This window comes from Oenanthe melanoleuca, chromosome 1A (genome assembly GCF_029582105.1).
Source record: "Oenanthe melanoleuca isolate GR-GAL-2019-014 chromosome 1A, OMel1.0, whole genome shotgun sequence".
In the NCBI taxonomy this organism is placed as follows: domain Eukaryota; kingdom Metazoa; phylum Chordata; class Aves; order Passeriformes; family Muscicapidae; genus Oenanthe; species Oenanthe melanoleuca.
In genome coordinates, this window is record NC_079334.1 from 12,750,984 (window position 1) to 12,895,162 (window position 144,179).

At 41.8% G+C, this 144,179-nt stretch overlaps 1 protein-coding gene across 9 annotated transcripts; it reads right to left on the reverse strand.

The window, feature by feature from the left end:
• Window positions 1-3,039: 3,039 nt before the first annotated feature.
• PRR5 (proline rich 5) lies at window positions 3,040-89,300 on the reverse strand. 9 transcript variants are annotated; one of them, XM_056511744.1, is made up of 11 exons: window positions 89,132-89,289; window positions 88,669-88,751; window positions 66,215-66,350; window positions 51,168-51,281; window positions 43,256-43,336; window positions 37,631-37,679; window positions 36,940-36,997; window positions 32,107-32,198; window positions 29,881-30,021; window positions 6,905-7,043; window positions 3,040-4,182 (listed from the first exon to the last, which is right to left on the reverse strand). In XM_056511744.1, exons 4-11 carry the CDS (start codon window positions 51,269-51,271, stop codon window positions 3,632-3,634), a joined length of 1,215 nt encoding a protein of 404 aa, XP_056367719.1. In that variant the 5' UTR covers window positions 51,272-51,281; window positions 66,215-66,350; window positions 88,669-88,751; window positions 89,132-89,289; the 3' UTR covers window positions 3,040-3,631. The 9 variants fall into 9 exon arrangements, with proteins under 9 accessions (XP_056367719.1, XP_056367731.1, XP_056367727.1 ...); XM_056511756.1 differs by having other exon boundaries at window positions 89,083-89,288; XM_056511752.1 differs by lacking the exon at window positions 88,669-88,751 and having other exon boundaries at window positions 89,132-89,300.
• Window positions 89,301-144,179: the final 54,879 nt, after the last annotated feature.

Below are 144,179 nucleotides of genomic sequence, written 5' to 3' on the forward strand. Positions count from 1 at the left end.
CTGCTTGTACTGGGATTACTAGTAGGAGGATCACAAATTTAGGTAGTATCAAATCTGTGCAGCATTTAAAGTCAAGGAACACTGGGCTTGGCCAGTAAGACCATCCCATTCAGTTTTACAATTTTCAGTCTTAGCTACCTAAACCTTTTAACATGAACTTGAAGAAGAGACAAAATTCCACCTTTTCACTGTTGCAACAGGGAACTGAATTCTGACCAGATATTTTCATCCTGCTTGAGCAGGGAGGTTGTACCAGGTGACCCCACTGGTGGGTTCCTTTTAACCTTAATCATTCTGTGATTTTCAGAGTCTTCAGAGCAAGCCTAATGAGTTTATAATGTTTTATTTAATTAAAAAAAAATAAAAGCCCTGGAAGTGCAGCTCAAACCCTGAAAGTCAGAATGTATTTATTCCTTATTTACTCCTTATCCAAGAAGTAGAGCTGCACAACAGCAGACAAAGCACTTCTGTGAATACCACATTTGTTACCTATGACCAAATTAATTCAGCAAGCTCTAAACCATAGGTCAGCCTGTTCCATTAAAGCATCATCAGGGCAATTTATGTTAACTGAAGCCAACTGAGAGCCTCTTTGTCCTGCAGAGGACAAATATAAGCATTTTATTTCAGCTCAGCAGAACTCCCAGTTCATCCTAACAATAGATAATGAATGCCAGTAGATGTTAGTGAACCCAAGCTCTTTAAATACTCATTTAACCCTACCACAGCTGGTAATCACAGTTTTGGGGGTGAGGCTGGGCTGGATTTCTTTTTCCTATCCACCTCCAAGGTTGTCCTAGTGAAGTGGCTTGGACTCTATCTTCTGAAGAGCCTAAGTGCTGCTAATGAAAGCCTCTAGGAGATCTTTCTCATGCTATTGCTAGAGCTGTGACTTTGAAGACCTTACTCTAAGAGCTGGAAATGTAGAAGCTAATTGGATGTGCTGGGCTGCAATGCCCCAGTACCCCAGGACAGCCAGCTCCCCTAACACTGCATGTGAGAAGGTGAAGTGTACCAATGCTGACAAGGCTGCCTGTCCTGGACAAGTGGAAACACTGTCTAGAGGCTTTCTGAGGCACCTGTTAGGAGAACTTCTCTTATGCAGTCGCTGTCTTGAACCCAGTCTCTAAGTAACCTTCTAAAACAATCAGAGGATTTTAATTCACTATCTCCGTGTGTGCAAGGTGGGAAAAGTTAGTTAATTTCCAGTATACCAGAGCATTCAAGGTCCTCCATCAGAGCAAAAGGCACTAACCATGTAAAAGCACCAGTGGAAAAGAAGCTAGCAGTCCTCTTTCCTCCATTGAAACTTTCCCCAGTAATTAAGTATGCTTATGATTCTTAGAACATTTAAAGTTCCTTGAGGGAAGAAGGTATGCAGAGGCCTTGATCCACTGTATTTTTTATGTTTGGGGTTATATTTTTTCTGTAGGGGTTTGAACCTTATCTTCTCCCCTGCACTGTGTCCTTAGAACAAGGCTGTGGATACTCTTTTTCTCCAAATAAAATAATTTAGGAATCAAAACAGTGTTTGTTAGAAAGAACAAAGGTGGAGACTGAAGGTGCCAGCATGGTGGCTTGCACCACTTTAGGATATCTTTAGGACACTTCTGGAAATCATCACTCCTGTCATATACTGTATCCAATTTCAGCAAGAGTTCCACACTCTCCTGTGGTTTCCACGTAAGGCAAGTGTTCCTTGAGACTGAGGGTTCATCGTGCCCTCCAGCAAGGAGAGAGAGGGTGGGCAAAGACCCACTGGTGGGAAATGGGTAAGCCTGAGATTGAGCAAGTCGCCAACATACACTTGAATGTGCCATGGAGCACCAATGTGGGACTGTGCAGGCATTGCTATGGCCAGGGAGAGACCAAATGGATGATCTGATAATCTGCAACGTAAATTTAGCTGCAATTCCAGAGGGATAGTCTTGATAGTCCTAAACCATTTCATTTACTGGACCTCAAAGATTGCCCCCAGGCACTGGAATTGCTTTCTCAGAGGGTATATTGTGCCACACCTGCATTTCAAGCAGTTGGTGTTTAGACCCTCCTCACTAATTCTGCCTCACGTCCTGTGCTCCCTTGGCTGAAGTGGGAGACTTTTGAGTGTAGAAGCAATTATTTATCTCTGCCTAAGAGACACTTTTAAGTATGATCTCACTTAAATGCCTACCTGTAGGGCAGGCTGCACAGAAAAGCAGAACAGGCACCAAACCCCTGCCTCATTTCTGGGGGAGGCCCTCAGATGGCTTCTGAACTTCTTAAATCTCTGCATTACAGGGAGCCTGCACCTGAAATATTGAGCAGGGAAGCAGGGTGGTAGAAAAAGACTGACCTAACACATAGTGAGGCCAAAAGAAATGGAGTGTCAGATGCACAGCTTTGAGTCGAGAAGCATAAACAAAGCATGGGGAGAGTGTGGCTAGTGCTGGGGTCAGCCATGCAAGTATAGAGCAGAGCTGGACAGTCCCTGAGCAAAGCACCAGGCACTGCCCAGACCAAACCAAAGACCAGTGTCTGCTCAGCAGCTCAGGAGGTATCAACTGACTCCTTCCACCAAAGCACAGACACAAAATGGAGTGGCCTTCACCACAAAACCCCCTGATCAAAACCATTCTGTGCAGCAGGATTTCTACTTCACCTTAGTATTACATGCAACAATCCTCTGTAAAACTACTGATCCAACTCACACCACCATGTTACTCTGAGAGAGAATCAAAGAGCTGGGTGTGCTCAGGATAAAAAGAGCTGCCCAAAAACATAACTGACAGCAGACGCATTGTAGTATTTCTATAAGAATATAAATATATAATGAGGATTTACCCTGAGAGGCCATGTTTTCATTTATTTAGGAAACAAGTAAGTTGAATTATGATGAAATCTGTCCATACAACAGATGCTTCAGGACTTGACAGATTTCTAAGAAGTGCCACATTCAGAGCAAATTAATACAGCCTTGAAAGCCGATTTCAAGACAACTCTCCCAGACACAAGGTACTGGCTGAGGAAACAGTGAAACAGAAAGTCAGACACCAGGCATTGTGTGACATCAGGAAGCATATTTCTGTTTATTTGCCTTTCTTCAAGAACTCTAACTCGCCATTAGGCAAAGGAGTGCATACAGGATGTACAAGAAAAAAGATTAAAAGAAACTTCTTTATTGTTGTACTCTGTGGCATGAAAGGCCACAGCCTTTTGTACTTGTTTGGTTTTTTTAAAAAGGGTATGTTTCTACTCTGACTGAGGTGTTACAGCTCAGAGAACAACCCATCATCTGCAGGAAATCTCATTAGAAAATTAGAAGTGAGCACAACTATTTGCTGAGCTGTTTTCCTGAACAAACACTGCCAGCTGCACCTCTAATATTATTTTACCAGACACTTGTGAGTTTGTGAACCCCAAAGTTTACAAAGAAATAGGAAATCCATCTGCAGGTGACAGGGATGGGGAAAAGTGGTTGGAGTTGCTTCCCTCTCAGCAGATTCCCACCTGATATAAACTTGTATTTGTTCAGTACAGCTATGATGACCTGGCTCTGCCCAGGCATAGACAGCTTGCCCATAGTCCAACTCACTTCCTTAGTAACTTTCATATATAATATTAAACCCCACAGTTTGTCTCCTAATATCCTTCACACAATGCTCTGTCTGTTCACATCCACATTGTATGCTGATGAATTGGAACAGCCTCGGCCAAAATCAATGAAAATGCCTTCAGAATCAGAGTCAATCGACTCCAAAATCTGATCCACTATGTTCTCAGGGCTGGAAGAGGGAACTGGAAGTAAGGAAGTGTCTCTGTCTAGCTCAAAAGACCTGTGTGGGTCACCAATTGAGTGGAAGAGTCCTTTCTGTTGCTCAGCTGCACTGAGCTTGCTAGAGCACTGCACTGACCCAGTGCTGGGCCTCTCCTGGTCTCCTGGCAGTGAGCTTTTCATGGTTGTCACGGAGCTCTTGGAACCGTTGTCCATGATGGTGGTGAGGTTGGAGTACCCCTGGAGCTCCAGGCAGGAGGTCATTTCTGAGACGGAGTGCCTTCGGATGCCGGTTCCGTTGGCAGCTATGCTCTCAGTTTCATACTCAGCCACTGGTGTCAGCAGTGGATTGTTGTAGCTCTTTGATCGCACCACAGGGTTCTTGGCAAGGATGTCACCTGACTTCGAACGTCTGAAGAACCGCTTCTCTGCAAACAAAGATCCAGAGTAATATCTGCAAAGTCTCCTATTATGGTACTAATAATTATGAATGTTCAAAAGAAATGTGAAGTCCTGAATATTCATAAGCTTTTCTTGAATGAAACTTTTCTAGAAGAAGACATTTTGCTGGTTTTGTAGATTCACAGGCTTCATATTTTCTAGATTTCTTTAGCATCCTGAACACCCCAAATCTATCTTTACAAATAATATAGACTCCCTTATATTCACACAACTTCAGCAGCTGAAGTAAAACAGTAAATACAGTGGGAGAATTGATATACAGTTCTAAATACTTCCTTTAGACAAGAACAGAAAGTGCAATTCTGTTATTTTTCAGGTTGTAAAAGTAATTACTCATTTCTAGTAGCTGAAATTTATCTTTTCCACCCATCCTGGGAAAATAAAGTCTCTTCAAATTTGGAGTATGAGGATTAAGACAGGCAGTTTTTCTACCAATTTTGGAAAAATTGTATTTTTCAGGGACCACACAGGGAAGAGCACCAAGAGTGTTGAAAATGTTGACTAGAGGGCAATGCCCACAGAAACCTCTTTTTGGGGGAGCAAATCTGCATTCAATCCAGCAGTGATTGCCTGAATGCTGTTAATCAAGCGGGATTTTCCCAAAAAATAAGCAGCAGATGGCACCAAGTGAGCATGGAGCTTCCTCTCTGGCAGTAGTTTAGTGCTGCCCCAGCAGTGTGAGTAAAATGATCATCATGAACAAAACCACCACCACTCAAATTCTGTGCAGGTCTCAGTGCTCAGATTCACTCATGCTATAAGAAGAAAAAGTGATGTTAATAATAGGTCTCACTTTTGAAGCTTTCTTTCTACTATCCTCACTTGCCATCCCATAAAAGAAGCACAAATGGAGCAGGGGATCAAATTACCCTCTGGAAGTCAACTGCAACCACTGCAAATAAACTGTCTGCTTTAAATCAGGGTGCTGGTATATGTTCCCTGCAAACTTGGCAATTACCTTTACGTATTCCAGTATCTTAAAATGTGTATGCTATTGTGTAATTATGTGCTTACCTGGACACAAATTCAAATCATATGCTGTACTACTAAAAAAGCCAATTTCTATATTTAAGATTTTATTTTGCAGTTGTGTCTGCCTCAGCAGTGAAATCATCTGATCCTTGTTCATTTTTGGACTTTTTCTTTGTTAGGAGTTTGAACTGGCAAACAGAAAAGGTTCCTGGGGCTATGAACTCTGGTCACAACATGCAACATGCTAGCAAAATAGTTGAAGAGAATTAGATGCATTAGTTTAAAAGACACAGCCCATTACAGAATCAGCTCACTTGGATCCAGGTTCAGTGATTACAGTGAGACCTATTTCAGGAGCACTGCTGTATCTACAACCCAGATTGCAGCAAGAAGTGCCCAGCCCACCAAAACCTTCCTGTCTTCTGCAGTCATGTAATAAGACATTTATTTACTAACAATTTTTAACTGGTGTTTTATTCTCTTTGGATGCATTTTTTCTATCTTGACATACAATAGCTTGTATGTCAAGCTATTCACAAATAGAAAATGTCAATTTGGTGCTCCATTTAAATGCTTCTGGCCTTTTAATGGCAAGCAATGAATACAAAGTAGCAATCCTGAACCATTTTCCTTAAATAACCAGCTTTTATTTATTCACATAAAACTCATTTGTTTCTTATACACCTGCTGAAACACAACCATTTTTGCCATTCAGCTTCAAGGGAGGATCAACTACTTTATTGACCATTTCTAATAAGCAAACAGATTGAATTGACTGCAGAGAAAATGCTCAATTGAACTTCTGTATGCTCTATTCTATCAGGCCATCCCAATACTTACAATAAAATACTCAGGAACTACCACATTTCCTTTTTCATTTATGCTGGTAGTATCCCCCTTGTATTTTCAACAGACTGCATTGCTATATGGGATATTCCACCTTTATCCTGGCTAAATCTTGCCATCACAGAAGTCACTGAAGGCTTCACAGCTCTAAGAATCAGAAATTAAGCTGAAGGGAACTTAAGCTGCCACCAGGCCAGCCCACATTTCACCGTTGCTCCTTATGGACATGATGGGTAAAAAATGTCCCAGCAGTGAAGATTCAATAACCTCCAGAGGAAATTCATGTGAAATGAGAGATTCTTCCTTCCTGTAATATGAATTCTCCCTGTTATGTGAGACCCACTTTGTATTTCTTATCTCCACTGGGATTGAGAACATTATATTATCTTCTACTCTGCAGAAAGCTTTTACATGCTTGAAGGGAGTTATGTGTTAGTCTTCTCGAAGACAAATCCCTCACTTCCCTAATGTTAACAGCCTTGTGCCCACCTTTGTGTACTAATGAACACTAATGAAAATTAACTACTGAGTACTTTAGAAGTGTCTTCTTGCTTCTTCCTCTCACTGTCCATAAAGCATCCTGTGTTAAAGCTCTCTGGTTAAAAGGCAGAATGGAAATGCTAAACACACTCTAGATTAATTTCACTGAGTTTTATTACTAAGCACTCTTATGATGATCTGTTTTCATCTTTTGCCATTGCAAGTTTCATTGTGACTCTGCACCCTGCAAAGAGCATGGTCTTAGAAAAGAAGCCTGATGTACTCATGTAAGCATAGGTAGTCACCTCTTGTGCAGGCCCTGGCCCTGAACAGAGCAAGGTTTTGGGAAGTCCTCTGTGCTGTGCCAAACAGAGTCTGTGTTGTTCTTACCCAAGATACAGGCAGAGTGCGTGAAGGGTCCGTCACTGGAATACAGACCGTACGTGCCCAAGTAAGGAGAAACAACTTTCTGGATCAGGGATTCCAGTTTCAAATAATCTTCAGTAACACCTTTTGACTCATGAACCCCCTGAAAAAGAGGAAATACCCAAGATGAGCACTGCCCTCTCCAACCACAAGCTCTCCTGGCTCACCAGGGCAACCAGAGAAGAACAAGCATTTTCACTGACTGAAAGCGCAAGTGCCCTGCAATGTGATCCTGGTTTGCTGGTACAGCTGATTCCTCTTCTGTAAAGCCAAGAGATGTGAATCAGATCAGAGCTACTTCCAGGACATTTAAATCCAGGAAAGTACATCCTACTTAGTGAACAGCACTCAAAGAAGGATAGAGGACATGATCTGCGAGCACAAATTAAAAACATCCTTGGACTTTTTCCTATTGAAATTTTACAGTGACTTCCTGAATGATAGCATCTGATACCACATGGTGTCACTACCATCTTGGCAATACTGACAGAATTAAGAAAAAGGTGAAACTGAGACCCTCAGAAATATTTCTTCCGGAGTATTTTTAACTACCAATATCTACAGTAAAGAAGTTTGCTCTCTTTCCTCATCCCTCCCTGGCACCTATAATTTTCCAGGCAAAAGTCACATTATAATTAGTATGGTAAGAGTCATCCACAGACAAAATGTTTAGCTTTTAGCTGTTAACTCTGCACTTCCACCCACAAGCACACTTGTGGGGCTGCAGAGGTGACAGAAAAACCTTGCAGAGTTGTATTCTCCCTTCAATTTACAGCAGCAGAGCGTGTGCTCTGGCGTTGTCTGAGCAGAGCCCTGTACACTCATAAGTAAGATAACTCTTGAAATATGGGGCAAATTCACAGTTTCTACATGCCTGACACATAATGTTGCAGAATTAAGATCCTAAATGCCATACTCAGCAAGAACTCTGCCAGATTTAGGAGATTTCATGATGTATTCTTGAATTATTGTGAAAAAAAACCTCATTGGGATGAAAGCCTCCGGAGAGCTTAAAGATCAGATGAGTAAAACTGTAACACTTCCTCCAGCATGTAAAAGGATTCTGACGTTCAGGATGTGTTTACAGCTCAGTACAACTCATCAGCTAGAGTCTAGGGTGATTCTCAGATTCTGAATGGCTGATCCACTCCCCGGCTACTGTGCTGCTCAGTGCTGCTTCGTCACTTGATAAAAGTTTATGAATGGAAAATGAATAATGGCCAACAGAGAATTAGTATGTGGACAGAATTGGAATTTGGACAGAATTTGAATTCCAGTTCAGCAGTTTTTAAATAACAAATAACAATCTTCAGTGATGTGTTATGTCCTGAAAAACTTTGGGACAAATACAGATTTGAACACAAAAGCATATCCGGTGGATCCCAAAGCTTGTAAACATCAAAGGAACAGCAGCATGAGCCCACAGCTATACTGCCAGGCAAAAATAACACTAGAATAATTCAGAAGACTTAATGAAGGTGCACATATTATTTCCAAATCATTACTGGCCTACTGAGATCTTTTCCAGGGTTTCTTGCTGGGATTTACTCAAGCCCTCAGAAAGGCAACATGCCTGCTACCCTACTACATATTCACAATCCCATCATAATCACATCAAGCAAAGACCAGGGCTTACGACATCCTGCATCAGGCTTCCACACTAAATACCTCTGGAACTGGTCTCTTAAACATGACACACATGAGTGGCAGAAGTCAGTGATATTTAGCATCACTCATGCCCAAGCTTTGCTGTAGAGCTTTATTTAGTATTTTTTATACTTGTGAAAGACAAGTAGCTAAGTATCAGCTGTGGAGAAAGCATCCAGTAGCTTTCCACTGTGGGGAACTACAAGTTTGTTTAAAAATAGATGGTCTAGAACAAAATTAAATCAACCGAGACTGTTGCAGTTGTTTGAGCCAGGCACACAACTGAAAACATCAGAGTTCATGCGACAACAGCCCACATTTAATAATGGGAGCCCCTTTTATAGGGGCCTCAAAGTGCCCGTGCTTACACACCTGATTGTTGGGGCCTTGGCACCGCCCACCTCACTGACCAATTGGATATCTGCAATATCTGCATCCTTGATTGAATGGGATTGGCTGGGGTAGTGTTTGAGTTTGAATCCAACCTATCATTGCCTCACCCAGGGACTTGTTATTTTTATTCTCTAAGGAGCTATGCTGGTCTGTTAGGGCCAATCCATTTGTACAGCTTACAGAGCAGCTGTAGCTGTCACATGAGACAACCTTGTATCCGAGAGCTGTTTGTTATTAACCAAAAACAACAAAAGAAGAAGTTGCCCTACTGAAGAGGGCTAGAAAAGACAAGAGGAGGAAGAAGGGAAATGCAGAAGGAATGGGGGGAGAGAGAGGGTGAAAGGGGAGACAGAGAGGGAACGCGGGCGTTACCAGCGGTAGGATGGGAGCGCTGTCGGTGTCCCGTGCCGGGGATGCGCCACACGCTGCCTGCTGGGATCTGGCAGCTCCGGGAGAGGCGCGGCCCCGCAGGCACGGCTCCCATGGCCATGGGCGGCCGCACTCAGGGCAGGGAGCGGGCGCTCGGGCAGGAGCTGCAGAGCCCTGGGCAGGTCACGGCGGGGATCACGGCAGTGCTGGATCGGAGGCAGAAGGGCTTGGACACAGGTGGCTCAGGCAGGGACGCAGGGACGAGGCGGCAGGGTGGCACTCAGGGACAGGGGGGGCAGGACAGGCAGGAACTGGGATGGGCGAGCGGGTAGGGCAGGACACAGGCCACACACGAGGCCCAGAGGTCAGCGGGTGTCCCGCCAAGTGTCCAGATGGAGGGAAGGCAGGAATGTAAGAGTGAGCAGGTGTCAGCAGGGGCAGGAGAGCCAAAAGGCAGGCTGGGCCAGGGAAAAAAGGACAAAAGGTAGGCTAGGGCTGGGACAAAGAAGCCCCCAGCAGGCTGGAGCCAAAGCAAAACCACAAGCCTCAAAAGGCCCCAGACTCAAAAAGCCCCAACTCAAAAATCCCCAGAGTCACCAAGCTTCAAGAAAGGAAGTCTGAAAAAGCCCAGAGAGCTTGTGATGCAGTTACTTTTATACCCCCAGCCTTTTTCCAAGTCTGCCTGCTGGCAGACCACTGGCCTAGTCCAACCTTCCACTGCAGCCCATGGTGGAGATCTTTTACCATCGGACTGAAGAAGCCTCTCTGGGGGTACAGTGACTCCTGCTGTCCCCTGTAAGCTGTGAAATGGTTGCCAGGCAAAGTCTCCCCAGAGACAAGGCCTTCTCCCATCTTCTTCTAGTTGTCTGCTGCACATGACATGTGTGCAACCCCTCACCCACATGCCTCTGACAATCAGTGTTGAAACAAAACTAAATTGGCTCTTCACAAACCTCAGTAACTCACTAGTGCCACACTGCCCACAAAACTACTCCTACCACCAGCAGAACTGTATGAGTAACAGAAGTGTCATTGCCTAGTGGCACCTTAACAGTGCCCAAATTTCAACCAGCCTTCAGGTCTGAAGAGTTCTTTTGGTTGTGAATCATATGTTCTGATGAACTCCTCAAAAGCCAGAGCTATATTCTGCATGAACTGCTGCTCTTGCAGGGATACAAGGAGACGTCCAGCAGCTCTGCTGGGCTGGGACAGGCTCCTGTGGTAAGCTGAGAGGATGGAGACTCGACCCCCAAGCTACAAATGCTGGGGTAGCTTTCCATCATGGGGCCAGGGAGCTGTGCTCACCTCATCCCCATCACTGCTGTCCTGCAGTCAGCTTCTTCAGTCTTGCCCTCAGCCTTCATTTCTGCTCTCTCAAAGCAGTGTTAATCTCCACCTCTTTTTCATTCCAGTGTCTTTTAGTTGCACTTTTGAAGTGAAGAGAGCCCCACTGAATTCTACCATTACATTGTAAACCACTCAGTATTGACACAGCCTGCTATGAGTTTTAATCCTCAGCTCTGCGTTCTAAGGGATTCTTTTAAAAACATACTGAAAACTTGTAAAATATGTAGTGTTCTCCAGAGCCAATGTTGACTTCTGCTCTGTGCCTTGGCACAAACATGCTCCATCACCTATGACATTCTTCCTGTATTGACCATTGTTCAAAGCTTTCCTGAAGGGGCCCAGTAGAGCAATCCCCTTAAACCTTTTACTTGCTGTGGAGTTTCTGTCAGAGCAGGAGTGTAACAGAGTGCAGATCCTGTCCTAACTCTGCAAAACACTGGTTTTCCTGCATTCCTTTCTGCTGTGCTACTCAAGGACAAGCATCTTCTATTTTACCAAATACGAGTACATCCCAAAGTTTACCAAGGACAATTTCAGCTTTTCCAATCTAAAGTTTCCACATGATCTAATGGCATTGTCATTTATGAATCACCGAACTCCAGGTAGCCTAGAGAAGTGTCTGCAGGCTCAGAGCAGTCTTTAGGAGCCTGGAAAGAGCTTGTTTTGATTTAGATGCCAGGCCCAAGGGTGCATTCAAATTCTTGTCTCCCCATCAGTGGTCTCTAACCCAACACTTCTGGTAGAAGTTTAGGAATGGAGGAAAGTACAGTTGTAGTTATTATAAATGTTTCATATAACTGTATGTAAAGCTAGATAAATAGATAAGTATGTACAGACATCTGTACACCTATCTGCATCAGAATCTATATACTGATATATCCTTATTAGACCCTTCCCCAAATTTTTAAGTGATTTGTGCTTATAAAGGCAAACAAAATGAGCTTTACAGTTAAGCCAACTTGGATGGTTATTTGTATCACAACAGTCTCTGAAAAAATGATGACAGGACTTAAAAGTCAATAATAATAATAATAATAATAATAATGGATTGTCCTGTTGTTTTGGCAGCTTATGCTTCTTGTTGTACTTACTGCTCAATGCCTTACTAGTTCAGTATGCCACTATGAAGCAATAAAGCAAAAAGTCATAAGGCTGGCTGTTTACCTTACAAGAAGTTATAGCACAATTTGGAGTATTATCAGTAAAACAGAGATTCTACCCGTACCATTAATGCAATATTTGCTCTGCAGACCTACAAAAATTTACTTTAAAAGATAACTGTGACCTTTCATGAACCCAATCTCATTTTAGTAGGAGAACTTCATGCATTTCTGTGAGAGATGTATCTACTAAATTCTTCAAAGGCCTTGTCTGACCTATTTATTTCACAACTGAGGGCCAAAATAGCTCAATATCAAATATCTGCAAGCACCTTAGTACTTTTGGAAGAGTGGAACTGCTGGATCCTCACACTGGTCACACGGTTTCAAAATGCAACCAGAGTCACCTCATTACACCTCCATCTGGAAAGGATCATAAAGTCATATTAAGACAAGAGTCTGCCCTAGTCTGAAGGCATGGGGATAATGGGAATTTGAGTCCAGAATATGTAACTACTGTTGCAAATGGAAAACATCTATCAAGAACAGAGACATGTATTACTGCATTAAATATAGTACCCGAGTCCCAAACTTCATTAACCTTAATTAAACAGTTTTGAAACCAAAAATTTTCTATAGTAGTTCAAATGCATTAAAAGGGCCCTATGCATGACTGGTTTTGATATGTAAATATGCAAGCACTGCCAGGAGGCCCACATCCTTAAAGACTCCAGATTATTTATATATGTACTTTATGAAGACACTGCCCCATCTTCTGAACCAGCCACATGCATGGGCCCCACTGCAACACTTGAGTGAGACACTGGAATAAAACTTTTCTTGTATTTAGGAACAAAACCCCATAAGTCAAATTCACAATCATTCCAGCAGTATGGATGCACCAAACTGCTCAGGTTTCCATCCCTGTTAAATCTGTAAACTAACCATGATACTGAGCTTTTGAAGGGCACAAGGGCTTCTGGTAATAGCACAAAGGAAGGAATAAATGAGTAAACAGGTATGTTCAGCAGAATAGATGAGGGATTTGTACCTAAGCACGTAACGCCACAGCCTCCTTTTTCAATTTGTACAATCACAGAATCAGAGAATGGTTTGGGTGGGCAGGGACCTTAAAGCTTATCTCATCCCATACCCTGAATGGACAGCTTCCACTAGACCAGGTTGTTACAAACCCCATCCAACCTGGCCTTGGACAATTCCGGCGGGGGGGGCAGCCAGAGCTTCTTTGGACAACCTGTGCCAGGGCCTCACCACTATCACAGAGAAGAATTTCTTCTGTATGTAGGATTTCTCTAAGCTTTAAAGTCCTAAAGTGGAGGCCACCTCAGGCTGGCATTCAAAAATGTAAAGAGTTTTTCTCAAAGATAACCTTAATACATGTTCAATGTTCATTACTTTAACCTTTTATATGCTCTTCACCAAATATGGAGTGCTTTGAAGACTTTTTCATAAACATAAATTTTAACAAAAAATACTGCTAAGCCATTATTAACACTGTATCTAGGCACAGGCTACCTGACTTGTAAAGCTGCCGAAAACATAAACTCTATTTTGATAACATTTGCCACAATTTTTCTTTAAATAAATAGTTTAAAATGATCAAATGTCCTTGCTTTATTTTACCACAGCAACGAAAAAAGCACAATCACAAGTCTGTACTTCTGTTTCCTATTACATTAATTTTCCCCACCCTATCCTTCTCTCAAAGCAGTGAACATGCAGGCAAGTAATCCTGCCATCACTCCAACTCGGTGGAGGATATAAACCTGCCTGCAGCCTCTGTCCCTCTGCAGCTAGGTGGTCATTGCTGCACCCAGGGTCTTTATTCACCATTATAACAGAAACACTTCAATTCTTTTGTTTTAAAAAAGACACCTAACCTTTCATCAGATAGCATCAACACTTCCAAGTGACTGTAAACCAGGCTGCCCAAGCCCAGCCCACTGGGGAGGTGCTCTGACTATGAATTGCAAAGGAATCCAGAAATTAATCACCTGCCTTACACCATTTCTCACCTGGTCTTGGCTACTTCCTTTCCTCAGGCTCTGGTAAGAAACCCAGACATGAAGCAATCCCCAAAGATGACAGCCATGAAAAACAATTTAGATTACTGTTAGTTCGGCACATATAATTATACAGCCTGACTAAATTAGGATACAGAATTTTAGACTTCCCACACTTTTGTGAGCAGAGGTAGGGTGTGTTATGTTCCTGTCTCATGGAAACCTGGCACATGGCAGAATGGGAGTTGGGTTTGTGCATCCTTTGCTGCTTATTCCTCTCTCTTCTTACCCTAAAAACTGGATGTGAAGCTGCAGATCTCCTTTTTACCTGTATTAGGGAGCAAAGAGGTGGCAAATCCCCACCATTAATAGCCTGCACATACAGACTAATAATGAAATACAACTGTACTGGGTTTGCACGGCAAAGCTTTGGTACCAGGGTGGGGGGTACAGGGGTGGCTTCTGCAAGAAGCTGCTGGAAGCTCCCTCCATGTCTGGCAGAGCCAATCCCTGGCAGCTCCAAAGATGAATGTGCTTCAGGACAAGGCTGGGCCAATTAGAAATGCTGGCAACGCCTCTGTGAGAACATATATCAGAAAAAAAGGAAAAAAGAAGTTTTTGCACAGTTGTAATTGCAGCCAGAGAAGAGCAGGGTGAGAATATTTGAGAGTAACAATTCTGCAGACACCAAGGTCAGTGAAGAAGGAGGAGGAGGAGATGTTCCAGGCACTGGAGCTGGGATTCATCTGCAACCCATGGTCCAGATCATGGTGAGGCAGCTGTGCCCCTGCAGCCCATGGAGATTCATGGGGCATGCAGAGATCCATCTGCAGTCTGTGGAGGAGACACATGACAGAGCAGGGGGATGCCTGAGAGGAGGCTGTGACCCTGTGGGAGGCTGTGGAAGGAGGAGCCCACACTGGAACAGCCTGTCCCTGAAAGACTGTACCCATGGTAGGGTGACCCACGCTGCAGCAGTTTGATGGGGACCTTCACCCATAGGAGGGACTCATGCTGCAGCAGTTTGTAGGGATCTGTTGCCTGTGAGATGGATTCAGGTTCCCATGGGAAGGACCCCAGTGTGCAGCAGGGTAACGACTCCTTTCCCTGAGCAGCAGGAGAAACAGTGAGTGATACACTGACCATAGCCCCCATTCCCTGTCTCCTTGTGCCACTGGGGTAGGAGGTAGAGCTGGGAAGGAAGGGGCTGGGAGGAAGGTGTTTTTAAGGTTTTATGTTATTTCTCATTATCCTGCTCTGATTTTGTTAGCCATAAATTCAATTAATATCTCTAATTAGACTCTCTTTTGACGGTATTTGATGAGTGATCTCTCCTGGCCCTTATCTCAACCCTTTTCTATATTTTCTCTCCCCTGTCCAGCTGTGGAGGTGAGTGATAAGAGAGGCCTTGGTGAGTGTCTGGTATTCAACTCACTACATGGGAGCCTGCTCCTGGATCTACTTCTGGATCCTGGATCTGCCTGGATTCTGCTTCTGCCCCACTGCCCTGGAAATTACAGCCTGTTCACAAGTACCTGCTAGCACAGCACTATATAGAAAAAAAATGAAATTTTCTTTTTAAGTATTTCTGGTGGCCACCAGCAGAAAAATTATATATTCACCACCCTATGCAACTGCCTTGAAATCTTGGCAATAGATGGAAATGATGGAAAAATTATTTAGCCTAAAAATCCTGCAATGCATCAGACCAGAGAACTAAGCATAGAACTCACAACAGCCGGAGACAAAAGAGCTACAGCTAAAGCTATCACATCCTCTGACCATCAGGCACACCTCAAAGGGATGTCTCATATATGGCAAAAGACCAGAAACAAGCCTGGTTGGTGGCTGTTCTTGATACCCAGCTGCTTTTCATCGATGTTTGGCTTATGTAATTCCACTTCAGGGCCGTAGCTGGATCCCCATCTGGCCATCACTCTCTCATGCCTGATTCCTTCCCTTTTAATGCTTTGCTTCATCCCTTTGGCACCTGCTGTTTCATATTACTCCATGTCCATCCCACACTCCTCTTTCAGTCCATGGGCAAGCCCCCTGTCAGCTATTGAGCTTCTCTGCTGTATAAGCCTCTCTGCATTCACCTTTACAAGAGGCTGCTTCAGTTCTGGCTGGTAAGCTGCACATACGTTGCTTCAAGTAACTCCTCATTCAACTGTGTATGAAAATCATCATAAACAACTATTAAACATCCAACTGCTTGTAATTGACCAGCAGTAACTCAGTGTTCTGCTGAGTACCTATAAAAGGTCACAGATTCTGTGTTTTCCAGTTCTGACTAATAGTACCCACCACCTGTAACACCTAGAAATAAATGGCAATTGCTATTCACTTCCCTCTTTAGCACAGTCTATTAAAAGACCATTTACCTAATAAATTATACATTGAGAAGTTTCTCTACTGTTTAAAGGTACCCTAAAAACTGGTTGCAATGAAGCAATTACATGCCCACCTGAAACTTGTGGATGTGCTAAATCAATGACTGGTCATTGATTAAAGGCTGGAGCACTCACCTTGAGTTTTAACACTTCAGCTGATCAGCATGTGTACATGAGTAAGTATTGGTGCAAAGGATTGTCTTCTGCTTCAACTGACAAACTGCTGGATAGCTTTTAAATGAAAAATAAAAAAGAATAAAATAAAACATAAATAAAATCTGTCTTCCTCCATACCCAGGGGAACAAACAAACCAGACCTTCTGGACCCAAGCCCCAGGCCCTGCCAGTAACAGACACAGCACTACGGGATGCACAGCACAGCCTTGGTGCTTAGGTTACCAACTCTGAAACTCAGGAAAGAAAGGAGAAAAAGGCAAACTTCTGGATTATTTAACAAAGTAATTTCAGCAATGGTCACTCTTAGTCACTTAATGGAACAGAAGAGCAAAGTCCTCTGCCCATGGATAAGAAGTGACTGTATGGCTCTGCTCATGGCCACATAACACACTCTAGAACTTAGTCTGCTTGAGCATCCTCCCTATGGGGACATCAGGGGCACCCTTGATGGCTGGATTCACACCTTTTTATCCACTAAGAAAATACTGAAACAGTCCTGACCTGATGCTGTGTGAAAGGAAACACTGCCAGAAGCATTTATAGGGTCAGTTCTGAAAGCAAAATGAGGTCCTGGCTTCATGTACTGCCCTGTCTTAACCACACAGGCAAACAGCGAAGAAATGCAACTATTTTCTGCTTAAACACAGCAGATTAATTGAAGAAAAGGAAAATTCAGTTTGAAAGAAAGAAACACTCAGGCAATGGTGATAATCTGATACATACTGGGTAAGAATCGTTGCCAACCACTCCCAGAGAAAACTGAAATTAAAAGTCACAAGGCAGACAGAATAATACCTGTTGTGAAAGCACACTATTTAGCCAACACTGCTGGTGGAGAATTGATAAGGGTGTGCAGACTGCACTGCACACCCTGGTGACCACATAAACAGCAAGATGTGCTGCTTGGCATAGTCAAAGGGAGAGCAGCTGCCTTGTTTGTGACGCATTTGGAAACCAGTGCCCTTACAGGTCAGGACTACTTGTTATCCCACTTTCACTGCATCACAGCCCTCTGGAACTTGACTAACACAGAGCAATCCTGCCTCAGGGCAGACAAGAAATCACCACGGGGAGGAGCTGGAGACAAATCACTAGTCCTTGTCACATGCATCACCAATGGCACAGCATATGCTCCCAGTTACACTGTGGGTCACAGTCTGGATGGAGATCTGCAGTCCTCCCATCTTCCTTAGAAGAGACAGATGCACATACTTTACAGCCAAACATCCAATTCGCACTTATCTTCCAGACAAAGTCACAGACTACTCACAGACAAACCTATGGCAGCGAAGTTACATTATGGTTTACTTGCTTGAGAAGAGGCCTCAGAAGTTGTTGCCAGTTATGCACAACTTTTATTTGCTCTACAGCACTATTTCATTGTCTAAATCCATCTAGCATATGCTCTGGAGGAGACCACAGTGGTTCTTGGAGCAGCAAGTTTTGCCCAACAGCTGAAGCCTTCCTCTAGTGCACAGCTGTTCAGGAACTGCTGCTCTTACTGCACAACACAGCATTGTCTTGCAAGTCTCCTGTTCACATGTCCTCCATCCATAGCAGTATTGTACAACATTTGTGTAGCAACATCTGGCCTCCATTTACACATGCAGTCAATGCAAACTGGTGAGTAAACTCATGGAAGCATTAAATGCGATAATGGATTCTTCTCAGCTTTTGTTAACTTGACACCAACGGTAATGCAATGCATAGAATCAGCCATGCAGCGTCAGACCTAAAAGTTAACTAAATGCAACATTTTCTTGCTAACAGTGATAACAGGAGAAATGCACAGGCAAAGAAAGGAAATAGGGCATGCTCAGTGCAGGCTTTCTTGGAGGATATGCTGGCGCTTCTAGCAAATAGGGATGTAAAAACTTGCTACTTGGGACTTTGCAGTAGACCTTAAGCATAAACAACCTGTGCTAGCAATTATTTAACAGTCAAGATGAAGATCGTCAATAACTGATAGAGTAACTTGTTTCCAGAAATAAAACACCAGCTTAGCTACCGAGTCCTCTGAAGAGAGGAGAGGATAGATCTCTTTGGTCCTTTTGCAAAATGTTTTTCTTGTGTGGTTGCAGCTTTCCTATTTAGGAGGTGGGTGAATGCAATGCTGAATCCTTCTGCTCAGTCACCCTCAAAGACAATGTTTCCTGATGTTCAGAGGACCTCCCTGTGCCTCTGTCTGTGCTCACTGACACTGAGAACCACTGAGAAGAGTTTAGTTTCATCTTCTTTATATTCTCTCTTTGGGCATTTTTAGCGATTGATAAGATGCCCCTGAGACATTTCTTCTCCAGGCTGAACAGCCCCAGCTCTCTGTCTTTCCTTACAGTCTTTCCTCCCATCCCTTTACACCTTCGCAGTGCTTTGTTGGAGTGTCTCAAGGAGGTCCATGTCTCTCCTGTCCTGAGGAGCCCAGACTGCACACAGCACTCCAGGTGTGGCCTCACAAGTGCAGAGCAGAGGAGCAAGATCACCTCCCTGACCTGCTGACAGTACTCTGTCTAACGCAGCCCCGGATACCACTGGCCTTCCCTGCAGCCAGGGCACACTGCTGGCACATGTTCTACTAATTCCAACAGGGCTCAGCATTTCTGGAGGACTCTGCATCTGAGAGCTTCAAGTCCCATAAAAGTGCTGAGTAAACTCACTGGGAGGGATTACAAGATCAACTGATCTATTTTGGAGAGACATCTCAGTAATGAAATGCCCTGCATCTAAGTAATTGGGAGCAAGGGACAAGGACTGAGAGTTTACTGTACCTGCTCCTGTTTCTAGCCCACTTGTCCATGTCTGCCAAACTAAAAAACTTCAGGTACGTCCTTCTGGGTTTCCCTGATGGCTTATGCTACTTTCATCCCAAAGAAACAACTTTGACATTTTTTACCCCTTAGAAAATAGATTCAAAACAGAATCAAAACTGCTTCAAGCAGGGACTAAATTTTGCTTTGTTGGAGCCTGTGCTGACTAAGCTGACCTGATCTGCTGGAAGCCTGTGTGCCCCGTTCCCCATGGGGCCACAGCCCAAAGGCAAAACATGAAAATGTGCCTGGGCTAAGAAGAAAAAGAAGTCACACCTCTGCAGACTGGAACAAACTGGAATAATGTAGTTTGTCCTCTGAGAGGGCTCTTTGAGCCCAATGGAGGGGGTTGAGAATTCACAATGGATTAACTTTCAGTAAACCTCTCAGACTATATTATGTGCGTTTGCAAACAGGTATTACCTCATGGTAGAACAAGTGGGAAAAGCAGGACTTGTACATCACACATTCTTATATGCTCTAAGTCAGAATAACTCCTGTTAGGTTAATAATTTTATTCCAGTTTACCATGGGAACCATGGGAAGCTGTGCCCTATGTTCATTCCTAGGCATTGATATCCTTTTTGCACGTGCTGGACAGATGCAACTGCATAATTCATGGTTGTTATGAGCTCTTGATAGCATTGCCTCACAATTTTTTTTTCCTCTCGATTTTATCCTAAAGCATTGGCATATTGGTAAAAGCCTGTACCTCTTGCTTTTCTCATAGCAACAGCAGTCACAGGAGGGAGAGGCAGAGGAGCCTGCCATGCCATATTGACAAGAAGTCAGCACTTCAGATCCCTGTTACTGCCCCAGAAAGAAATATCTTGTCATATTCACTTTAATCTCCAGCAAGTGCCAAATTTTGTCAATGTCAGTGTGAGAAGCTGTTCTGTCTCTTCCTTCCTTTCACTGGTGGTGCTGAGGCACAGACAAAAGATAAGGAAGACAAAATACTCAGCCATGATTTTGTTCAGCTGGTGAGTTTTTCAAATGGCTTGACTGCACAATAATAGGGAGCAATAGGATTTTTCTTTCCAGAAAGAACCAAACACTAAAAGCAGGCTAGTCTTTGCCTGACCTACAGATATCCAATGTCTTATGTTTCTTTAAACTGTCATTAAACATTTTATATGGGACTGCAAAAGAAAAAGCAGAAGATAAGGACCAATAAAAGATACTAAATTATTGAAAGTAAGGAAGTTACTTTGAGGCTTTAAATACACTGCTTAGGATTCTGCAGAAGCTGAGCAGCCAGTTCATTAAATAAGACCCAGCAAAAATAATAATATGCATTTCTTCCTTTTATAGGTTTAGGGCTAGAGATTGTCTGATTCCCACCTAAGTGACTCCCCTGGGCACAGGCCAGAGCAGTCCAATACACTCCTGTGACTTTCCAACAACTGAACAAATGAATCAACACAAAGATGAGTGTACCTGAAGAGCTGTTTATGGAATACATGTGAGCTGGACTTAGTTTATCTGCATTAACAAATGCTTTAGGACTGTCACCTTACACTCACGTGCAAATACACACATGCATGGAAATGCATGTGCAGCTCCATGCAGAGATCACCTGTGAGTTGCCAAATAATATGTGATGGTTAATGCCCAAGAGAATAAATCTTCTCATTTTTTTAGGATCCCTCCTGAAGTTTTTGCTGATCTATATACTTTGAGCTCATCTAACATTGCTGGGGAATTGATGACTTTTATGTCTGAGCATTCAAGACTTTTACTCAGCCTTGGGTGTTTCTCATTTATTTTAAGAAAATCCATCTTACATTTATTTTCAGGCAGCTATTCAAAGAGAAAAAAGGATGGCATAGCCCTCCCTCAGTGCATCCAGACTGTTTTGAAGAGACATCCCAGTAAAGGTTTTGAAGAGTCACAAACATTAATTTGACTGCTGTTACCCACTTGTGAGGATTTCTGACATTGCCTTTCAGTCACACTCCCCTTTTAAATCATTAATGAGCATCCTCCATGGTGCTTCACCCTTCCAAGGTGACTGAATCTACTCCAAGAATTTTCTTCTTTTCTGAAATACACTTGAACAGACTGAGCAGATATGTTGGCTGTGCCTTCTGGATTTTAAAAAAAATGGTATTTCTGGTAGCAATACAGTTTTCATCACCAGTACTCATCCCTGTGAGCCAGAAAGCAGCAGATCACCTGTCTGTCCTGACATTTTGCAGTTCCTCTTGAGGAGGCTGAGCTTCCATCAATCCCAGAACACATTTCAGGAGTCCAGGAGCCTGGAAGCCTGAGCCTGAGGCAGCCCTCCGGGTCTGTAGCAAAAGCTTTGAAGAGCAACACATTCCTACATAACTGTGTAAGTTCAATTAAAAATTCCTGGAAATTTCAATTTCAAAATTCAATTCAAAATACCTGGAAAGTAACTGATTTGGTCTAGAGCCAATACCCTTTCTCAGCAATCCAATACATGGAGAAAGCAAAGAAATACCAGCATACAAAATCTGAGTTCACAGCCAGTGCACTCCCCAAACACAAACAGTCTGCAGATTAGGATTAGCCATCAGGACTGGCTCTGAAGGGCTGAGTTTCCCTCGTCCATCACCTGCCAAGGACATGCAACTCCACACTCTGGCAAAATTCAGGATTCTTACAACAACCATAGAGAGCTGCATACAATGGAAACCAACAGATGCCCTGACCTACCTCTTGGCAATATGACTACTACTGAAACAAAATTTGTTTTTTTTCCCCTCAGTGCTGGCTAGTGCTTTAATTTAACCCACATAGCCACCTCCAGAGACCAAGTCTTCTCCTTGCTTCTGTTTTAAACATTTTCAACATGGCTATATGTACAACCATACTCTAGAGCTTTTTAGGCAACTATTGCCCAATTTCACCTCTACTACACAAGAGCTTTAGCAGAGCTGCATTAACTTCATACTGCCTAGATATCTGTTCTCACGTGTTCAGAGGAGAAACAATAGAAATATCCCACTTCTTGTTCCAAGGTTTTGTTCTCTTCAATGAATCAAGGCTCACGAGTGATACAGGAGGAATGAGAGATATTTCTTGGATTCGAGATTTTTCTTGAAGCCCAACAGTGAACCTACAAGAAGAAGACAAGGAGGCCTCTAAAGGACTTCTGACCACTGAGGTCAGTGATAACAGTCATAAAATCACTTTTATGATATTTGTCTCCTTGTTTCCTTCCCCTCCCTTTTTGTCCATCCATATACATCTACTCTCTCATGTATCAGGCTGCACAATCTGTAGTGCAAAGACCATGTTTTTATTGTGTTAATACAGTGCCCAGTGCATGAAGACTCTTGTCTAGCAAAAAAGGAGGCTTGGAGATACCTGGTGTCCAGTAACAGAAGCAGATGACAGCTCTTAGATTCCTGAACTTAATTGGTTTTACGCAACAGCCACTCCATTTACAACCGTATTTTGCAAAACACTTTCCAGACAGATTTCAGCCAGATGTCTTGCCAGACATTGGTTTCTGCTTTGCATTTGGATCAGAAAGCACTAAAGCACAAGGCTCTTCCTAATGACTTCAAACCAGAGGCCTCTGGATCCACTCTCGTGAGCACGTTCCCTCTCTGTGTACCTGCCTTGTCCCACCACAGCTTCCACCTGCCTGATGGAAGGTCATCCTCAGCCAAACCATAGCCATGGCCAGCCACTGGGCTCATGCCAAAGCCGTGACTGGGGGCGCTGGGCAGAGCTGTCCACATTGCTGGCATGACCTGTCACATCACTGTAACCTTGTGCTACAGAAGTTTTGCTGCCACTGCTATGTAGCTCACTGGTATCAGAAGAAGATTCACAACAGATAATGGTTTAAATCCAATAATGTAATCTGAGTCCTGCTCTCTTACATGTTTATCTGTTGACCTTTTCATTGCTTGTAATACCTATGTAGTGGCAAGCTAATGAATTTCACAGTATGTATCACATATCATCCTATCACATAGTTGTTTCTTCTGCAGCTGCAACAAAACTAAGGATAAGACTGTGAAATTACTGATAGAAGGCAATTAACAGTGTCCACTCACCATGGGAGACAAGATGCCTCCAAGAGACTCATTCCATCATTCCCCTATCTTTAGAAAATTACAACAAATTAGCCTTTTTATTTTTGGAAGAAATACACCACAAAGCAGTTGCCCTTTGCAGAAGTCCCTATGTTGCCACGCTATTTGCATGGGCTGCTGATTCTGGCACTGGCAACCACACACCAGGAGAGGAAAAGCATGGGGATGGGGGCTTGGTGATATGTCAGAGAAGGCAGTTCCATACCTTCCACAATTCCTTCTCTTCTCAGTGCACCTTCTGCAGAGAAGACTGAAGCTAAGACATTTTATATAATTTGTTTTGATCAACCTGTTAGCTTAAGTGGAAACAAGTTTGCCTGTAATAATAAAATTCTATAGGATACAGAGAGAAACAGGCAAGTACCAAAACCCCAGGAATCACTCCCATGGGAAAATAAAATTCAGTTAGGGAGGAAAAGAGTCAGAAGTCAACATATGGGAAGGTAAAAGGTGACAATGCAGCCAGCAAGATGATGGGAGAGGAAGCTGTGCTATCAGCAAGTACCAGTGTTCAGAATGCAGGGAGCTCTGTGCAGGCCTTTTTCTGCCACAGGAAATGCTTATGGAGCAGAAGAACGAGCACATGGGCTGCCTCTCAATCTCCTGGCAGGAAGCTTCTCCACTCACCTGGTGCCTGGACAGAAAGCTTTGGGCATTAAGAAGGTAGAAGCATGGTGGAAACTGCTCAGGGACCAGCCAAGCTACTGCACACCCTGCCCCAGTTCAGTGCTGGGAACTGATGGTGACCTGGCTCCAAAAACCACAGGAAAGACCATGTTTGCAACACTAGGAAATGACGCCATGCAGCTTTTCTGCTAGAAATCCCTCTTGACATTCATCTTGTGACCAGTGCCTGTGAATCCCAGCAGAGCAGAATGGTGAGGTGCCCTGACCACAGGCTTGGCTGTCCCTGCCACCTGCAGGGACACAGCTTGGTCACAGAGACAAAACCTTTTGTGCCAGGTACTGGTAAACACTGCTCAGGGTGCTGGTGGCACCTGGGATGGCTCAAAGCTGTGATAACAATCAAAAAGTTCATGCCACCTCCCGAGGACCCCACCTGTAATGCCCTGGGAAATTCAAAAGCTACTATTCCCTTGTGCCTTTGTCTGCCTGGGGTCATTCAGGAAATGAAATTATACTAACTGAATTAAGAACAGAAATCTGTTAAGATAAATTATGCTTAGGCCTCTCATGGAGAATTGAAGCATCATTAATTGCCTCCCTTCCTTTAATTCTCAGAATGAGTGTCCATACAGACTTCTAATGAGGTTTAATTAATTTTCCTTAAAAGTTGGCTTAGTTTAACTTTCTTCTATTCCTCCTGTAGACAATTCATGAATTACAGTATTAAATCACCCTGACTCAAAGGATTCTTGCACTGTGGGAATACTTCCTGCTAAGAGTTTTTCAACAGTTAAAATTTCTATTTTATTATTTATTTCTATTGCTATCTTTTATGCCAGATATAGCTACTAGCCTGATATAGTCTACTAGCCCAAATGGGTCCACAGAAGATGTACATTAGTTAAAACCTCCTCCCTCTCTTACTCAACAAAGTTATACAGCCTGCAATGACATGCTAATTCAGGATAAGAATAATTTACTGATTTCACTCTATTTTGGTACAGATTAAGGATTTGCCTAGCAATATACTTGTACTGGTTTTAATAGACTGGTTTCATCACTAGAGGCAAACTCCAGGAGACATTTCAGTTTAACCAGCTCTACCTGAAGATACACCTTTGGTTAAGTAACTGCTATCCTTCACAGAACTGACACATTCCCTAATGTGAGGTACTCTTAAAATGCACCATGAGTGTAACACCCAAAGGGAATCCGCACAATGCAAACTGCTTTCAAAAATAATTGTGTTTAATTGGTATGGACAAAGTTATGGCTGTGTTCTGAAAGACCATCCTTCTGCTAAAGATGAGGGACAAGATGCACATTTAAATTTCTATGACATGGTGTTCATGAGACAGGTTCACATATAACAAAGGAAAACTATACCATTTTATGTTGCTTTCCTGTTTTTCCACTGCTTAAGTTTACAAAACTGGCAACACATGGGGTTGTCAAATAAGCTAAGAGCTAGTTTTGGAGAGTAGTCTATTTGAAAAGAAAATCTCTTTTCAGGTGGCAATTGACTTATTGTCCTTCCATTGTTACAAAGAGGGTCCACATGAGTGCAGAACTATAGAGGTCTGTGGTGCAGAAGCATGGGCTAGGTTGCAGTTACTCTTGAACAAGCCCCTGCCAGTCATGAATGGCCAGGAGCTCCAACACTGCTCCCCAACCTCTGCCCATAGAGACATAACAATATGAAGAAATTCAAAATCAAATATGACAAGTTCTCTTCATCAGATGCTATGCCTTGTTAAAAATCCCAGCAATATAAATTCATTTCAGGATAACAAACCTGTGTCAATTTAACTGCAAACTGCACTTGCTGATAGAGACAATAAATAAACTAGAAAAAGAGAGAATATTGCACAGAAACAAATGCATCTACAAAATATTTTGAAGTGTGAATCTTGAGGGCCAGATTCTCAGTTTTGCATGTCTGAACACAAAGCAACAGAGGGCTCTGCCCTTTGTGCCCTGGCTGCAAGACTTCTTGCCTGACTCTTTATGTGGCTGATGCAAACAGCACAAGCAAACCACCCTTCCACTAGGAAGGAAGAAAACATCCAAATTTACGCACAACCCACAGAAAGCATAGGTTCTTGACATGGTGATTTATATTTAAATAAGGTATACAATAAGTTTATTTACTGGTTTCCTCTTTTTGTGTCTTCTAAACCAGGAACTCAGACAAAGGTAAGAAGAAATTAAAAGCATGTGGAAACTTCACACCCACACCACTTTGTTCAACCTATGCTTCAGGTCTAAAAGACTTAGTAAGAAAACCTCCCAAAAGCAACCAACACTTGTGAAAACATGTGACCACAAAGAATTGACTGCAACTGGCATCACAGTGTTACAGCACCTCTATAGCTGCAGCTTTCTGATAGCAAAGGATATTTTGTTTTTAACCACTATGCTGTCCTTAGTTTGATGTGTTGCTGCTGAGATGGAAAAACAACTCTCTGCATTTCACTTTCAGATCTTGCAATGTACTTTTCCACTCCTTTAAAATGGAAGGAACTTTGCAGAAATAACAAAAAGGTCATACTGGGCAGCTTTATGCATTTATTTTGTCTTCCTTAACAGAGAGAGACAACAGGCAAAGGAGTTCAAACGACGCACAGAGAGCCAAAGAGGAAACCACAGGTTTTATTTTTTTCGTCAGAACTTATATTTAGTGAGGCCTCATCCCCCAGCATGAGAGATACTGTGTTATGTTTTGTGAGGCCTTCTTCCAAAAAAACAAAAGATACTGTGTTGTGCTCTTCTAGTTTTTTTCAAATGTGTCAGGTCACCCTGAGAGATACTGTGAATTAAAATAATCCTGACATTAACTGAAAGATGCCGATGAACACTCTTTAATTCTTCTCTTTCAGGTTTCTCAGACCTCAGGAGAGATACTTGGAAATAAGATGCTCCAGTTTCAGCATCCAGGGTAATCTCTGACAACATACTTTGGGAAGCAAGTCATATAGTGGTACTTTTGCTCTTTGGTTCAGAAAGTTCTTTTCTAAACTCTTCCTTTGTTTACCCCTCTCCCCCCAGCACCCTCATTTTACCCAAACTGAGCTCCTGTGCTTCATTCTGTGCTGAAAAGCAGTTTTAGTTATTTTCCTTCCTTCATACAGAACTCTGCTCTTGAACTCCTTGCAACTTAAACAGGAGCATCCTGGAGGCACTTCAGCTTGTTCTGCCTGTGAGCAGCCACAAAGGATTAACATTTCAGTTTGTGCTTTGTAACTGAGTCAGGCTATGCTAGCAACTAACTCAGTTTGAGTGATACAAGGCCCTTCTTCCAAGCTGTGATGAAACTACCACTGACTGACAGAACAGGAATATCATTCCTCCCAGAGTTCTCACTTTGTTCCAAGATTGCTGGTGTGCAATTATACCAGGTTATAGCACTGGTGAGAAGTAACTTTATCGAACTGAAGAACCCAAGTCTAATAATTAACCTGAGCACTGATCTCTGCTCCTTTCAATGGAGCAGTTTCATTTCCTCTCTAAAAAATTTCCTTTTCTGTCCAATAAGGAAAGTGTCTTCTGATAAACTATCAGAACTTTTCCCCTACACCATGAGAAGCTAAAATATAATACCATATGCATCCTGCATTAGTTCCCAAAGCTCTGCCACTTTAATCCAGTCTAACAGAGTGGTGCATTTCAACCTCTGGCATTACAACTGTTGTCTTACAGAACATGAGCTATTCCTTAACTACATCACACAGTTGCATGAAGCTGTCAAGGACAAAAACAAGAAATCTCAGCATTAAGTTCAACACTTGGTCCAGAGCCAACATCACTGGCATCACCTTCTACCCATGGGAGTCTGCTCCAGTCACCAAGATTTTTATGGAAGAGGTATTCACAGTGGACACAAATCCAGATTAGACTATCAAGACATCATCTCTCAGTCCAGGAAATCAAAACCTGCAAGACCACCACGTGCTCACTGGACAGCTGAATTGCACTCTTTCAGCCCTAATAACAAATGGAGTTCAACTAAATTGAGAAAATTCCGATACGTCACTAATGTATAAAATTTGCTTTTGTTTAACACAACATTTGAGTTCAGAAAAAAGTCTTTGCTCTGGATTCCAACTACTAACACTGCTAAGTATGTAAATAGCTAGTTCCCAGATTTTCTTCTGACCTTTTCCCACAATTCCCATTAGATTTTAAACCACTAGATTAGCAGAGCTATTGCCGAGAAAAGACTTTCACCATCCCCACCACACAACCATAGGCAAAGTACACAGAAATAAACACCCAGGGGCAAATTCCCTCTCACTTGGTTATTGATTTCCATGAACAGCTTTGCAACAAGAATGGATTTGACCCTTTGGACTGAATCAGGCATCAACACTTTGGATTGCTGAGGAAAGCAGATTTGCAAAGAAAAAGTCAGGATGGTACTTAGCTGCCAGCTCACCACTGAATCCATTCAAAGCCAGATCCTGCCCACAGGCAAGACAGACTACCTATAGTAATCATAAAAAGCTTGCGACCTGTTAGTAACAATGCTGCTGAAGCCTGATTTAGAATGGGCAGTTGACCTCACACATGGGAAGAGCTGAGGCCTAAGAATATTCCTGTGAAGATTTTTGCAATGGGACTGTCTGGTGTGGAGTCTCGCAGCTGGGGTCATGGTTCAATCACTGTGAATTCCTTGATGCCTCATTACACATTTCATGCTCCATGCACCAGCTTTCCCCTGAGGCTCCTCTCCTCTCTCCAGACACTAGTTTCCATCAGACTCCCATACTGCTGTCATTGTGTCGCAATCAGCCAGCAGTTTCAAGAAGCTTCTGGAAGGTGGGGGCTATGAGAAGGGAGACAAGACCAAGCAGACATTCCTGTATGATAAGATCTTCTTCTGAGATAATCAGATTAAACACACCATTAAATACTCCAAAAAATTGAGACTGAGTTATCACTGATTTCAGTGAGAAGGGAAATCCCATTTCTTGACCCAGCAGACAGAATCTTACTCCTTTCCTCCATTTTCGAAACTGGCTGCATTAGATTATCATCTAATAATCTAGATGCTCTTCAAACAAATTCAGACACAGAACTAATTCATACTGTGATGAAAAGCAAAGAAGTATTTGTAAAAAAAATCAGAAGCCATGAAAATCTCAATTTCCTCATCCTTTAAAAATCCACTCCCGGTCGTCTCTTTCCCTTCTGCCTCATTTCTTTTCTCCACATCATACCTCATGCTTTTCTTTAATTAAGCAAATAAAAATATCTTAAAATTACCTTTTGGCTGGAATTCCTCATTTTGTTTCTCCTACCACTACACACACAGAAAACATCTAACACTGAAGGCAAATACCAGTATCTGGTCCTAATGTTTTTGTATCACCTATTTTGGTAGAATTTGGTTCCAGTGACCAATATGACTATGATTCAACCACTGTTGTATGAATTGTATATTGACTTTGATGCCTACTCCAAATGTGAAGCTTCATATTCTGAACAGCTAATGCAGAAACACCCAGCATCTAATGGAAATCATGTCAACACCACACACTTGTCAGCTTGCAAAACTTCATATTTGAAGGGCTAGCTGCAAAACAAGTCTGTACTCACACTCTCTGGATCTTATGGCATCTCTACAATCCCTACTTTTAGATATTAGGATGTTAAGATATTAGATAATTAGATAGCTTAATTATTACATTACAATTATTATTTTATTATACCATTATATGTCACATTATTATTACTATATTGTATAATTAGATATTCTATACTATACGACGTCTTATTATACTATTGGATAATTTAGACACTAGACATTAGGATATTTAGATACTAGAATATTAAGATTTAGGTATTATGACCACAGGAGCACAGGAGCCCTGGCAGTCTGGCTAAGAAGTTTTCAATGAATGAGCGAAATCAGATACTGTTTAAGAAGATTTTAGCAACACAATACAGAAAGACAGGCTGAGAAAAATACCCAATTTACCTGAAGTATTAACAGCATCTGAATAATAGATGGTGGAACTCTGGCTCTGGAACGGGATAATGCATCTTCCAATTTTATATTGAGGGTAATTATATTCCTAAAATGCAGAAGAGCCAACTGCCGAACAGACGGCTCCTTTCCCTTAGAAACACAAAGAAAGCAAGACAGATTATCAGCAGTGTGAAAACCAGTTTCAAAATCCTCTGTTCAAATTCCTTCCTCCACTCCTGAGGGATTGCAAGAATTGTAAATCTAAATGAAGCACGAAGGAAACATAACAAAGGACAGAGAGCAGCCCCCTAAGTCTGCACAGTAAATTTGATTTGGTAGTAATTAACTCCACAGATGGTGACTGCGTCTGACTGCATGTGGAGAGGATAAGGGGTTGGGGTGGGATGAGGGCTGGACAATATATGATTATTCTGCATTTTAACAGTACATCGCAAATTAGATGTATCATAAGTTAAAAAAAGGGCAGGGCTGCATTTCCATTATTTTGTAAGATTTTGAGTACTCCCTGTTTACTGTCCTCAAATTTGGCAGGAATCCTGACTCATCCCACCTGTGGATCTTCCTCTCTATACAGTTTGAGAGACTTCACAATAAGGCAGGAGCAGAGTCGAAGTTTCATATTGCATTTTCAAAGCCATCTGTTTTCAGTTCAACAATACCTTCTCACTGAGGAAAACTCCCAGCTGAAGAATACAACTGCAGCTCTGTCTGCAGAGATTAATGGCACCCGCCTTATGTAGATCTGTGAAACTGCTTTTCTTTCTGGCATTAGGCGTTTTTCGTTGAGCATACATAGCTGCACATATGCAAGGTTTGGTATTCAATTGGTGCTGACTTAAGTCTTAAATAAAGAAGCCTGATCCAACCGATTCCTTTTCACTTTCTAAATTATTTAAACTGAAGTAAAGAAGGCCCCAAATCTGCTTCAGCTGCTAATTAATAGAATTTACTAGAGCACATAAGCACCAACTGGGTTTGTGGAAGAAACGTCAGAACATGAGCAACTGGATCTATATGAATTTACATGGGACTTAGGACTCTTAAACCCCAAGGTTCCTTTGGAAATTCAAGTAATTATTTCCATCTAATAGGGGATAAGACTTGTGTCACTAAAATATTTTCAAAAGCCTCAGAAACACAACAGAGAATAGGGCTGTTTGATGCAATTTTCAAGAACAACTTAATGAGTTCTAATGTAGTCAAGTGCTTCATAAAAAAAGGCTTAGAGCCTACCTATACCTCTGTGTCCAAATATCTTGGATTTAAATTACAGGGCACTTAGAAAAATCTCCCATTGTGTTCTAGTATGTTTTTAATAACATCTTATTTCTATCACTTTAGAGCTTCTACTGGCAGCACAAGTCTTTGGGTGAAGCAACCCTGTATGTTTTCTGAGTTCTTCCCTTTCAGAATTAAATTCAGCGTGAAATAGCAGCTTTTCCTCTAAATTCATACTTGTAACTGTCTGAAAATGCAAATGGTAATACTGCTAGGATTCGGGCAATCACTTTAGGCATAAAGTGCACTTGAAAAAATGGGAGAGGGTTTCTGAAGTTTCCCCAAATATATTCAGGCACCAAGTTCCCACTACAATCTGTAGGCATCCATGAGCAACCGCAAAGATCACTTGAACCTGTCTGGTACAGATTTCTTTGAGACTTCAGTGATAAACAATACTCTCTGGCTATCACCACATTAGAAGATCAAGTATCTATTGTGCATCTAAAATTAATGGAGTCAAAATCTGTTCTCATCTGAACTGGTCAAACTCTATTGACTTCTGCTGTCCACTTACCATAGCACAGAATTTGATCTCAGAAATACAGTTCCTTTTCAAAAGAGATACTTCAGACAAAATTCACATTTCAGAGAAGGAAATAAATTTAATTCAACACAACTCCACTTATTTCACCGTGCAACACTTCAGTTTATCATTAATAACCTTTTTTGACTTTTAATGTGATTGACAGATGGACTAACTAGCCTCCCTGCACTCCACTTTTGTTTTAAAAGTTCCCCTTCATCTTTTCCATGCAAGCACTTCAAACCATTTGCGTAAGTAACTTATTTGCATGATATGACTAAACAGAACAGCTGCACTGGGAGGTTGGCCCAAGGAGAAAGAATTAAGGATTGTTTCCATCTGCTGATGAACCTGTAAAGTAGCTTTTTCCAGTTTTTCAAGATTCTATGATAATAGAGTAATTTTTTCACCTGCACAGGATAGAAAATAGCCTGCAGCATGGGCAGGACATCACTGAAGAAAAAATCCCAGGTTTCAGCTAAGGTATCCAGTAGTTTCTGCCCTGCAAAAACACAAAACAAACTAGTGAAGTTTTGGTTGAATCAGCTAGCTGCAAAAATTAAAACAAGCAGGAAATAATGTGAGTCTGCTACTATATATTAAGATGAATCATGTAGCAGCTCCTATTAATAATATGGAATTGATTTTCCATAGTGGTGTATCAGATCCTTCCATATTTTTATCTTTTCAGGTGACTCATCTAATGTTCTTAATAAACTCAGAGAGTCTGAGGTTACTCAGGAAAACCCTGTGAAGAATAAAGAGTAATAGCCCAGGTTATGTCCCCCTCTTGCAGTAATGTTTGCTGGGCAGGACCATGGAGGAGAGCAGAGGGAAAACACAGCCGGTTAAATGTGGAAGCATTCCTGCAGAGGAATTTACCCCACTGTGCTCCCTCCTGCCTTTCAAGCTGCAGGGCAGTAGAGCAAAACACACTCTGTGGAGATGCTCTGTAAAGCATCCTGTCAAACTGATCCCTTGTAACTTTTCCACTGTTCCATTTTCCACTTACAGAGAAAATCTCACCCAAGATCCATGGAAAAGAACAATCATGTTAGAGCTCTAATTTTTACTCTAACTTTCAAGCAATGCAGTTAGAATTTGCTATGGGGTAAGTTCCCCATGGTCCTCACAACAAGGCCACCTTCATGTCCACTTCTTCCCAAGCTGCAGCCCCCTGGAATCCTCCTGAGTGGGAATATGAAGAAGCTCTGGGCAGGTTGTACAACCAAGCTGAACACTGAGTTCCTCATAGAATACAGAGGCAAAGGCAGGAGCCAAGATCTAGAGAGGAAATCTGGTTCAATAAGGAGGGTTCTGGCTTCAGATCCCTGTCCCCCAAATGGTCCATGTGACCTTTACCATCCTTATGCCACCAACCCAACTGTAAGAGGAGAGCAATGCCCCTGCACCTCCATCAGCAACTCTCATGGAGATAAAGACATCAGAGATTCTGACCTATTCAGACAAGACAATATGACTTACCAGGAGGCAAATTCAGTAGCAATCAATCAGTCAATCAATCAATATTACTACTGGTGTCAGAATGTGATACTATTCTTAATTTTTGTATTAGAGCATTACTTTGAGTCTCACCCAGGGAGTATTTTGCCCAAAATTACACACACATCACAAAGCAATTATGCACGAAAGCACTGACACTGCTAACCACACTCAAAGTTACCAACTGCCAATCTTTACTATGGGATACTTGATCCCCTTGCCTTTTTAAACACATGATGAATAGCATCAGCTCTGGTGAACCTGCAACTCCTGAATTATTTCCAGGCTGATGACTTTAAGTGCTTTCAGTGACAGATGTGGATCACTACGCTATCCTGCAGCTGCTGGCCTGTGGAACACACCAAGGTCTTATTTTCAGCAGAAGTTCTCTCTGTCCTGTACAGTCATGCAAAAGACTGAAAAGGGTGTTCTCTGTTTCCATTTTTAAAACCTTTTAAAAAATCTGTTTTTCATTAGTTCTAATGAAATACAGCAGGGAACCAAATCCAAAAATTTCTAGCAGCTGTAGCAGTAGAATTAATAATAACAACGATAGCAGTAATAGTAAATAGCAACAGCAATAGTAATAGTAACCGTAATAGTAATAATAAACATGTGTTGGTTTTGGCTGGGTTAAGTTTTATTTTCTTCCCAGTAGCTGGTAGTGGCTGGAACAGTGCTGATAACACAGGGATGTTTTAGTTATTGCTGAGCTGCACATGCAGGGAGCCAAGGCCTTTTCTGCTCCTCTGTCACCCCACCAGGGAGGAGGAGGGGTACCAAGAGCTAAGAGTGGACACAGCAGGACAGCTTTTCCCAGCTGGCCACAGGGACATCGCAGACCATATGGTGTCATGTCCCCAGCATACAGAGCTGGGGAGAGACAGAGGAAGGCAGGACATTTGGAGTGATTGTTTGTCTTCTCAAGTCACCATGGTGCATCATGTGAAGTGAGTGAGTGGCTCCATGGGGAAGAGCTGGTGGCTGGGGTTAAACCACAATAACCTTGCATTTTAATATCCAATACTAGCGCCTGAAATACCAAAGTGCTTCCAAGATATAAATCAGATCATGAAGGAAAAGCCCAACCACTACACCCTGAAGGCAGAGTTTTAAAGAGTTAAATTTAGTTCAAGTTAAATTTAGTTCTAGTTCCCACAAGGTGACGTTAAAAGCCCTTATGAATCTGGTCCTTTTCAAATCTTGCTGCTAGAGCGGTATGAAGTAAATTACCTCTGTTGAGGTAAACATGCCTTTATCATCACGCACTTATTCCATCTTGTGGGCGGCTTGTTTTGAGATGTAATGGATTTCTGTACAGCAATTCAAAAAGGCTGCAGAGTTGAATGACTTAGGTGGGAAGGCCTTTTATTGAGGGCTGTGTAAGAATTCCTGATTTGTTGATGATGAGCATCTTTCACATGAAGGAATGTGACTTACATGTGCTATCAAGGATAGATCCTCTCCTTACTGTCAGGCAAAGATTTCTACATTTAGCGTAAACATTTGCTGGATTCCTGGAAAGTGGGTTACTCTAAATACTCATTTTTATGAAGCACAATAAAGTCAATTTTGTACGGCATAAAAATGCATTTGTTATTTTTCATAGGGCTTTTAAAAGTTAATTGAAACTCATGAAAGAAATATAATAAGAAAATTCTTCCCTTTGAGGGTGGTGAGGCCCTGCCTCAGAGAAGCTGTGGCTGCCCACTCTTGGAAGTGTCCAAGGACGGATTGGACAGGTCTTGGAGCAACCTGATCTTGTGGAAGGTATCCCTACCCATGGCAGGGGGTGGATCAGGCCTGAGATCTGAGGGCAGGACTGCTGCTTCTGCAGACCCAGGAAGCAAGCCCTGCTCAGAATGGGAGCTCCAAGACTTCCATACTTCCAATTCTGTCTCGGGTGTTTTGAGAACCATGGAGCCACTGAGTACAGGATGGACTTTGGGGCAGGGCTGCATTAGCTCCCAATAAACGTAAATTCCAGCCTTGGAAAGTCCACCAGCAACTTCCCAGGAAAGCTGTGTGTCAGAAACACCTCTGCTTCTGAATCAGATGCCTGAATTCCTACTATCCTCCTGTAACTTGCCAGTTTTAGGGAGGTAACATTTCTGATCACAGACTTGGAAAACACATGACCAGTTTAATTCTCATCTTACCAGAATTTCTGACCATATCTTAAGGGACAACCACAAAATGATACACTAAATCAAAAACCAAACTAAGTTTAAAATCAACAGCTTGCTGAGATTTGGTATTTCCTAAACATGGTCCTATATTTGAAAGCCCTTTAGTGGTCACACATTTTAGGTTTTCATCTAAGCTTTGATCTCAAACATCAGATACAGTATTTTTGATTTTCAAGCTGGTAATACTAGGAAAAAAAAAAGGATTGGACTTTGATAGGTCTGTATCTCATTTGCTGATTTGATACTTATAAAACTACTTCCTTTGTGATTTACACAGCAGCTATGAAGGCCTTGCAATCCCTACAGCTCCCCTTGTGCTCTCCAAACTGACCATGGAATTTGGAATTCGGCTTAAGGACTTTCACTACTTTTTTGTGGGCTTTGGGGTTTTTAATGTGATATTGGTTCTCTTTTTGCAATGTTCGGGGCTATTGTCTGTCCATCAGAAAAGCCTGATTCCATAACACTACCTTTATCTGATCAACTGTACTGTCAGTAATGAAAGGCCACACCCAGGATTTATATATAGCTGAGACTAATGGAAACAGCTGTCTCCAAGCTCCCACTTAAGTAGTGTATTTAGACTAAGTGACAATATGACTACAGCTTCAGAAAAGGAAAGATGCATTTCTTTAAAACTGCCTTCCCTACCCAAATATCTTTAAAATGTTTACATGGGCAATAATTCTTGAAGTTATTATGAAACCTTTTCACCATCTGATGTATAGAATAACAGAATCATTTGGGTTGGAAAAGACCTCCAAGAGCATCAAATCCAACCATGAACCCAGCACTGCTAAGGCCATCTCTAAGCCATGACCCCAAGTGCCACACCTGCATGGCTTTTAAATATCTCCAGGGTTAGGGACTCCACCATTGCACTGGGCAGCCTGTTCCAATGCCAGAACAACTCTTTTGGTAAAGAAATTGTTTTCTAACATGCAATCTAAACCTCCCCTGGCACAACCTGGATGCCAAATCTAGGACAAGACAGCATATTTAACAACACATCTAAACACCACATAATAGCATAAGACAAAATACTGGTGACTGTAAACCAACACACCAGGTGGAGGTTTATCCTTGATTTTACTTCCAGAGATGGCACCTCCAGAAAGTGTAGACAGTTAAATGGAGCCTTGCCTTTAAAACAAGAGAGACAGTGCCTGACATCATTTATGTCAGCACAACTCCAGAATAACTCTTAAAACAAGTACAGCATTATTTTGGACTCAGATACTTAAACTAACTGGGATCTTTGTGTTTAGTTTATTGTTTATTACATATTTCAATCCATTTTCACTTTTCCTGAGTGGGATATAGCTGAAGGAGAAGGAAGTGTCCTTGCTGGAGGCAATCCTTCCCTGACTCCCTCAATGCTGCTTGAGGCAACCACCTCCCCTTTATGAAGGTTAATGACCCAAGAACAGACTGTGGGAATGACATGCCAATTCATAGTCCCAAAAAGACAGTGGAAAGCATGCTGGTGCCTCCAGAGAGCGTTTGTTAAAACACCTGTGACATACACAGCCATGCTAAAATCCAAGTTACCTTCATAAAACCGGATCTTGTCCCTTAGGATCACCATGCCTTTTGTGAGCAGCTGATTCTGTAAATAAAACACAGAATACATTTACTCCATTCTGTACTTTCCTACAGCCATCATATTTCACATTTTGTTCAATCTTAACTTTCGACAGTGAAAATTTTTTATTTTAAAAATTAATCATTAAAGGACTCTTGCTTTATCCATCTTATTTAAATCACTTTGGACACTTGTGAAATGATGCTATAATCACCTGCTGCTTTTAGGACAAAGGATGTATTTTGTGCAGTACAAAGTACTTCTCAAATGACTTCAATGACTTCAAATGACTGACCTACAAAACATGTACTTAGACAAGCAGGCTTCAGCAAATAGCCTTTCCTAGTAACTCTACTGCAATGAACTTCACTGGTTTACTCAAGGACTTCAATTTTAAGCTAAAAAACTGTCTCAAACCTCAAGAAATACAGCAATGACCCACAGAAAACACAGTGACAGGTTAGGCTTTCACTAACTATATGGATGTATATAAAATCCAAATCTTAATAAATCATTAATTTCAAAAACACAGAGAAGTCAGTGGACATCTCTGAATGGTTACAACTGTCTCCAGGTCATAATTTAGAGTGGGCAAAAATTATTTTTCTCAGTAACATAAAACAGAATTGGATTTAAATAAAGAAAACACAGGCCTACCTGCAGATACTCAGTGAAAAATGACCCCAGTTCTGTTTTCAGTAATTGCCTGCATTAAAAAGAGCAAGAAAAGAATCTGTGTAATCAGCAAATCACATTGGCTGTGCACTGATGAATGAGGGGAAGTCACTAATAGCAAATCACTTTTGAAGCAAATTTTGTAGCCAATACACTTTTTGTGTATGAGCACAGAGACTGCCATTAATGACTAACTACAAAGAGAACAAACAGGGTCAAGAATATCAATACTCAAACCAGCATTTCTGCGTGTTGAAAAATATTTGCTATCATTTTAGATGCCTCAATTGCACATCTGGAAGGAAAATAAAATTTGATGAAAAGAGGATGCTTTCCATTCTACATCCACTCAGGAGACTAAAGACAGCTGAAGTTTCATATAGTTTCAATGAAAAGGAGGTAGGAATTTAACAGTTTAGCTCCGCCTTTCATGATTCCTCTACACTAAAATCTACAAAGCAACCTCAGAGAGCAATTGAAACTCACATGCAAAATAAAATCCCACAAAGTCCCAAATTCAGAAACTGAATTCAACTCACTCCAAATAAGCCTGTTTGTATCCAGATAAAATTCGCCACATGGCTAAAAAGCTTTGTTATTTAAATCTCACATGCTGGATGCTAGATAATACTTCTCTTCAGTCAGGTCACTATTTAGATGCATAAACAATAGCTTGGACCTTACAGAAATGTAGCCCCAGCTGGGTTTTCTGAACACATCTAAATCTCTTTTGAAAACCTGTCTGCGTGACCATGTCAAGTCCCATGAAGTAGTGATGGCAAACATGACTTGAAATCTAAACACTCACTTCAATTAGGGTAATTATGTGAATTATACATTCAACAGCATGTCATCTATCCCTCTGTGTTGTATCTTTAACTGAAAACTGATTAATCAAATTATTTAACAAGTAAACAAAGAGATATCAAGCCAAATCCAGCATATCCCTATATTCTGTGAAAGTCTACAGAACTTGATTCTGATGTTCTTACAACACATGCTTTAGCACAGCCTCTTGAGATCTCCTGCAAGTTCAGGAAAGACAGGAGCATGTCAGTCTTGAGGAGGCTGAAATATGGTATCTTGGTTTATTTACCCTTAAGCACATGTCCACATTGACCTCACAGCTCTGGAAGGTCTAGGCAGAAATTAAAAAAAAAAAAATAAACAGAAGGAACGGCATTTTCAGATGTTTCTAAGCAAAGTCCTTTTCAGCTAGAAATCTGATTAATTTGGACAAACTACTCATGGACAGAAGTTCTGAAAGCAAGCTGAGGCATTATCCACAGGCATACCCATGTCATGAAGAGCTATTAGGTCACCAGCCCCCTCAGCATGTGGCTGTAATGTGTGGAGGGGACAGCTCTGGTAGCTCCCTGAGACTCTGCCCTCAACACCAGCATTGACAAGCCCTTGGCAGGGGTTAAAAGCCACCTCACTCAAAGGCTGCTCAAGTTCCTGTGCCTTTAGAGAAGTCAAAGAAAACTAGGTTGTGACAGGCAAATTGTAGCACGTTCACTCCAAGTGGAGATTTACTGTCCAGTGAGGTGACTTTTTCCTAGATCACAAGTGATGACAACAAACGTTCATTTTACTTTGCCATGGATAGAGAGATTATTTTTAGGCTGAACTAACAAGAAAGTTGCAGATTTGAATTCTCCTATGAGAGTGACTATTTATTCTCATGTATCTCTTCGTGCCTCTGTTTCAAGAAAATACTGGTATACTTTATACTGACAGGTTTTGCTTAGTTTTCTACCCTCTCCTCAAGGTAGCTGCTCCAGATGGATTCCTCACAGTCTTGAAGAGGTGATGTGCAACTACCTTCTCTTTTAGTATTTTAGGTTCCTACTGATAAATTCTGGTAGGTCAGGAAATAAAAATGTATATTCTACTTATCCAACAGCCAGCTCTCTGATAAAACAAGATCCCACCACATCTCCATTTTTTCAACTGATATCAAACAACCAGCTTGTAGGTAATTATATGTGCTGGACTGCCCCACACCAGGCAGCTCTACACCTACATTAACATCTGTTTACAGGGCAGAAGAACTGACAGCACAATTCATGCATTTTGCTTTTTGAATCCCTAATACTAAAGATATTTCAAGCTACTTAATTAATTCCTAGTGAAACAGTGAGGTCCTTCGGCCGAATCAGAACACTGGTGTTTGATATTCTTTATATATATTCATTCAAAAGAGATCCACAACAAAACTGGATCCAAGACATTGCATGCAATTTCTTTTTCATCCTTCCTAATTTCCTTTAACAAACACAGTTAGGCCATCAGATCCTGGATAATTTCAATTACTGACCAACTTTATCTAGATGTGTGGACATCATAATGGAATCCAGTAAAAATCTGACTAAACCTAAAGGAGATCCCTGACCAGAGAGCAGATCTTATTACAAGTACATCTGCATTTTAAAGCAGGTATTTTGCACTCCTAAAGCTTCTCTATCACTGCTATCAGGTCTTCATTGCCTGTTTAATGACTTAATAAATTCAGATGGTAACACGAATTCCCTTAAAATGTGCTAAAATAGCTCCTGACTTTTTCTCTTCCCTGATGCTACTTCATTTGTTCATTTTAAAATTAACTCTTGCAACATTACTCAGAATGGAAAGTGTAACACTGCATAATAGATGCTAAATTAAGTTAACTGAAGCAAACAAGTGATTTTACTGGGTTTGAACTCTGGCTGCAAAAGAGGAAATGCCACTAAAATGTGCTTTGCTTGCATCACATCAGTATCCTGAAACTCAGAAAAGAGGCAGCTATAAATATGCATTAGCTTTAATACAGGACATTTCGCTTTCATTGTGTTTCCCTTTGCCTCTTTTTCTTCTTTGCTTTAAAAGTGGTCAAAATGAACACTCTGAAATTACATATGGCACATTAAATGAAAAGGGAGAAAACACTATTTGATTATTAATATTGCAGACATGGACCAAGAGAAAACTAAACATATGCATGGAGATTTTTATTACTAGACTTTTGACTCAATATCCTAATAAATCACCCAGTAAAGGCCCAGAAGAAGGAATGCACAGGCCACATGCTGGTGATACTCCAGATGCTGGGACTTTACTGTGCTTCATCAGCTTTAGCAGAAGAATTCAGGAGTCCTAGCAGTGTGAGAGGAACTCAACTCCCACATGGTTTTATTGCAATAGGGAATCTGTGGGTAGTGTATATAATTTCATATTTAAGGTCACTTTTTAATGCCACAGGAATGGTGTGAAAAGGCATTGGTGTAAACAAGTGACAGCTCTTACGAGCCAAACTTAAAACAAAAAGTAAATGGTACTGTACAGATTTGTACCCACTGATGTTTCCTTAAATAATCAGGGTTCAAAACCTTGAGATGTGTGTTCAGAAGTTTTACATATTTAATTGCACGTATGTGACATACGGTAGTTGAATATACATGACATTCCTGAATCAAAACAATGGAGTGCAAATATTGTTCAAATATTTACACTTGATCTGTGAGTCAACTTAGATATTCAGGGGTTTATTATGAAAAATATTCCAGAATCTCTTCTAATTCAAGTGGTAAAGTAAGATAACTTCTTTTACTGTCCTGTAACTATTCAAAAAAGTTAACTATTTAATATTAGCCATTTACCTGAATGCTGCCACACTTGAATTCTGCCCAGTGGAAATAATGGATTTGCTTCTTAATTTGTATTCGTGGGAAAATGCATCTAATACAATCGTAAGGCAAGTGTACACTTGTCCCACTTCATTTACGTATCAGGTATTTTTGCACTCAATAATAACATTAATCCGAAGAAAGTTATTTTGAAATAAATAACAAAAGCAGGAAGACAGGTACTTTTTGCATGTGTCAAATCAGTAATTTCATCATCAGCTCAGGCTTGAGGCACCAGGCATTCTCCCTGAAGTGAGCTATCAGCTGAGATACCAACAAAGCAGCATTATCCCTACCCGAACAAAAAGAAATGGCCCTATCAAGTGTCAGCAAAGCTGTTCATAAAAGGGAAAAAAAAAAAAGATCAGTGTATTTCTAGTCAGCTTGCCTGTTCAGCCATATGAAATGCTCAATTCAACTCAACTATGTTACCAAGCATCCTTGGGGTGCAGGGTTTATAGCCAAGTAAATTAAAGCAAAATCTGGGCACATTTCTATCTATTTGTTGCTTCATACTAGATTATATTTGTCTGACACATCGGCAGAAAATTTTTCCTCTCCTGTCCCTCACCAGCAGATGTGCACATTAAAAGAAATGCATTGGGCCAAGATATCTTAGTCCAGAAGTACCATTTTTTGTCATTTAGATAAAGCTGAAGAATCCTAACAGCACCTACAATAATAATAATTAACCATTATTCCAGTAAGTAACTCAACATGATTGATTGATCATGCTAACTGACAGACATCCTGGAAAAGCTATTCTTTGTATGTAATTTTCTCACTAACAAAGTAAAAAATAACTGAAGAGTAAGCTTATTTTAATTTCAAAAAGAGCGAACACAGGCCAAATATCATCTGGCTGGACTTTTCTGAAGATATTTTCACAATTAAAGGAACCAGACTGGGCCAACTATCCCAGACTGGGAATCAGACGGGGCAGATAAACCCAGAATATTTAGTATATTCAGTATATTCTGGGGAATATACTGAAGAGTCAGACTCCAGTGTCCAGCCAGAGGAGCAATAAGCAGTAGGGAAAAGGGAATAACTAAAGATCATTTCTGAAGACAGCTAGGGAATGTAATAAGCTATCTGTCTTTTGTAACTGCAGATTCCTTTCCACCATTTATTTTATAAAGCATTGGACAAATTTCTATAAGTAAATCTGCTACCTTGCCCTTGCCAGTGAGAGGGTTTGGTAAGTAATAAGAAGTGCTGAAAAAGTAGTAAAATGTGAATGTAAATCCAAATATCAGCTTATATCTTGTAAATTTTCTTTTCAACTGTAACTTAACTCAAATGGTAGGATTTTGACTTTTTTTTAAGGGAATAAAGTTCTCATTATACATCTCACTGGCCTACAGTTAGGCTGTTGCAGACAGTATCATCAGAATACAGGAAAAAAAGTTTGAAGCATAAACAGTGTTACTCAGGCCATGATATTTGACAGGACAGCTTTTCACTTCACATACGTTCATGCTGTGTGGAAGGAGCAGCAGATCTAAGGGACCACCAGGCAGGACATCTTTCCTTAACATGTCTCACTGAGACCTGGAGGCTTTACCTCCTTCATGGATGCAAGGGAAGCAGCCCAGAGTGGCACCTCTGGAAATTACCAGTATCACTGCAATACGGCTGAATCACTAGAGGGGCCCAGGTTTTCCCTTCCTTAGTTTTAAACCAGCACATCAAGAGAGACTCTGAAATAAAACCCTACTGCTCAGGGCTGAATTCCTCCCGCAGAAGGAGGGATCAGCTCTCACACACAGTGAGATATTGACACATCTGCAGCAGTGATTACTGAGACAAAATGGACTGTGCTGGTCAAAACTGCCACTGGGAGAGAACCTTAATGCTCTGCAGAAGCTGTGGAGGGCAAAGGCGGGCAAACAGTACTGAGCATCTGGCTGAGAACACCTTGCGCGGCTGAGTCTCTTACCTGACTCCTTCATTGAGGTTGTACAGCTCATGGTCTGGGAGACCCTTACGCTGGAATACCGCTATCACTCCATTGTGGATACTGAAAGAGGACATGATGAGTCATTAGTGCCCAGTAAGATTTTAGAAGGGTATCACCTCACAACTATCCTAGCTATTCTGTCTAGACATTTCAGGACCTTTTAAAAGTCATAGCTGACTTCTAGTACTCCCAGATGCCTAAAATGAAATTGCTGCCTAGAAAATAGATAAATCATCTTCGAAAATCAGTTTTTTTTGATTTGTTACTTCACTTTTTGAACTCAGTGATTTCAATAGCTACACATCTGAAATCAGTAATTTCAAAAACTTAGGCCAATATTTTCAGGTACTTTACGTATGTCAACTATGGCTTTTAATACATTCACATATTAAGTATATTTGAAAATACCATTTTTATCTCTGTCACTGCAGAGACAATTAACTGCTTTCATTGCACTGGAGTCTGTGCAAGGCAGCAGCGATCAGCTTTAGAGCTCTGGAAATGAGGACAAGGACCAGATCTGCCCATCCTGGAGGTACAAGGGTGTGTGGTTGCTGTGTCTTGTCAAGAAGAGCTAAAGGTGGTTGGTATCCGTTCAAAAGGTCTCCAAGGGGAGTAAGCTTCATCCCCGCAGTGGAAGAGCTTATCATGGAATCACAGGATGGTCCTGGGTTGGAAAGGACCTAAAGATCATCCTGTTCCACCCCTGCCATGGGCAGGGACATCTTCCATTAGAGCAGATTGCTCCAAGTCCCACTGAACCTGGCTTTGAATCCTTCCAGGGATCCAAGGGCAGCCACAGCTTCTCTGGGCACCCTGTGCCAAGGCCTCGCCACCCTCATAGGGAGGAATTCCTTCCTAATATCCAATCTAAACCCACTCTCTGTCAGTTTGAAGACATTCCACCTTGCACTGTCAGCACATGTCTTTTTACAAAGTCTTTCTCCTCCTTTCTTGTAGGCTCCCTTCAGGTGCTGGAAGACTTGGTCAGCCCTGGCCTCATCCAGGGCCAGATCCAGCTGCATGGGGCTGCTTCCACTGCAAGGGGATGTCACTGCAGGAGCTATGCCAGGCAGCAGCAGAGTGCCTTGGGAATGTCAGTGTCCACATTAAATAAGACAGCTCCTTTCAATGCCAGCTGGGAGCAGAGAACTGGCTAGAAGGTAAACTCAAAACTGTTCACTGAGAGGTTCAAAATGCAGGCACACAATAGCAAAAAGATGCACTACCAGAAAAACTCAGCCACCTTCATCTAAGGACAAAGGAAACTAAAAGTGGCAGGTGAAGAGTCTGACCCGCTGTGGAGAAATACAGATACAGACAGAAATAAGAACCATTATCCTCATCTCTCTTCTGTCCTTTGAAGGTGTTTCCAAGGCCTTACACACAACTGCTTCCATAGCAGTCCCTCTTTTCCCCCTACATCTGCAAGCACAGACATACATTCACAATCTTACCCAGATTATTTTGGCTGCCTCATATAGACACACTCAATTTATGATTATTTGAAAATTGGCAGATAAATGTCTCAGGTATACAGTGAAGTGACTTGGGTATCTTAATATTATGAGTAATATGGTAAGTAAGATTAACGTAGTGAAGAAAACAAGCAGTCTTTTCACACTCTTCTGATTCAGAAATGAACTTTGCAATGTTCCCTGCCAAACTTCTGCAGAGAAGAATGACTAAATAGCTCCTAAAAGGCAATGTACTCTCTCTCTCTCTGACACCCCTTTCTAAATAAAGGGAGAGGTCTTCCTCTCCAGATTAACAGGTCCATCATTATTCCTCAAAAAAATAAGGGAGGGCAAGCTTTTTTATCCAGAATTAAAGGGGACATGCTGTGAGCATTGAACTTATTGTCTGTATAGCAGAAGAGGATCTACATAAAACATCCTAGCAGGGAACTTTTTAATCTGCCTGGAATCATCCTTGTAGTGAGGGACTTGTCTGCAAAACAAGTCTCGGCCTCATTAAGTTGACCACTGGCCTTTCCTTCCCATCACAGACAGCAGCGCTTGTACGGAGGGTGCAGGACACAGCCCCTGCCTGCAGGTTATGTGGGAATAGCACTGGAACTGGCCCTCCCCACTTGCTCAGACACAGAGGAGTCAGAATAACCGGGATGCTGTTGGTGGCCTCAGTTTGAAAAGTTTGTTTAAATTTTCTAAGTTATCTTAAGCCAATGAAAAACCAAACCCAGACCTTGCTTAAATCAATGGGTTTCTATAACAAGCGATTGTTTAAAAAGATTTCGTCAGAATGGTTCAGCCTTTTGGTGTAAAGAAAAGTCCTTGATGCTTGAGGTGGGTGGATCACTTTACCTGTGCCTGCAAGCAGCTTTCATTGAGGCTTAAGTCAGTAATGTACATAATTAAACTTATATTGCAATAGTTAACCTGAACTGAAAATGTCTTGTAAACTCCCTTCTCTACCTCTTTTACAACATGAAAGTTAATAATGGATGCACTCATGCACTAATATTACTGTGAACACCTTCTCTGTAGTTGCTCTGTGTAAAAATGTGTGCACAGGAACATGGTACTGCAGGGAACAAAAAGAGTCCAACAGAGCCCAAAACACACTACAGAGCAGGCTTGCTGGAGAAGGGGAAATCAGGATGTAAAAACTGAAGAGACCAGGTTTTTTGGGGGATTGCCTTTAGAATGACTACAAAATGTTAGACAGCTCCAGCAATGTATTGTACTTATCCATCCCATGGGAGCTACAGATTGCCAAAGAAAATTAGCTACAACCAAGGCAGCACTCACAGTCACAAAAATCAACTCAGGAGCCTAAGAAACTTCATCTCGTTTGAAAGACAACTCATTCCACATTTGACTGGACCTCCAGAGGAGGAGGTGGCTCCAGCTGACCAAAACATGGAGAATGGCAACTTCAGCACACACAGCATAGACTTCTCCCACCATTAGCTTCACCACGAAGGGATCTGGAAGGTGTAAATCTGGAGCACAGAGCTGGATGCATGCTGATGGCACTCCCAACCAGCCCAACAGGGGCAGAGGTCAAGGTGGGCAGGGCGGGGTGGATTATTCTGATTTTTGCATAGCATCCATCTATTATTGGCTACTGACAATTTCTGGCAGAGAAATTTTTCTGGCAAAGCAGCAGGAAAACGTTGACATTCCATAAACATCACACAGATAATTTCAGTTTTTTAAAGTAGTCACTGCGTTTGTGTGCAAACAACACAGGTGCAAATATCACTATGACTTTTATGTAGTGTTTGCAAATTCCCCCCTGCTCAGAGCTCCAGGTGAAGTCCAGGAGAAAAAACAATGCTGTGTGACTAATCACACCCTCTGACTATCTACCAGGCAGTTAAAGACATTTTCATTTCAAAGGAGACAAAATTAGTTAGGGCAATTTTCCTCTGCACAGTTACATGATCAGATAATTAACAATAATTAACCTAATATACTTCAAAACCTTCTGGAAGATACCCTTGGTCCAGAGTAAAACATAATTTTTCTGATTTAGCTTAATCGAATTGGGAAGAGCCCATTTTCAACACAGCTTCAGTCCAGCTGCAACTCCACCAGCTTTCCATGAGGCCTTGACCCTTCCAAAATAAGCTTATGTATGCTAGTTCCCTTAATGTTCCTGGAATTTCTACCCAAGGTAAGGCAACCTGGAAAGAGGGATAGGCTGCAATTAAGCATTTGGTCATACAAGTGAAAATAAGCTGGTCTGGAAAGCTCCCTCTTCAAAGAGTTTGGGAGGCATTAGTTCACTCACTTCACCAACTATAATCACTGCTCTTACAGACCAAGAAATTGAGACAGAGAGGTGAGGGGATTACCTGGAGGTGTAACTAAGAGTTAGTATCTCCACGGACTATAGAACAAAGACTGGTCTCCTGCATTCAAGGAAGTGTAAGTTTTTCTGGAGGGCTCTGGGGAGCAGCAATTCCCTACCATCATCATCACCTTTTGTTACTGTAGTCACAGCTGGACAATGCTCCATGGAGAGCAGTGGTGGCTGAGCCTGTGGGAAGTCTCCTTCACCAGCCCTGTTCTCCCTCCCACCCCACAGTGAGATTCTGTCTGCCCCGCATGCACACAGAGCACCAAACATTCCACAGAGGGCTTCAAATAAAGGACCAGGAAAAAAAGGGTGATCCTCAGACATGCAGAAATGTAAAAAAATATTTCTAAATAAAAACTGAATAACAGAAGAAAGAGGAAAATATGCTGGTCTGGAATATTTTCTCCACAGGGAAAGCCTTCCTGTGATCTGAAAAAACACATCTTAAAATAGGAGATGAAATATGTTTTTCATGGCTGTAAAAGTTATTTTACAACAAACTATTGTGCTTTTTACAACCCCGGAAAAATTAGCTCAGACCATAAAATCCTTTGAGATTTGGTATGTCTCCTCAGATTTACTGCTGATCTCACTAAGGTCACAAGCAACTTACCTGTTTTCTCCACCTTTTCTTTGCTATCTCCTACTCCTTCATGCCTCTGTGAATGTTCCATATTTTCTTACATCAAAGAGGATCTAAGATCTTTTGACTAGAGGCTTTCCCAGAGCACAACTCAGACAGTATCAGCTCCTGATTAGGCAGTCTGTGCTAGATCTTTCAGAATGAAAACCCTGCCATGGATTTTATTTGGCCTGAGTGGGCACCCTGGTGTGTGAGCTCAAGATTAAAACCCCTGGGTTTCTCAGTCCAATTGGTCTAGTCAGCATTCAGCCCTCATTTTTTGCCTGAAGCAGAAATGGAGGTTGGGGGGGAGGAGAACAAGAACTAAAGACAGTGCTAGTGAAAAAATCTAAACTATTTTAATCCAATGCAAATTCTGTGAGGTGAAATGAAGTGTATTGTTCCACTGTGTTCTTGTTGGTTGCTAGAACTGCATCGTGTTTTGCTGCACAGATCTGGGGTTCATGGGAAAGCTCTGAAAAAGCCATGATATGAAGTCTCATTTGCATAATAGCAGACAGCAGCTTGGCACCAATTTCCCTTTGATGTAATAGCGCTGCAAAATTTCACTGCATTTTAGTTCAGACGTGAAGGGAAGTCATCAGGGAGGAAGTGACCTTCCTTGCTAGCAGAGGGATGCTCCCCCAGTAAGCTGAGTTAGGCTCCTTCAGGTTGTCCTCCCCTGGTGTCAAAATGCAGAAAGAATTCTCGGTATGAACAGTCTGAGCTGAGACTGGTGTGAAGGGGGCTGAGGGGACATCACTGGACCATGGTGGCCATGCACAGAACAAGTGCAGAAGGGCAGCTATGCACCCACCCCCTCCTCCAAAAACACTTGCAGTGACGTAGCTGCTGTCCTGTGAAAGACCCCACTAGCAGCATCTCATCTTTTCAGTCCCTGGCATGGCCAGCAGCTTGCTCTGCCCCAAAGATCTGCCTTTCAGACACTTTGTGCAGGGCCGAGCCTGCTGCATGCTGCACTTCAACTCTCCCCGCTTCAGCTCTCATGAGCTTGATTCAAAGCTTCTTTGAAAAGCAGATACACACATGCCACACCCAGGCACAGCTGCTAACATTAGGCAAGAAAACAACAGACATTTAAATATAGAGCAGCCAGGCCTGGTGAGAGAGGAGAGCTCTGCTGGTGCATCTTGACTTCCTTGATCACCCAGCCCTTACACTTACACAGAATGAAACAAAACAAGCAATCATTTCATTTGGAAGGAAAAATATTCCTGTTAACCAAAGTTTGCAAAGTGTCCTATGTTGTGTGGTTTCAATTTTGCAGCAGAAAAATAAAAGAAATTCCACAGCCAAAAATTTTAAAAACCCAGACCAGATTCCGGGTGAGCCAAACTTTTTATGTCCAGGAACATTACAGTCTCTCCCGGAGAACAGATTCCCTCAATACTACACCATGCTATACATGTCAAGATGGGCATGCAATGGTGATAGACAGAAGCAACAGTGGATAATTTCTTAATCCATCCAACTCAGTACCATTTAAGACCTGACCTTCCTCAGGATAAAGACCCAGTTTTACAGTAGAATATCTGAATTCCTTAAAAGCAACAGATGATACAAGTCTTTCTGAGCCTGAAAGAAGAATTACTCCCACTCACTCTTTCACTCAGAGGAAAGCCTTGCACTGTTAAATAAGAAATAAAGGCCTTCCCTTTGCCTATGCAGTGCAACCAGCTCATATCTGCAATACCTGCCATAGCTCTGAGAAGATGTTAATGCAGGCACGCAATGCCCACTTGAATTGCACCCACACAAAAACCCCACTAGTGCTCTCAGGTACTTCAGGGGAACATGCCACCAAAAAGGACAGCCTGGCAATACATACACAGGGGAAAGGCAAAGCAGAGGTGGAAAGCACAGTTAGGCCTGAGTTAATGCAAAGCAGTGATAAGATGACTCATGGACACCTATTCAAGGAACAGGAATTGGGACAGCTGTGTTAATTGTTTGGATGAAAAATGCAGAGGTCCCACTCATTGACAGGCAAGCACTTCTGGCCAGAGCTGTATCTGTCCTGTCCGAATTAAAAGTAACAAACTCTTGCTTCATCTTAACTAGGAAAATCCTCTAGTTTGAATGACATCAGCCTCAAGCTGGAACGCTCTGCCTCCCAGCAAGTCGGGTGCCTGATCTGCTCTCCATTTGCATCTGCCTCCACAGCTCCCTCCCCACATGCAAGACCTGGAAAAGTTAACCCCTGCCAACAAAAGCTGTCAGCACACCATCACAAAAAGGATCTGGGGATTCTATTCTGTCACCTTGATTCCCACCCAGAAGTCTCTTACTCCCTGCTGCTTTCCTTAGGGCTACTGGCCAAATTAAGTCCCAACTGGCACAACTCAAGACGGCCCAGTCTATCCTTGAACTACTATCACCATCCATCCACACATCAGGTACAACTCAAGGTCATACAAATAGAATGATATTTGAGAAGAAATTCAGTCTCTTTTGTTATCAGCACAGTTTCAGAGTTTAGTGCACTGTTGATATTCAACAACTAATTCTTAACTCAGAAGTGAAACCTCAAATCAAGTGGTGAGAAGGACAGAAGATATGGTATTTTATATTTTTATTTTTCTCAGAATTTTACCAGTGTGTCTGTAGTTCACTGGTATTTTTCTTCCATGGTACAGTTTACAGTACAGTTGTACCACCATATAATTATAAAATACTACAGATGACACTTTCCAAGCTGTGATCCAGGAAATGACATTTCATTTTCAAAAATGACCTAAGATTTAATTCCTAACAGTTTAGATACTTAGTTTCATCTTTTAAGATTGTCACCAAAATGGATGTTAAGATGTTTTCTGAATAGCTGAGCTAATTGATACATTCACAACATAATGTTTGCACAGGTTTCCTTTGTAAAACAGCCATAGAATTGAAATGTATAAACACAATAAAGAAAGTAACCAGGACTTATTTTCCCCGTCCAAAGTGCAGGTGCTTGCATGTGTACATACACTCATGCACACTTCTATTTGTACTAACATGAGTAAACTTAGTAGACTTTATCATAACTACATCAACTACCAGCAACAACATAGATACACAGATAATAGTATGTATTTAATATCTGTGCACATGTAATTTAAAAGAAAATAACCTAAGCCAAATAAACTTTGAATGAGAATATCGAGACAGACACAAAGATATATTTGTAGCTGGACCCTGTGAAACAAGTAGTTTGTCACAAAGGCTGAAGGGAAGGCAGAGACATCTCTTTGCTATCAGCCTTCAGAGAAAGACTAAGAGCAAGGGTAAAAAAGGCACTCCTGTGTTTATCTGAGTGAGAGCTCCAGTGCGTGTATCAAGGCAGCCTGTGAGCCTGCCGAGGCAGGAGCCAGGCAGCCCAGCCTGCAACCCACGGAGCAGGGGGGCACTGCCAGGAGCCAGCACGCTGTGTGACCTTACCTGTTCCAGGTAGCGTTGGAGCAGGCCCGGCGCTGCTGGGTCCCCCGCTCATCCAAGGCTGCCTGCTCTCTCTTGCCCAGATCACTGAGGCTGGGCGAACTCATGAACTTCAACCTGCGAAGAGTCCTCATGGTCAAATGTGTGTTTGCGTGTGGCAGCTACAGATACACCATCCTGTTTACACACATACACACGCAGCTGGAGCAGCGGCAGCAGTGCGAGCAGTTCCCTCCGTTTGCTGTTCAAAAAAGAAACTTAAAAAAAAAAGAAGAGAGAACCAGTCTCTACGGAGCACACCTCTGCCAGCAAGAAAACAAACCTTTAATCAGATCAACTCTGACGTCATCAACTGTGGTTAATAATTTCTCCAGTCCTTTCAAAAATAAGTCGAACTTCTGGCTGCTGCTACAGCACACTGAAGGGGCCCCTTGTAAACACAGCTGCCCCAAGTGTGAAGGCTTCCCTTCCCCGTGGCCCCAGGCACCACGTCCCAGGAATCTCGCTCAGCACTGCAGGGCTCCACCTGTCATGGGAACTGCTTGGCTCCTCCAGCAGCCTGGAGGGGTCTTGCAGCATTTCCCAACCTCTCCCCCCTCTTTCTGCACTCATAAATGGAAATGAAACTGGAAGGCAACGGGCAGGGGGAAAAAAAAAAAAGGCAAAACAACCAGACCCAAGTAACCAATACTGACGCACTGAGGCTTTACTGAGAAGTTTCATAATCGCCTGCACCCTGCCACCTTACGACACTGAACACTCTCCCTCAAACATCCATATCCACACCCTCAGTGGCTGCTCTGGCTCAAAGCCTCATACAAAGGATTAGCAAGCAATATAACTGCAGAATGAAAACTGATGGTCTGGGGTTTAGCATTTGGAGGAATTTTTGGTGGTGCACAGAAAAGCCAGATGCTTTGCCTTTCTCTGCCTTTTATTCGTTTTATTCGTTTTTTATTTTTAAATTGCAGCAACACCTGCACAACTTGGGACATACCAAGTTTCCACAAAAGCCCCAGATGTCTTATCTTCAAAGGAAAAATCTTTCTCTCTCTGACTGCAGCAGTGGAGCTGAAGGATATGCTGCTACAAGACTCCACCCCTGCTTAGTTCTCTGTCACTCACTTGCAGTTCTCTTTTAAATCCAGGACTGCCTGGTTAATCTTCTGGGATAGTTTGCAACAGACTGAGCCAGAATGTAAGAACTGCTCTTCTGTTGCTACAGCACTGATCTGCAAATAGTCTGGTAAAAGCCACAAAGGCTCCTCGCAGAGTAACCTTGCACTCACTGCAAAGGGGCTGCAATAGAAGAACTTATCCTTTCTTTTTTTCTTTCTGTTTTCTACTTTCTCCTTTCATCTCTGATAGCCTGTTGTCTAGATTCAGGCTATAACCAGATTTGTTGGTGTCCAAATAACATGACAAAGCTTACATTACAGGAAAACTCAATTTGTCACAGAGAGCTCTACCCTATGTGCATCATATGCTGACATGTTTTAGTAAAATAACAATTCATCTCACAATTCAACTGAGGTCAGATAAGATTATTCCATATAAATATTTACTTCCAAAATTTGTATTTGGTTGTTGGTTCCATGGGAACCAATTGCAGAACTACCTAGAGAAATAAATCTATTTTTACCTTGTGCCAGTTTTAGACATAGTGGTTTTACCCAGTTGCTTGAATTAGCATTGTATTAATTGCTCTTCCCACACCAAAATTGTCAAGTATACAAACAAATATCACAATAGATGGCATATAACATTTCCCTTTGGAAGGGACCTGCAGCCCCACATTTAACCTATGGACAGAGACATTACTATCCCCAGTCTCTTCCAGATGTTTAAATCCTTCAAACAAACAACAATCCATTATGTATATGGCAGCAAAAGGAAAACAGATACAGCTACGTATATGTGTGTATATGTGTGTGTGTGTGTATATATATATATGTATATATATATATATATCCATGTTTTAAGGGATGAAATGTCTTCTACAGCATACAAATGAGGGAGCAAACACAGCTCCAGCAGAGCACTGCTTTATCCAAATAGGATGAAGAGCACTCCATTTCTGTGGACAATATGGCTGGGGAGAGCAGCAGAACACAACTCGGCCTAAGCTTCTGCTAAGGGCTCAGATAATATGTTTGTATCTAACAACTAGTTAGATAAGTGGCAATATAATTCCCTCTAATTTCATTTTCCACCTAGCTCAGTTGCTTTTCTGCTTCTCGCTTTCTGTGAATTTGATAGGTTTTGCAAAATTTTATTATACTGGATTAAATCCTTGATTTTTTTAATTCTTTGATTCCATCTGTATGGTGAAATACTACACCTGGAGAAGTCATTCTATTTATATGCCACCCCATCAATCCCAGTAACCAGTACTAGACTCAGAGTCAACGCATGCACCAAAAACACAGGTGAGCCAGCATTCCAATCTCCTGAAAAATTTGTAACAGCAGACAGACTTTCTCTACACTAATTTCTCCTTTCTGTGATTACACCTGACCAAATGTTGATTTATGATAAAAGAAATAATTTTCCACAAGGGCTACATCTACTCCTAATTGCAGAGTAATGATACTTCATATTTGTGCCATGCTGTGAGTCCACGGACATGCCTGACTTCATGTCATTCATTAACTTGACCTAAGCAGCTCTTGGGTTTGCAGGGAGAAGATAAAATCTGCACTTCAGCATTACAAGTGAAGAAGAGAGAGGTGGTGTGACTTGCCCAGGCCACTCCAAAGGCAAGTGGCAGAGACATCAAGAGATCCTGGATCTCTGTTTCCCATTCCAGGAGAGGAACAAGTGGATGCTGTAGGGAATAGGTAGCTGCAGACTTCTGGGGCCTGGGTGGCCAGAGGGCAATGCAGGAGACAGACCTTAGAGGGGCTTGTGCTGTGGCTATGCTTCGGCAGCCCCTGGTGAAGAGTTGTCCATGGAAGCTGCTTCCAGAGCAGCTCAGCAGCACAGACTGCTCACCACTGGCCATGGAGAGGGATGAGAGCACTGTCAGACTTGCTGGGAGGGAGGGGAGGACTGGGGGCTGGGAGGAGACCTCCCAAAGGCTCAGTAAGAAGCACTAAAAGCTTCTTAAACAGAACAACTGTAGTCAGCACAATCCCAGAGCTGAGACTGTAAAGTACTGGTAGGTTAATTAATTTAAACCCAGCATGCCACACACTGTATAATACCACTACTTAGCTCACACAAAACCTGCAGCTCAAAGGTTAAGTAGTTTAATCAGAGCCACACAACACCTCAGTGAGGAGGCACTGCCAGCCCTAGTCCTTCTCTTCCCCTCCAAAATTTCTCCTTGTAAAAACAGGCCTGTCTCTACTAGAAAGAATTCTTTGATCTGTGGGGCCCACACCCTGTGAGCGACTGCACAGCAAGTCCCAGAGCCGCCAGAGTCACAGGGGAATTTCTGCTTACCTGGACTTAACTTCTATCTCAAGGCCTAAAACAATATATAGGTAGATAAATACAGGCTGAAAGTTGAAGAGGATTTATGCTCTCACTAGAAAACCATGTTAACATACAGATCCAGGACCTCGTATCAAACACTGCTTTTAAAATAACAAGGTTACTTTAACTCCTGATATGTCAGTTGTGTCTGCAACATTCTTGCTGGGACCTGTGGTTTAAAGACTGCATCGTGGTGCCTAGAAAATATTAGAAAAAAATCTAGGCAGTCCTCCCCAAGCATACATTGGTTTCAAAAAACAATGAGATTTCCTGGGGAAAAAAAAAAAAAAAAAAGGAAGAAAAAAAGGAAAAAGAAAGAGCCATACATTTTTTCACCCAATGTTATGTTTAATTTTCACAGGTTAATTGTCCTGTCTACTTACAAGTTTCTTTTTGACCATGACGAGATGGGAAAAGAAGCAAAAAGCAATGTTCACAATGGGGCAGCATTAAGAAATTCACAATACATGAAATTCATAATAAAGCTGTGACTGCTTTAGGTCAACATGTTTTAGACTACACCACTCTGCTACTGCAATGACAGGTGAGCACGGCAGTGGTGTCAGCACCAGTGGGAGAATATAAACAGTAAGAGAATTTGCCATCTCAGCTTTACTCACCATTCAGAGCTTTGCTATGAAACAAAACAACTCAATAAAAAAAAATCTAATTGGAAAAGAAAAAAGCAGCCCACTACTTCACTTTATCTCCCTATCTCTTTTGGAGAAAAGAGCAGAACTTCCTATAGTGACGTTGAGTGGTGTACACTTCGCAATCAAAGAAGAGAATGGTAAAATATCTCTGTGGCAGAAAGGAGTTCAAAATCTCCCTAGAAAAATGCATTTTACTTTTTCATAAGCTACACCACAAAACTTAGGGCATGCCTTGACACATGCCAAAGCTCAGGAATTAGTCTTCTCACAGAGCAGCACAGCCTTCTTAAAGGCACAGCACATCCTGCCATGCCAGCAGACAAGGGGCAAGACAGAGAGGAAGGAGATGCAACCATCAGGAAAAAATAAAAAGAGCCAGGAGGAAATGAAGTTGTAAACCTTATGACTCATCAATTCCTTTGCTCCAGTATCTACAGAAAGTTCCTTTATCATCAGAAAACAAAGAATAAAGAGTGTAAAGGAAGTATGAAACCAAACAGGGTCTATTTACATCCTTTTTTACTCCTCTATCCCACTGATTCTCTGCAACCTCTGAAAATAAAACCATTCTTAAGGATGGCTTTTTGTTTATTAAGGTTAGTCCTAGCTAAACCCTTGGTTTTGCTGGTCCTTTATCTTATTTCTGCCCTCACCACAGACAAGCACTGATTTGTAACAGAGGACTTGACCTTACTTATACATCTTCCCAACCTTTGGAACACCTCCTGTACTTCTGCATCCCATGACCAACCATGCTTGAATGACCACAGCTGCCTCCCTCTGGACAGAGTTGGGCTTTCTGCCCCTTCACCTCGGTGTAGGATTCATACACGGCATTTATCTATTAGGTTGTGACAAAGAAATGCGCTCATGACAATATCTTCTTCCTAAGCATTCACAAGGTAACAACCAAGAAGAGCCCTTTGACCAGGGCTAGAAAGGGATGTTCCGCCCTTGTCACCCCTTCTGCAGTTAACAGTCCATCCTGCAAAGCTTCAGACCCGACCTTCAGGCAACCCACGGCTCCTGCAGTTCCACTGCCTGCCCCAGAGACACACTGGCTTCCACCAAACATGGCCCTCCACCCCACAGCAGCCTGCAGACAATGAGGGCTCATTTCCTGGACCTTCCCTTCCACAAGTTTTTCAGTGTGAGGCAGAGCAGCATGAGTGTGCCTAAGAGATTTTCTCAGCAGAGAGGCCTGCATCTGAGCAAAGAACCATCCAGACTGCAGCAACCATCCAACTGTAGTTTCTTTTCACAGTCTGCTGATGGATGATATTTATTACTTGTTACACTGAGCTTCTCAGCCTCCCCACCTTGCTCCCTTCCTGCTTCTCCTTCACCCTTTGCTTTTGTACTCCCTCTTTGGTTTTTGTCTTTCTTGGCTAGTTAATTCTTCCTCACGCAGTTTTTAAATATAAAGGGAAAGGAAAATAGTTGGTACTAACAGAATACTTGCAAACCACTCTTCAGTTGGCTCTCAGGGAATCAAGGTTTCAGTTTGCCTGTTTGGACTCTGAGCTCTTCTTTACCCTTTTTACTTCGGGGGTTCACTCTGTTTTTCAGCCAGCAAAACAGGGCCCTGAACTCAGATATAGACCCCAGGCCTCAGCATAATCTAACAGAGATCGTGAATTAAGCAATACCTGCTGAAATCATCCATGAAATCCCACCCCCTTTGTCAGCAGTTTTTGGTTTTACAGAGCATAGCAATACAAGCAGTTCTTAAAATAGAGTAGACAGCTAAATCCTTTTTGTCTTGCTCTTCAGGATAAAGACACTAGGAGAAAATTAGGACAGGCATATGCCTTTTACACCCCCATCCAAAACATCAAGCTTTCCATGATAAATCTACTCTCCTGGCTTGTAGTATTGCTCCTAGTTATCTCTGTCAAGGTTCTGGGAATTAAAGACAGAATAGTGGTCTGAAAAAATGCAATGGTTCTGCTGGAGAAAGTGAGTACCAATGCTCTGGATTATATGACCTGTGGCCTTACCACCTTCCACTCACCCAGGAAAGGATATGGGGTTCTGAGTGCCAAATGTACCTGTTTCAGATACTACTGCTGCCCACTCAGTGAATTAACAACCCATTGTAACCAGTGTATACTCCAAGACAAGCTCACAGCATTGCTTTTAAATGGAAGTCAAACCCTACATTTTGATTTAGAAAATAAGATCATAAGAGTACTGATCAATAAGTAAATCAAACACTTAAAATACTTTGTGCTCTTATTACAGGGGAAAATTAATCTTACAAAGTAATTGAGCTAATTGAGTAATACACATGATTTTTTTCCTTCCTGAGCTCTATGTCAATTCCTTCCTAAATTGCCATCTTGTATAATTTTAATTGGCTCCCAGAACACCATGACCTTGATGCAGCAGCTACAGTATCTCAGTACTGTCTTCTACAGTTATATATGGCACTGTGCCTTCCAAATCTGTGAACTCTGAGAGAGGAGAAGTGTGTGCTGCACAGTGCTATTCTTCTTATACCAAACATTTCTGATTCAAGGTCTTCCAAGAAGGCTCTGATTGCCTTGGAAGGTCACCAAGTTAAAGAACCAACCCACTTCAGCAACTCACTGAGTTTCTAATGAACTGCACCGGTGGGCAGCTGTTAGTTACAAGTAATATCCTGTCTTTCTCTCAAAGCCATGATATTGCTTGTGTAATGCTCTCTCTGAGCATGGCTAGAAACATGAACTGTGCCTCGAGATTACTGTCCCCTCCAGTGCCTAAGTCAGGGAGGTTGCTTCAGATCGGAGCAAGTGCCAGCTCTGCAAACTTGGGGAATCTTTGACTCTGGTAGTATCACACTGCTGTCATTTGCACCGTGCTATAGCTCTCTGAAACAAATCCTGTAGTCCTGCGAGAATCAACAAAAGCCTGGTATTCAATACAAATGGATTCTTTCAGAAAATTCATCGTTCTCCCTTTGCCTCACAAGGACACCTTTCTGAGTGGAAAAACTGCAAGAGATTTAAAAGACAATCCGAAATTGCAACATCTATCTGTGCACTTGGACTCTGCAGCACTCAGCCTAATGGAACTTTCTTAGGAACTTTAATATGGGGACTTTTTGCCATCCTTCACACTTTCTCATGCTGAGACAGTCCCTGCAGACTGAGATATTAGGCAGTAGAAACAGCCAGAGTATAAAGAGCCTTAATTGCACAAATTATTTTACACTTGTACCTTTAAATCTTCGTTTCACCAGGTCAGCAGGTCCAGTACTATGGCCTCTCAAGCATGTATCACATTCTGAGTGTTTTCTCAGGATGCTCTGGGAAATAACTTATCTCAAAGGGCAGAGTGATGGAATTTTTTAGACTCCACAGCAAGGTTTGGAAGAACTTTTCACTGTCACAGCAGCTCATTAGCCAGTCTCAGTCTTCAATTGGACACAACACAATATCAACATCTAGGATATCACCTAGGAGGAATGCCTCTTTATCAAGGAGGTAAAGCACATTCCATTACATTTCCTTACAGGAAACACTTTTTTTTCCCCACAAGGTAGCAGCAACTGGATACCTAAGTGAGGTACTCCTTCCTCTTCAGCTGTCTTAGGTTGCAATAGCTAATGTGACCAAAAGTATGTATGTATTCTATGTATTCTATCACCATCTGTTGAAACCAGGTGGGACAATGATCCTTATCTCCTTATTATCTGTTAATGGGCCACTGAGTCCAACTGCATGAGTGATAAAACTACATCATCCCATTGTGAGATGCTCCAGCCAGGGGAAGGAGCCAAGCCTATCCTATCTAGATAAAAACTGAGTCTTGGAACACCAAAGCAGCCTTTTTTCCACTGGATTCCAGAGGAAAACTAGACCTTTCCACATCATCACTGGATGTTCAGAGGGAAACTGCACTCTTTTACAGGACCATTGCTTCAAGAGAACCACATCTGTCACTCCAGGAGAACTGCAGCTACCATCACCCTGACTTGACGTGGTTTCAGGTTGTACTGAGTCTGTCAGTATTTTGGGTTTGTTCTTTGTAATACTGTATTCCTATTTTAATTTTCCGAGTAAAGAACCATTATTCCTATTTCCCATATCTTTGTCTGAGAGTCCCTTAATTTCAAAATTATAATAATTCGGAGGGAGGGGGTTTACATTCTCCTTTTCAAAGAGAGGCTCCTGCCTTTTTTAGCAGACACCTGTCTTTCAAACCAAGACACCAGCTTAAATACTGGGGGATGCAGTGGAAGAACAGAGGCATCATTCAGAAGATCTGTGTGTCTTCATCTATGTTATGGTGTGCCCCTTGTATCTCTCTCTCCTGATGAGTCCTGCTATTATGTTCACCAGGGTCCACTTCATAATTTCAAATTATCTGTTCTCCAAACTTGAGCTACAGTAACTTTACACTGCAAAACAGTTCAAGCTCTCTAAAGGCTTTTTTTTTTAATTTTTATTTTTATTTTTATTTTTTGGGTCCCTCTCAGAAAACTGCTGGAAACAGGAACATTTTAGGCTTCATGGCACTGGGAGCTCTGAGCCATCTAGGGCCTTCCAGGCTGGCTGCTCGAGGGCCAGCAGTTTTAAAGACCACTCAGACTGAGCTCCCACACTCTGAAACAGAAAAAGCTGAAGGACAACTTGAGCAAGGCTCCCACATGTTCTGCTGGGATCCTGGTACAAAAAGCAATGTTTCCAGCATAACTCCTTCATACAGACAGCTATAGACCAGCTAGTCCCAGACTTGCAGCCAGCACCTGTGTGAACTACTTACTGTGGAGCATGCTCCATTTTGATAATATCACTGGGAAGGAAATAGACTGAAAACCTTTAACGAGTGGCAAAGCCTGGAGTGTGGTAAGTTCCACATTCAAATCTCTGTCTCAAGACCTTTTGAGACACTTTGGTCTCTATAAAGAGGTTTACACCAAACTTCACCAACTTCACACTGAGGGGAGGATCACGAGAGGATAGACAAAGCCTGGTCCTGTGGAAGAACTGCAGCCTTTGCATTTGTGTCAACCTACTTTTTCTAAAATTTCATTTCAGATCCATCCGTGCGAGGCTGGAATACAATGACACCTGAGGTCAACTGGAAGGGTGGCTGGGCTGGGCTGGGGCTGTGTCACCTCAGGTGAGTGGGGACAGAGCCCTGAAAACAGCCATGTCAAACACAAAAAACCCCAATAAAACGTGCCTGTCTGTGAACACATGCCTCCTAAGATATTGCTTCTAACTACATTTTAATTCTTTGCTGAGCTCCTCACAGGGCAAAACAGCTTAACTCTCACAAAGATTTATAAATCAATGGCTATTTGTCAGGTATGGGTTTTTTAATAAAAGATGCTCCTCTCTGGGTTTTCCAGCAGGCACGGAAGGGGCAGTGATGGCAGCACAAACACAACAGGAATCCCTGCTACTCTCCTCCCCTAGGCAGCTTGAGGGAGCAGCCCAGTACACCATTCCCTCTTTAGAGGGGGCAAAAATCTGCACCCCTCCTTGGTGTGAGATGCTTCCCACAGGACACTCTGTGATCCTGGCAAACAAGCAGAACCTCCTTGCCTTGCACTTTTGCTCTGCCCTTCACATATGGAACATGAGGTTTCTCCACCCACACTCTTCATACAAACCTGAACAGCGGTTGCACCACTGTGAGTCTTCCAATTTTGCTGCATCTTTAAAGCTTTAGCCCCTGCTGTGATATTTTGGTGCTTTCCAATTGTAGAGGCATCAGTCAAAAGACAGAAAAAGGGGAAGTAATGTTTGTTTTTGTTCCCCGTCAGTCTCAGAATGGTCAGAATTGGAATTAATTTTATCCTGGGTAATGTTTTGGCTTGGTTCATATTTTTTCCAAGTGAGTTCACACATTTCTTGTCACAGAAATAAAAGGTCATGAAACCAGTCAATTCCCTCTCTCCTAAAAGGGGCGAATCCCTTCTAAGGAGTGAATCACCAACATATGGAAAGAAAAGAAAATAAAATGCAAAAATACCTTCTGTGGGACTGTAATCATAATTGCATGTAATTACAAAAGGGACAAAGGGACTTTGGATGCCATTTGTTTGCATCAATCTTTAGGTCATCTGTTTAATTTGATTGATGAACATGGGGAAGAAATTAAACCAAAACTTTTATCTTCTTGCTAAAAATAAAAAAAATCTTGCTTTCTGAAGTGTTTGTCTATGCAGCACAAACATTGGTGCAGACTGGAGGAGTTTTCATAAAATAAGGCTAAAATGATCCTGGCCCTCACCTAATCTTCCACATGTTCAATAGGAGATACGTGCATGAATATATGTGCATGTCATTATATTGGTTTTATTAGTCATCTGTTACAGAGATTAGTTCCAAGAGAAAGCTTTTGGATCCGGGTCTGAACTCCAGATCTGAAGAAAAAGAGTATTCAGAATTGAACTTTTGATTACAACTGGCATTAATGTAATTTGAATCCAGGCTTTTTTGACTGAATTTGGATGTCCTTGATTTTTCTGCACAAAAATTTAGTGTGTCAGTTGAAATGTAAACACAGCTTATTCTGCTGGAATAAAATAGAAAGTTTCAGTGTTTTCTTACTGTACTGTATTGTTTCCTATCTAATGCTTTCAATGAAAAAAAATCTTCTTTGTTCAAATGTTTTCAAGCATTCTTTTTAAAAAGGCAAAAAGCTTTCCAACTTGTTCCTGGTACTCAGTAGTGTTAAAAAAAAACCCTGAAACAACAAACCAATTAACAGTACAGAAGCCTTAATTTTAAAGGCTGAATTATTAACAATGTATAACTCTCCTTCCCTATGAGAGGGACTAAACGTTTGTACTCAAAACCAAAGGCATCCAAAACTCTTAAATGTTTTAAGACCTAGTTGAGAGGTTTAATGAAAATATAAACTGGACTCACTTGCATTTCAGTTAAAATGAAGAACACAAGTTCTAAAGACATTTTAAAAAACCCAATCAATTTTCAAGCCCATATAATGGTTTTTATTTTTTTTAAGCCCTATTTCAGTAATCCTCATCATTTAACTTTTGGAGGATTATTCAGACCTCAGTGATGTGAACTGAAGAAAATGGAACAGGAACAAAAGGTACTACTTTTACCTTTCCTTACTTACCACAAAATTCAATGTAATAAAAGTAAAAATCAAGCTGTTATATGGTAGAATTATTTCACATAGTATTATAGGTAGATCTATAGATAGAATATTTATGCCTGCATCCATACTACTGCCTGTATTTGTGAGATGGCAAATAAGTAAAGGGATGAAAACTGGAAACAGCATTTGAATCACTTTCTTCTTTTTGATTAAATTCTCCATAAGAGCTATGAAGAGAGACAAGATACTCATGACCACAGCAACAGCAGTACAGTGGCCTGGGAGGTCAGAACTGGCAGGTGCATTTAAGACACTCTTGAGATAAAATGCTGTCATTCCAGTTTGATCTTCCATTTTTTTTAAGCTCATTCAGCTCTAGCTACTAGAAAATGCACAGGAAAATTCAGATCTAATTCTGTAACTGCTGGAGAAAACTGGGCACATTCAGGGTGCAATGCATTGCATCCCTTAAAGGGTATTTCAACCTGGTCAGGAAAATTATGGTGTGTATGTGCCTGTTCTCTCCACCCGCTATAAAGATATTCTAACATGAGTAGTTCAGATATGGTATGGTATTCAAGTGTAAATACCTAAAATCAGATGATATGAATGTCATCTCCAGCTTTCTTTTGCCTGACTGATCATAATACAAGTGTAAATATTCTGGCATCCAATTAACGAAAGTTTAATTTCCTCAAGTACATGCTCTGACCCTGGATGAAGAAATCTTCGAGAGTTATCACTGGTACAGGCTCAGCTGGTATTTCAAGTTGGAAGATATTAAATTAGTATTTCTAGGAGAATCTGCTGCTGACCAAAGGCATTGAGAGAAAGGTTTTCATGAGATAGCCTCAACAGAAAGACTGGCTAAGAACATCTTCTGGATAGGAAATCAAATGAATTTTTAGGGAGATTTCAGCTCAGAGTTACACCCTCCAGCAGTGAACAATAATTGAACAATAAATGAAAATACTGCCACGTTCTCCTCTTGGTATTTGGAGAAGGCGTAAAAGGGAGCAAACGAAAAGTTACAATTTTGCCAGGAATTTCCCATAATTACTATAAAAATGAGAGCTCCTTTGCTGTGATACAGTAAACCCTCCTAACCTCCTTTATTGTCTCCTACTGACTTCTGTCTTCTCATGAGGACAGCAAATGTGTCACTTTGCCATTTCGGACTGGCCCTGATATGGCTTCTGCATATGCTGGATTTAAAAACTGTGACGTTTCCATGAAAAAACACAAGACACATGCAGAGAGTAACGTACAAACCTATGCACATATATTGCCTATGTACAAACATTTACAAAGGCTATGGCCTGCAGATGTAAACTAATGGCAGCCTGAAGCCTTCAATACCTGTTTTCTATGGGCTCTGTTACAGTACAGCCAGACTCCTAAGATCTTTAAATTACAGCATACCAAATGAAGAGCAATCAATACTTATAACTATAAAAATATGTTGGAATATAAAATGTTAATACAATAAAACCATAAGCATTGCTTGAAGTTTACTGTATGGCCAGCCAAGTAATGCATTTTTGCAAAGAAAAAAACCCAAGTGATTATAAAATACTGGGTTTGCAGCGGGAAGACAGTGATTTTTCATAAGACATTGATATATCCAGTCAGCCAACACCCTGACAGGGTGGCAAGTTGCTCAAGGTATAATATTTAATAATGTCTTCTCACATGGTGGGAACTCTGATCTGACTGTCCATCACAGTAATGTTACAGATTACATGCACTCTATAAACAGTTTATAATAGGATAGTTTGTAAATGCTGCACTAAGAACAGAGGGCTTACACATGTGTGTCTGTTTACTCTGAGTTATTTAGAATACCAAGAATAAAAAGTTTAACAATGAACAAACCAAAGACAGATTGTACACAGTGAACATTTAAAATATTTCAGTGAACCATGAAAGCAGCTTTTAGTTCAGCTGGCAGTGGCTGAATCTTCCTAGGAACTCTATCTGGAGTTGCAACTGACTCATGTTTGGTAGCAGATTAGTTGCTAGACTGTTAATTTAGCTAAGAGCAGATGTGGGCATTTGCTTTATGGATGGTTGTAAAGTTCAGGAGCAGAAACTTCCTGGGTATGCTTGAAATAATGCAGGCAGAGGTAGCAGGGATTTCCTGCCTGAGTAATTCTTCCCTCACCTTTTCCAGATGAATCACTTATGAAGAGAAAAGCAATGCCCATACTCCTCATGACTTGGGACTATCAAGTTCCCATTGTACAATACCCCCTCTGCTACTGACATCCTTAACTCAGGTTAGGGAAGGGAATTCCCTCTGGAAGGGGGGAATTCCAGAGTGGCAGTATCTAAACAGCACCCTTGAAATCCTAAGGGACAAAAAGTGCAGCATGAGGAAAAATGAGTGGGCTCATTTTTCTCTCCATTTGAAACATCTGTGCCCAGTTTACAGAATAAGATAAATTCTGCTGTAGGTTTCAGCCTTGCATACATCCCTGGAAGTGTTTAAGGCCAGGTTGGATATGGCTTGGAGCAACCTGCTCTAGTGGAAGGTGTTCCTGCCCATGGCAGGGGGATTGGAACAAGGTGATCCTCAAGGTCCTTTCCAACCCAACACTGTGACTCTGATTAGAGCCATGCAAGGTTCTGGCTACAGGGGACCATTTACTCCTGCAGCCTGGGGTGAGACAAGTAACACTGTAGGAAAATGCAGCTACCACTGCAATGAAGTAGCATAGAACAGGAATTCCCACCATTCCTTCTCCATATAGACTGGGAAGAAAGCATGCATTACTACCAAGTAAATCAAAATAGAAGTTTTCAAGAGCCAACCCTTTAGAAAAGACCTCATTCCTTAAAATGCAAAGGGAAAAACCCAAAGCCATGGCAGAGGTTAGATTCTGCAGTTTAGTGATAAAGTAAATAAACTCTATACATTCAGAAAGAAAATTCCTTTGCAGAAGGAAACTGACACTTGTTTTCTGGGAAAATTTCTAAGTTGTTTTGAAAAAAACAAGAGATCCTACATGTGACGATAATGTTAAAAGGAAAACAGAACAACATCAAAGAGCAAGCACATTTACTTTCCTTTCATATAAATGCACTTGCACACCACCATACACACTCTCCTTTTGACGACTAGCATTTAACAAAAGCGATTTCAAGAAATAATTTTAAATGTTTTTCTTTCTAAAAACCTTGACTCTCAAAATCCAATTCTAACAATGAATATCAAAGGTTTGGTCAGGCCTCCCTGCAGAAAAGCTGCAGCTGTGTGAGACATTCCTACAGCCCAGCTGTTCAGTGTCCCTTCCTGCAACACCCATATGTATATATATATATATATATATATTTGAGAATCCCTCAATGCTTTAGTGCACAGCCTATCAGGGCAGTTAAATCTGTCTCTGCAACACTGACTGTGATCTTGGTGAACAGTAGCTGAACACTCTTGTTCAACTTGAGGACACTGTGGTGGATAACACCCCAGCTTTTCCATCACCCACTCTGGCTCTCCCTCTTCAGGGCTTTTTTCCTCAAGCACACAGAGTTATTTAGAGCCTTCTCTCAAACAGCAACAATTCAAACAATTTTCTATATTGCTCGCTCACAATCCTGACTCAGCTGTAAATAGATTCCCAACTGAAAGTTCATGCATACCATTTTTTGAGTTGCATTAAAGCTAGATGGATGCAGACTGACATGTACTGATGCTAAAGACTTCAAAGTACTGAACTATTATTCAGGTATTTTCCTGTTGCAGAAATTTTGGAGAAATGTTAACCCTCTCCTCAAACAAACTCTCCAGGTGTCTGAATCTGGAAACATTTTCCAGCTGGAATTAGTACTGCAGAAACACGTGCTTACCTGCTAAAGGAAGAAGGCAACAGGACTGTTTAGTAAACAGGGAAGACTCTGCAGCAGGTTTCCAAGAGTCAACATGAAAATTCTTGACAGGCAATACAAGGTTGAAAAAAGACAGGCCCTTGCAAAAAAGTCACCTCTGCAACAAAAGATGAACAAAAGATCAGTATTGTAAATATTGGTAATCTACAATATGTTTCACAAGTGCACTAATAAACTCATTATGACACACAACCACAATAATCAGTGCTGTTCTACCTCATTGCTGACTCAAATACGTCTTCTTGCACTTTTCTCTTTTCTATTTTCTTCATGGGGAGCAATTCATCAGCACCAACATTAAAAGCTACACTTATCTCTAAAGATGGCAAGAGAGCTTCCATGGGCACAGACAGTGCAAGCAGTTCTGTGCCTATCACTTAGGAGGTGACAGAAAAAGGTTTGAAATATGCTGTATAATCTACTATGATCAGCTATGGAGAGTAGATGTCCTGGAAGGTCCAGGAAAATCTTAAATACATCACTTAGAAATACTGGAAATTCTTTCTTTAGGGCTTCAAACGATGGGTACAGTATCACTGCCTGCCCTGGTCTGGTCTTGAAGTACCCCTCTCAGGTGACTATTAACACAGTTAACAACCCTAGACTGGATAAACAAATGAAGCACAGAATTAAGAACTATGTGACTTCTAACCCCAACATATACACCTTCAATAATTTAAAGTTTACTTTTCCAAATAACTGGTCAATAAATATAGAACGCTATTAGGAAAACCATATATGTGTGTGTGTACGGGCATACACACACACACACATACATATACGTACATACATACATATACCACATACACAGAGATACATAGTGGTATTCACGTGCATCCACACTCTGAGTGTGTGACTGAGTGTGTTTAAAAATAGGTATTTTAAAGTTAATCTTTGCTGCGCTTGAGAGAACTAAATAGTCCTCTTTTGTCTCTCCACAGGTACGAGCTTCATTCTGTTACCACTTATTTTAGGTGAACTCAGAGGTGTTAGCTGAAGTCAGAGCACTGGGCAAAGTCAGTGCATTTTGCCAGCAATGTGTTCAGGAGCACAAACATAAGCAGCTCAGCAGAGCTGCAGAACTGGAGAAATCACTCTCAGCTTGGAGGCTGCAGAGCCTTGAACTGGTATCCTGAGCACCTGGCCCAAGGCAGGGAAAGCAGCCTGCCAGCAGCCTGTGGGAGACAGCACGTGAACAAAACTGACATGAGGGATGCGGTGCAAAAACACAAGGTACAAACATAGTCACGCCAGAGCACAACAGCTGGACACTGCATGACGATATGAAAAACTGCTCTAATAGTATGAGAAATCCCACTGATGTGCTTAGGCCTGAGCAGCAGGTGCCTCAGCCACAGCTGACTTACAAGATGGACCCTGGTCAATATGTGACTGACACCATCAGTATTATTTAGCTAAAAAGAGATGACTGAGATGCTTATGCTGTTTAACACCAAACTGACTGCTTTAGAAACTCCCACATGATCTTGTGTAGTTATCTGCCAGAAATGTAGCATTTCAAGAAATTTTCTCAACTGACGTGAACAGAGACTTGGCTGTAGGATGTTTTAGGAGAAACCCTTCCATTCAAGGTCTGGGCTCTGGCCAAGCCCTGGCCCCTGCTGGGCAGGAAGTGTGCCACCAGATCCAGCAGTTTCTGTGCTAAAAATACAATCAAGTCACTTTGACTTGCTGATTGGGGCCTATAAAAGCTGGACCCAAGTTTTTTGCTTGGAGAACCTGCTCTGACGTTTCTACGCTAGCAGATATTTAAAAAAAAAAATCCTCAATTTTGCCTATAATCAGTGATAATTTGATCAGCCAGGATAATAAACTGACATTATAGTGCTATTCTTTAGCATTTAAGAGGGTCATTTCAGAAGAAAATTCCACTGCCTTTTTTACTTTACTTTGATGATTAAAGCTCAGCTACTCCATCAATGTAAGCATGAAGTATAAATTACATTTTCTTTTTTAATTTGTGAAATACATTTATCTTCCTTTTGTCTAACTTTGTCTAATATTCAGTATATCCTAAACTGTGTATATGTTCAGGAGAAAAAGAGACTGCCTAAAAAAACCCAGCTCATGATGCTGTTGCACAGAAGTTCCAGGAGATTGTAATTAAATATTCCTTTCTCCAGCTGAGCAATCAGTGCATTCTTTGGCAGATAAAGCAAATGAAGAATTCATTTGTCATCAAGTATTGATGCCATCCCTTAAACCAAGCATTTCCCAGAAGCAGAATTTCACAACTGCATAACAGTTTTCTCAGGCACATACTGCTGACCTACCCCTCCACTTCACGCCAGGAATAACAGCAACACAAGGCTCTCCGAAGAATCCCTGTTAATGACCCAAAATTACCTTCAGGCTGTAGCTTTAGAGATCTGACCAGAATGAAAATAAACATGACTCCAGAGGTTTTTGGACCCTAAAGCTGCCACAAAATCCAGACTCACCTCAAACTGCTCTGAGACACAGGGCAGTACAATTTCCAGGTAAATTCTACATGTGAGGCAGAGAAGGAAAAGATGTATTGTGGTTAGTGATGCTGTGTGGGAATTTGTTCAAAACCAAAATGTTACTCCTGGCAGAGATGATAGCTGTCCAGGTGTTATTGAACATACAATGTTATATACATTCAAAAATAAAGAGCAAACCCCACGATCACTCCCCACAAGTGCATTACAAATAATACAATTGTCCTCCCCTTCTAAGTGGCTGTATTATGGAATTAACTTATTTGTGTAGGTGAAATTTATTTCTCATACAACATGAACTGGCTCAGCAAAGGCAGTATCTATTCCTCCTCAGTACTGACAACAAGAGCTGCTGTAAAAGTATTTCAGTGATGCTCCACTCATCATCTACTGCTCAGCCAGCTACAGCCTGAGAAATCAGTCACATAGACTCTAATTCCGGCTTTTACTGTGGATGTCCTCCAATTCAGCCATGAGTGGCCAGAAAATAAGCCTATGTCTTGGTTTGAAGTATAGGTGTCCGCCAAGGGAGGCGGGAGCTTCCTTTGGAATGGAGAATTCCCCCATTAGGGGCCTTTCAGGCAAAGATACGAGGAAAGCAGTAACAGTTCTTTCCTGGTGTGTGCGTGTGGCAAGGCAAACAAACAGAACCGAATCCCGGCCCCAGCCTCTCTCTCCCCTCGGTGCAGTTCCAGCACAGCCAGCAGGGGCGCTGCTGCTCCCGCCGGGCAGCGCGGCTGCGCTGAGGCCGCCCCGCCGGCAGGGGGCGCTGCGGGCGGGCTCGGGCACACACGCTAATGGCGGGCGGGCTGAATGGTGAAGACGGGCTGCAGCAGGAACCTCGGAGCAGCGCCCAGAACGGCACGGTGGGCTCGCCCAGGGCAGCAAGCAAGAGGCAGCACAAACTCCACAGCTGCAGATGGAACCATGGGGGCATCCCAGCAGGATAGGGGGTCCAGATCTTCAGTGTAGCAAAAAAAACAGAGCAGTAGAGTAAAAGAAATGGCGAGGGCCAAGCAGCAGCAGCCCGACTTGGAGCAAGGCAGGGAAGGGCTCCCTGGGAAGGGGAGAGGGCTCGAGATCCCGGGGTTTTTTCCTGAGGCACCCGCAGATGGTGAAAGACCTTTTATAGTGAGGTAGTTGATAATAAGGTCCCAGGTCAGTGGCTGCTCTCATGAGCAGAGGCTCACTCCATGCAGAAGAAGCAGGATCAAGATGGGCTTCGGCAGTGGCAGCAAATTCCCTCCCCAAGCAGTAGTTCCGACCGCCCTCCTCAGAAGATGCAAAAGAGAGCCAGCAGCTGCCCCAGCCCCTTCTTTTTCCTGCCTAATTCTCGTGGTATCTCTGCCCCTCCAGAGAAACCCTCAGATAAATGAAGCTCAGCCAGATGCCCTCCCCCCTGAGCTTGGCCACTTCTTTTATCTCTCCGAAATACCCAGTGGTTATTGTCCCTTAGGAACAAAATGGGACAAAATTCCACGAGAGAAAGAAAGAAAAGAAAGAATCTTAAACCCCAACACCCTATCATTTCAGTGACTGCATACAACAAAAAGTGCAAGTCAAGAATCAAAGCTCTGGCTGCAAATGATGACTGCAATTAAACTCTCATCAGCCTGGCAGGCTGATATGATCAGGGTCTGTTGTGTTAAAAGCCACTGTGGCTCTATTATGGACTTTTCCCTACTGCAAAATTTTAATTTGGGGCTGCAATGACAGGGCAGTGTATCAATGGCTGGGAACTGAGAAGGCCTGGGTCACTACTTATAAAATTTTGCCAGCTCAGCTCAATCAACCACAAGTGTGGGAAGAGTGAAGTGAATATAAATATAAAATCATCAATATAAAAAGCACCATCCATACTCCTGACTATATTTTCCAAGTTACAGGCATGTAGATTTTCCTTTGGGCTAGCTGAGCTGTATTTCAATGGCCTTTTATACTCCTGGCATTCCCCTTCCCTGCTATTTAACTAGTCAGCCTACAACTGGTACCAACAAAAAAACACATGGTTCAGCCTATACTTGGCTTCCCAAGCACCATGGCTCACTCTTCTTTCAAACCTGTGAAAGACTTTTTCTTCTCTTTTTTTTTACCATCGATAAAAAGATGACAGTATGTCTTCTGGGCTTTATTTACATCACTGATTTTTCTCCTTCAAAACAACACTTGAATGGAATTAAAAGTTCATACTATAAATTCAAATTACAACTAAAGGATGAATGGTGAGTTCTGGCTAGAGAAGATAGAAAAGCCCCTGTTGACCTTCCCTGGGGCAACATGGTACCTCAGTCAAACAATTAGATTGTTTTTAAGGCTGACATTTCATAGCAGACTTTTTTTGCTGACAGACTGTTTGTGCTGCATGTATTCTGATTTTGTTTTCTATTGCATTAGTGACACTTCTCTGCTTCTGTATCTCTGAGGGCATAAACTAATGACGATCAAAACCTATGGGAAATAATTCTCCCAAAAATCCTTTGTGCTACTCTTAAAAGAAGCCAAACGAAAAAATTACAGAAAGCTCTTCATTAAAAAGTGCCAAATCTAACTGTGGAGACAAAGAGAAAGCTAGAATGTGCTAAAAACAAAAATGAAAATTTAAGGGGCTGATTACAGAACTAACATGGTCTAAAGGCATCAATATATGCCCCATCTTATCTCAGATTATGACTTTTTCAATATTCAAGGCTCCTACTTAAAAGCTCTCTTCACATTCACAGCTCCAGGAGTTCATATTTACAATCTCCCTCATTCTTCACTTCCTATGGACTGACTCCTAAACATTAAGGACTAATTGATCACAGTAACAATGATGCACAGATCCCTGCCAGCTGCTTACATGGGTGAGAGTGGTGATGTTCCACTTTGCAGAGAGCATCAAGTGAACTGCATTTCACAGCACCCCAAGTTTAATTCATATTCAGCTAAGCGGAAACACCTCACAAGCAAAGCTTCCAAATGCAACTGAACCACTGCCAGCATTTTCACACTGCAAGCAGGCTGTGAAATTAATCCCGGAGGTAGAAAAGTAGCATATTTTTCAAGGGGTGAACTACAATTTAACAAAACAGATAAAAAACCATCATGATGGAAATGTTCCTCAAATTCATAAATGTCTTTAAAGACTGAGATTTTTAAATCTTTCTGCACTGCCTTAGCTCTGCCTTAATGAAAATCAAGAAAAATATTGAACAATTTCAGCAGAAAAAGACTAGAAAATCCTATCCATTATGCATAATTTAAAGTTAAATTCACCTTTGATGTATTAGTGTCTTGGTTTACAGGTCATTTACAAGTCTCACATTAAAATCAACATCCCACAGTGATTTTAATAAAACATTAAAGCTTCAGGTTAACTCAAGGAGAAGAGCTCTTGGATGGGTGGGCGCAGCACAACTAGACACTACAAGTTCCTTCTGAACTCTCCATGAGCTCTTTCAGGACAAAACAGAAAGGTCTCTCCTTTGCTTCCATTAAAGCACTTGAATTCATGAATTTTTGAGGCAGCATTTAAGGGGTTTTACTGCTAGCAGATGCAGTGAGTGTAAATGAGGTCATTTTGAAGAATTTCACTTGAGAACCTGCTGGGTCTCCCTTACTGGTTCAGTCACTTTAGGAATCTCAGACACAAAAACTGTCAATTGTTTTCCCCCTGAAGGAGAAAACTGAACAAATCCGGGTAGGGTTTTTTTTGTGCAGCAGCCTCGAACTACCTCTGCAGCAACACTTCTCTGCCTACCACAAAAAAAAAAAATAAATAAAAAAAAATTCCACTTCATCTTCCTTTGCTTTTATTTTTTATTGGCTTCCTTCCTCATTCCTAAGAGCTGTAGGAGGTAGGAAAAGAAAAAAAGGGAACATGTGAATTTGTCCTCCTGTTTATAAGCAACTGCTGCATGGTGGAGACGTCCTGCCCAGAGTCATCCTCACCTAATGAGCCCAGTGCTCAGCTTGTCTGCTGAGGTGTCGGACCCCATGTGGAAAACATCTTCAGGAATAGAAGCTTCCTATTAAGAATAACAGCAACCCTCTAAGGAGATAAAGACAGTGATGGATCCTGGGCAACTTGGACTTACAGTCAGCTTAGAGAAACAAATCTCACCCTTCTCATCCTAGCCCTGCTCCTGGCACATCCAGCAGCAAGCTTTGGAAGGAGCATGAGGAGATGGGGAGAGAGGCATCTGACAGAAGAACAGAGCCAAGAGTGACTTACAGTGCAGCAGAAATCTACAGTCTGCACGGCAAAAAGAAATTACTAAGTCACAACCCACAAACCCCCTTGACAATTTTATCTGTCGCTTTTCACACTTCTGTAGACTTTGCTGAACATGTTCTAAGGATCACCAAGGTTATCATGAACATCTCTACTCAAACCACCAAGACTTCTGGCACATCACCTTTCAGGAATTCACCTCTCACATGGCTCTATTTTCAGAGCAGAGCTGGGCTTACTTATTTTCATGGTAGGGATCACAGAGCCTGATGATGCCAGCAATGGTATCAGATGGACATATGCAGAGTTTGCAGAGGAGTTTTACAAGAGATGCTCACAAGGCCCCAGTGGCAAACAAAAACTCTGAGTAGATGGCAAGGACTGGGCAAAAGGAACAGAAAACATTGTAATTCTCAGTTTCTGGGGCTACTATGACTACAGAGAAACTTTAAAAAAAGGAAAAAATAAAAAGAGTTCAATCTTTACATAGACAGTACTCTACCATCATGAATCCTGAAAACAGAAGTAACTCTCACTTGCATTTAACAGTATGAGGGAAATAGGAAAAAAAATTAATAATAATATTGAAGTAGGCAGTTCATCCTAAACTCATTAGAGATGGCTTTCAAGTCTGCAGAGAGAAATTTAAGAAATTATGCTGCCACTATCCCTTTTGCCCTTCCTCCTGCCCTACCAAAGCAAGGATGGTCAAAGGGCTGTGTTTTACTGTTGCTGTGTAAATCCTGCGTGGTATCAGCTCTGCTGCCAAGGAAGGTGAAGCTTCACTGAAGGTGCCAGATGAAATAGTATGATACTTTCTGCTCCAGCAGCCTTGCAGATTTTGAAGAAAGACAGGAAATAGCTGGGGACAGCAACTTCTTATATTTCCTCTGACATTTCTACTACATTCTGAGACTCAGATTCTGACTCTGCATGAGATGGCAGCTGCTTAGTCAAAAGCTTCCCCAGGAAACCCAGAAATATGAGAACACAGCCTGCATCTGCTGCCATTCTCAGAGCTCACTACTGCCTGAACCCCTTGAGAATAACAGGAGAAAAGAATGTAAAAGAAGCTTTTGCCTCCTCTCCAGTGAGGATGATTATGCCTAGACATCAGAGAACAAACTACTGTGGGAGGAGACAGAGAAAGTCTCTCATCTCTTAGTTCACAAAGTCTTGGATGGTATGAATATAGGGCTTGGAGTTATACAGAGGTTGGCAAATTCACAGCTCCATTGATTCTCCCTAACTGAAACCAGCCAGAGGCTGGATAAACTGTGCACCAAAGTTAGGACTTGGTATGCTGGAGGCAGTACGTAGGGAATGGTTTTGTGGGAAATAAACTAACAAAAAAAAAGAAGAGTTGAATAGAAGTAGCAGCATTACAGGGCTATCACAAAAAGCACTTGTATTCAACTCAGTTATCTTTCTGTGCTCCCACCATCACTAATTGATAGTCCTCCACTGCAAATATATGTGATGCAAAGACTGCCATCCCATCATGACCTCTCTGAACAGTTATGAGACACCTTGAGCCCCTAAACCATATTCAGACTTTTGTAATTACTCAGTTGCAGAGCTATTCACAGGGATTAACAACTGCCTGAATGGTCCTTCAGGTTCAAGAAGAGACACTTGCCAGTGACTCATTTCTGGAAAGTCTTTATCATCACTAATAGACCAGGAGAGGGATATCCAAAATTATGTTGTGCTGGATTTTTCTTTTTTTAAGAAGAATTTTTCTATGGTTGCCAGCAGTACTGGATTGGGACCCAGGGTATCATAAGATCACATCAAAGAGCCTGTGGCTCTGGGAGAGACGTAAATCCCACATTCCTTGCCCTGGATGAATCCCTCAAATACCTCAAGTGCCCAGTTGATATTTCAATAAAACAAAAGCACATTCTACGTTTGGAATTTTTGTTTAGTTTTTTGTCTGTTACCCTGCAGTTCATGCTCGCCTGTTTTCCACAACACTTGAAGCAAAGAGCATTTTCTTCACAATTAAAAGGAGAGCATCTTCCACATATCCTGGGAGCCTTGGGACTGTCAAACTGTGCAGCCCTGGGTAGCAAACAGACCTGAGCTAATGAAGCATTTAAACACATCCTTAACTAATTTTAAGTACAGTAGTAGTACCACTGTAACTCCAACTGGCCATTCCCCTTTGTTTCTAGATATCGTATCAACGTTCCAAAACTGACTGTGCTGCAGACACAGGATTTGGTCCAGAAAAAGCACATGCACTGAAATGTTTGGCTCCCAAATTGTGTAAGTCTCTGAAGAGAAGTGCGAATTGAGAGAGAGAGGATTCTTAAGGTGTTCAAGCAGCTAGAGGATTTGCTTCAGGATAGATTTTGTGACCAGGCTATTTAGTAGCATTAGTCTTCAGCTATTTGTATTCACCATACAAGTCATTTGGCTGCCTGCACTGAGTGGAGAGACAGCAACCTGTCAATGGCAGAGCAGCTGCACCACTCCAAGCAGACAGATGGTGAGGATGCAGCTCAATTCTTTCCTCCCTTTATTTCCCTCCTATCATTTTATCCAACCCTCCTCTCTTCCCCAATTCTTTCAGCAGGGGGAAGGAGATCTACTTGGACCTCAGTGTCCTTAAATAGCAAATTATGTTTTCAATCAAATTACTTCCCGAGTCTCTGTAGTAGCAATCTGTCCTCACCCCAGACAGAATGCAACTGCTGTTGCACAGCTGGTCTGGCACCAGCAGTGCTGGCAGATGAATGGCAGGCAGGTGTAATGTCACTTTGGCTCACAAGCTGCAAAGAAATCAAGGAAGAGATCCCTGCCTGTTGCAGAGGAGAATGTGATTTGGAAGCTGTTCCTGCAGCATGGCTGGTGGTTTAATCAAGGAAAAGCTTAATGGACAAGTCCACTAATTCTTGGATCATGCCCAGCTGGCACTGGGCATTTATTGGAGGACTGAAGGAGGCTCTCAGATCCTCACTGGCATCCAGCTGCCATGGTTGTGGGCACACAAATACGAATGCCCCAGGATCATCTTGAGGGCAAGACTCAAGATGAATTAAAGATAAACAACCTAACCATAAAAAGAAGGTAATAAAAGGAACCCAAATTCATCAATATAAAGAACAACTTAAGACTTCTTCCCCATTCTCTTCACTTGATAAAGCAACAAGTTAACTTGGACCACCCAACAGCTTTCCAGCTTGGCTGAAGCTCTACACAACTTCAAGCTTTTTAAAGTAAAACCCTTTACAGTCTGGGTGCTGTTGTCTTTTGCCTCTCCATTTTCATTTGCCAGGTTGGCCTCAGGGACTTTCAGGGTCATGTTGTGATTCCTGACAAAATTTCCAAGACCACTGAAATTTTCACACGTGGATGGATGAATGAGTTTGTTTCCAGCAAAGGAAGAGTTACGACCTCCTGAGAGAACACACGCTTGCTGTTACTAACATGGAACTCTGTGAGCTTTGTGAGCCTGTACAAAAGCACATGGACAAAAAAAATACTCAGCCTCAAGCATCAGCCTCTCACCAGGCAAAATGGAGGAAAAGAGCTGATAGAAAAACATTACCATTTGGAGAGGAATGTAAAGGTGAACATTTCGCAGACTAATACATTATCCAAGCTCACAAGAGCCCTCCAGCTCTTCCAGAACAGTTCAATGGATTTATCTAAACTAGTCTCTAAACTTGTGCTTGGACACTTTCACCCTGAGCAAACAGATCCCTTAGTGGGTGCAAGCAGGAGGGTTAAAGCAGTCACCAGCACAGGGATGCCTCCTGCCTAGCCAGAAGAGGAGCAGCCACAGCAGAACTAAAACACCACCCTCACTGAAACATCTCCTATCCACAGGTTAATCTGAGCTTTTTGATGCTAAGCAGACACATGCAAGACTAACTGCTGGCAAAGGGGCACTACCAAACAGCCAAAGCAAGAGGGCCTCTCCATATTTGAACTGGAAGCAGTAGTTTGCAAAGTTGATGGCAGTGCAGCACCTCTGAGCCATCCATCAAAAGCTCAATGCAATTTTCTGATGTGGCAAGAAGAACCCAAACCTATGAGCTTTTTAAACACTAGCTCCACTGCCCTGTTGCAAGCAGGTGACAACCCTGTGTGAGTAGCAGAAGTCATTTAAAACCTGAACAAAACTGCTTCTTCAACAAAAAATTATACAGTTGAAGAGTTTTCAAGCTTCCATAAAAACAGATGAAACACTAGAGATCTGATATGACAAGTAACTGAAGAACAACACAATTCAGACTTTAGATCCAGTGGCACAACCCAACCAGATGATTTTGTTACATATGAAACCAAAACATGGAAAATCTTACAAAATTACAATAGCAAAAATTATGTGGTAACTGAAGAGAAGAATCTGGGTATCAAGGCATACTGGGGAGCTTGTTGAATCTGTGATGGTGGACAATACCAACCAGTAAGAGCTCTAACCTTCACAAAACGCTATTGCCCAACCTCTGTTGAATTAGAGAGCACTGTTTCTCCACTCCTGCCCAGCAGGTCAGAGAACAATGCTTGAGAAGCTGCCAAAAGTCCAGGCAAAGCAAACTAAGAGGGGAAAACCCCCCCAAAAACTAACCCCGAACCTAAAAGATGCTCAAAAGCCTGCACAAACCCGAGCACCATTTCTTAGACTTTTAATTCAGGGAAAACTCTCTCTGACATCCAAGAGCGATCACGCCTCAGTAAAAATTAACTGCAAGTCAGGCAATTTTCCCCCCTGACTTTACTGAGCAAGCTTCTAAGCATTTACCAATAGCATAAAAGCAGTTATATCGAAGATTTAGAATTCTTATTTCTTGGGGGTTTTTTGCATTATTCTCAAACCGTGGAACCTCAGTCACAGACTCATAGACCAAAAATCCAACAGAGGCAGATGCTGTGAAAGGCAGAATAAAAAAAATATAATTAAGCATTAAGCAAAAAGAGAAGCACATGTTCTCTCAGGATATATTCTAGGCACAATCCTTTATGGGTAACTAAAGAACAGTGAAATCATTTCCACAAAATCTCACAGCAGGAAGCCAGATGACTCAAAAACAAACCTCAAAACTCCTATATCCCTTCATTTTCAAACAGTGAGGGAGAAAAAGGCATTGCAAGATGTCACAAAAGGCTGGTGGACTCCATTTATGCCATGCTGAGTCAGCATCTCTCTAAATACCAAAGACGTCACTGAGATGATAAGGCAGCAGTTCCCAAGGAAAGATGGGCCAGATATTTGTGCTACATTCTCCACACAGGGTCAGTGCAGCTTTTTTAATTCCTCAGCAGCACTTTATTTAAAGGTAATTAAAAAATTATTTCCCTGCCTCAAAACTAATTCTGAAGCCTCAGAAGAAGCTGAAAGACTACTATGAATATTGTATGGCTGCTATTAAATCCTGGGCTTTCCTTCAATGTGTTTACTCTACACACATACCAGAAATACCCTTATTTTGCAGAAATATTGATAGGATGATGTTTGGTAGCTCTCACCTGCTAATTAAAGAGCAGGAGAAGAGAGACAGCCTTTCTATAAGGTTACATTTCTGCCATGACAGTGATACTCAAGGAAATAAAAAAAAAAAAAACTAAAAAAAAAACCAAAAGGAGCCTCAAAAGTGAAAGACAAAATCAAAGCAAAGGAACCATTCCCTCCCTTCCAGCCCTCCAAGTCCATTTTCTGCAGGGATGGAGCAGTCTGTAGGCAGGCCTTCAAGGGCTGATTTAATATGCTGCCTATCTAAGGTGGCATTGACCAGACATCTTCAAATTTTGGTAAAGAAAAAAATGCAAAAGCCCCTCTTGCCCTGTCTGTCCTACTACAGTTACAGAAACAGGTTGAGCTGGATCTGGCACGATATTAAAAAAAAAATCCAACAGAATTAAAGAAGGGTGTAAGTGCACTTTATTTCCCTACATAGTCATCTTCAAGCCTTGAAAACTTGCGTCAATACCTCTTATATGTATTTGCTTCTAATCTTTACTAAATTTGATTTCCACTTTGGGACAAAGCTGAGAAAAAGGAGGCAGATAAAGGCTGGCAGAGAATGTGAAATCACCTGCAAAATGAGAGGTTAACACAGAGGCCTTGGTGCTCATGGAACCCATACAAAGAAAAGTAACAGGGGAGATGCTGCCAGGGAGCCATGAAAACACAGCTAACAGCATACTACAGGAGGCAGTAGGCAAATACACTGGAGGGAGTCAAGGATTTTTGATTCAGTAAAAAGCTCTGCTTGTTTCTGTTTGAGCACAAATATTCTCTGTGTAACCAGAGGAACTCCAGGCTTGGTATTCCCATAAGAGGACGGCTCTTCCCCCAAGACGGCATTAGCCAGACTGCACAAAGGCATTTTGGTGGCTGAACCAGAAATAACTGAAACAAAGGCCAGATTTCTGTTCTCCACTAGAGGTGGTGGGTTGAATTGGTGAGTTTTTAAACTGCTTTAGCTTCATGGTGACTTCAGAAGACCCAGGTTTTCTTGGGAATCCTTTCTGTCCTTGTTTCCTGCTGCCATTGTCCCCTACTGCCTGACCTTGCTGGGACAAGGTACAAGGTCACAGTAAGATGCATCCAGCTGTGCTGTGCCAGTATCCATCTTTCACTGAGGTACCAGAGAGCAGCAATGCACTTCACTTAGGTGAGGTACAGCAAGACTGGCCAATTTGCACCCTTCCCTAAGTTATCCCATTCATAAAGGATGTAGTAAATATTTCCCTTTATTTCTTCAGGCTTGCAATATTTTCTCTTATATTTAGTAGAAAGTAAAAGCCTCCAACATGACCCAGTACCTTAATTCACATGATTTTTTTTTTAGGCTGTTGCACAGTTCCATTCATTAAAATGGGCAACAGAAAAACATAACCCCCGAGAGTAATAGGTTTACTGTAGTAATTTACAGTTCTTACATGGAAGAAACTGAAACATAATCAGAGAGAGTGGGGAAGAAGGAGGGATGGGAAGCAGGACAGTGCCAGGACACAGTTGTCAGTGCTGCAGGATTCAGCTACAGCATAGGATAGCACTGTTGGCATGGAAAAACTTCAAGGAAGAGGGCACATGATGCTGCTGCACCTGAAAACTCAGTACTGAATAACTGACACCTTTGGCTATTCTAAATGCAAAGGCATCACTCAAATTCTACACTCACTGATTTCTTACCCATGTGCTCCTTCAGAATTCACCCAAATCTGGAAGAGGACCCCAGTCCATCACACCCCCTCAGCAGCTACAAAGCAAGACATGAACACTGAGATCTGTTCGCATCAGGGCTGGAGTCACTATTCCCACACATCTCCTGTCACCACCCAAAGAGCCACAGTCCATTTAACTTCCTCACAGTAAGCCAAAACCATAATAAATTAAGAACAAAACAATATTGGTCTCACATGCTAAAGATTTCTGCTCCCAAGGTAGGAAGGGCTTTGCTGTAGTCAGCAAAATAAAGTCTTTTTAAAGTATCATCAAAGCAAGTCTCTCTCTCTCTTAGACAGCATCAAATGTTCCCTATGACTTTGCAAATCCTGACCAAGGGTACCGTCTTGCAGCACTTTATTCCAGCACAGCACATTGTGCTGCTCAGTGGTATGAACTGTCTTCAAATTCCACTAAATCCACTATTTTTTTCCTGTTCTTTATCAGCTTAATAAATCTGTTCCACTGCTGTCTCATTCATAGAGGCAGGCAGGAGATTGTGCATCATAGCAGATGCAGGAGTTAAAAACAACAAAACACCAATAAGAGGGAACCAAAGCAAAGGCTTTTATTTGCTGATATCTGGGATCTTTGAACGCATGCACAGAGCTCTGCAGCCAGCCAAAGCAGTAACAATGACTACCAAAGCTCCCTCACGTCCCTCCAGGAGGTCTCCTAATCACTGCAGCCATCCCAAACCACAACCTGCCTCCAGACCATATGGGATCCTGTAAGGAGCTGGGGTATACCCAAAGATCAGATCACCGGCCCAAGTTATGTATATATTGTTCAGTAGGGCTTGTGGAGAGAAAGCCATTCTGAGCTCTTCAAGGCTCTGTCAGATATATCTAACCAGGTTTTGCAAAACTCAGGTGGATCAAACAGGAATCCCAAGCTATTCCACAGCAGCATTCTACACATTCCCTGTAAGAGCATGAAGCAAGGAGTATCCAAGGATATGTCCCAGAGTTTAAAGATGCATCCAAACTTCCCAGCAGCTGATGGCCACTGCAGAGAGGCCATCCAGGGTCTGGCTGGACACACATTCTCCTAGCTGAAAAGGATGGCAAGCCTCATACACATTTTTCACCAGCTGTGTCAGTACAAGAAATATATCATCTAGATGCATAATGTGTGCTTCTGGGAGTCATATTCCATTCAGTTCCCCAAACAAGGTTACACCAGGCTCTAGGGAGGACACACGGTACACCCAGCAGAGCAGTGGCTGCTGGTTTAAGAGTAGTGGCTCAGCTATCATGCTCAATCTGTAAACACCATGTGTCCGTATGTTTTTCCATGTACATCTGCATGGAAAACTAAAGAAAAAACAAGGAATGCTTAAGAAATGCTTAGGGAAGAGCCTAGCTCATCCCCTAACATCCACAAGCTCCATGACTCTGAGCCCCTCCTGCCCACAAAATCACACTCCAGCCTCAAGTCTTCAAAGAGTTCAGAGTGCTCCACACACAGGAGATCTGTGTTCAGCAATGCAATGATTTTCAATTTCAGTGCTTTTATCACTCTTCGTGCCATAACAGACTTTAGGACAAGAAATGAACCTTTCTAGTTTAACCATCTGTGAGGGGAGCAGGATACCCTTCTACACAGGATTACACGATATTAGGGTATTTTCATTTTTTAAGTGTTTTTCTCCTGTTGTTTAAAACTGTGAATGAAGAAGCTGTTGAAAGGCAAGCAGACAAGGAGGCTAATAGGAGGGACACTCAACTTCCAAGCACCTATCAACCCACTTGCTTGAGTGACAGGAAAAACAGGAGGAAGAGAGGAAAGAGCATCACATTTTTGCCTATGCATGCAGATGATAGGTAGTCTTTATAAACTTAAATTCTTGCATCTTCCAACAAGCACAAGAATTTTTTCAGCAACAATGGTGCTCCGTTTTAACTATTATTTCCCTAAATTGGAGATTTACTTTCTAAATGTTGCTGAAGTGGCAACTGAGTGTCTGTAGAGGTCTGAGTACAAGGCAGTTAGGAGGAATCTCCCTCATTTAGCCATAAAATGAAAATGTTGATGTGCAAGGCAGGGAATGCACTTTGCTTTGTGTTTATATTCAGCCTAGCATAGGGTGGTCTTAGTGCCTCAACCCAGGGATTTAAAGGCACCAAAAAAAAATCACCAATAAACAACAGATACTAAGGCAGATAAATGAGGAACTGGAACTATTTGTTAAATAAACATGACAAAGCTTATTAGAATTAGCATCTGTGGGACGTTCCATATGCTACAAAATAATTAGCAAGGCCAGGATTAAAGTGTGAATTATCAAGAAACCTTCATGAGAATTCAGGGAAGACCTCAATGTCTTCAGAGGGAAGTAATAGCTCTGCAATTCAGTTACATCTCTCATTAAGCATTGTTAAAAACTCCATGAACGGGAAATGAAGTTAATTGAATTTAAATCAGCTATTCTTTTGCATACTCTTCTCCCAGCAAAAAAATTTAAAAGAAATGATGCCAGGAGTGTATTACCAATGCCAAAAACAGCAAAAGAAAGAATTTACTGTGCATAAGTATAATAAGCTAAGCTAAATCTTGTGTCTTATTCATGTCTGGGATAATTCTTCAAATCAAATATTCAGGTAAACTGGGAAATGGTGACTGAAACACAGTATACATAGTACATGGGAAAAAATTTACCTTTTAACCTGGATTAATATTTGCTGTCCATGTAACTGCAGATAATTCTGGTAGTCATACAAACACACACTTAAGCCTGAGTATCTCCAGGAATACCTTAATAATGATAAATGAACAGAAGTCATGCAGAATAAAATAGAAAATCAGCTCACACTGAAATTATACATGACAGAATTAATTTGGGAAGCATGCTGTAATGCCAAATTTGATTCATGGAAGCAAACTTCACTAATTCGGGCCAACCTCTGGCTTCTTATCTGAACTTTCCAAGCTGTTTCTCAGTTACACAAAACTGGCTTGGATATTTTATAAGAATAAAGTCTCTCTCAAATTTTCCAATATTTTCTGTCATCAAGGATGCCAGAATTACTGCAAGAATGTATTCTTCCTGGCACTGTGAACTGGACTTATTCAGACTTCACTGATAGGTGTCCTGGTTTGAAGGCCAGGTATCTGCCAAGAAAGGTGAACTACACTACAGGATAATTTATACCAGGAACTTTAGGAGTAGTGGTTTTGTTGTGCCAGTCCAAACAATCTGTTACATCTGATAACCCACTGACAGCAGCCTTTGCCTAGCCTTCCACAGCAAATATGAAAATAAATTTTAAAAAACTCAAAACACCACAAAACTCAGCAAAACAAACAAGTGAAACCATGCCAGCAAAGTCTGTTAACCATCAGTGCAGCAGTCAGGGGTGCACCAACACTCTGCCCTGAAGTTCTTAGAGCCCATATTTTAAAAACTAATTGTTTCTATACACCCAAGTCATACCTATGCAGACAATAGTGGGCATTCCTTTTAAAGAGAAATTAGGAGGCGAAATTTATTTACCTGATAATCACCAAATCCAATCAGTTTTCTGGTATTTCTCTAGATCAGGTTATAGAAGTTTAAAAAAGGAAAAGAAGTGACCCTCCACTCTTCCTGGAGGGAGCCTTAACAGAGTGTTTTACAGAAAGAAAAGTTAATACAATGTTGAAAGGAAAACCAGCAGTATTAGCTTTCAGAGTGGTGGATGAGCACATTCAACACAGCGTCTGGAAGTTGCTTAACTTCTCTCAGCTTTCTGATTTCCTCTGCAACCAAGACAGCAAAATCTCAGAATTTCTTTTCTTCTAAATCTTCACTACAAATGGATGATGCAGGAGGTGAAAACCTTATTCCAAGTCACCAGATGAGGAACTCCTGTGACTCAAGTTACACTTAAAGAAGCTCATCCTCAAACCAGCATTGTAAATGCTTGTCCACATATTACCTGCCTGCCCTTCAATAAACCATTCCTGCTGAAGACAAATAAACTGTCTCCAATTTTTAAAGCAGCCGCTATGAATTAGAATAAACATACTCCTCTCTATCTAGCAACAACATAACATCTTGGAGCCCTTATAACTCCACCAGTTCTGCAGGAAGAGCATTTATATGAACTTAGTTTATTGCAGGATACAAGAAATTTAGTGGAGGAAAGATTGCCTGTTACAACATCAAATCACCCAAGAGACACAGGTTATCATAAATTGTACTTCTCAGTGGTCTGATCAGACTGAAACAGAACAGTATCACAACTGTGCAGTAACACCATAAAGCCCAGAGCTGTACAACCCTCTGAAATGGCTCTTCATACTTTAGCAACAAGTTGTGCCTATCACTGGGCTCAGCAAAGGAAGAGGCAACTGCTGTCCAAGACTAGTCATTAGGGAGTTTTTGCCAGTAATGGCTGAAACTTAAATGGCTGTTGCTTTTCAGCTTTTCTTTAAGAGAAGAATTCAGTATGGGTCCAAGAACACAAATTAACGAAGTCAATGCAAACCCAGTAATATTTCTAGCCCAGCCTGCTGTGCTCACCACTTCTATCACTTGCCTCCTCCCATATTCCCTCACTACATGATCAGAACAGAATTCAAGATGCTCCAGTGTTTGTTTTACAGAATAACAGCAGACGTGCCAGCTGCCAGCAAATGCTCGTGTATTTCCTGGATCAGAGGCTAAAGATGGAATGAGACCTCTTAATTCATCCATACAAATCCAAGCTACCAGGGAATGACTGCCCTTCTAGCAGACTACAGAGAGGGGCTTAGCAGCCGACTTCCAACAGTGGACCTGGCAGACTAAAGAGCTTTGTTTCCAAAACCTCCACCCTAATCCCCAGGCACAGGTCAGCCAGGGAAGATGCAACTCCAAATGACCAGCCTTGCAGAACATTTTTCCCAGTTCTATGTGAGTGCTACACAATACCAAATGTTACCACCATGTTTCATGGAAGATTATTTAGCATCATTGCAAGCAGCTTTTCTTGATGTTCAAGTTACTTTCTCTTTTGCAGATCATTATGTCTAATTGCAAAGGCTGAGAGATTATGTTTCTTGAGTAATCATACCTGAAATCAATGGAGTCTTTACTTCTCAGATAATCTATATAAAGTATTTTTAATCACTCCTCAGAAATAAGTCACTTTGCTCTCCTAATCAGCTCCTTCCATTCCCTCAGAAACCTTCCAAGGGCAAGTATTTACAGTTATGCCAGGGAGCCAAAAGCATCCACACTGCATATGTAAAGCCTTCTATTCATAACTCGGATATCATGGACCACTGTGCTGTCAGTACTACTGCTGCACTGCAGCAGCCACAGCCAAACAGATTTGTTCCAGCCCTGTGACTGCAGGTGCTCTTTCACACCCAATACACACATTCACCTATCAATCATTTTCTTCTCTTTCCAACCCTCAGTCTCCTAACATTGTTCTGCATCATTGGTCTGTCTGCACAGGGACAGTTTATTGCCAATAACTGCAGGCACCTAAGTTTGACACATGAAAAGGTAAAACCCACCGATCTCTTCTGATGCCTTTCATGGTCCCTTTCACATTCCTTCCCAGTTGCCATCATCCTGGCTTCTACATCTCAATACTCCTGAGCAGAAACATGTCTTACTCTTGTACAGGAAATGCATCTCCACATTCCCAGAAAGAGCTGCTACTTTGCTTGCAAAAGCAATATAAAGGTACCTCTGTGGTGATACCCAGTATCTTTGGGATCACAACTGCGCCCCAATCCACTCATCAGCCTCCCAAGCAGACTGAATTTAAGCCTTAGCAACACAAAGTATATTGCAGCTATCTGATGGGCAGAAAGGTATTTGGACTTGCAGTTTCTGTGAGTTTTCAAGCAGTTGTGGGATAATGTGACAGAAAGTAAACATCTTTCAAGTGAAAATATCTCAGAATAATAAAATTGACATCCCATTTGTTTTCAGAACCAGTCTTTGTTCCAGATCCATAATCATTAAAAGGAACAATCTTCAACTCAATAGTCTGAGCAGAGGAATGCCCAGCACCACTGTGGTGTTTTCAGTTAGCTGTCAGGTTTCATTTTGCATTCTGCACTGGTCCTACAGCTTGGTCTGCCTGGAAATTTTAAATGCAAATGTATTTCCAGGATGGCATAAGAAAACAATATCAGAATTTTACCTCAATGAGAGCTCCTCACTCGGTTCCAGTCAATTCCCTTTTCCTCATTCCCACATACAGAGATTTGCTGCTACTAAAAAAACACAAAGGCTTAAACAAAAAAATCCTACTATTTTTTCCTGTTGAAAGACTTTGCCTCACTCTTCTGTTTAAACAAACCTAAACCACAGCTTAAATAATGCTTTAAAATTGCCTATAACTCCAACATGAGACACAGAAAAGGCAAGGAGTTTCTTTAATAGCAGGGAATAACAGCACTTAATTAAAATCATTCCCATACATTATTTTCCATCTTCTAAGAGCTAAATATGCACTAGCTAATTAATCACTCTTTTAGCGACACATCAAACTCATTGGTCTTACCCTATGAAACACGTGGGAGAGCAAACACCTCCAAGAGAATGTGCTGCTGGACAAGCATTTGTCATTTTTTCTCTTCTTTGTGCTCAGTGTCAATGAGTCCTGGGCCACAGACACAGGCAGATAATCACCAGGTCTCATAATTCAACAGTTCCTTGAGCGGCTGTGACAGGGCTATTGGAGAGGCAAATTTTTCACTGACAGTTTTTATGAAGGCATTTATTGAGCAGTGACACTGAAGGACTTCAAACAGTGTTAAATTATCAGAACCAGTTCTAATAGTTCTCCCCTGGTGCAAAGATGTTGTCGCCCACGTGTGAGACCAGCCACTCATGTAAATGGAGGCACAACCTCAACACAGCTCAGCAGTTTGTGCTGAGCTACATGGAAACAGAACACATTCTAGAAATTACACGGTACAGCAAAACAAGCCCAAATTTTCACTTTAAAGAACAGCTTTTCCATTTGCATTTGTGATTTATTACCAAACACATTCACAAAAGTGATATTTTAAAGGAAAATAAAGAAGTAGGCCAGCTCAGCAAGCATGAATGATCTGAGACTCCAGCTCTGGATCAATCTATCTTGCTGCAGTTAATATCCATATTTAACTCTCCTGTTGAAAGAGGAAATACTATTTTTAGCCATTACCTATTACTTTTGTTCAGCGATTAAGTGCCACATATGGTTCTATTACTGTATTTACAGAGCTATTCATCAATCTTGACTGCTTCTATATTACAAAAAAAAAAAAAAAAAAGAAAATTTGAAGTAATTTTACTGGTGTGCCTTATTGTGGCTAGATTTTACAACTGCAATTCTATCTGTTGTAAAAATTCAATGGAAGTGCCTCCGAATGGAAGTGGTAGGAGTTATGACTGCAACCAAAGGATCAGATTTTTTTAAGTGCTCAGGGTATGATTTTCTTACGTGTTGACGACTGAGAACTTGGCTTGCAACAGACACATTTCCCTCACTGTCTCCCAAAGCACTCTGGATATAAAAGTCTGAATACTGAAAAGAAAGACCTGAAAATCTACCAAATACAAGCCAGGAGTGTTCAAAATCTGGCTCTGCCTTGGGTGATGAGTAAGTACTTCTGGAAATTCCTCTTACACTCTGTCTGCTCTGCAATGTCTTTTTTACTGAGTTCCACTGGGACTGTGTCTTAATTCCATACTCCTTCCAGAGTTTTCCCCTAATTAGATTGTTAATAAGAAACAGCGAGATAAAACACTAAGTCGCTCAATCAACTATGTAAATTATAGATATAAAATCCATGTCAATACATGTTTCATAATAAGCCACTTATCACGAGTCTATCACAGTGGAACAAGATTTATACACTGTATTCACCTGACTCCTACAACGAAGTTTTAGCTCTGCTTTGGCTACAGCAGAAGTTACAGACAATGAACAGCTTTGCCAGGCAGTACCACAGCCCTACATTCAATTACACGCTAGTCGACAAGTGGGTGCATCATTCTACAGCTGGCCTACAGCGAACTATTCCTTTAATTAAAGTTGTAAGAAAGCTGCCTAATCATCACCTAATAATCATCTTTTCCTAAAAGCTAACAGGTGCAAGAGACAGAAGAAATGATAAGAATTTGTTTTAAATGAAGCATCAAAATTTAGTTTTAGACCTATCTTCTATTATTCATCAAACTGTTAGAAAACACAAAACCTGATTGTTTCCTGCAATTTACTATGACTTGCTTACAAGTATGCTAGCTGGAAATGATAAGCATTAGGAAAGCTAAACAATTTCCTTTAACCTTTTTTAAGGCTGTTCTCTCTTGTTGCTTCTGCAATATCAAAAAACAGGCACACATCCAGTCTAATACATTCCTGAAGAACACGAAGACATCCGACGTTTACCAACGATCACTTACAGCTGCCAAAACCAACAGCGACCGCGCAAACACACACAAACTGAAAGGGACAAGCCCATCTCCTGCAGGAGCCATCGGAGACTGTGCACTTCAGGGTGGAAACATGCAAAATCATTCTACAAAAAAAATTTTACTCATGCACGGAGCTCTTACTTGCGTGAATAAATCTTACAGCAGCCAGACCACAGGAATCACATTCACAGCCAACTCCAGTTACCTGAGATCGCTATTCCAGACTGGAAGAGAAGGAGAGCAGTGTCTGCACAAACACTGAATATTCACGCACGGAGTAAAACCTGAGAGCTCCAGCTCCAGCATTCCCAGGGAGCTTCCGAAAGACTGCCAGGGCTGTGTCTCACCGCAGCTCACAGCCATAAACAAAGCCAGGAGCCCCCCGCGCCCGCTGCTCTCACCGACAGCCCCCGACCTTCCGCCGCCTGGCCCGGGGGTGCTCGGAGCCGCTCCCCGAGCCCCCGGCACCGCAACCACGTCCGCCGAGGCGGGGGCCGAGTACAGACCTGCTCCCCCTTCGCCCAGCTTTCCCGGGCGAGCCCCGGGTTGACAGACCTGGCGGCGGCATCACTCTCTTCCCCCGGACCGCACGATCCCCACTCACCGCGCCCGACCCCGGACGGTGCCTCCGAGAGAAGAGCTGGAAGCGAGGCCCGGCCCGGGAGCGTCGCGGGTGCAAAGCGACCACGACGGCTCCCCGAGCTCCACCCGGGGCAGCGGCAGCCGCACAATGCGCGGCCGCGGCAGCCACGCCGGCGGGGCGGGGACGGGCGGGCCGGGGGCGGCCCGCGCCGCCGGGAGGGGCGGCAGGGAGGAACCTGGCTGCGAGCCGGGCCTCAGGGCCGCTGCAGCGCCCGACCCCGGCCCCCCAGCCCCGCCGGTCCTGCGCCGCGGCCGGCCAGGCACCGCCGGGCTTGTGGGGCAGCCCGCGGTTTGTCCTGCGGAACAAGCCTGGCCAATGGGCCCTTTCCCTGCCCCAGCCACAGAGAAGCAGGGGAGCAGCGGCCAGGCAGTGACACAGGCGCTTCGTGCCTACGAGAAAGGTGCAGGTGTAGGCAGCAGCGCGTTCACGCGTGTCAAGGAGAAATGATGCTGCTCCAGGTGCTCCAGTGCTGGAGGAGCCGGAAGGCCCCTGGGAAGCATCACACCTCCTTCCACTGGCGCACAGACCCGGGTGTGCTGCGGGGACTGCCGGAGTGTGCTTCATGGCCCCAAAACTGGTGGGGTCGCCAGGGCTGGAAGGGGTAGTTTTGATCTGAATTCTGGGATTTTAGGTACATATTGCAGGGCTTTAAACCAAAGGAAGATTTATAAAATCATTTCCACCTTGACTTTCGGCCACATCAAATCATTGCTTGGTTGGGATATCTTGCAGGCACTGGTCTCATACCTGCTTCAGCTGTCCTGCTTGAGGGAATGACAGTGCCAAGAAGCAAGTTCAAGTGACAGCTGTGTTTGCATGTTAATACCACTGTATCACGTCACAGTACCATAGGTTTCAACCTACATAGTCTTAGGGACTGGTCGTGCTTCACAGTCTTCCAGTAGAAGCTGGACATCATCACTTACTGCAACAATTTCATCCAGTTTGCATTCCAACTAGAATGACTTCAAATGGTGACGATAGATGAAGGAATCTAATAGAAGTAAGGATCATATTAAGGAGTCCTCCTTGACAATGTTCAGGGCAAATTATTACACTTTAAAAAGAACTGTTGTCTATTACCTGACTGCAAAGAAAACAGCAGCAGTGTATGAGTTGTTACTGGATCATCATATATACCAGCCAAATTCTTGATGTCTTTCATGATTAAATGGTGAAATGACCAAGTTCATGACTAAGTAGTCCAAGAGTCATGTAAGCCAAAAAGCTACAATCCAACATGAAAATAAGCCACAGTTTTTTTATCAGCTTAAGTGACCCAGAAATCTGAGAAAGACAAGTTTGCCCTTCCAAATCTTCAATGGAGGAATAAGAGGAATTTCCCTGGTTGCCATTGTCCCTGAATGCAAGGAAGAGTTAATCTTAGAATCGAGGGGCAGGTTCTTCTCCAAATCTGGTATTGTTTTTCCAACAGTAGGTCCCTAGGACAAACTGAAGCCTGTGGAAGAGACATTTTCATCACTCTCTGTTTTAAGTTGTTTCTGTTTTATAAAATCTAAACCAAATTATTAAAACACAATTATGTATCATGCAAAGGAACCTGAGTCTTTGATCAAACTGTTACAGAATCATTATTGGGCCATACTTTTTTGGTAGAAACAGGTATCTGAATTTGTCATCAGAAGCCCCGAATACATTCATTTGTTTATTCAACAAAGCAAAAAGGCACAGGTTACATTCTGTCTGGAAGTTTTCCAAAAGTTTTGCCTCAAAAACTACAAGTACACGAAAACCCAAGAGAAATTGGTACTTACAATGAACTTTAGTGAGGACTACAAGATCACAGCTAGAACTGAATGTGCTTTCTACTTCTCTGCAGCTCAGCTGGCTTCCATCAAAACTGGCATGAAGTTTAGCATAACTAAACTTCTGTTAGGAATCTCTTACGGGATCAGAGCCTCAATTTCCTGGATTAATTTGTAATTATGCTAGGAAGGTGAAATACCACCCCAATATGGTATCTTGGTGTGAGAAATATTTCATTATCACAGCAGGGAAAAACACCAAAGATTTCAAATGACTCTTGGTGCCAGATGGAGTCACACCAGTCAGAATAATTTGCTACCAGTCAAATGAATCCAGCTGCATTAGAAAAAAACTCATTACTAGCAATATCTTACTGCTTGGGTCTTATCTGCATACTTACACTTCTTGCTAGTGAAAATGCAAGAGATGATGGGCAGAGTTTAGTACAGCAGAGCTACACTGTAAACAGTTCTAACATGGAGAAAATAGTTCAGAGAAAGCATCAACTGATTTTATTACTCCTTGTCAGTTCCACACAGATGTAAGTGCATCAGGAAGCAAAACTAGGAGTGCTATAACTATAGTCAGCCTCAGTTCCCAGGGCAGTAAAACTGGCTGGTGGAGAGTTATCTGTACACAGGAACCAAGCATTAATTCTTCCCCTGCCAACTATGTTAATGACCAGGGCAGCCTGAGTGGCAGCAGGAAAGTCCAAGGTGAGCAGTGAGAAAATCTGTAGAAGTCATTCTGGGCTCGGCTGCCAAGCTTAAGGCAGGTCTTCAAGAAACATCGTCATCCATGCATTGTTGGAGACCTTGGTGCTTATATTCTCAGGCTGACAAAGAGACAGGAGATTGGTAAAGTTAATTTTAAGCAAACATTTCCTGATGCCTTGTATGCTGAGGCACACGTTTTTCAGATGTCTAGCTATGGCAGCAAAAAGAGTTTATAAGTGCTTTGGGAAATGACAAGTGGTAGCTGGTAGTATATTTTTGTGTCCTCAGCAGTTCCAATTATCAAAGCAAAGGCAAATCTCTTGCCTTCTGAAGTAAAACCTGCATAACAAAGCTGTGATGGAAGGAAATTCAGACCAGAACAAGCACAGGAAACCAGAGAGCTGCAGGAAGGACAAGTTATGTCCTGATACTGGGTAAAGGCTGTGGAAAAGTGCCATCTTACATTGTGGAAGAATATGACAGTGGCCTTGGTTAAGCTGTAGCATGCCCACTCAAGGCAACTTCATTCCACAGGTATTACTGGAGGCAGATATTTCCCTCCATCTGCAAGAGCAAAAACTCACAACCAGTCATTTTTTTAAGTTATTGAAGTAAGAGCAGAGACAGTTCCGTTTTCTCCAGCTGGTTAAAATTAATATAAGGTCAGATTTACTTTATTTGACACCATTGCAGTGTCTATGTGCACACTTGTTCTATGTCCTTGCTGTATCATCTAGGTATTGTTGTCAGGGAAATTGAAGATGGGAAGCTCAAGGGATGTCAAGATGAACTACAAAAGCAACATTTTAAATAGGCCTTGTAGTACAATGGTAGTGGAAAAGAAAACCCACTGAGGCAGCCAAGGCAGAAGTAAGTGATTAAATAATTTTCTCAACAGTAGGACAAATGAGATAAAAACCTCTAACTTCTAGCTCTTAATGGAGCTGTAGGCCTTTAGTTTCCTCCATAGCCTGAATAGCTTAGAAGTTGGATGTTTGTCTTCGGCTTCTTCCCTTCCCTAGCCACAAAGTAATTGCCACCTTAGCATGGAAGCCTCTCTATTGTTTCTTGGTTAGTGAAATTGTTCGCAACAGAAGTCACTTTTTTTCGTCTGAAAATGAAAAATCTCTGATTAAGGATGCCTTCAGGCAACTCTGTATTGGTTTTTGCTGTTAGCCAAAGATAATACAAGTATTTAGGAACAGAGTGGAATTTTGATTTGCACAGAGATAATAATTTATTTTTCTGTAGTGTCTTTTATCAAAGAATACCAAGTGCTTCACTAATGTTAATTAATTGGCTCTGTCATGGCATCTAGCTGACATACTGATAACTATTTTGCAAAATAGCTGCAATAGCTAAAACATCAAAATGCATGTAAAGTTACTTATAACAAAAGAGGTGCTATGAATTGCTGAGGGGTATGGAGCAAATCCATGATGTACCACTGATGTGTCTGAGACATCCTACATCACATGTTCCCATTGTTTCTCAGAGGTCCAAGAACTTTCCAGTGTCAAGATATTTCCAAGTGTCCTGGTAAGTTAAGCATAAGTACAGCAGCAGATGGCTGCCACTATGGGTTCAGCACAAACATGTTTGAACATTAGAACCGCTTTTTATTTTGGAGTTGTTCTGGCCAACATTGGAGGATATATGAAATAATCCAGATGTTTCAACTTGACAGTCAGCAGAAAAGGAAAAGAAATTGTGTTTCAGCTGGCATTTCAAAACCCAGCATCTTTGATGATGCAATTCAGTGCAGTGTCAGCCTGAGCAAAACTCCTTGTAACAGCACTGTGGTGCTCTGCAGAGATGCTGGCTGGGATGCCTGCTCTTTTTGCACATAGCACTGCTTCACCCACTCAGTGGAGTCTGGCAGGGGCCCACAGCCACAAATTCACCATCCCAGACAGGAGTTGACTATGAACCAGAGTGGGGAGAGAGATACTCCTGTGTTCTATCTTGTTGTGTAAACTAACTGGTACTGGGTAATTTTTGAGTGATGCATTCATTAGGAAGATCTGAAATTTTTGATCCCAGTCAGTGTGTCTGCCTTGAGAATACGCAATGCACTCGAGGGATGAAAATGCTTGTCCAGAATGCCAAGAACCCAAAATCCTGCTTTGATTCAATGCTGAATTTGCAGGCAGGTCTCACACAGCATCTGTAGGGACAAAATTACAACAGAGACTGGTTGCTTGTGAGAGTATCCATCTCCATCTTTTCTTTGCAACTGTTAATTTTGGTGTGAATTTTTCACTATGAAATGGGCAAAGAAACAGGCTCTTGCCCCGTGAACCTGCTGTTGGACATGAGACAACTGACAGTGTGAATCCTGTGAGTCCCTAGCACAAGATACACCAGCAAAAGGAATCTACCAAAGAAGCTATTGCTGCCCTCTCACCCCATACCTACCCATACTGTCAGGGCCTGTGGAGAGAAGGTCTCTTTTTCTCACCCTGCAGTAGGGCTGCACACACCACTGCACCCTTGTCCTTTCATTTCCCAAACCTCCATCGTGTTCCATGTAGGTCTACACTGTGCCTGCCTCTTCCACATCAGCAGGTGTTGAGACTCTGCCCACCAAGACACTGTCTCATGGCCTCCTCAGAAGCAGAGCAGTTCTAATAAAATCAAGCTGACAAACCAAAACTGGCTAAACAAACAAACAAAAACCAACAAAAAAAAAAAAAAAAAAAAAGGGATTCTTACATGTCATATCATTAAAAGTTTAAGTGCTAGTGGTCTCTTTGGCCAAAGAGCCCCATGTATCATTTGCAGAGATTTCAATTTTCTACAAAAAATACTTTAATTTTAATTTTTTTCATTTTATATTTTTGGGGGTTTTTTAAACAAATTTTTATTGCTGCTGAGGCTCTTCTTTAAGGGAATCTGTTTTCTTCTTTAAGTACTGTTTTTAAGAACAAACTTACAGTAGCCCTATATAGTAGATTTTAAATATTAATCACAGCACCCTAGCAATGGTGTAGGGAATGACAATATCTTCTTTAAAATCCATTCACCAAAATATCCTTAATAAATAACATTATGACTCTGATGCTAGACTAAAAGCAATGAAATCATAAATCTTTACAAATTTGCTGTTTATTGAAACAATTCTTTCAAAAAATTGCCATAAAAGATCTGAAATTTCTGTAAGACTTCAACAGCATTCCTAACAGTCATTACTTTTTCCAAATTAAAAAACCCCATAGTATTTCTCCTTCAATGTATCCAGATGTATTGCTCCCATAATTACTGGCTGCCTAGAACTGTTCAGCTCTGTTCTACCTCATTTATCCTTTGGCTAACACTTGTTTGTAGCAGCACCTGTAGCTGACCTTTCTCCAACAGCAAATACAAATCATATAAATTTGAAGGTTAGAAGTTTTTGGAGCTTAAGGTGCTGGCTCCATAAAGGAGTGAGGAATCCACACAGACACCTTTGAACAACTCATTGTGAGGGAGAGGAGCAATAATGGAAGATTGAGAAAATTCCAGCTGTTCATAAACATGACTTCATTCAGGAAGCAGCTGGAGACTTTGGAAGATGTACAAGACAGAAAGTCAGTAGGTAGCTTAATACTCCATCAGGATCCAAAGTGTGAGGGTTTTATATTTTCAAAAGGCCAAGTTATATCCATGCAGATAAGTTCATATATAGATAGGAATGTAGCATTCCTGCCTAAAGGACAACTTTGCTATCATAAGCAACTCAGCTTCCTGGTCAAAACATCAGGACATTTGCAAAGAACAGCTCTCTGTGAAACCTCCTTGATCGTGGAGCAAGGTACAGTTATTAAGGCATTTTTTTGTGCTGATATCCTGAGGACAGATAGTTCAAAGAAATTTAAAAGAGAAAAATGCTTATTAGTACAGAAATATGAACAACCTATCCAAATAACTGCAGGAAAGTCCTGTGTGTCATCAGAAATGTTGCCTGTGTAATTTGATTTCTTTGGAGAAGGCCTTTGCTCCATAATATGACCATTATCCAGCAGCCAAAACATACAAGATTACAAGTATAACTTTCCTGCTCCTATCTAAACTGTGTTTTTCAACCTCCTTTTACCTTTGCAATTGAAACATCTTCCAAGTGACTGACTCTGCAGCTTACTACATGCTGAATGTAAACCTTTGTACCTTTGGGTGGACCCCTGAGAATCAGAGACACTTGGGAGCCCCCAGGAAAAGAAGTTAAAGGTACTGATTTAAAAAGCTACCCTCGAGGAGCAGCTGGAATTTTGCTGCATGGAGCATCCAAGAAAAATGAGGTAGAAAAGCATCCCAAGAGCAACAGCCAGAGGCGAATGAGATGGGTGGGAGCAAATGTAGGGCATTTGCTGGCTCCTACCTGCTCCCATGGTGGGAATGCTGCACCTACACCTCAGGCATATGCTGTACCTGCCATTCACATAAAAGCAAGGTGTATTCTAAAGACTCATTAGAGCTTTTTTCCTCTGCACTAGAGATGTTATCTATGCTACATGCTGCTCTAATGAATACCTTTGTTTAACAAGTAATGTGTAGGGGAAGATTCCATGGTGTAGAAGACTGGTTAGAACAGCTACAAATCCACTGAAGACTTTCAACAGGATTTGTACTACATTTCTCAAGTTCAGCTGTGTATTATTGATGTTTTTTTGTTTTCTGTGGGAAGTACCTATTTTACTGTGTTTCTTTCTCACAGTGCAAGACCGTTCAGGCCCAAAGAGATGTCCATGGAACAGAGATGTAGAGAAGAAAAGCCAGGCACAGAGGATGGAAAAGCATCTTATCTTTATAGTGAGCTGATGATTCAGAGTCGTGAGTTTCAAAAATTTTGGTAACAGGAGAACAAAGTGTCATTTACTACTAAAAATTATTGTCAATTTGGTCAGATCTCTAATTCATTTTATGAAAATCACTGGATTGTGTGATGGAATTCCAGACTAAACCTAGCTTTTATACAAATCTGTTGACCTTTTCTTTCACAGGGAGTTCCTCAAAGACAAGTCAGAAGGTGTTCAAATTTAGTCTTCCCTACACAAAAACCTGACTTGTTGACTTTTTAGATCAGAGGATGACAAGTGTCCAGGAGTCACTTGCACAGAGAAATAATTTAAGAGGTTTAAAAATACATCTCTCCCTGTCCATTGTGTCCTAGAAAAGCAGACCATTGCTCTCAAGCTGTGTTTTAGGGGTTTTGGTGTGTTGCAGCTATGCACACTCAACTCTCTAAGATATTTTCTCTTACATAAGCAGGCTTGGAGTGTGCTTACAGCTTTGCACAGCAGTCTTTCATTTCCCCACTGTGCTGCAAATTGCTGCTTTGCTGCTGCTGCTTCCTCTGGTTTACCCCAGGATCCAAATATCTCTCTCCCTTGTCCAGATTCAATTGCTCCCTAGGAGAAAATGCATACTTTCTTTTTTCAGAGACCTCTTTACCCACCTACTCTCCTCTTACAGGGAGATAATCTACAAAGCAAGGACAATCAAAATGCATACTGCCTGTGACACAGAACTGTCACTCTTAGTCAGCAGATGGCAATAATATTTGTTACTCTCTGATCACCACGTGATCCAGTGACATGACTTGACTCTCCAGCCTTTGCTTGTGGCAGCTTCCAGGACCAGCACCAGCACCAAGAAACTTTTAGCCTTATTAACATCCCTAGGCAGGCCAGAGTAGTGAGTGCAGAGGAGATCAGCCATCAAGGCCAGGAGCAATTGATATGCTACAGATGAAGGTAAAAAGAGAGGACATCATCAGATCCTCCCACAAGCTAGATTTAATGCATCTGAAGAGGAATTTGCAGCATCCCAAACTTGGCAAAAGGGCGTTTCTAAAGAAAGCCACTTGCTCTGACAGTATTTTAGGGGTGGTGGGTGTTAGATTCAGAGTGTTGAGATATTGAATTTGTCAAAAGATTGGGAAGATGCTTCAGCCAAGAAGCCCCAAATATCTGTTGGGAACAGACTTCTTTTTCAGATCTGATGGAAGGTATCAAAGGAGTCAACTTTAAAATGGTATCACCATTTCTGCTGCCAGTAAATGTTCTGGGAGTGTGCTATAAAACTAAAACTAGACTTACTCGATTAGATCTTATTTTTTGTCACAGTGGGCACCAGACAGGGCTGCAGAATCACACGCCTGCACGATTGTCATTCTTTCAGGAGGTTGCAAAAAATGTATGGTCAGTCATTGTGTCTGTGCGTGTGTGTGTGTCTGTGCTATGCATGCCAAAATAATTGTCAGCAAAAGCCCGATGACTGAAGAAGTAAAGAACAGTTTCTTCCTTGTTTTGCTAGCAGTTCAGGATTTCAATACTTCAGAGCACATTTTTTTCCAGAAAGCACGTTTTTTAACTTACGCTGCACTTGTGCATGAGAAAATAATTACCACACAGGCATCCACATCTCAGCTATACTATGGAGATCTCTGGAGCACCACCATGATAACTGCAAAGTGGGTAGAAGCTGTTCCACTTGCATGAGCACTGTGTTGTCTCATCTGTTGTCCTCAGAAAAAAAACCCCATCATCCATAAAAAGACCTTCCTGCCCAAGGCAAAAGGTTCTTACTCAGCCCCAACAGTGCAATTTCTGCAAGGTTCCCTTGAAGGAGCAGGAAGACACCAGAACCCATCAATGCCCTCCCAACAATCAAGAGTCCTTCCACACTGAGGAGGCTCCTTCTACAGTCCACAGAGAGAGCATGTTACAACCATGTGTAAGCCAGGAAAGGTCAGCAATGTCTGAAGAGAAGCACCTGAAGCAGCCAGGCAAAAGCTGCCCAGTTCCCTGGGATGGTGTTTGATGACAGACAGACACTGAAGGATAACGCCTATGGATTCTTGCAGGAAAAGTCTTCACATCATAGTACTACCTCCACAAGCCATCACTTCTCAAAATTTATTTCTCCTGTGCAGGTATATTATTAATGCAGGCAATAAACTGCTGGGACTACCAAAGTGCTGTCACCTTCTGCCTCTGTGCTCATGTAATGCTCATGTAACTCACTGTGCTTCCTGTGAGTGTGCAGCTTTCCAGTAGGAGGACTTGTGGCTGTATTTTGAAAGATGAAGTTAACTGTCTACAGGCCCAGACCAAGAACCATATAACTAAATGAAGCCTATTCATCCCTGGAAGTGGACCCACCCAAAATTGGCTGAAACTAGTTGCTTCTGTGAGTTCTGCCCATCTTGCTGGCATTTTCCTCCAAAACCATTAAATTTATTAAGAAAGTATCTGCAAAAAACCTCAGCAGCACACAGCCTCACTGCAGAAAATTATTCCTCATTTAGCAAAAAAGGGAAAGTGACTAAAACAATGCAAGTTATTTGTATCATTCCACTTCAACAGCTTTTCAAAGGGATGTGTGGACATGCTACAATTTTTCATTTTTTAACTGTACCTCACCACTGTTATAGCTTCTGTGAACTGTCTGGCTGAAGCATCTCTGGCCCCTGATATCCTCCCCAGCCCTGCAGAGACCCTTCACAAAATCTCATTACAATGAGTATAGTTTCCATAGGAAAAGAAATTGCTTATCCACAATGGCATCACAGATGGAACAATGAGCTGAGGGAATCCTATGTGCAGAAGCACTGACTCAGCTCTCACAACATCCCAATTCAGCATTTTGTAGCAGGAGACACAAGGTGAAGTTTGTACTCTCAGAACTTCCTCAGCCTACCATACTGTGAGCATTCAAGGTATCAGTATTAGCCCCTATGACAGGGATAGCACTGGGGGAGAACAAAACTTTTGAACAAAGAAGAAAATGGCCTTGAAAAACCTTTCTCTTAATCTTGCCCTATATTCATTAAGTCACACAGGTACAATTAAGCAGACATATGGGCAAACAAATGGACCCAGAGGATTTGGTTCTCAGTGAAATCAACAGTAAAGAACATAGACACACTTTTGAGCCCATTTTCACTTCTGAAACAGTGCTAAATAGCCCCACTGCAAACAAAAGTTGCCTTTTCCTGAACTACTTGGGCAGTAGATCACAACCTGTTTTATGTGAAGGGTAGCAAATATTTAATTTTCCTCCACACAGCAGTCTTGCATATCACTCACAAATGTTTCTGCTCCTTCATCTGGATTTTGGGTAAGCACCATCTAATGAGCCCCTCTGCTAATGCTGTGCAGTTGTCAGGCATACATGAAAGAACTGATCAAAATCTTAGATTTCTTCTTGAGCTTTAACTGATGTTTTCAGTAATTAGAACATTCTTTTGTTTTTCAACTCTTTTTCAAAACGTCAAAGCTGGCTGCTTCAAAGGAACATTTCAGTCACCCTTACAAGAAGAGAGAAAATTACTTAGAAAGATTAAAGGGACCATGAGAGAGGGACGTGCAGACAGACAGTGCAGAGAACAAATATTAATGAATGCCTGATCCTACCTCCACCACAGTAACTTTGCAGAGAAAATTGAGAGAACAAATGAGATTTTTGCATCTAAGACACAATCATGACAATATATCAGAATAGTAAATGCAACTTCTGTGACATTCAGGAGAGATTTTTTTGTGAAGTTCCTCTACTCCAGTAAGGCGGATCCTGGCGGTTTCCTACTCCAGGTGTCATATTGCTGATACTCATTCCAGCTCAGAAGCTCTTCTGAAAAGCCAATTTTGATTCTTCATGCTGGGTTCTTTTCTTCTTTCTCACATCAATTTAACTGAAGCAGGATAGCCCTTAAATCACAACAAATAATTTTCCAAATACACACTACATAATGTATTAAAGCTTTAGGATAGAAATGTCTTGTTTGACATATTTCTAATATTTTCATGCTCTGCAGTTGCTCCAGCGAATTTCTGTTGTAGTGCATATTGGCAGAGAAATGTGTACATGCAGAAGAATTCAGAAGAATCCAGCTTCATTGCATTATTGTGCACATATGAAAAATATTAATCTTTCTTCAACCTAAGTTATAGTGAATATCCATGTTTTTAACAGCCAAAGCTGTGGACCTGATGTTTCAAACAGTCTGTAAATACAAACCTACTGACTTCAGTGGGACTCTGCATTGAAATAAGAATATCTTTACACAGCACTGCACCATTCCATGCAGCCATATCCAGAAAGGAAAATTCACACCAGCTTCCTCAAGCATTCAGCCTAAGCTGCTTCCCTATTTGGAGTAATGCTTATGCTGCCTATGCAGCTAGTGAGTAACAGAGGCTGCATTTCCTGGTGGGTAAGGGATGATTCAGAAAAACAACTTTTTGTGCCAATTTGATTAAACTTTCCTAAAAACATTCAGCTAAAGTCTTGTGAAGGACCAGGAAATTTTAGGGCACTAAATAGACCCAGACAGCTTCTCATTCTTGTAGGAAAAACTTATCCACTTCTAAAAATCTTAGAAAAACATACCTGCATTGTATACACAAGTCTAAGAACCATGGATATTTCTAGTCTAAGTCTGGTATTTTCCTAATAGGAAAAGACAAATTCAATAGCAAAAATTAAAAGACTCAAAGATCACGGTCTCTCAACTTTCCCCTTTCTCGTTTACAAGCCAGCAGTTTATCTGCCTATGACCACATTTCAAAGAAGCCAAAACAAGGTATAAGGATGAAATGTGTGACTTGAGGACTGGAAAGCCTGTTCTTATTCTATCACAAAAGATTAGCGCTTGAGCAGACCTTATAGTGATCTAACAATCTCCAGCAGAGGAGACCTGTGGTATTAAATGGATAATTAACCTAATAGCAAATAGTTGTACAAAATGCATTGATTGGAAGTTGAAAAAGTTCATAGTTAGACGAAAGACATCTCTTTTTTTGAGGTATCATACCATTAAAATGGTGACCAATGAGGGAACTACTACACTAGCATCACTTCTCAGGTCCAGCTCTCTAAACACACTCCAAGCCCAAACACACAACTGTTATGTTTGGCTTAGTTACCTTTTTAGATGCATTATAGGTGTAAACATATATGTGCAGTGACATAGGTACATACTCAAAAATGCCACGTGAACCTCATAAGACTGGCTCTAACCAAGAAATACATGATCTAGACAAAGTGATAAACCCCATAACCATCCTTGTCTCATTTCCTTCCTCTCTCTTGTTCTTCAGTTGGGACCCAGGATCTCCTATTCAAATGTTTTCTTTTGACCCTTTGTTCTTCTCTTTCACCTGAGTATTGAAGATACTCTGCAGCTGCACAGGACCTGCCCACCCCCCCGCCAGAACTAAGCACAGAAAAAGAGTGTCTGCAGCCAAAAGGGAATGGAACTGAGTTACTGTTCTGTTTTGTTGTTAATTTTCATAGCTATTGTTGTTTTAGTTTGTCATGTTAGATATATTAATAAAGAACTGGTATTCCTAACCCCATATCTTTGCCTGAAAGCCCCTTAATTTCAAAATGATAACAAATTAGAGGAAAGAAGATTTTCATTCTCCATCTCAAAAAAAGGCCCCTGCCTTTCTTGGCAAATACCTGTCTTTCAAACCAGAACAAAGACCTTAAGCCATCTGCAGCCAGGGTGAAAATTCTAATGATATCACAATGAAATAATAATTTGCTCTATATTTACCTGCTTTTCTCTCTCTTAAAGAATGAGACAAGTAAACAGTGAGGGTAGTCGGCTTCAGAAATAATTTTCTAACATAAATAAATCTTCATATTTGAAAACTCATATGCAACAGAAGAGAAGCCAATTAAGGTATTTGTCCTAAACCTCCAAAGAAGGCAGAAACACTTTGATGCATTTCTTTACTTGGCATGCCCATATGGCAAGTGACAATCATAAATCTTTGCCACACTTACTGGTTCTTTACATGTGCCAGGTTTTGCTTTTTGCTCTATTCACAGACATTCTCTGAGGCAGCCCTCTTTCAGACAGATTTGCAGATGAAAGAAACAGGACATATATTTTTAAGAGACCTACATCACTTCATGCAGGAGTCCTCCAAATTCTCCTAAGTCAATGCATTCTTCGTCTGAGCTGGTTATCATTAGATTATACAAAAAACACAAACTGAGAAAAGCAAAGCAGAAATACGATTGTGAATGGGAATACTGATATTGATCTGCTTGCAGAGTTAACTGTTTATGCCTTGAGATGCAGACATGACCTGAGGACATGCCTCCTTATCTGTAGACAGGCAAGTTTGAGATAAATGAGATCTAGATAGCAATAAAAATACTGGCTGATACAAAACCTTCAAAAATTCCAAAAAGAAAGGACTTCTTTTCACAAAATGAAGGAAGTCTTGTGTTCCCTGTTTGAAATTAAAATTATAAAAGATACATGTTTCTTACAATGAGCTCTCCAAAGGAAATGGCATACATTTTACACAGTCTCTCCTTTTATTGTCTACTCGTATCTTTGACTTGAACTTACATTCTGGAAAACTTTATTACAAGTAAGTAAATAATTACATTAGTCACTTGTTATAAATTCTTTTTCCATATTCTAGTTTCCTATTCAAGGACTTAGGAGCAACTCATAGAACAACTGCCTTTAAACCTACCAATGATAATGATTTCAGTGTTACTCTGTGGTGTAGTTTAATGTTATTTCTCACCCTTTCTTTCTTCTCTTGGCTGTATCCTCCCTCTATTTTCATTGGATGTAATACAGATTTTGCATCCATGGGCCAAATCAGATCAGTTTGCATAAACAGAAAAAATCTCATTGTCTTTGAGATAAGTGAGGTAATGTCCTGCCAGAGAGGCTGCTGATCAGCACATGGGATGGTAGAGAGGCCAACAAGGATAAGGCTGCCCTTCTCCTCAGCACATCAAATCAGAGGGTGGATATCCAGGGAGGGAGTGGAAATTGTGTGGCTTGGGTACCACATTTTTTTGCCCCCATGAAAGTAGCAATGTAAAACCCAGGTGCAAATCTTTACATCAACACCTGGTAAAGACTAGGCTGTGAAAGCTACAGAAGGGATTTGGTGCACAGTTATGAACCACAGAGACAGTGCTCTAAATTGAACTCAGTTTGTGAAATATTTGGAAGCCAGAAGGGGGAAAAAAATACAAAACAGAGCCAGAGAGGATTACTTTGGAATGCAATGCAGTGACTCTGATTGTCAATCTATTTTCAATTATAAATTCCTTAAGACATCTCATATTTCTTGTCCTATTTACAGCAGACCAATGATCATGCTATTAGGTATCAGCAAGACCTAAATGATGAGCATGAAATTAAAGCAATGAGTCAAGAGTGAAAACTGGAATTACAACTGTAATCACAAAGAAATAAAGAATGAAATAACTGTAGGTAGGTTGTCAGGGACAACTCAAAGACAGGCATGTTTCCCATGTAAAATGCCAACATGTTTAAAAGGGAGGAGTTTTAACACACTATGAAATTGAAACAATTAAGCAGATTAAATATCCACAGTAATATGTAACTGCTGAGGAATAGCAACTCTGAGAGGGATGCCTTTATGCATATATTCACCAATACACATATTCTGAAAGTTTTTGAACTGCAGTCTGTGATCCAAACATGTACTCATTTGGCTGCCACTCTCAGCTACAGCACACCTAGAAAATACACTATTTGACTGTGACTTATAATAAAAATATTAAATACATTGGTTTGGGTCAGAAATAATGGTTATAACAAATTCATAGTATTGATATAAATTCTCATTTATTGATATAAATTCTCATTTATAAATTGAAATATATAATTATGGGTCCAGTGCATTTCAGAAGAGTTGCAGTAAAAGTAAAGTGCTACATCTGTTTTATGAGTGACCTGCATGCAATATATGCAGCTTTTCTTTTATTTAAAAAAAAACAACTTTCTAGAAATGCCTTTTTTTCACACTGATTTTTCTGTCCATTATTGCTCACCAAGCACATTCTGAGAACTCCTATATAAAGCACCAAGGCACCCTGACAATAGACACCCATATGTACCTGATAAATTCCACATGATTATCCAATCTGTTACTATTAATTATTACTTATTAATTGTTTATTATTGCTGATTTGCTCTGAAGATTTCCAGCTATCCAAAGTTAGAGTGCTGAAGAAAGCAAAGAGATTTTACCCACTTTCCAAAACAAACAAAAGGAAAAACAAGCAAACAAAAAAAAAAAAAAAAAAAAAAAAAAAAAAAAAAAAAAAAAAAAAAAGCAAGTCTGGTATTACAGGCATTCATGAATAATTCAAGTTTACTGCCTTGGCTGAAATTCAGATGATTTCTGAATGGGCAGCCTGCCTCCATCCCACAGAATGATGATACTTCATCATAAGAAAAGTATTCCCAGGACATAGAATGGCATGCTAGTTTGGCTGTGATTGCTTCAACTACATCAGATTTCTTTCCTGAATTTTCCTTATCTGTGCCTATGAGAAGGAATGAACACTAGCACTGTGAGAACCACCTAGCCAATATGCAAAGCCTGTAGATTATCTAAAAAATATATTCTCCAAGGATAAATCTTATTTCATTGCAATTTGGCTGGTTATAGGTCTCTGCGAGAGTTCAAATTTTCATTTTTCCCTCATTTTCCAATTTTTGCACTGTGAGGGTGATCAGGCTGTGGATGAAAGTTTTGGAGTTGGCTGGTGGGACATAGCCCTCTGTTGAATTTGTGAATGTTACTTTACATTGTGTAGAGGAACAGTGCACTAGAAATTGTTTAGTCCACCTCTTCAATGGCAGAAACAAAGATGTCAGAACAGCAGGTCCGGTCATAGGCTCAGTAAGCTCCCCAAGACAAAAGCCAAATCAAACCCAGCACTTGGATGGCGAAGGGACTGTAAGTGATGAATACACTGCTTGACTCAACTCAGTGAGGAACAGAGAAGTTGAGGTAAAAAGTTTTCAGTTATAGCCTTACTGAGTAAGAATAGACTTCAGTCTATATAAGGGAGAAGAAAACCTGGATTTGGTTGGTTTGAAATTCAGAATGCTGCAAACTAGCACAAGTGTGGCTCTGCCTCACCCTTTTGCTCATTTCAGTACATCATCACACTTCCCTTCTCTAACACTCCCTGTATTCCTATATTTACAGCAAGTAATGAAATATTTCCAGCATTCAGTTGAATGGAGCATTCTGCCTTTCTGACAATGTCTCCAACAGTCATTGGCACTCCCTCCCAAAAAATATCTGGAAAAGCATTTGGCTATACATCAAATTTAATGTCTGCCATCACTGAGACAGCACCGTGGCTGCTTCTTTCATTGCTCATCTTAACTCCCATGGTTTCACATTGTGTTGGTTTCACGTGCTTGGGGGGAGGGGTGGATTCACCTCCGAGCAGGCCCCCTGGAGCTGGGAAGTGGGAGGGGCTCTCCCGTCTCTGGGAGCTTCCCCTGTGAGCTGCTGCCACCAATCAGAGAGCTGATTTGGTGATGGACAGCTCGGGAAACCAATGAAAAGTTATTTCACTTTCACAAATCACAGTGAATCAGCTGTGTTCGGGCTCTTTCGGCTTCCGGTCTCCGGGGGTGCTGGTCCCCCGGGCCGGGGGCTGCGGCCCGGCTCTGGGCTCGGCCTGGAGTCCCGCCCGGTGCCCCGGCTTTGCGGGGGGCCCAGCTCGTCACCCCGGCTCTGCTGGGGGCCCGGCTTGGAACCCCGGCCCCGGCTCTGCGGGGGCCCCGGCCCGGCCGCATGGTCCCGGCCCCCCCTCCCTGACCGCATGGCCCCGCGCGGCCCGGAGCTCCCCTCTCCACGGGGCATGGCCGAGCAGGGGGGATCGGGGAGCTGGCAAAGGCTCTCCCTTCCCCCTTCCCTCCTCGTTCTGAGAGAAGAGGCCTCCAGCTGCCCATGCTGTTTCTTCACGATCTGGATACAATTGTAACTTCTTCATGCCTGGATAAGGTCCTCGATTTTTCCTAAGCTCTCCTGAATGGGAAGGAATAAAGCCTGGAGACTTCAGAAGTCAGCGCAATGAAGATAAAGTTCCTGGTGGGAAGAGATTGAAAAGATGCGAACTGATAAGTAGCTGAAAACCTTTTTGTGGGCTAAGGGAACGGTGACTTTACTAAAATTCCTTTAAACTGTGAAATATACTTGGGGAGGTTTGGATGCTTGAAAAGAAGAACCTTATTTTTGCCTTGGAGAAAATAAGAGCTCTCTGTTCCGGGACTAAAAAGTGAACAGAGACATTTAATAGAGAAAGAGATGACTTTTGTGCCTCGGTGAATGAAGCTCTCTCTGTCCTGGGACTGGAATAGAGACAGAGACATTTGATAGTGAAGAAGATAAAGAGAATCTTGTTTTTCAGCAGCCTGCCTGTAAAAGTACTACCCCATGTGTGTAACATAACCCATTGCACAGCTCTGAAAGGACTGTGACAGAATGGGAGGAAAAATCATAATCTGCAATATTTTTTCCCGGGCGGATGTGGATTATGAAGGTAAAAGACGGCCCCTAAGCCAGAACCAAAAAGGGACTTTTCTTTCTTAAGTAAACTGAACTGATTATTTGAATGTATCACTGACTGAAGTACTCTCTGTATGTTTGTTGGTAAGAAATGCTGAATGAAGGGGAGAAGGAAACAATCTAGGGACCTTATTCTGAATTTTTTTTTTTTTTGTGTTATTAATAAATTTCTTCTTGTACCTTTCTAAGTTGTAAGCCTGCCTTGTCTCTACTCCTGGGTCCCGTCTCTAAAAGAAATTAAATATATTAAAGCTGGCAAACCCAAGTCACACCGTGACACACATCATGCCTACAGCTGACCTCCACCACACACATGGGCCTGTTACTTGCAACACACAGATGGATTCACTTCATCTTCTAATGTGTAAACAGTTACTTGGAATGCAAAAATGAACAGCAGTGGCATGAGAATAAACTGCGGTTTTGTGTCTCGGTACAGAAATGTCATTTGTAGCAATAACATTTGTTCTAACTGGACATATGGAGAATGGAGAGAGTATTTTTGCATTGCATTAATATTAATAACAACATTGGTACCCTAAAATATTAAACCAGGATGAGTGCTTCTGAGTCACCTATGTAAGAGTTAGTCAGCAATACTCAGCAGAGCTGGCTTGAGTAGAAATAAGTGTGGGAAGAGTGCTATCACAGTGACAACAGATGACAAGTCCATCACTCAGGCAATCATCTTTTTTCTAACATAATAGGAAATGTAAGATGCTTTGAAATTTCATCATGCCATGAACTAATGTTTACAGAAGCCAAGCTTCACCATGATATACCATCTTCAAATAAAAATCAGGAGTATCACATGGGGGCTGATTCTCCAAAGCCTCCTGTAAGTAGGAATTGGTTGCAGAGAGGGAATGCAGGCTGTTTAGGCCACATTAAACATGATTGATGCTGGAGAGTTTAAAGGAGAAAAGTAGGAGCTGATAATGATCTACATAACCAGTTGCACTTGCTTCATTGCTCATGAGGTGCTTGGCATCTAACTGCCTTTAACACCTCTGACCATTCTTTTCTAGATAAATTGTTTAAAAGCTTGTCGCAGTCACTGCTGAAAACCTTTCCTTGAAGGAAAGTCAATTGTAAAATAAGCTTTGCAAGCTTTACTCTTAGCACACTCAATGCAAGTTTTTGCCAGGACTTCATTAGGACAACAGCTGTAGATCAAGTTTTATAGCATCACTAATACAACAGTGGTTCAAGTCTCACCCAGAGATCTGGAAAAGTTCAGCTGAACATTTCAGTTCTAATGATATAATGTTTTACTCTAGAGCCAGTCCCAGCCTCCATGCCCCCAGGGAGACCTAACAGCCTGATGTAGAACACCTAATTCCTCGGGTAAGCATCCCACACTTCTCTCCTCTGGAGAAACAGCTGCTGTGATCAGACTACTTTCTTTTCCCAGCCTCAGCTGCGGGAATTAAGTGCTCTGCAGTTTGTGGCTATCAAGTGGCACTTTGTATCAAGACCTGATCCAAGATAGCACTGGTCTGGTGGTGTGAGTTATTTCTCCTGTGTTACTCACTCCTTATTCTGCTAGTCTGTCTCTCCCAGAAGCACCACCAGCTGCACATCCACAGAGACAAAGCAGGTCCCAGGCCAGGCCAGGAATTCAGTTCATGGGCTGAGATCCAGATCATGGGTGATCGTAGCTGTAACTGTGGATCAGCATTCTCCAGTATAGTTCAGATGGGAACAAAGGTCTCAGAGCTGAGTTTAAATAACACCCAAGGCTGTGGGTGTAGACCCTAGGGGAGACTGATCAGGGTGATCAGGGGCTATTTTTGTCCCCAGTGCCCTTACAGAAACCTTCTCCAGTACAGTAAAATTTCAGATTTGCCTGTCTTCCTCCTGGTGTTCAATTTTGGGCAGATGAAGAAGACATCGCTTCTCTTTTAGGCTTCTGCTGAGGAATACTTACAGTTTTTTTTCCATCCTACCATCCATTGATCTGTGTTCGTATGCTTTAGAAATGATTGGTATTGCTTAGCAATAGAATGGCAATTCTCATGGAGAGAAGATGAAATTGAAAACGTTCCCAATATGCTGACATGTAATTTCAAAACAACCAGCTCTAGGATACATTTGTTTCTCCCCTGGAGTGCTGCAAACTGAATGCTGCTGGACATGGAGCACAGGCGCAGCTGGACTGTGCTCCTTTAGACCTGCCTCTAATACCAGGACTACTCAGAGAGCACAGCACCATTCAAAACATGACTGAAGCATTTGCATTTAGAGCATGAATCCCTTTCTCCCTTCCTAATGCAGCAGGACAACCCAATGTCCTTGGTACATCCCTGTGGGAACATCTTGGTGATCCCCTTCATCTGCTCCAACCATAGCCTCTCCCTGGATGCAGTGGTTCCCGTCTGCTGTGACTGCCTTTGTACCTAAAAAGAAGGAGTTTGGGCAGGAGTCCCTTTGGCCACAGAACTGGTGCTGTCATTGTTAGGAAAACTAGACAGCAGGTGAAGGATGTGCACTAACTGCTTTATGGCTTTTACACGTCTCCCTCAGCCAAAAGTGCTACCAACCCCTAATCTGCCTTCCTGACCACTATGAATGGGAAAGAACTTAACTCTAATGCTGAGATGAATGATAGTGTGCCCATAAGGCAGTGGTGGTGCTGGGAGGAGCTAATGCCGTTAATTAATTATCATTAATGTGCAAATTATTGGTTAAAGACCTTTTATAAAGAAGTGGTTTATCTCTTATTCATCTCAATTTTCTGCCTTTTCTGTAGCAGGAGAGGAGAATAATGTGAAGTTTTTGTCATAGTGGCTTTCCTTTAAAAACATGTTTTCTGTACCTTTTTGTTCCCTATATTTTTTCTCTTTGTGTAGCAGTGTGCTAAGATTGGGAAAGGATATATGGAGACATAAATAGCATATGGGAGAGAGAATACTAGACAGAAGACAAAAGACTGTTTCACATGAAAATTTTTGCTGACTGTAATGGACACACAAAATTACTTCCTTTCAAAATCTGTAGACTGAAAAGGGCTTTAAAAATACGCCACTTTAAAAATATTGATTCTTTTCTCCCAATTTTGTTATCAATGTTGCCAGGGATGCATTTGTGTAATAATGACTTTTCGAACTATAAAATCCTGTGAGAAGCAGCCTCATCTGATCAGAACTACTTCTGAGAAAGGTAGATAATGTCTTTATTGGGCTCAGGTTCCTATGTCCCCAGCTGTCACTTTCAATAAACATGTCTCAGATCAAATCTTACAGGGTGTGAAATGCAGAAATAGTAAAGGACGTGAAATAATCACTTGGTTACTTTTGAATATAACCCATCCACATGAAATATTGCATTGCAACAAGTAAAGAAGGGGTAACATGAAGGCAGTTACGTTTTTTTAATAAATGAGCATTAAGGTACATGAAAGCAATATGAGTTATATTTGCATGGAAAGCAATATTATCATGCAGAGTTACACCACAAATACCAGATATGTATTTCTTCTCTTTACATCAAGGTATGTTTAAAGAATCTTTGACACATGAAGCTTGCTTAGACAGCCTAGAGCCTCAAGCAGCATAGAAATGCCTCTTTGCCATTAAGCTGTGTCAAATCTTATCACAGACTGTGTGACTTGTATTTTTTATGAGGCATGAATATAAGCTGAAATTTTCTGTCTGCAGTTCTAGCATGTTGATACATTTCTGCACAAAGAGCTATGTTGTTGTCCCAGTTTTAAAAGACAGGTATGTGCTAGGGAAGAGCAGGGCCTTTCCTCGAAATGGAGCTAATAAACCCCTCCCTCTGAATGAGTATAAAGTTGGAATTAAGGGGCTGTCAGACAAAGATACGGGGATAGGAATAACAGTTCTTTCCTAGTATATCTAACAAGACAAACCAAACAACAACAACTATGAACTTAATAAAAAACAGAGCAGTAACAGTTTCAGCCCTCCTTGGCCGCAGGCTCCCTTGCCTGTGCTGCAGTTACCAGCGGTGGGGCAGGTCCCGCACAGCTGCAGGAGTGCTGGGGGTGATGTCCCAGGTGGGAAAGGGATGGAGGAGAGACTTTTGCTCATGGTGTTGGTCCCGGTTCTCAGCAGGGTGCTTGGAGATCGCAGGCTGAAGCAAGAAGGCAGCAGTGCGGGGATCCAACAGAAGAGAATGTGGCTCCCGGTGTTGGGATGGCGAGGGTGGGGGGAGCAGCAGCGACCCTTCGACTCCACGAGCAAAGGAGTGCTGAGCCAGTGCCTCCCCCTCCCTTTACTTGCTGCTGATCTCACGGTCTTCCCCGTCTCCCCTTCCCCCTGTCACTAGCCATCAGCACTAGGACCTAGCCATCAGGGCTTTCTTAGCATGTCAATGGGAAAATTCCATAGAGAGGAAAAGGAAAAACCCAGCCCCCAACAGCTGTGATTCAGGAGTCCCAAATCCTCTGAAGAGACAGGAAATAAATCTCCTGTGGTTTGTGCTCTTTAAACATTCCTCAGGACATTTAGTAAAAAGTCAGGTGTGAAACAAACCACTGTGGGCCCTGTCAATTTACACAGAGTCACCTCCTATACTTGAACTCTATTAAAGATGTATCTGATTACATTAATTAAAATCACATTTCTGCTGCACACGTTATAGTCCTGCTGCTTTTCAGGTGAGGGTAGGAAATTGTGCACAGGGCTTTGCACAGATGCACTTTTGCCTTTTATTTGTACCCCTACTGACTCAGTTGACACAGGGTAACCTGCAGGTCTGAGCTCTGTGGTCAGCTGTGACAGTCCTGCCTTCTGTGTGCTTCCAGACCTTTCAAGATGAAAGATGTTAAACGGTATAAATAAATTGGTCACTATATTATTATGGGATCCTGAGCAGGGAGTCTTCCAGGGATAAAGGAATGAAAACTAGACTCTCCTGAGCTTGCAAATGAAAAAGATGCCACCTGAAGAGTTGGAAAATCCACACCAATCTGCTGAGGAGCTGCAGAGTAGGTTTGCCTGACACTGCCATTGCCACTGGAACTGCTACTGAACATCTGAAATTTAATGTAAGTGGCTGAGACCTTTTAACACAAATTATTGCTATTCATACGGAATTGCATAAAATGCTTTGAAATGAAAACTAATTGAAGCTAAAGGGAGCTGCAAAATAAACAAATGTATTCTATTCCTTACTGAAAGGATTGCTCTGGTTTTTTGGTCTCATTTGAGTTCTAATTCAAAGTTTTGTTTAACTACAATTGCTATTTTTAAACCAAATTTCAGACAGCATTTTAACAGGCATTGAAGTGTTGAGCATATTGTTTGTGTAGGCACAAGCCACAAGAAGCATCAAATGAATTCCTGCTGGTGAGGAAAGCAGCTTACATGCAAAGCAGCCAAGGACACTTGGCTGTGACAAAAATGGAAGCATATCATCAGACAACTCGAAATTGGATGTTTTCCCCAGCTGAAGGTATGCAATTCCCTCTCCCTTTTCCTACAGCAGCTCCATGTTGATTCAACAGATTTGATTTATGTAGAGTGGCATTTGCCATGTTTCTGTGTCCTAGGTTACAATGTAAAGGTGTGCCCAAAACTATGTATTGTATCACCATCTGTTGAAACCAGGTGGGGCAGTGTTCTTTATCTTTTCTACAACCCATCCTTCCTCCAGGAAGATATCTTCTGTTAATGGGCTATTGAGTCCCACTCTATGACTGATGAAATTACATTATCCCATTGTGAGATGCTTCACCCAGGGGGAGGAGCCAAATATTTCCCACCTAGATAAATACTAAGATTTGGAACACCAAGGCAGCCCTTCCCACAGGTTTCCAGAGGACAAGAGCTAGCAGGCCTTTCTACACAATCACTGCTTCAACAAGACCCCTTCATCTGACTGCTACCACCACCCTAACTAGAAGGTTGTCAGGTTGTATTCTGACGCTGTCAGTGGTTTTCTTTTGCACTGTTGAATGTATTCATTTTTCCTCTCTCTTTTTTTTATTTTTCCTATTAAATTGTATTTCTGACTTGGAGTCTCTCACTGGTTTTGCTTTCAAACCATTACATTGTGCACATTGTGCAACTTTTTAACCACTGTCCTGGGTCCTATAGATTAAGGAAGGTCTTTTATTCAAGATCTAGGTCTGCTTATCTTCAGCCATCAGATGTGATTTTGGTGCATTCGATTGATATACTCAGGTATTTTCTTCTGTGTTCCTGGCTTCATGGTTCTGTCCTAAACAATATGTTTTTCCTATCTTGAGGAGCTATGATCTACCTCACTTTAGTTGCTGAGATCTAGGTTTCTCAGCTGATTTTCCTTCTGGGGAAAGTGAAGCAGTGGATGCACAAGTGGATGTCTGTCCTTTCAGGAAAAGTGAAAGGATTAACGAAAATGAGAAAAGAGAAGGAGAAAGACATCATATTTATTTTGTACAGTCTGTATTTGATCAAAACAGGTACAGCCACCATTGAATGTAAAAATATGGCATAGAAATAAGCAAGTCAGTCTTTGGTCCAAACTGAAGAGTTTCCACAAACAGGGCAAAGCAAATATATGAGAAAGATATTGAAGAGAAGATATTATTTTAATCCTAGGAACATTAATCATGCTAAGAAAAGGATACCAGAAAGATAATGCCATAGAGCTCAAGCCATGTATTAAACAAACTCCCCAACACATGGCTGAAGGTACCACTCTTCAGAAAAGCAGATAAAGATGATTTCCAGGGCAAGATGGGTAATCTAGCCATGGGCACAGAAATGCTTTTTGTTCAGAAGTGAAAACATGAAAACAAAGATTTAGGAAACAAGAGTCATTGTAGACTTTGAAAGGCACACAGGAATGTTAAATTCTTTCCGGATTTTCCTTAAATCCCAAACAAGGGTCCAAATCATGTGTATGCTTTTATATGAGTTCAGTCTTATTAATCATGTTCCCACACAACACGAAATTGAAATGACTAGAAAGTTGAGAATAAGTGTGGGGAGCTTTTGCCAGTTTGGCTTTTGCCATGCCTCCTTTCTTCACTTTGATATGATGGCTTAGAGGTTTCAGAAATAATTGTGAAAAAAATCATCCTTCCATTACCTCACTGCTGTAGGACAAGTATTTGATATAGGTCTGTGTATCTTCCTGGATTCTCCTTTTCTGGAAGCATTGCTGAATAGTTCAGGACTGTCTTAACTGTATTTACCTTGGGATAACTCACCAGCACAAAGTACACATAAAAAAAACAAGTGTTACTGCTGAGAAGAAAAATATGAGCTATTGTCATTGTCAGTTTACAGAGGTACCTTCTCCAATAGCCCAAATTCTTCCTTGGTCCCATAATGTGTAAGGTTCAAGCTCATGCCAGCCTATTCAGTTGAGAAAACCCTGCCTCTGTCAGCAGGGGTGTCATAACTTTAGGATGAAATACTGGAACAATAGGGCCAGTAGAGAAAAGCCTTACAGCTTTCTGGCAGGAGACCTTGGACATTTTGAAATCCCTTCCAGAGTTATTATGGGATTATTCCAGAGAATAAACCCATAGCCACTGGGTGTGATAACTAATGCTGCTGAGCAAGAAAAACAGCAGGGAGCTAGAAGACACTGCTTGCTGCAGAGGAAGAAAAAGAAGCATGGAAAGCCACAGGCATTTGCTCATAGCTGAGCAAATGAGAGCCTATCCAAGAGCAGCCAAAGGGAACTGATCACTACCAGACACTAACAAAGAGGGCAAAATAACACATTCCCATCCCATTTTCTCCAGGGATCCGAAGTGTTGTAAGTCCTATTATGTGCATTGCTGCCAAACTTCAAATCAAAATCGATTGATCAAATTGATTAGTTCTTTACCGAAAGAAATGGTGTCACTGAGTTTCTTTGTCTGTGCCAAGTGCTTATTTTCTTTTTCTAAGACCATGGTCAGGCCTCTTTGTTATCTCCAAAGCATGCCAGCATCCTACTCAGCTTTGAATTTTCACCTCTAAGGGAATCTGAGGCACAAGCTGTCATACTATGAGGCAGATGCTGGGCTCTGGAGAAAACCAAGGCAGTATCTCACATCAGTTGCTACCACAAGGTGAATGTCATGATGGACACTTACCATTGGGGTTCTTCAGGCTCCTCCAAGTAACTCTTTCTTATAATTGCCTTACTTTTGGTTGGGGATCACCTTCTCGTGGCCCAACATGCACTGCTGGCACTGCCTGTGGGACCTCTGGCACTACCAAGATCTGGGGCTTGAAATATTTGCCAGCCATGGTCACAACAAGCCCATCTATCCTCATTTGGCGCCTGGCCTTGTGGCTATACCAACTCTGAGACATCAGGTTTGAGCCCTGATGTTTACACAGAGCGGTGGATGCATCTCCTTAGAACATGACATGGCTGGCTGGGTTGCTTTCAGTTCCCTCCTGGGTCCCCACCCACAATGCCAACAAAGAACAGGTAGCTTTGTCCTGCAAAGCAAAAGCACTATGAGTACAAGGTACAAGCCTCAGTGCAGATGCCTCACTTGCTGCATCTGTATCCAGGTGCAGTACAAGTGTTTAAGGAAAAGAGAAGAGTGTAACAGAATTAGATGTGAACCAGGCGAGGAAATGCTCTGAATGCCAAACACTTGTCTCAGCGTTAGCGTAGACAAAATGGAAAACATTGCACACGTAGCCTGATGGAGGTATTGATGCTCTTTGCTTTACCAGACCTGCATAAAGAGCCAGGAGCTCCAGTCCCTCTCTCAAAGTCCCAGTGGTGTGGTACAAGAAGGTCTTTATTCAGATGAGTCCTTGGGCCATGTCGCTTGGTTGAGAGCAGTGCTATATCACTGCTCCTGGACACCCCTGCAGCAATGGGTAAGGGGAATGTTTCTTACCTCCCCTGATGCCCAGTTCCAGTGTAAAGCACCATTTTACTCCAGACCATCTCATTTTGTCATTTATTGTTGCATCTGTTTGTTGTTTGGGGTGATAGCAAGTAAAGACGCAGGAAAGGCCTTTGCAGGGGTTTCCCAGAGATGTTTATTGCAGCCACATGTATGCACCATCCATGGTTCAGAGAACAAAGGCCCCAGGGGCTAAGAGGGTCCAGGTTAAATACATGGGATGAGTAGGTGGGGAAGAAGCCTCAGAGACCAATTACCAGGGGACATGGGATGTCACAAGGGTGGGGTTAGGGCAAAGGGCCAACAGGGAAACAGGAGTGACCGAAAGGCTGATGGACAGGGAGAGGGCACAGGGCTGGGGCCTCTCATTTTCCCTAATTGGGAATGCTTTTCTGGGTCTCCACAATTTATGGCTATGCTTTTGAATCTTACTCCTTCTCCCTCCTTATTGCTCCAGGTTTATTTCTCAAAGGCAGAGACAAAGGCATATTGCATTTGGACTGCCTTTGGCAGGGGCACGAACACAGCTGTTTTTCTAACAGTCAGAGAGAGGCAAAGGAGATGCAGGTTAGCAGGATCCCCTTTGCTTTCCAGTCCCTTTCCCTGCTGGAACAAGAGACAGGAACTGGAATAGCTCAGTGTTCGACAGCTGCCACTCTGGCTCACCATTCTCACCAGGGTGTAACTATCTTTTCCCAGTAAAGGTAAAAAATAACTCACTGATCAAGTCCTTTTCCCAATATCCCTCATACTGAAATGATGCAATGACTATCTGGAAAAGTCTTCTCATTACAGGTGACCCATTATGAAGGTGCTTCAATTCAAATTGGCCCAATGACATTCACTGCATTTTTTATTTACTGAACACTGGAAGTAAATGCATATTTGTGTTATTCAGACTGGAATCGTACTAAAGAGTTGGGGAAAAAAAGATCATAGCACTAATGCGAATAAATTGAGCCTCTGTCACTTTTAATACAAAGAAATTATTATTACACAAGATATTATTTTTCACTTATTCACTTTTAGTAACGGAGCAATCCACAATAAAACCTGTTCTTGTGTTTGCAAACATCTGAACAACTCTTTTGAAAACTCCAAAATTGCTTACAGTGCATGCAGTCTCACTCTTTCTTCTCCATTCTTGCATGTGCCTTGTGATCTGGACAAATAATTTCACACACAATTTCACAGTTCAGTCATCCTGATTCTGAAAAGAATCCAGCTATACTTGCTATTTCTGTTCCATAAATTTTCTGTTCATTTTCCTTTAATTCTAATGCTCTTAACTCTTCCTCAGGGGGAGATTTTTCCTTGCATAGCATTGAAGTCAGATGCATATTGTTCATAGCAAATTCCTGGACACAGTCTGGCTTGCTGGTAGCAGAGTGAATGGGCTCTCAGAACACAAGAAGTAACTATAAGCTAAGAATGATGCACACTGGTAGCCCTCTCTCACTACAGGCCCTGGTAAAAGCTCTGGAAAAGCAGTGATACAGGCAGGCTGTGGGTGTGTCATGCTTGGCTTGGTTTCTCAGCTCCAGGGAGATCCTCCTGAGCTCTGACCCATGGGAACATGCTCAGGGCCAGTGGGTGTTCTTCACTGGGAATGGGGCCTGAGCCCAGCACTGGCTGTGCCCTACCCTCACCCCTGCAGTGTTCTTTTGGAAAAGCCCAAAATCAATTTTTTCTTAATTAAATCAGATACCTCAAGAAGCCAGGCCCTTTACTTCTTGCTTCCCCTAATTGACTTCACTATTCCTACTTCAATTGATTAATTGATTTTTCAAAGCATTTACCTAACTATAGCTTTTTAAGTAAATCCACAGTGTAGCTGGATAATTACAGTATAAGGGATCTGGTTGTGTCAGAGCATCTAAAAACAGTGCTGCCTGAAATCATAAAATAGCTAGTTTGGGGATGCCTTCTTTTTTCTAGTCAAAAGACAAGTTTACTGGGCCCAGTAAACAGCCTTTAGAGTCCTGAAAAACTGGCTGTTGATGACTCTACCAGGAAATGAATGGAAGAATGACAAAATTCAGCAACTCAGAAGCACATGCACGTTTACCAAGTAAAATCATTAGCTGATGTTATTTTAAAAATGAGTTTCTGTAAACACACAAAAAGTAGATTTTTCTGTCTCAAGAGGCTGTAAGTGCTGGCATGAGCAGATATTGTCCACTTCATTCTCTTTATCACTGCTTTGCTCAAAAGTCCCACCAGCAATTATAGAAAGGAAATCCACAATAAAATAAGTCTGTGCTTTGAAAAACTTTTGAGATCAACTGCAGCCTTTGACTGACCGACACCTTGTCAACTGGACGGTGGCACTTAGTGCCACATTCTCTCTTCAGTTTTGATTAATTCCCCAGGAGCTTTTGTGGGAGAAGTACTGCTGTGACTGTGAATCTTCTGCAGCTTCTGATCTTCTTTTCCCCATGTTTTTATACAAGAATGTGATAAATGATGATACTGATCCCTCTGAGACTTAGTATCATATCTTCCTGGCAGCCCTGCTAGTCTTCTGCTGGCAATTGATCACTAAACAACACTCTCAACCATCTGTCTCCTGAGCAGTGTCCAAATCTGATGATATAACAGTATTTTTTCTGAAGTAACTCTTTGGCATGTTCTCCTGTTGATATATCTAGGTTAGGCCAAGTTACAGTACTCCTCTGACATTTGGGAAGGAGAAATTTTTTTTCTGTTGAAAACTGCCCAGGTGTTCTCATTATCTTACTTTTCTTCTCAGATGTCTGTGAACTATGAGTTTGAGTGTCAATGACTATTGCAGTGATCAGTCATTGTGAACAAAGGAATGACATCCTGACTGATGTCACCCCAACTAGAACAGTTCTACAGGACAGACAGAGAGATGGCCTTTTGGTGGTAATTTCTAGGAAGCAGGAGCTTGGTCAGATTCTCACTTCTGCATGTTTTCAGCATCCACAACAGCTATGCCAGTTTCCTTGGCATCTCAAAAATGTCAGCCAAATAATTTCTCCAAGTATTTCTGATATATATCTATTCTTTAAGCCATTTGATGTATAGAACAGCTGTGGTCTGCTATGCAAATGTAGGGCAAAAAGGGCTGATGGGCAGGTAAGGAAACTTGTCAAACTACTTTACCCAGCTTTCCTCTTGCTGTGGATTTATTGTGCACCTAAAGATTCTGATTTTGTTCTGCCAGTATAGGAAGTATTCAATAAAATGGCTAAAATTAGGTCAAAATATGTATCTAAGTTTCTATGTATACAGAACAATAAAAATGCTGGTGGTGGTGATGATAAAACCTATTTTCACAGTCCTAAGTATGGCAACTCAATTGACTTCTTCCTGCTCATTCTTTTAAATGCCATGAGATAATACAGCTTTTTCTATTTGTTGATAAAATCAAAAGGTTTGCAGAGCTCCTCAGGCTCCCTGTACAAACAGTGCTATTTCTGGTCCCTTCCCTGCTAATGGCATAAAACCTCAAAGAAAATGACATCAAAGTACTGACTTCATAGGACTTCCCTGATTTCTGTCAAAATCACATTTTTTTTTTCCAACAAAGAGAGGAATTTCATTACAGTGGGTCCCACAGATGCTCTACTTTCCATCTATGGAGAAATATATACATTTTTATATATCACATCTGCAGTACAGAGGAGTGGCAGATATCCTGCATGGCTTTAGATGACCTTTTTGAGCTCAGTGAGCTGTGGGTGAAAACAACTACATCAACCATTTTTGTAGATGTATAACCCAAATTTCATTATACATATAAAGGAAGCCATATAATCTGGGAACTGCACTCAGTATTAGCCATATCGGTCCAACAAAATTAAACAAAAAAAAAACCGCAAAAAACTAATGATAAATCAGAAGAAAGAATGGGAATTGTTATATGGAGGTGGAAGATACCACCAGTTTTGTTACTTCTTATGAGAACACTGTGCTTCCAGGCTGAATAATTTATCTGTACAGTCTCAGTAGGAAAATCTTGATTTTGGATTATAGGAAGATGAAAATACTATTCATAGACTGCCTAATTCAAAAGACATTGTGATGTCATATCACAAAAGAGGAGAATTTGAAATGTGTTTAATAAGAGGAAAATCAATTAAGCCAGTGTTCTTTCTAAGCATTTGTCCCGTTTTTTGAAAGATTAAACCTTTCTTTGTTTTGAATGCATGCTGTGTCTGGATGTCATTCATAGAGCTGAATAAAGAAGAAGAAACTCACAGATTACTGTGGGTTACAATTTTTGCATCAAATACCAAAACCTGTACTTTTAATTCAGCATGTTAGAGAATTTCAACTCCACCAGAAAGTCAGCTCCATTGAGTTTTGGACTCTGAAGCACTTCTCAAAGCTGTTTCCTTTTGGCATGCTAGTTGGTGGCTCATACTTAGGCCCCAAATTTTTTTCTGAGTTGGTTAAAGGAAAAGTTTTAAAAATGAATTAATTTTCCTCTCAAAAACTCAAATGTTCATGAAAAATATTTTCAAGGGGAAATTTAAAGCAATTTAGCTTTGTTGATATTAAATCTGACTATTATTAGGCCTTCTTATCTTCTCTGGGAATCCATTCAAATAAACTTTCATTCTGCTGCAGAACAAGAATGTATAGAGGTCCTCCAGATCTTAAAAATCTCATTGCCAACAGCTTGTTCCCAAAATTTTCACTCACCAGGCAGCAACAGAAGTGTGTGTTATTGATTCATTTTTCATATTTTTGGGAGCGTGCAGGTCCAGCTGTTTTGGAAAATGGATCAGCCTGTCAGGGGCTGTAGTACCATCAGCCTGAGTTGTTATTATCCTAGGACCCTCAGCTTTCCAGCAAGTTTCCCAAAGCCTCAAGGTCCTTCAGACTCCCACCTAGACTTCTGCCATGTGCCAGCAGGGAGAAATCCTCCCAGCCCTGGGCTCCTTGGAAAAGAGTTCTTTTGTTCTTTGGCACGTGTGCTGTGGAAAAAGCTTAGCCACTTCTTGGTTAAAGGATTTTTCAATGTTTTGCTGCTTTCAGAAGGACTGAACTTGGGATTAGAGGGCTAAAAGGAAGAAAAAAATGTTATTACCATCAGTAATTCATCTTTTATAACCTTAAAAATGCATCAGGAAATATTTTACCTTTGCTCTTTTCCTAAGGTGGAATTTTGGTAACAAGGTTATTGTAGTCCACCATCCACTCCAGAGAACAAATGCAATTCTACCCATTGTTTTCCCTCTTAATTTTGCCTTTTCCTTTAAAGCAAAGTGCAAATTAAAGTATTCAAAGGTTGAATATAATCAGAGTCTTATTCTCTGCTACATGAAGGACATAATCACCACTTCTTGAAAAGTCTTTCACTGACCAAAGTTTTGTTACTATGGTGACTTATGTCACCATTTGCTTTGGTGTTTGCAAAATGACAGTGTGTCAAAAGATTTAAAAAAAAAATATCCACCCATTCTGTCACTTTCCTAAAAGAGGTTTTTGTTCTCCTATCTCCTGTCTTAAGGACAACTTATAAAGGTGGAAATGGTGTTCTTAGTTTCATAATAATCCATTTGTCGTGGAAAAAGATATTTCATGTTGACAAATCCCACTCCAGCTATTTCTCTCTGGTATTTGCTTTGGCAGACACAACATTTTTCAGGGCACACAGTGTCAAGTGAGACTGCAAATCCTGAAGGGCTGGTGCAGCAAAGACAGGACAGACATTTGTACTCTAAAAAAAGGAAAATAGAAGAACAGAAAGATCTCCATTAGAAGAAGGGTTTGAGTAGTACAGACACAGACACAGTGAATCCATCTGTGTTGCAACAGGGAGATATGGGTCTGATGGCAGATTTGACAGAAGTATTGTGGCAGATCAAGTCAGGTTTTTGGTTATCCTGGCACAGGGCTGTGACACCTCTTTTGGTGTAACAGTTTTGATAACAGTGCAGGTTTTCCCTGTAAAAATGTGATGCACAGGGTAGAAGGAGTTTTACTGGTATACTATAAATATCTAGTAGAAAATATTTTTATTTTCTGATCTATGTAGCTGATGCTTAATTACAAGATGTAGGAATAGTAGTACATTTTTTATGGCAGAAAATAATCAGAAGGAGGGACATACCACTGAGCAGTCAGGACATTTTCTTAGATGTGCCTCAGCCCTGCAAAAGGCCTTGTTAAAGTCTCCTGTTTCAGCATGTCCCTGGAGATTCTGTCCGGGTTGTCCTGGCTGCAGGGTGGCACAGCCACATTGTGACCCCTGCTGTCTCCAGCCATCCTCCTTGAACTAGAATTGGATCTCCTGTCACTCTTACGTGGCCTTGGGCTCTGCTGGTCCCAGCACCTCCTGCTATCCCACAGAATCATGGAGTCACAAAGTCATCAAGGGTGGAAGAGACCTTCAAGATTCTGTCCACCCAGTACTGCCACTATAACCCCCTAAATCACTAAACCTCGTCACCCAGTGCCAGGTCCAGACACCTCCAGGGATGGTGACTCCAGCATATCTATGGGCAGCCCCTTATTGTACCTGAATCCCTGAACAGTTAAAAAAAATTCAAGTAAATAATCTGAATCTTTTCCATCTCAGCTTATTTCCTCTGGTCCTCTCATGGCAAGCATGGCAGGTGTGGCAGAGAATGGCTCCACCTCACTTCACCCTCCTTTCAGGGAGCTGTGGAGAGCGATGAAGTTCCTCCTGAGCCTCCTTTTGTCCAGACTAAAAACCTCCAGCTCCTTCAGCCCCTCGCTGGACATGTTTTCTGGGCCCTTCACAAGGTTTGTTTCCCTTTTCTGGGCAAGCTCCACCTCAATGTCCTTTCAGAAATGAGGGGCCCAGAGATGTACATAGAATTCAAGGTGGGGCCTCACCAGAGCCTAGCACAGGGGACAGTCACTGCCCTGATCCTGTTGCCACTCCATGGCTGGCACAGCCCAGGTGTCTGGCCTCTTGCCCATCTGGGCACACCTGGCCTTATGTTCAGCCATGGCCCAGCTTCAGCTTGCACCCAAGGAGGTCCCTCTACCTCAGTCACTGCTTTTTGCCCCCCCAAAATCACTTCTGCTGTGGCAGAGTACATGATGCTGTGAAAAACCCATTCCCACTCCAAATAGCTGTGGTTGCTCTGAGCATCTGCTCTCCAAGCAGCTTTTCAGCTCAGCAGAACTTTCTGACTTTTTGTTCCCAGGTTGCCTTTCAAAAATCAGCAGCCACCTTGGAGAAGGGGTGAGAGAAAAAAGCTAGTACAAAACCCAAGTATTCCTGGGCAAAATTCAGATGTCCTGCAGGCATTTTCCTCTGTCACCTCTAGCTCATGAAAGGGGCTTGTAGCCACTCAAGACTGCCAGGGCACAGAAACTGCTATGACAAACCCACCTTGATTTTTGGTCATAACACCCAGCATACTTTGTGGAGGTTGGAGATTTCTCTTCTTTAGTGACCCAGATTGTGTTACTAGGAAACTGGGAATTTTTTGGATCATCCTGTACCAAACCAGTGAGTACATCTGAGGGTGGAGGATCTTCTTAGCTACTCATGCTGCAGACAGGAAATCACCCATGTGGTACCTGCTTGCACATGCTTTCATAGATTTAAAAGTGACTGAAAAAGTAATAAGAAACAAAAGATTAGAAAACAGATTATTCTTATAGTGGGGAGAGATTAATGGAGAGTTCAGACATCAGGGCACTTAGTATTGCATTATTTTTTAATAATTTGATGGAGAAAATGGGGAGCAGGTTGGCAGACAGCAGGACAAGCAGAAGCAAGTTTTTTTTCACTTGAAAGGCCACAGAGGAGAAACAGAAAATATTTGCAATTACTACAGTTAAGAATTTAATGTTGTTGAGAAGTATGTTATATCATAATAGATATTAATATATTCTTATTTAATCTATTGGGGAATATTCATCAATGGAAACTGAGGAATTCCATTATGTGAAGTACAAAATGACATGCTGTTTTGAGGTTTTTGGAAGTCTTCCAGCCATTTTTTAAGATATTTCTGTTTAATTACATAACCAAAATACTCCATAGTACTCCATTAGTTTGATCCCATTTGTGGAATCAAACTTATGCAGGAGAGAAAAAGTCTCCTTCTGCATCAGACATTAGTATTTGCTAAAGACCTACATGCTAATATGTGTCCCAGATATCTATCTGGCAGGCTGGAGGCTCAAGTGAAGGACTTAGTGTTGGCTTCAACTCCCAGTTTACTTGGATTCTCATAGCAGATAAGATCTGATAGAGAAAAAATCCAAACTACAACTAAACAAAAAACCACTAAGCAACATCTCCGAGAAGCATCCCACCTTATCGAGAAATAGAAAGTCTGAATTGGTACAGCCTTATCTTTCAGGAAGAAGTCATTGAAATGGCATTTGGACTGTTATACAGTATATTTAATTTTTTATTATGACTATTCATGTAAAGCTTCTAAAATCCCTTTATTTACATAAAGTTTGTTGGGGAAATACACCTAAAAGTTGAAATTTATGAGTGTATGGTTTGAGTACCAGGGCTTTAGAGAGTAATTCAAGGTATTTTGTGGACAGTTTGTTATAAATAGTTATTCAACTCAGTTTAGCTGTTTAAATGAAGATCAAATGCTTGCAAGATTTCAACCAAGATCTTGGCTCCTAAAGTTAATATTCTACAAGACCATGCAGTCACAAAGGAGGGCAAGAATCTGTCTTGTGAAGAGAGCACAGTGTTTAAAAAAAATTCTTGCTTTTGAAAAGGGCTGGATTATTTGCAATTGTGACTTTCAAATTATCAGATTAAATCACAGATCAATCTGGAAATAATAGAGATTTAAAGGGACCTGCAAAGTGCAACTCTAAAAGTGCCTTGTTCTTCACAGCACATTTGCCCCACTGAATCCACTGTTGCATTTTTTAGGATTTCATAGATTTTTTAAAAAATATATATATTTTAAATCAATGCTTTAACAAAAGAAAGTTAAATAGAAAAACAGAAAAAGAGTTCCATCTCCTCTCCAAAACATTCACGTGAGGAATTTCATCTACATTTTGCCAGAAGTGTTTTTCAAGAGCATATTTTGTAAATAAAATCACTACTTCAACAATAATATGACTGTAATTTCTCTTTAGGCAAATGACATTGGAGAAATGTTATTAATGCTGAGACAAAACCACGCTCTTTAAATATAAGGAGACAGTTTCCAGAGCAATTCCTTCTGTATATTTGCACTTCCAGCTGCCTCAGCTCAGCTTGTTCCTCCTCATTGTTTTTCCCAAAAATATTTTAGTCACAGTCCAAGAAACATGTGAGAAAAATCTGAGGGAAAAAGAAATTTACCCTCTCAAGTGAAAATCATTAAACTAGGGACTATAGTAACAATAATTTTCAGAATTATACAGCATGGGGCAGATGCAACAAAATCATTTATGTTTCTAATTAATATTAACCTATTTCTTTTGCATTTATTAATTCCAAGGCTGTTCACATTCGACCCCCTTCTTTGTCAGGTAAAACCAGGTTTGCTAGCACTTGTCATGGCTAAGTGCCCAAATCACAATTTTACAAGTTACAAGGAAAGAAGGGAGGAGCCCCAGGGCCATGCAGCACTTCGGTGGCCAAGGCAGGAACATAAACAATGTCCTGCTAGTAGCAGAGCAACTCTTACCCTGTATCTCACCTCTTGTACTGCAAAAGAAAGGGGGACAAAAGATCCAGTTCTAACACTGCCTATATTTCATTGTGGCATGTGCTTCTGATCTGCTAAGCCAGTGGGTTGAAGGGGTTATTCCCTTCCAAAATATAGCAGCCCTTGCTTAGCACAGGCCTTGTTTCTGAAAGTGACATCCTGACAATATGTTCAGCACTAGTTGCTTTTTTAACAAAAGCAAACCTTCGAGGACAATAAGGAAATGCCATTCCAAGATGAATAAAATAATGCTTGAAAATATCCACGTCCTGCAAAGGGTCATTGAATCATAGAAACATCTAGGTTGGAAAAGCCTCATCTTGCTCTCTTAGTTCTGTGAAAGCATCCACCTGGGCTTGTTCTCAGTGGTTATTTGTGTATTCATGAGAGTGCTGGCCTGAGGATCTTAAATAAAGATGATTATTACTAATACAGCAAGTATCATATACATTCTCAAATGAATATTTTGAATGTTGTACAAGGACAGTGTATCCTGTTTTCTCTAATTGAAGATTTATGATTTTCAGGAAACTGCTGTTATTGTATAGCCTAAACAAGCCTGACCTTCCACAGCAGTATCATTGAGCAGATGGTGTGAAACACTGTTTGACATCCTAATCTGACTCAAAGCTGTAAAATCATGCATCCATAACAGTAACTTCTTGTATAAAAGCTGTACTGAAAAGTCCTGCTTTTTCCTCACAGCCATAGGACAGCCATGCATATTCCATCAAGGGAATGATACCTCTAAAAACACAACTGGGGAGATCATAGTCTTAGTAGTCTGCAAAATGTGGCTTTTTAAATTTAAAGCAAGCATGAGAATTTGGTCTTACAACATTTTCTTACTCCTGTAGAAACTAGGGAAGTCAGTCAGTACTTAGTTGGAAGCCAGGTTCAGAGAAGGGGATGTTAGCTTTTAAGCAGTAAAATCTGAGTCATTTGGAAGCTTTGTTAGTATCTTTTTAGGTTCTATCTTTTGTCTAGAATATACTGCATATACTGCATTCACTGCATATAACTATATACCACATATAACTACATATAAAATACAGTAATATATCTACATGATATAGAGTGGTACAAAATCCATATACTAAATTAAAAATCAAAATAACCAGAAAACATATAATTAAGTGAAATAACAGTTTGTGGCCCTATGAATAGTTTGTGATAATAGATTCTGATACAGAATAGATTTTGACGGCAGTATATAAAAAATGTTAAATAATCCTATTAATAATTCTATCTATTGGCACACAGATGGTAACAACAGTCCATAGATGACTAGCTGAATAGATGAATTCCAGTTTCAAAATCACACTCCAGATTTCTCCTCTATTGCAATTTTCCTGCTCTGAACAGCAGTAATTACTGAAACCCACTCTGTTAAAAGAGGAGCAGCTTTCTTCGCCACACTTTCTCTTGCTTTACAGACCCCTTCAAGTCCTTCCCTTGTCCTTCCTACCACTCCGTTGCTTTGCACTGATTTGCTTACCCATACCCCACCTTGATATCCATAGCCAATTTTCTTGGCCTTGCATTACCTGCTCCTCCTATGATTCCCAAGGCCTTGTCTATTCCTCCTTCCCTTTGCCTTGCCATTCCTACCTAAGCTCGCATTTCACTGCTCTTCCTGACCATCCCTCTCTTTGTCTTGCTTTCCCACACTTTCCCTTGCCTTACAGCCCCCTGTGTGTTCTTCCCTCAACAGGCAAGGCAAGGCAAGGCAAGGCAAGGCAAGACTAGTCTAGGCAAGGCAAGACAAGGGAGGTGATGGGAACGCAAAGTCAGGCCGGAAAGTGAAAGAAGGGCAGGCCAGGGAAATATCTCGTATTACCCTGCTTGCCCACTCTCCACCTGGCCTTTCCTAACCCTTTCTTCTCTGTCTTTGCCTTGCCTTTCTTTCTTCTTCTTTCTGCCGTTGACTTGTCTCGCCTACCCATCACTGTGCTTGCCTTCATCTGCCCTGCCTTGCCCACAGTTTCTGGGCCTTCTCTTGCCTACTCTATTGCCTTTCTGTGCCATTCCTCTCCATCCTTTGCCTTGTCATGCCTTGCTACCCGTGTCATGCTTTGCATTGCCATTCATACCCATCTCCTGCCTTTAACAGCCTAGGCCTCTCTTCCCATATCTTGCCTCCTCTTCTCTCCCTCTCCTTCATCTAACCATGCCTTTCCTAACCTTCTCTTGCCTTGCCCTACCAATCCTCCTGCTCTGCAATTGTTTTGCCTTGCCTTTACCTTAATTTCCTTTATTTGCCTTGCCTACCCCTACCTTGCCTTGCATACTCCAACCTAGCATTGCCTTACTGGCTGCTTCCCCACCTTGTCTTTCCCTTCCTACTCCTCACTTTCCTTGAATGGTGTTGCATACCCATCCCTTGCCTTGAGTTCCCCTTTCTTTTCTGTCCATGCCTTGCCTGTCCTGCTCTTCCTCTGATCTGCCGTCCTTGCGTACCACTCACTTTTCTTTCCTACGCTTTCTTTGCTTTGTCAGGAATTGGTTACAACTCCATTGCTGTGCTCTGCCATTCATTGCCTAGCACTCCATTACTTCCCCTTGCTCTGCCCTGCCTAGTTGTGCCTTGTATATCTATTCTCTGCCTTGAATTGCCTGCCCTTTTGTTGCCTGGCTTTGCTTGGCCTAGCCCTTCCTGTCCCTGCCTGGCCTACCCATCACTGGGCATGTACCTTCCTATGCCCAGCCCTGCCTACAATATCTGGGCCTTCTCTCACCTGTCACTCCACTTGCTTTCCCCTCACTACTTGTGCCTTCTCTACCACTCCCTTGACTTCTCTGGAATTGCCTGCACTCTGATTGCATTGCTTTGCTGTCTGTAAGGCAAGAAAAGGCAAGGCAAAGGGCAGTGAGCACGGCAAGGGGCAGTAGGCAATGCAAAGCAAAGCAAAGAAGCTGTAGACAGGGTGGGGCAAGGGAGATGTAGGCAAGGGAAGGCAAAGCAAAGATAGACAGGAAATAAAATTAGGCAATGGTATTGAAGGTGAAGTGACATCTAATGATTCAGTCATTTGATGATGAGGTCCCATGGGGAGGGAAAGTCCAGCAAGAGATATCTTATAGCTCCTCCCTTTGCCAAAGAAACCAACTTTGGTTCTGCACATTATGTGGTCTTAGTAGGTTTCATGGCTTTTCCTAATAGGCAGTTCTATGGGCTACAGCTATTGAACTGTTGCAGTGGGAAGAAAAAAAACAAGCTGTTGAGCTATTTGTCCTGGCACCCTCAGTGCATGAGCAGTCCCAGGTGCTATTCCACTTGGATCCTCACTCTGTGAGACTGAAGGATTATGATGAGATACACAGAGCTGAGAAGGAAAGTGCAGATGTCAGGTGTGCTGATAACTCTTTGGATGCAGCTGAAGTTGTAAGCAGCAAGAGCTTTCTCAGATGGCACTTCTGTGGGCTCCATTCTTGCCAGATGTTTTCAAGTCTGCAGCCACACTCTGCAAGAGTGAAAAGATTTTCTAGGGCAAAGCAGCTCATGTCGCCGCTTGAGTGTGGTGCAAATAGGAGTTAGTCTATGGAAGGGCAAGATCAACAAAATCTTTTTGTCCTGATACAGTGGACTGGAGAGCAGTGACATTTTCAGCTTGGCTCTGCACGTGGGGAGGTTGAGGCCAAGGTGGGTGCTTTTCCTTCTTTTGCAAGCCGACAGCGCCATTGTGTGGTTGTTTTGATGGTTGTTTACTTCTCAGTTCTACATACCTTTACATTCTACCTCTCTTGCAATCTGACTAAATGGAAAGGTTTTTGGCTACATCTCACACAATCAAATGCACCAAAACAAGGAGTTTAAGAAGTAGGTGGACACTTGGAAGTCTGGGAGAATGAAAAGGTGTGATGCTTCATAAGGCTGAGAAAGAACCCATGGACAGCCAGGCCTGTGTGCACAGTGTACAGGCTGCATGAACAGCATGGTTGCCACTTGCTTGCCTGCTGAATTCATGTTAGCAGTTGTGAGACTGAATGTCAACAACAACTACCTGTGCTTTTTCTTCTACAGCTTTTTTTTTACCTGATCCTGTTTCAGACGTTGGAAAAAGACCTACAGAAGTGGAGAAATGCGACAGCACATATATGTCAGAAGGAAGGTGTGTAGTCCCATTATGCTGTGCACAGTTTTGGGGTTGCTAGAAGAAGAGGGTAATTTAGGAGCACCTTCTGTCCTGACACTTCTCTGTGAGATAGAGCTGCTGGGACTTGGCAACACTGAAGGTGTGTGAAAGTGATTGTGCTGTGACTATCCCTCTTTTCACAGGGAACAGGGAAGGTCAGCAAATGCTTTCTATTCTGGCACATCTCTCAGTCCAAACTGCAGCTGGAAATGCATCGTTTAAGCGGTGGACTCTGCCACTTTGAGAGACTGTGCTGATGTGTATCTATATACACACTATATACTATATATAGTTAAGAAGGAAAGTGCAGATCACTAAGTGTGTTTTGCCTAGTTTACAGCCTGCAAGGGGAGAATTAAGTCCAGCATTGTGTTGTTGGACTTTTTCTTTGCAAGCAACTGCTGGCTGTTTTGAAGGGATTCAAGATCAGCTGAGCATGAGAGCGTGGGGTGGTACATAGAGCTTGTGGGAAAGTACATATCTCCAGGGAGTAGGATGCAGCACAGTAGGTGTGAGTTACCTGTTGAGCTTCTCCCACAGAAAAAGTTCTAAAAGAAAGAGGCTGTGCTGGAAATTGCCTTTTTCTTTTGCAGCCTACAAAGTGCACAGACAGCAAGGCAACGATTCCTCTTCCTTCCCAGCTAGCTGCAGGTTCACATTCTTTCAGCCTCTAAGAGCCACTAACTGCTCCTGCACGAATGGTGCTGGGCCAGAAAAGTGGTTGGCTTTTTCCTGGGCACTGTCAGTGCTCATCAAAACAACCACACAATGGCGCTGTCGGCCTGCAAAAGAAGGAAAAGCACCCACCTTGCCCTCAACCTCCCCACGTGCAGAGCCAAGCTGAAAATGTCACTGCTCTCCAGTCCACTGTATCAGAACAAAAAGATTTTGTTGATCTTGCCCTTCCATAGACTAACTCCTATTTGCACCACACTCAAACGGCAACATGAGCTGCTTTGCCCTAGAAAATCTTTTCACTCTTGCAGAGTGTGGCTGCAGACTTGAAAGCATCTGGCAAGAATGGAGCCCACAGAAGTGCCATCTGAGAAAGCTCTTGCTGCTTACAACTTCAGCTGCATCCAAAGAGTTATCAGCACACCTGACATCTGCACTTTCCTTCTCAGCTCTGTGTATCTCATCATAATCCTTCAGTCTCACAGAGTGAGGATCCAAGTGGAATAGCACCTGGGACTGCTCATGCACTGAGGGTGCCAGGACAAATAGCTCAACAGCTTAGTTTTTTTCTTCCCACTGCAACAGTTCAATAGCTGTAGCCCATTGAACTGCCTATTAGGAAAAGTGTTTAAATTCACTGAGACCACCCAATGTGCACATCCAAAGTTGGTTTCCTTGCCAGAGAGAGGAACTATAAGTCCATCTCAAAAGAAATAGCATCCTCTCCCTTTAAAATACAAAGCCTTCAGGGGCTGATCTCATACAAAGATGCTGGAACACTGTTACTGGGCATTACTAGCCTACGGCACTAAGCCAGCTGCACACCAAGACTCAACATAGCTGCTTACCTTGTCCAGAAGAAGTCTACTGCCAGAATTTCAGACAGCCACATCTAAGAACAGAAATCCACATGCCAGATTGAATCTCTCAGGAGACTCAAAAGATAGATACTAACTCCCTAACTGTCCAAACTGAAGCAGTACTTCCACACCAAATGTGCAGGGCAGAAATGTACCCTTGACCCTCACTATGCATCTTCTTACCTCCACCTCCAACACTGGGGCTACATGCTTTTCTTCTCATTGCCATTCTTGTTCAGGGCCTAACCCAGAGAAGATTGCATACCACCCCCAGTGTTGAAAAATGCTGAAAAATTGCTCCCACACATAAGATACCAGTACAGAAATGTCTTGCTGGATTTTACCTCCAAGTGGTACCTGCTCCACCAACACTGGGACAATGCCCTTTACTTCCCAAGGAAAAGCACACTGAGTCACTTGGCCTTGCCTTGCTTTCAGTACCATTGCCTACATTTTCCTAGCTTATCCTTGCTTTGCTTCCCTTGTTTGTATCTCTCTTATCTTGCTCTTTTGATAACTTCCTTACTTTGCTTTGCCTTGCCTACCACATCTTTGCTTTGCCTTGCTTTGTATTGCCATGAAGGCAAGGCAATGTAGTTGAAGTATAGACAATTCTAGGAAAGTCAAGGGAGAGGTAGGGAGGGCAAGGGAGTGAAAAGCAGTTGGATTGTCAGGTGAGAGAAGACCCAGAAGTAGGCAAGGCTGGGCATAAGAGGGTAAGCCCAGTGGTGGGTGGGCCTGGAAAGGAAGCCAAGGCCAGGCAAGAAACAGGCGGGCAAGTCAAGGCGGGGAATGGGTCTACAAGGCAATGTAAATCAAGTGATGGGTAGGCAAGGAAATGCAAAAACATGGAAGGGTTGATGAGGCAATGCAAAGCAAGGGAGGGATAGAATAGGTAAAGCAGGCAAGGGGGAGGAAGGCAAGGCCTGGGAAGGAAGGAGTAGGCAGGTCTAGGCAGGGACTGGATATGAAAGACAATGCAGGTTAAATCTGTCAAAGGGTTTGCACAGCAAGGCATGTAAAAGATAGGCAAGGACATGAGAGTCATAGGAGAAGCAGGCAAGGCAAGACATGGGAATGGTGGGCAAGAGAAGGCCTAGAAATTTTAGGCCAGGCAAGAATGCTTAGGCAAGGGAAGGAAGGGGTAGGCAGAGCAAGGTGGTGGAGGTAGTGGATTAGTTGTAAGGCAATGCAAGAGAAGGCAAAGGTCAACAGGGCAAGGCCTAGGGTGGGTGTGCAAGGCAAGCCATGGTTGGGGAGGCGAGAAAAGGCAAATCAAATGAGAGGCTTGCAAGGCAAAAGCAGGGGGGGAAAAGGGGGTCTAGAAGTCAAGGTGAGGAATGGGTGGGCAAGGTAAAACAAGGCAAGAGAGTAGTAGGAAGAGCAAAGGTAGGACATAGAGGGGTTGGTAAGGCTCCAAAGTAGGGGCATGCACAGCAAGGAGGAGACAGCGAGGTGAGGCAAGGCAAGGCAAGGCTGGCAAAGAACAGATAGAGAATTCAAAAATGTGTAAGAAAGGTGATGCAATGGAGTTTAAGGAAGGACAGAGAGAGGTCCTTAAGGCAGAGTGGGGTAGAAAAGGCAAGGCAAGTCAAAGAAGGGGCAGGCAAGGCAGGGCAAGAAAGGCAAAGCAAGATAAGGGTAGGTCAGTCAATATGCCATGTGGATTAGAAAGTAATGCATGACAGTGCATGGATAGGCATGGCAAAACAAGGCAAGGGCCAGGTAAGCAAGGCAATGGGTGTCAAAGGAAGAGCAGGCAAGGCAAGGCCAGGGGTAGGGGTAGGGGTAGGGAAGCCCATGTGGGGGTGTGGTAAGCAAGGGAATGGAGTGGTAGAAGGGGCAAAGAAAAGATATGGAGGGGGTGCTGAAGTTAGGCTAAATTTCATTGCAGATTATCCAGTATTCATTAATAGTGATGAATTCAGCTCAGAATGTTTGGTTTTAGTGGTCAAATCTGATTATCTTGAAGGCAGGATGAATGAAAAGAAGCTGCAGATATGAAAACAACCCATATTTTCCCAGCAAAGCTTTCTCTTAAATACAGAAATTATTCAAAAGACCCTTTACCTATTACACAAAAATCAAGGCTGACCCAAACAGCTGAAGTTACAGCAAGGACAAGCCCAAAGGCTTCTTGAGGACAGGGAAAAGGGTGGCAGACCTCCAGATTCCCTCATCACACCTGCATAGAGATGGGGATGTTTCTGCCCCACCACAGCACCAGCATCCCTGAGTCACCTCTCACTTACTGTGAGTATATCATGCCACCAACATTCCCCTGCTCCTTTCCCGATTTTTGAGACTTCCAGGTGGTCCAGAGACTTTCATAGCTGGGCAGTGGTGCTGTGCTGGACACTTTGGATCTAGCCCCTCGTGTCCTCAAAGCAGAAAAGGAGAAAGCTTTTAGGTCTGTTTGAGGTTTAACCACATAGCTTGGCTGGAGATGTGGTTTTGGTAGGAATCTCTATTTGCAGGGAACTTCCTTAATTATTTTTGGCTAAATGACATTTTATATTATTTATATTCCTTTATTTATAAAGGAAGTTTGTGTGTGGAGCCACCCAGCTGATTTTCTCATCAGCTAATCCTCTCCTGCCTTTGGCAACCTTTACATGAGAAGACAGTCTGCTCCCCAAATGAAAAACCTAATCCACCATCCTAAAAAAGCTTCCTAAGTAGTGTATTAAATGTGATGAGGTCCACTGTAGTGCTTAGCTGTCTTCCATTGAAGGGGAGGCCAGTCCTAAGGAGCCATCACAGCATCAGGAAAAGAAGCAGCAGCATTTTCCTCTTTACCTCACTCTGATCATATGCAGGATTTACCTGCCAGGGCAAAGTGCTGGTGGGGAGAAGGGCGCGTTCTCATCCCTGGCTCTGCCTAGCAGTTTTTTAGATCTTGTGGGACAAGATCCTTTCTCAGAAGACCTTGATTCTCACAGAATTCTCACCAAATCATTTAGGTTGAAAAAGATGTCCAAGATCATGGAATCAAACCTTTGACCAGTTACCTTGACTACTAAACCATGGCCCTGACTGCCCTGTCAAGTCATTTATTGAACATTTCCTTGGGTGGTGACTCCACCGCCTCCCTGGGCAGCCCATTCCAATGACTGGCAACCCTTTCCATGAAGGAATTCTTCCTGATGTCCAACCTGAACCTCCCCTGGTGCAGTGTCCTTCCTCTCCAAAGTTAAACACATAACCAGACAGAGTATTTTCTGTAACTGGCCTTAGAGAAGACTTCTCTTTTCCTCCAAGAGCCAGAAGTTAAAAGCTCCTGAAGGAGAGTTTAATACTCCAAGGATGAAAACAGTCTCATCCAGGAGAAGCCTGCAGGTCAGCTCCATATGTGCTTTATCATGATGACTGCAGTCAGCAAAATATGTCCTGCCTTCAAACTTTAATCTCAATGGAGGCTGTTTTCTGACTTTTCCCTGATAGCTTCTCTTTCCTGAGCAAATCCAGCTGAATCTGTCTTGCATCCTGAGGGCAATGTCAGGACACTCAAGTTTCTTCTAGGAAGGTGCACAAACACTTCTGCATTGCACAACAAAACTCTATGACTGTTCATAGTGTTTCTTCTAAAAGTTTCCCCTTCTCTTTTTTTCCACAGCTTAAATGAACTTCATATCCCACAAACCTCTCCCAGTATACAGGGGGTTTAGACGTGTTCAAAGAGGAGTTGGTTTGAGCAAAGGAAAACTGGGATCCTTCTTCACTCCTCAAGACAAGACTTGCATGCCAGAGCTGTAATTTTGGGTATGTTGGTTCTGTGCCAGCACATCCCAAGAGAGCTGTCACAGCACAGTACCTGGCCAGAGGATCTCCTCTCACAGTGCTCTCCATGCTGTTTTCCAGCACAGTGCTGCCCCTGGAGTCTTCCATGGGTTTGTCTTGGTTTGAAAGACAGGGGTCTGCCAAGGAAGGTGGGAATTTCCCTTGGAATAGAAAACATGACTCCATTCCCTCCAAATTATTACAACTGTGAAATTATGGGGCTTTCACGCAAAGATATGGGGAAAGGAATAACAGTTCTTTACTAGTATATATATATATATACATATATATATGTATGTATATGTATGTATGTATGCATATATAACAAGGCAAACAAAAAACAACAGCAGCAATAAGAGACAAAACCAGGAATCCAACAAGAGCCTTCTCCCAGCTGCATGCGCTTTCCCGTTTGGAGCAGTTCCAGCCACAGCCAGCAGGGGCGCTGGTGGCTCCTGGCCGGACAGGGCCAGTGCAATGATTCCCCTGCGGCTGCAGGGGGCGCTGTGGTTTGAGCTCAGCCGCCTCTCTCCACGCGGTTATGGCGGGTGAGCCAGTGAGAGAGGGAGAAGGAGAGAAGGGGCTTTCCTTTGCAAACTCATGGGAAGCAGGTGGTCTCAGTGCCCCTTGGGAAATTGAATGGACTGCAGCAGGAAATCTTGGAAGCAGCAAGCTGGAACGGCAGAGATGGGTACACCCAACTCTCGCAGGAAATCCCGGCTAGCTCTCACCCATCGAGGAGCCAGGGGCAGCAACCACCCCGGACACAAAACAAAAACAAAACAAAAATGGATGTGGGATTAAAAAAAATATCCCCAAGACAGGGGCACTGGGAGGCATCAGTTACAAGTACCCTGAAAGGATCCTTTTGACAAAACTACACTTCAGATACGGAGTACTCCCCTGAGAAGTATTTCAGTACAGTTCATCAGTGGTGTTCATTAGTAATTAATGCAAAGTGCAGAGACAAATTGTGTCATAGGAGATATTTCAGTTTCTATACATTTCCCTATAGAAAGTACATACTTGTCATACCATCCACCAATGAGAGTAACCCACTGTCCTGCTCTGCAAGGAAGCTTTAATTGTTTAATACCTGGGAAATTAAATAGATGTTCTTATCCATTCTGATATAGTACAGGCAGGTTTATTCAGTAGGGAAGGGATATCTGATTATTTTTTTCTGAGAAATGAAAACAGCTAACAGCAAAATTAATTAACTGCTATATTAATTGAACAAGTGGCACCAGAATTAAACCAAGGTCTAAACTGAGGTGTATCTGGATGGGTACTTGAATGAACATCAATTGTCAGGTTTAAGTCTCAAATGACATTGGTGGTTCTTTAGTCATCTCAGTCTGGGGAAACTTGCTTTTCTTTGACTGATGGGAAGATAATTATCCTTCCTTTTGTATAAATCCAGTTCCCTGGGCCAAGTTCTTATGTGAGGTGAATCAGCCTTTCTGTGCTCAGCATCCAGAGTTACCCTTCTCAAATCAGCAAAATTAACTTACAAATACTTGAGGAAAACAGTGAGCCAGAAGACAATCTGGTCCCACAGCTGAAAGGCAATCCAGCTCTAGACCAGAGCAGAGACACACTGGGAATATGGACCCTCACACTATAAAGGAAACTGAAGCACTCCCATGCTTCCCTCCCAGACTGATTCCTTTAGATGAAAAGCCAATCAAAACCCAGCTGGACAGAACCAGATCCAGCCTTTGCCCTGTTGACAGTTGTATGGAGCATCACATATTTCTACAATTAAAGGTTCCCAGCCAGTTCCTTGTATTTTGAGGAAGGCTGTGCTTGAAACCTGCCCAAGTTGTACCAACACACAGCTGCTACAAATGAACACAGAGAGTTTAAGGAGCCAGATATTAATCCTGAAAAGCATGGGAGGTATCAAAACTGCTCTTTTCTGCTCTTTGAGGCAAGAGGGTTGTATTTCTGTCCCATTCTTGTCAAAAATTGAAAACAACCAATTGAATCTTGCACCAAAAACATTGGTGTCACCGTATCAAGCAGATGGAACTCTGCTTCTTCATGCAGGAAAAGCCAATTCTTTATTCACATCACTCATTTTTATACAGTTTTCACAGACCTCGTGTTGAATTCCAGTTGCCTAGTAGTTTTCTTGCTATTCAATTAGTTGGTTAGAAACTGGTGTTTTACCTTTCCATCAAATCTCTCTATTCTTGGATTGTTTACATGTTTTCTTTACTGATTCTCATGGGACAGATTCATTGTTTATGCAGGTGCAAATTTATTTTTCTCTTTAAGAATAGGTTGTTGTATTCATTCTTACGATTTTTCCTTATTGGAACCTGCAAGCTACTGCTAGCTTAGTTAGAGTAGCAGGGCCTAAACCATATTTTATGAAGCCTTTCTTTATAATATCTCTACCTGTCTGCAACACATTGGTTGGATTTTTCCAGGAAGTTCTTGAGATTACAGAGGTTTTCTTTACCTCCCTGCAGGAGCTCCCTCCCACACAAAATTAAACACTGCAGAAATTCGTGGCAGATATAATGAAGAGAGCTGTTCTTATAGATTACTTGAATTTAAAAGGTTTTAATGGTTTTGGGGTTTTTTGTTGGTTTTCTATAGAGCTTACCACATGGAAGCAGGAACCAGACATATCTGGATCTCTGATTTTGTCACTGGGGAGCCTTCATATTCAAAAGTCAGTAATTACAGTGGTGTGTAGGGTGGTTTTTGCATGTAGGGACAAGGCTTTCTCAGTAGATAGACTGGAGAGGGGTGCACAGCCCAGAGAGCTCTCCTGAAAATAGTGCAGATTTATTTTTCTTTATCAATATCTGTGCTGGATTTTTTCAATGGTTGATCAGTGACCTGAATATTGAAGACTGAGGAATGTATCTCCTTCTGAGGAAAATAAAACAGAGATAATTTTTTTCTGATTTATACTGAGTTTATTGCAATGAGAAGCTGGATGACTTTGCTTCAGTTTGCCTTGTTGCTGCTCTCTCCTGTGGGAGCCTGGGAGTCAACCTTCCCCACAGGACAGAGCAGGTGGGAAGGCTCACCTGAATCTCCACAGAGATTATGTGTCATCCACCAGAATTCCTGCAGGAGGTGCCTGACCCCCATGCTGCCTGCAAGGCTCACAGCAGCATCCCTCAGATGAGAGGGAAAGTACAGCCAGTGCTGGCACAGTGTGTCCCAGTGTGTCCCAGAAACCTCTAATGGAGTCCCTGCTAATTTTCCCTCCACTGTCCCTCTTGATAGTGTGGACACAATAGTGTGGAAAAAAACTTTCCAAACTGTAGATTGTTGATTTCCCCACAAGAAAGGAAGGTTAGGGACAAGGAAGGGAAGTGTATGAGAAGAGACCCTTACCCACCCCTTGCAGTCCAGTAAATATCTTTCTCAAAGTCCCCCAGAAGGGAAGGTCTGACATTTTATTTAGTTTAAAGTCACCTGAATTGTTGCTGGCACCCAGCTCCTGCCCCCAGTTGTGGGGCTGTGAGAACACAGATGTGAGGGATCTAAGCTCAGAAACTAAACTTCCTGGGGAGAAACAAGTGATGCTACACCCAGAATCATTTCGGAGCTGGCCTTGCGATGCACAATTCTATCCCACATTTTGCCATGTCTTCAATTTTGGATCAATCTTGGCTTGCTGGAGAGGGCAGTTTCCTGATCCCATCATATTAGTACTTCAGATCTTTAGAAAAAGCATATCCTGCCCTTCCATTGGGATATATTTTACCAACCATGGAGTTGCCTGAGCCAGGAGTATGACCAAGAACAGTCTCACATAAATGACCTCCTAGAAGTAAGCAGGTATAAAAGGCATATGCCCTACTATACACATAAAAATACATTTTTGTACTTCAGCCAGTGCCAGGAGTGTGGGAAGCAATTCTTTTCCTGCTAATACAGTTCAGAAGAAAACTACTACTTTATGCAAGCGAGGAGGAAGCAAGAGAGGATTTGTGACTCAGCACAGGGCCTGACTCAGATCACTTCTGGCAACCACTCTGAAGGGGTAGAGCTGATGCACTGTCCCCAGCCACAAGCAAGATCTACCCACAAATCACATTTATTTCTGACAATACACCAAGAGACTGCCACTGCAATTCTATTTCCAAAGCACAAGCAATATAATCAATAATATTCACCAGAGTGGATGTTTATTATTTAATAAATGTAGACATTGGCTGAGAACACTGAAAAATATTAAATATTCACAAATATGAAATGTTTTATAACAAATTTAAAGGAAGCCTGGAAAACAACGCCCAGTTTTAGCACAAAAAGGTCCACAGCCATGGCAAGATACCTCAGGAAACTACATCTACAATGATTTGTGAGAAAAGACATTGAGGACTTTCTTCACCAGTGTTGCAAAGGGAACTCATATGACACAGTTCATTTAAGGACAGCTGAACAATAGCAATTTGGGGAGGTAGTCCTTTTCTGTACTGCTGGAGTCTCAAAAGATTAGTGGCAGATGGATAGATATCTTAAATTCTGTGGGTGGAGTGCAGCATTCTTGGGGCTACAAATGTAATTTCCATTTCAAGAATAATAGGAAGGGTTTTGGAGTAGTAAGGAAAGACATAACACAGCAGAAAATTAGTCGATGTGAAAAGAAATAGGAAATTTGAGGGTTTTTTTTTTACTACTTTAATTAAGCAGCTGGAGTCATGCATCAATGGATATTTGTGTGTGTAATCTTGGAATTTATCCTGAATCTATTTTGTATGCATGAATAAATGTGGTATACACCACACTATCAATGGTCAGAGGCCTATTTAACAACCTTTAAGAAATATAAGCAATTAAAACTTAGCAGAAGACAAAATACATGCAATTTTTAGGTAATTTTCATTAGCAGTATTTTGTATTATAGGCAGAGAAAATGCCATGGAATCCTGCTGAAATGAAAAGCTGTCATATAAAATGCCACATTATCCATGCAGTTCATGACTCCTAAACCTTGTGATTTTTACACCATGCTGAGTACAATTTAATTAAGAATCTTTAAGGCAGGCACTGTTGTCAAAGAGGGTGCTTTTCTCTGCATGCCATTGCTTACAGTAAAAAAAAAAAAAAAAAAAAAAAAAAAATTACAATCCATCAGAAAGTGGAAAATCTGCAGCCAGATTTCTGCAAAGCCTCTGAGATGCCAATTAAAAGAGATTAAGCAAAACAGAATGTAATTCTTAGTTATTATTTCGGAAAGCACATCCATAAATTATAAAGCACTATTCCCACCAGGAAATTGTGTGAGTATAAGGGACTGTTGAGTCTGAAATAATATTGTTCTTGAAGGAAAAAAAAAATTATCAAAAGCACCACATGTTTTAAGAGCAGAGTGAATGAAGCTGAAGGGTGCTGTGTTGACAGTGCCCTATGGTCTGTAGCACAGGTACAGGGCTGGCCCTGCCTCCCAATCCCATATCTGGCCATTTTTCCTTTGTTCTGAGCCTCTAACGTTAAAGAAGGGTTTGAAGAATCAGCTTCTCATCTGTCCAAAATAGGGCTTAACCTTCTAAGTTATTCAGCCATACTGATGAGAGAAAGACTGTCAGCGACTGAATGTTATAACTCATGGTTTCATCTTCATTAAGGACCTTTGCCTATTATAGCAAAACTGCATTACAAATTCTTCAGAGAAGACCCCCACAGCCCTGACTGAACTGCTCGATTCCCGTTGATGAAGATAATACATTCACAGTGGGATCAAGCTTATCACCTTTGGGGTGGAGACCACAGCCTCGGGGCTATCAGCTGCCAGTCTTGCACAGACCCTCACACCAAAGGGTGGGGAGGAGCAGAGATTTGGGTTGTGTAATGAAAAAGCCTCTGGTCAGAGGCAGTGACCACCCAACCTCAGCAGTGCAGACCAGCTCAGCTGTGAGGCCCCTTCACCCTGGGCAAAGCTGCATCCATGTGAAGGACAGCAGGGGGTTGGCACGGCCCATCAAAGACCCCCAAAGGGTCCCCAGACCTGCAGCAGAGCACTGCAGCATGATGCAGCAGATGCACAGTGTTGAAAGGGACAGTGTCCAAATAACTCTCCCCAGGGGAGGAACGGGGGCGTTCCCACCTGGCCCAAATGTATATTAATCCATGGGATTCTATACTTATCGATACAGTGGCAGGTGACAGGAAACTCTTACCAAGAAAACCAGACGGAGTAGAACAACTAGATGTTGTTGGGACCATTGGACAGGTGATATGTTTCTACTTAACACCTGTCACTCTCTCCCTGGACCATCCTGTCCCATCCCCGCCCCTCACTACTTTCTCTTTCTCTTTCTCTTTCTCTTTCTCTTTCTCTTTCTCTTTCTCTTTCTCTTTCTCTTTCCCTTTCTCTCTTCTCTCCAATATTTTTTGGCACCAACATCTAACCTCATTTGCTTTTAATCGTGTTTTTGGGTATATTTCAAACTTTTCTGGGCTCAATCCATTTTATTCACAGAGTCTTAGCTTTCTTTGCTCTTCTGTGTTTAAACCAGTTAAGTTTGTAACAGACAGAAAGAAGAAAAGACAGAGGAACATTTCCAGGACAAGCAAATTCAGATCACACTGGGATCTCAAGTAAGGAAGCTAAATTCAAGTGGAAGCTCTCCCGTGCTCTTGGAGCAGAGAATTCTCATCCACAAAACTGAAATTACTGATTTTATCACCTTGCCATTGGCATTTAAGCACTTTCATCTAATCTAGAACATCTGTGAGAGAATTGACTTTAAATATGTGATTTATTCATTGTGCATTATTAGCATTAATACCAATTGTTAAAAAAATGCACACAATTCTTAAAACTGGTAAATGCTGCCTCATCTAATCCCATTGCAGTGAAAAATTACATCAATTTAATATTGCATTTCAAATGTAGATCAAATACCTCCTAAAAAATGTACAGATCCCTTAACTGTATGTTGTCCACCATGGAAATTTTCTGAAACAGAATGAAAGGACTCAACGCACTGTGACATGAATAATTCAGTACAGAAATCTGAAGGACAATCTGCTCTGAAGGAGAGGCAGATTAGGCTCATGCTATTTCTTGCTTCACTCATATGTATGATTATTAGGGATGTAAAATGTGGAAATTGAAGATCTTTTAACTATTTGAATACTCATTCTGTTGCAGAACAATAAAGAACCAGATGTTTGACTTCATTCCATGCTGATCTGGTTTGATATTTTTCTATCTGGATATAATATAGACAATGCAAAACCTACAGATTTTGTTTAAAGCAGAAGGAGGTGGGGCAGACTCTGGCTCCCTCTGAATGATCTGGCTGGTGTGGGGGTGTTTAAATGTCATATGTTGACTTGCCTATTCCCTGTCTTGATGACTTTAATTCTTACTCATCCCATCCTATTATCCTGGCTCCAAATCAGTGGCATGTTCAGAGTATGAGAATCCAGCCAAAGAACTGCATAGAAAACACGTGGGTTTGGTGCTCTTCTTCTTGCACAGGGAAAAGTGGGGACATCTCTTTGAGATGCAGGATCTAGGGAGACACTTGATGCTCAGATGGGAATTGAAAAGGGAGGAAAATATGAAGATAAAGGCCCCTGATCATCAGCCTGACTCCAGGGGAAGTTAGATGGCTGTAACATCATCTGAGATTCACTTCAGGGATCTTCAACAGAGCAGCCTATTGCACAGCTACTTCTTACCAAGCACTTAGCTCTCTGCTATTACTATAATGCCTCTGTGCTTCTGGAGTGTTAAAAATATACTTACCCTCCAAAACTGAAAAAGAAAGCACTTGCTTTGCAGATAGAGCCAAAGTTGCATGGGAGACCTGGAAGGAGAGGGAGCAAGGGAGGACAGAGGAATGGTCCCACTTGATTGACCTAAGTTTTAGATGCCCATACCCCAATTATTTACCCATTCTGGTGCTGTTTCTTCTTTATTCTAGCAAACAAAATTCCTAGGAATACCTGATCTCCCATGCTAGCTCCATCAAAGTGCCTGGATAGCCCAATACCCCCTCTTAACAAGGAAAGCATGTGAGGAAGAGTCCTGTCACTACCATACATTCCCAGATTCTGGGAGTGGGTAATTTAGAATTGTGCAATGACCGTGTTTAATAGCTGCCTGCAGAGCTTTCTTGTATGCCTCTGTCTGGATCCTTTTAAAAACTGCTCCAGAATTTTGGCCTCCCAATATCCTGTAACAGGGAAGGCAGTAATTTAACTGCAGGCTCCATGATAATTGTACTTAATTTGTTTTAAACTGGCAGCACCATAAATTCATTGGGTTCACCCTTTTTCTTGTAAAACAATAAAAAAAAAATGGCCAGGATTTCTCTGCCACTGCATTTGATTTGGAGCTTTTTTTCTAATAACTAAAACATTCAGAATGCTATAATCCTAAAGATTTGGGGAAAATAGAAAAAAATTCACCTGGCAGTGGGGCTTTGCTTTTTTTTGATCATACAGTTAGAAATAGCTTGATGCAAAGTTATTAAAAATAACAGCATCTACAGAAAACCTACAATTTATACAATGTACTTGAATCAAATAGAAAACAAAATTAAAAAGTAGACTTCTTCTATGTTTTTGTCTAACACAGAAGGTGTCTATTCTACATTAAATAAGCCTTATGATATCTCCCTAAATTAAACAATATTCCTATTTTTCAGACTTGCCAAGAAGTCTTAAAACAAAATCCCATTGAAGCAAATATTCCTATTGGGAAAGCTCTTGGGCACATGGTTAATTAATTAAGTGGAAATGGCTCCTTATGGCAATGAGGCCTGTGCTTGCTTTTGCACTGATCATGGACCTTTCCAGTAATTCAACTGCCACTAAAAGTTTGGATTATAATAAACAGAATCCTATATACCTCTTGCCAAGTTACTCAAGTTGGGACTTCAAATAAACCTACAGGGAATCTGACATCCAAGTCCTATTGAATTCCAGTGTCCCATTCCTTTAGTGATCTTTCAAAACACTAAGCAAAAAATTGTCCCTGCGCTTTAACAAAATGGACAAAAGCTTGGTAATGTGTTCTCCCTTCATAATATGCCCCTTGGATAAAGCTTGATCCAAGTCAGATGCCACACAGTGGAATTTGTGGCAACTGTAGGAAATACAGACGTTAAATGGCAACAATGCTAGAACTGTCAGTGGTCTTGCTAGTGAATAACAAGAAAAATGTTATTCCAGGGCATGGCAGGTCCATCAGTCATTGCAACAGCTCTCAAATTACCCAAATACTTCAGAAGAGAGTGTTGGCAGCTCTCTCACATTCT

Excerpts from the sequence above, each read along its gene's own strand:
- PRR5 (XM_056511730.1), bottom strand. The coding sequence starts at position 51,298 with ATGAGGACTCTTCGCAGGTTGAAGTTCATGAGTTCGCCCAGCCTCAGT. Across the intron at positions 30,022-32,106 it reads CTATTTTCTATCCTGTGCAG|GGAAAGGAGCCGTCTGTTCG; the intron begins GTGAAAAAATTA and ends TGTGTTTCTAAG. Across the intron at positions 7,044-29,880 it reads AGATGCTGTTAATACTTCAG|GGGGTTCATGAGTCAAAAGG; the intron begins GTAAATTGGGTA and ends CCTCTTTTTCAG.